The 140698-nt window shown below is 41.9% G+C and overlaps 2 protein-coding genes across 6 annotated transcripts; one reads left to right on the forward strand and one right to left on the reverse strand.

Annotated features, from left to right (window-relative positions):
* The first annotated feature begins 5482 nt into the window (after positions 1–5482).
* On the forward strand, positions 5483–78899 carry LOC308293720 (growth arrest-specific protein 2-like). 5 transcript variants are annotated; one of them, XM_080736333.1, is made up of 12 exons: positions 5483–5561; positions 19018–19650; positions 19852–19929; positions 20125–20280; positions 20359–20397; positions 20476–20713; positions 32147–32277; positions 41397–41535; positions 52986–53049; positions 53999–54242; positions 57425–57532; positions 76470–78899. In XM_080736333.1, exons 2-12 carry the CDS (start codon positions 19042–19044, stop codon positions 77001–77003), a joined length of 2340 nt encoding a protein of 779 aa, XP_080592459.1. In that variant the 5' UTR covers positions 5483–5561; positions 19018–19041; the 3' UTR covers positions 77004–78899. The 5 variants fall into 5 exon arrangements, with proteins under 5 accessions (XP_080592459.1, XP_080592460.1, XP_080592463.1 ...); XM_080736334.1 differs by lacking the exon at positions 5483–5561 and having other exon boundaries at positions 19539–19546; positions 19589–19650; XM_080736337.1 differs by lacking the exons at positions 5483–5561; positions 19018–19650; positions 19852–19929; positions 20125–20280 and having other exon boundaries at positions 20334–20436; positions 20476–20514; positions 20593–20713.
* Positions 78900–81818: 2919 nt separating this feature from the next.
* svip (small VCP interacting protein) lies at positions 81819–96451 on the reverse strand. Its single transcript, XM_080736513.1, has 4 exons — positions 96015–96451; positions 94017–94067; positions 87267–87380; positions 81819–84441 (listed from the first exon to the last, which is right to left on the reverse strand). The coding sequence occupies exons 1-4, from the start codon at positions 96075–96077 to the stop codon at positions 84427–84429; spliced, it is 243 nt and encodes an 80-aa protein (XP_080592639.1). The 5' UTR covers positions 96078–96451; the 3' UTR covers positions 81819–84426.
* Positions 96452–140698: the final 44247 nt, after the last annotated feature.

Raw genomic sequence — 140698 nt, forward strand, 5'->3', positions numbered from 1 at the left:
GAGACCACTGGTTCTGCTGCTCACCGCGGCTCTCAGGACTTTGCAGGCTGACCTGCGTTGGATGTCCTGCAGACAGAGACCACTGCTGTCCTCCCTGCCGTCCACATGACCTGAAGGAGAGAGGAGAGGAAACAGGTTTTATGATTAAAGGGATATTTTCACTTTCAGACACGTTTCAGCGTTTCACCTCAGACAGTTTTTAAAGGAGTAGTTCACCGGCAAAATGGCTTTTTTCCTATTGATTACTCATGCCATTGAGACTTGATTTCAATCATATTTGTCGCAACTTTTAAAATAGACAGGGCAAAGGCTATAACGACCTGATTACCGGGTGTGCCAAACTTTTCTCAGTTGATTGATTCTTATGTAGAATCCTGTAGAATCCATTTCTGCAAAGTATATTGTTGTATTGTTCATAATTAATTAGATAATTAGCATATTTAGTCAAATATGCAAATTATCTCATCAACTATGCGCAATACAAAACTGTCCCAATCTGAAATGGATTCTACGTCAAAAAATACATAAGAATCAACTGAGAAAAGTTTGTCTAAAAGTGTCCAGTGATTTTTCTTTTGTTTAAAGGAGTAGTTCACCCCCAATGGCCCAAAATGACTTTTTTTCTATTGATTACTCACCCCATGGAGACATGAATTCAATAATATTTTTTTTGTTTTGTTTTTCCTATTCCGAAATTAAAAATTAAATGATTATAGTAAATTTACCCCCATTGATTCCGGATGGGGAACCAAATGCCATCCGGAATCAATGGGGCAATATTTATTGTAATACATTTGAAAACCAAATAAAGTGACCTTGATCACCATCAGGTTGGAGCATCATCTTCAGGACAGGTGTGGGTGTGTGAGGGTTGTGAGTACCATCAGGTGTAGGGGTGTGAGGGTTGTGATTACCTTCAGGTTGGAGCATCATCTTCAGGACAGGTGTGGGGGTGTGAGGGTTGTGATTACCTTCAGGTTGGAGCATCATCTTCAGGACAGGTGTAGGGGTGTGAGGGTTGTGATTACCATCAGGTTGGAGCATCATCTTCAGGACAGGTGTGGGGGTGTGAGGGTTGTGATTACCATCAGGTTGGAGCATCATCTTCAGGACAGGTGTGGGTGTGTGAGGGTTGTGATTACCTTCAGGTTGGAGCATCATCTTCAGGACAGGTGTGGGTGTGTGAGGGTTGTGATTACCTTCAGGTTGGAGCATCATCTTCAGGACAGGTGTGGGTGTGTGAGGGTTGTGATTACCATCAGGTTGGAGCATCATCTTCAGGATGGGTGTGGGGGTGTGAGGGTTGTGATTACCTTCAGGTTGGAGCATCATCTTCAGGATGGGTGTGGGTGTGTGAGGGTTGTGATTACCATCAGGTTGGAGCATCATCTTCAGGACAGGTGTGGGTGTGTGAGGGTTGTGATTACCTTCAGGTTGGAGCATCATCTTCAGGACAGGTGTGGGGGTGTGAGGGTTGTGATTACCTTCAGGTTGGAGCATCATCTTCAGGACAGGTGTGGGTGTGTGAGGGTTGTGATTACCTTCAGGTTGGAGCATCATCTTCAGGACAGGTGTGGGTGTGTGAGGGTTGTGATTACCTTCAGGTTGGAGCATCATCTTCAGGACAGGTGTGGGTGTGTGAGGGTTGTGATTACCTTCAGGTTGGAGCATCATCTTCAGGACAGGTGTGGGTGTGTGAGGGTTGTGATTACCTTCAGGTTGGAGCATCATCTTCAGGACGGGTGTGGGGGTGTGAGGGTTGTGATTACCTTCAGGTTGGAGCATCATCTTCAGGATGGGTGTGGGGGTGTGAGGGTTGTGATTACCTTCAGGTTGGAGCATCATCTTCAGGACGGGTGTGGGGGTGTGAGGGTTGTGATTACCTTCAGGTTGGAGCATCATCTTCAGGATGGGTGTGGGGGTGTGAGGGTTGTGATTACCTTCAGGTTGGAGCATCATCTTCAGGACGGGTGTGGGGGTGTGAGGGTTGTGCAGCAGGCTGTTCAGCAGCAGCTGCTCACAGCGGGAGAGGTCCCACAGGGCCAGGTCCTCGTACCCCTCCACACTCTGCCCCAGACGCTGGTTGGCCCGCTGTAGCGCCCCCTCCAGGTGGCTGCAGACTGCAGGGTGGCTGTGGAACCTGGATCACACACACACTGACAGGTTTAAGCCATTCATATTGTTTTATACTTTAGCTATTGAAAAATAGCAGATATACAAGCTCACAGCGTGGCACCGAGTGCCACGCTGTGAGCTTGGTGCCACACTGTGAGCTTGTAGATCTGCTATTTTTGATAAATCGTGATTATTTTTTTTTTTCTTTGAATATATATTTTTCAAAGCAAACATTTGTAACTCAAATCTCTGCTTCTGGGGGGTCCCTGGAACAACATATTTTGAGATGGGGGTCCGCACAGAAGAGCATAATAATAATAATAAAATCAAAAGACAGAATAATAGGATAATCACTGTAACCTGTTGTGAGGGTAGGGTAGTAATTAGTCACTCTTCTAATTGCTCTGCTTGCACTAATCAATGTCTCCATCATGAACAGTATATAACCTATCAGTTGCTATGCTATTGCACCTTTCTAAACCTCATATTTGGATGGATATGCTATGCTAATAATACAGGTCCATCCAAAAGATAATAATGAATATCATTGTGCAAAAAAACCATGCACATGCCATAATAACACCCCAAATCATCACTGACTGTGGACTTCAAGCAACTCTGTGTTCAGAAGGTTGACATTTCTGCATTCAACTCACCAACATTGCAGCTGTATGTCAACGGGGATGACCATGGTTACCTGTGATGGATGTGTTGGCAGTAGCGGCCCCAGCTCAGAGCTCTGCTGTGGGCCTCATCATTACCTGTGGTGGATGTGTTGACAGTATCGCCCCCAGCTCACAGCTCTGCCGTGGGCCTCATACCTGTGGTGGATGTGTTGGCAGTAGCGTCCCCAGCTCAGAGCTCTGCCGTGGGCCTCATCATTACCTGTGGTGGATGTGTTGGCAGTAGCGGCCCCAGCTCAGAGCTCTGCCGTGGGCCTCATCATTACCTGTGGTGGATGTGTTGACAGTAGCGTCCCCAGCTCAGAGCTCTGCCGTGGGCCTCATCATGTTTACCTGTGGTGGATGTGTTGACAGTAGCGTCCCCAGCTCAGAGCTCTGCGGGCCTCAGGTTCTCTCCACGCGGCCACAGCGGGGGTCCGTGCCGCAGCCAGCAGCTCCACAGTGCTCAGGACTGAGCTCAACAGCGCCTCCATGTGGTGCTCTTACGCTAAAATAGAAAAATAATAGAAAAGCACACACAAAGTACAATTACAACACCAGAGGCAGCTCCACAGATCATGTTCAACCCAGATATGACTCTAACTCCATGTGGAACGCCCTTCCACAAGCCTTAAAGGAGAGCAAAGCCCTAGCCTCCTTTAAAACCGGTCTGAAAAGTCACCTTCACGCGGCTGCTACTCCAGACTTGTAAATAGACTAAGACCATGTTTACCTCCCCTTTTCTACTGTAAATATCTCATTTTCTTTCTTTATAAATGCTGTTTTACCTTTTGTTATTGATGTTATCCTATGCATAGTACTGTGTTCTATCCATCTGTCATTCAATGTCATATGAGATACATAAAGTGGTTCCTGTGTAAATAAGCTGAAAGGCTTTCTAGGATCTCCTTTGAGTTGACCTTGTAGTCAGTGGTGTAAAGTAACTAAGTACATTTACTTAAGTACTGTACTTAACTTAAGTACAATTTTGAGGTATTTGTACTTTACTTGAGTATTTCCAGTTTCCAGTACTTTTAGTTCTACTCCACTACATCTCAGATCCAAATATTGTACTTTTACTCCACTACAATTATTTGAAAACTTTAGTTACTAGTTACTTTGCAGATATAATCTAGATAGATAGATAGATAGATAGATATATACCTTTATTATCCCAAGGGGGGAAATCAATTGCCCATTATAAAACATACATTAATCCACTTTAGCCCTATTTTATACCTAGGCTATTTGAAAATAGCAGATCTACAAGCTCACAACGCGTGGCATCACGACACATTGTGAGCTTGTAGATCTGCTATTTTCAAACATATTGTACTTTTACTTTTGGTAGGCTACTTTAGGTACTTATTGATGCCAATACTTTCGTACTTTTACTCGAATAGCCTACATTTTGAATTTCTAGACTTTTACTTGCAACAGAGTATTATATTATATTGCAGTATTGATACTTTTACTAAGTTAATAACCTTTTCAGACTCCACCTAAACCCTTAGCACTACAGTAAAATCAATGACCATACATGAAGCTAGTTAACATTTGTTTGTTAGGTTTCTTTAGAACTTGATTATATTGTGTTTTTCTCTAGATAGATATCCATTTACATTGTTATATTGCTGTTAATGTACTGACCTATTATCTTGTTTATTATTGCGATGTTGTATCTGCTTATTGTAAGTCGCTTTGGATTAAAAGCGTCTGCTAAATGCCTAAACTGTAAACTGTAAACTGTAAGTTTAAAAAAAGAGTAGCCTACTTTGAACTGTACTGTCATGAAACTGTAGCCTTTTCTATGCAAAACCTCTTATAAAGTCTTCAAATCAATCAATCAGCAGCTGAAGCACCTCTTCTTCACATTGTGTGTAATAAACCCTAACTAAATATTAATAACTGTTTATTTTACTGTATTTACTGTAGTTTGTATTTCCAACGCTCAGGAACCTGCTGTTTGTTTTTCCTCCTCTGCCGGTGCACGCATGCGCCGTGAGGGTGGCGCGTCACGTGCTGCTGCAAAGAGAACAGATCTACAAGCTGCCGAAGCGCCGCGTCGCGACGCCTCGGCAGCTTGTAGATCTGTTCTTTCCGCGCAGCTTTCTCTCTTTGCCACTTACCAGATCCCTTCAGAATAAAAGCGTTTCGAATTCTTTGCACTCAGACCACTACTTTAACACGTACAGTATTATTTATTTTAACCTAGTTAATATTATGCGTTTATTATAGTATGTTATTGGTTCAATAATACAAGAAATATATACGATAACGTCTTAAAAGTAGGCTACAACATGTAAACAGTCACCTCTGTAATCGTATCTTTTTTTAAGTATAGACCTATACACCGTGGATTTTTTAAGTGGATTTTATATATTGATATATTAGTGGGAATCAATTAAAATGACCATAATACAAATAGAATAAGAATAGGCCTACATGCAATTTAAGTTGAAACAAATAAAAACTACTTCTTGTAGGAAAAAACACAAACCTTTTGACTGTAAAAAATAAGCAAAAAGAAGAAAAAAGTTAAATTGTTAAAGCCTAGTTTAATGAATACCAATAAACACCTCCCACACTCCCACCAGTAGAGAGACAGACAGACTGTGTGTGTGTGTGTGTGTGTGTGTGTGTGTGTGTGTGTGTGTGTGTGTGTGTGTGTGTGTGTGTGTGTGTGTGTGTGTGTGTGTGCAGATCAGACCAGCTGTGAGCAGTGAAGGATCATGAGGTGAACAAACAGACCATAATAACCACACAACATCACAACACAGCAGGGTGAGTAGATCTACAAGCATATGGATGGACCACTGTATGGGCTGTTATTATTACTAAAGCATAATATCGATTAGGTGATCAATACTCGATCGATCATGCTGTTGTCTCTAATCTCACTGTTACCAGATGTCGTCTACTTTTTGTGGAAAAACTATGATTGTCTGTTATTGTAGAAGCGGTTGTTTTTATTGGTGTAGAAAGAGAGGTGCTGTTTTTATGGTGTAGAAATGTTGTGTTGTTTTGGTGTGCAGTGTTTTTATTTCGTGTGTTTTTAATGAACTCCGTGCAGCTGCTGATTCTGCACCAATAAAGTTGATTGATCGATGATCCGATCATGATCGCCACATATCTTATCGAAGAAGCGCTGATCTGTTTAATATTGCCTGTAAAGTGCATGAATTGTATTGCAGAAAGTCAGAAACGCTGCATTTGTTACAAGCGTTTTTATTTTAATAAATCATATTAAGCCTGAAATAGCCAAATAGCTGAGCAAATGATTTGGGAGGTTTTTTTTAACTGCTATTCCTTTTTCTTTCTTTTTCTTTTCTGTTTCTTTTTATTTATTGATTTATTTGTTTTGCTTTTTTGCCTCTGATTGAACTATAACTGTGTTGACTGCTTGTGTCGCTCGCCGAAAACAACCCGCTGATGATCTGTCGCGACGCGTTGTGTGAGCTTGTAGATCTGCGGGTTTTATCTGCGAGCGACGGGCGGAGCTGAGAGGAAGAAGTGTGAACAACAACAGAGCAGCAAAGCTTTAATAAACTCACTGTTCTGTTCTTTATATCAGCTGAAAGTCATTCAGCAGCACTTTAGTCTTTAATTGAATTCATATGAAGGAATCTGGACTGTAATGACTTTATAGAGCAGCTTGTGGTTGTGTGTGTGTGGGGGGGGGGGGGGGGGGGGGGGTGTTTACTGAGTTGTCTTTGACTAAAACTTTCATCTTTGTTTTGTAGTCTAGATTTGTGTTTTTTAACACAAAACTTTGAATTGCTGTTGCAGATGTCAATGCACGATGCACGGACATATAGCCTACACACAGCCTATAAATGTAAACATGTTTATGACAGAAAGAGACCATATTAATTTTACACATGTGACAGGCAGCTATTTCATATGTTGGCCATTTAGAGCACTGGTGGGGTCTGGGGACTGCCCGGTGGTCCTGGTAGAGACTCCAGGGGGTCCCCAGCAAAAATGAGAAACCATCCATCCATCCATCTTCAACCGCTTATCCGGAATCAGGTCTCGGGGATAAGTTCCAATTGAGATTTCCAGAGTTCCTTATCCCGAGCAAACTTCCTCCACTCCCTCAGGGAGTATACCGAGGCGTTCCCAAGCCAGTTTGGAGATATAATCCTTCCACCTGGTCTTTGGTCTGCCACGGGGTCTCCTCCCAGTGGGACGCGCATCAAGGACCTTCCTAAGAAGGCACTCGGGGGGCATCCGTACTAGATGCCCCAACCACCTAAGCTGACTCCTTAGTGTAGGAGCAGCGGTTCTACTAAGGGAGATACCAGCCACCCGTCTGAGGAAACTCATTTCGGCCACTCATTTCCTGCGAGTCGCGACCTTATATTTTCAGTCATGACCCACACTTCATGACCATAGGTGAGAGTAGGAACGAAGATTGTTCGGTAGACAGAGAGCTTTGCCTTCTGGCTCAGCTCTTTTTTTCTTCACAACAGTGTGATTTAGCGACTGCAAAACCACTCCTGCAGCTCCCATTCTCCGGCTGATCTCCTTCTCCATCTTCCCCTTTCTCTTATTCATTAACAATAGTTTAATCTTATTATTTCACCAGCTAAGTTATTATAAACTATAGAGAGAATGTATAAGAATGACTCTTACATTCTCTCTGTGACTGGTTTCTCCACTTATGTTACAGATAATTGCTGTCTCTGTGCATTCTATGATCCTATAGTTTACTGAGACGCTACGCTGTCTCTCTGCGTTCTATGATCCTATAGTTTACTGAGACGCTACGCTGTCTCTCTGCGTTCTATGATCCTATAGTTTACTGAGACGCTACGCTGTCTCTCTGCGTTCTATGATCCTATAGTTTACTGAGACGCTACGCTGTCTCTCTGCGTTCTATGATCCTATAGTTTACTGAGACGCTACGCTGTCTCTCTGCGTTCTATGATCCTATAGTTTACTGAGACGCTACGCTGTCTCTCTGCGTTCTATGATCCTATAGTTTACTGAGACGCTACGCTGTCTCTCTGCGTTCTATAGTTTACTGAGACGCTACGCTGTCTCTCTGCGTTCTATCATGATCCTATAGTTTACTGAGACGCTACGCTGTCTCTCTGCGTTCTATGATCCTATAGTTTACTGAGACGCTACGCTGTCTCTCTGCGTTCTATGATCCTATAGTTTACTGAGACGCTACGCTGTCTCTCTGCGTTCTTTGATCCTATAGTTTACTGAGACGCTACGCTGTCTCTCTGCGTTCTATGATCCTATAGTTTACTGAGACGCTACGCTGTCTCTCTGCGTTCTATGATCCTATAGTTTACTGAGACGCTACGCTGTCTCTCTGCGTTCTATGATCCTATAGTTTACTGAGACGCTACGCTGTCTCTCTGCGTTCTACGATCCTATAGTTTACTGAGACGCTACGCTGTCTCTCTGCGTTCTACAATCCTATAGTTTACTGAGACGCTACGCTGTCTCTCTGCGTTCTACGATCCTATAGTTTACTGAGACGCTACGCTGTCTCTCTGCTTTCTATGATCCTATAGTTTACTGAGACGCTACGCTGTCTCTCTGCGTTCTATGATCCTATAGTTTACTGAGACGCTACGCTGTCTCTCTGCGTTCTATGATCCTATAGTTTACTGAGACGCTACGCTGTCTCTCTGCATTCTATATATGAAATTGTTCTTCAATGTTTTATGTTTTTATTGTTCTGCTTTATTGTATTCATGTGTATTTTATTTTTTCTGTTAAGTAACTGTGCTTCATTTTCTGCTCTGTAAAGCACTTTGAGCTGCATTTCATGTCATGAAAGGTGCTATACAAATAAAGCTTTATTATTATTATATGAGTCTACCTTGCTAAGTCATTCTGGCTAAAGAGAGTTTCGGCTAAATGCCTAAACAGAACCAGAAGTGCATCAGGTCTCCCCCAGTCAGAGACCCAGCATGCATGATGAGATCATTGACTCTGTGCTGTTTTCATTGTTATTGGAATGTAATGTGAGACGTTGCATATATTTTAACTGCTATGAATCAGTTAAATCATTCTTCCATATTGGAGGAAGGTTTAGTTTTCATTTCATAGCTTCTGGAACTCTCTTCTCTATTCATAGTGGAGTAAACTGTAGACTAACTACTGGAACTCTCTCCTCTATTCATAGTGCAGTAAACTGTAGACTAACTACTGGAACTCTCTCCTCTATTCATAGTGCAGTAAACTGTAGACTAACTACTGGAACTCTCTCCTCTATTCATAGTGCAGTAAACTGTAGACTAACTACTGGAACTCTCTTCTCTATTCATAGTGCAGTAAACTGTAGACTAACTACTGGAACTCTCTTCTCTATTCATAGTGGAGTAACTAAGTACCTGTACTAAAGTAATGTACTTAAGTATGATTTTGAGATGTTTTCTTTTACTTTACTGTAATGTTTCCAGATGTCAATACTTTTACTTCTCCTCCATCACTACATCACAGAGACAACTATTGTATACGTTTTACTTCGCTGCAATTATTTGAAAACCTTTCTTAGTAGTTTCTGTAGATTTGGAGGATTATTAGAAAACATGCATTAACCACTTCAGCCATATAAAGTATACACCAGTAAGACTCCCTAATCGGGAGATAAGCGACCGTAGGTCACATGTATACACAAAGAGTAGGGAGCAGTGTCCCCAAAAAATGTGGACGGATCCATGTTGATGACATGAGTGTAGACATACTGTGTAGCGATTTGCGTGATTTTAGGGCAAAAATTGGAGGAGCAGTGTCCAAAAATGTGCTTTCAAAAATCGGCCTGAAGGTGGCGCTAGAAGAGGGCCATGTGAGAAATGAGGGGTGGGGTCTCCGCGCCGCAGAGGCGGACGAATAGGTACCGGCCCCGGCTCTCCCGGTCGCTCCTTGCCCAAGTTACGGCATTTTATGTGCGCTGCAGTGGCAGGGGGTCCTCCACTGGGGGCGCCACCACTTTTGCATCCGTTCTGGAGCACAAGGAGTCGGTGGTCCCCGGGAATTCCCCGTGAGCAGCCCCGTTGGGGTGGTCATTTGGTCATTTTTGCACATTTGGAATTCTTTTACATCTGGGGGTCCCCCAGGGACCTGGGGGTCCCTGGAGCTCCGGGGGTCCTTGGAGGTTTTAGTTTGGCAGGTAAGGAGTGTGTGTGCAAAATCTGGCATGGATCGGGGCAACGGTTGCGGAGATATGAGCAGGGCAAAAGTGTGACGTGTGACGTGTGACGGACTGACGCACGGACACCTGGTGGAGCTTTCTGTAGTAAGTGCGACCTACGGTCGCAACTATGGCTAAATGAAAATAGCCGATCTACAAGCTTGTAGATCTGCTATTTTTCAAAAGATATATAGGGCCTATTCTTTTTTTTACATTTAGAAAATATGTGAAACGTGACATTCTGCATGTACTTCTACTTTTGGTACCTTAAATATATTTTGATGCCAATACTTTGTACTTTTTACCCAAGTACATTTTGAATAAACCAGACTTTTACCTGTAAGGGTTCCGTCACACCTCACTGCTATTCTTCTTCTTGTTATTGGAATCTGATGCATTTCAATGGGAATGGAGCGTTTCTTTGCAGACATCTGTGAATGGCAGCATGACATGCATGGGCAGACTCCTTCCTCAGAGGTAGAATTCAAGTGCGCTGTGACCGTGCCCTAAAAGGGTGTGACCGTGCCCTAAAAGGGTGTGACCGTGCCCTAAAAGGGTGCGCTTTGCGCGATTTTAGGGCAAAATCTGTAGGAGCAGTGTCCAAAAATGTGTCTTGCAAGAATCGGCCTCATGGTGGTGCTAGAAGAGGGCCATGTGAGGAATGAGGGTGGAGGTTGTGGTTTGGCAGCCAAGGAGTGTGTGTGCAAAGTTTGGCATGGATCGGGGCAACGGTGGCGGAGATATGAGTAGGGGAAAAGTGTGACGTGATGGACGGACTGACTGACGGACTGACTGACTGACAGCCGGTGGAGGTTCCTATGAGTGTGGATTCCAGATTTTTTTAAGAAATCCTCTACTGCAGGGGTCTTCAACAGGGGGTCCGGGACCCCTAGGGGGTCCTTAGAGTTACTACATGGGGTCCTTCAAATATTTGCGTGATAGAAACCTTTTTTCTCCTTTTTTATATTAACCACTTGAACCCTAGTGTCCATATTCAGAGATGTTTAGCCAACAATAGCAGATCTACAAGCTCACAACGCCTTGCTCTGTGAGGCGTTGTGAGCTTGTAGATCGGCTATTTTCGGCAAAGAGGTTTGGTGTAGAGGGGGAAAAGAGCAGACTAAGTACAGAGTGAAAGGTCAAGTTTATTAAGTATCGACGGTTCAAGTGGTTAAATATCTGAAAACACACATTGACATGAATCCAAAATACACTGATGATTGTGCTGTCAAACAATGAAACTATATGGAATCTATGAAGAGGTTGTGGGGGTCCCTGCTTCATCTCTCTCTCAACTAAGGGGTCCTTGGCCTGAAAACGTTGAAGACCCCTGACATACTTGTATGAAAACGCTCCATTCACATTGGAATGCATTGGTGGAATCTGGAATCCACCCTCATAGGTGGTTTGGTGTGACGTACCCTAAGAGAGTAGTCCTACATTGTGGAATGAAATACTTTTACTTGAGTAAAGCAATGAGTATACTTCTTCCATCACAGCATACAGTACATTATACATTAATTTAGGCAACAAACAATAATGAATAGTACTAATATGACAAATGTGATTCACTCACACCTAGGTTATGGATAACTGAACAGACCAGATCATTGGTAGCTCCAAATCTGAGGACTGTAGGTGAACAGATAGGGTTTTTGTGAGGCTGACGATGCTTTCCAGCATAAAAGGTATGAATTTATAGCATGGTTTACATATAAGTCAGTCAATTGTCTTTCACATATATATTTTATCTATGTATTCCTTAAATATTTTTCATCACAATTGGGTCTGTGAGGTGGGGTGGCTTAGGGGGTGCTAAGCCCTCACCAGGGGCTAGATGGGGCTAAAGCCCCCTCTAGCCCCCCCCCCCCCCTCCCTGGAGCCGCCTCTGAGCATACAGACTGTATAACACTGAGATATATAAACTATAAGGGTTTCATACAGTACAGTATAGACTGTATAACACAGAGATAGAGATAACATATAAAGAAGCAGAAACATGTTGGATTTCAGCTCCTCAGATCACCTTTCTCTACACAGAGAAAACCCTCAGTGCTTGTTTAACCCTTCAACACCTGTGCCTCTGTGTAGCTTTAGATTCAACCAATTTTCCCCCTAATTTTTATCCCACGATTTTGTAACCCATTTTTCACCCAGTGCCAAATATCCTAAGCTGTAATCCTGGGCTCTGCTCTCCCTCTGCCAACCTGGGGAGAGCCCTGAACTGAGCTCATGCTTCCTTCAGTGCATGAGGAGTGGGCAGGCTGCTTCTTATCACCTGACAGGGGGAGAGTTTCCCCGGTTTGGACGTAGCACGTGGAAGGAACACGTTATTCCAACCAGTTCCTTTCCCCTCCATCAGGCCCCCCCCCCGGCGGGAATCGAACCCAGAAGCTTCTAGCTGTAATGCAACAGAGCTTTGTGCAAATCTTTGAATATTTATCTTTCAAAGCAAACTTCTGTAACTCAAATCACTGCTTCTGGGAAGTTCCTGAGTAACACAGAGTTAAAATGTGTGTACTGTATGCTACAGTGTAATGAAAGGTAACACAGAGTTAAAATAACACTAAGGATTGGTCCAGTGTGTACAGTGAAAGGTTACAGAGTTAAAATAACACTAAGGATTGGTACAGTGTGTACAGTGAAAGGTTACAGAGTTAAAATAACACTAAGGATTGGTCCAGTGTGTACAGTGAAAGGTTACAGAGTTAAAATAACACTAAGGATTGGTCCAGTGTGTACAGTGAAAGGTTACAGAGTTAAAATAACACTAAGGATTGGTCCAGTGTAATGAAAGGTAACACAGAGTTAAAATAACACTAAGGATTGTACAGTGAGTGCAGTGAAAGGTTACAGAGTTAAAATAACACTAAGGATTGGTCCAGTGTAATGAAAGGTAACACAGAGTTAAAATAACACTAAGGATTGGTACAGTGTGTGTACAGTGAAAGGTTACAGAGTTAAAATAACACTAAGGATTGGTCCAGTGTGTACAGTGAAAGGTAACACAGAGTTAAAATAACACTAAGGATTGTACAGTGTGTGTACAGTGAAAGGTTACAGAGTTAAAATAACACTAAGGATTGGTCCAGTGTGTACAGTGAAAGGTAACACAGAGTTAAAATAACACTAAGGATTGGTACAGTGTGTACAGTGAAAGGTTACAGAGTTAAAATAACACTAAGGATTGGTACAGTGTGTGTACAGTGAAAGGTAACACAGAGAGTCTTTGTTGTTGGTTAATTGACGTGACACACAGCTCTGCACAGTTCCCATCAACACTCTACACACTGCCAGGACCATGTATCTATCTACCAGGACCATGTATCTATCTACCAGGACCATGTATCTATCTACCAGGACCTGAATGTATCCATGTATCTATCTACCAGGACCTGAATGTATCCATGTATCTAACTACCAGGACCTGAATGTATCCATGTATCTATCTACCAGGACCATGTATCTATCTACCAGGACCTTAATGTATCTATCTACCAGGACCTTAATGTATCTATCTACCAGGACCTTAATGTATCTATCTACCAGGACCTTAATGTATCTATCTACCAGGACCTTAATGTATCTATCTACCAGGACCTTAATGTATCTATCTACCAGGACCTGAATGTATCCATGTATCTATCTACCAGGACCATGTATCTATCTACCAGGACCTGAATGTATCCATGTATCTACTGTATCTATCTACCAGGACCTGAATGTATCCATGTAGCCTATTTATCTACCGCATATCTATTGATATACAGTATGTATCTGCTAGAACTAATTAAAAAAGTATATTTAGTCAGTATATTTAGTCTCATTTTAGTCATCATAGCTTAGTTTTAATTAGTTTTGGTCAGTGATTAAAAGCTACTGGACTAACATGTTCTGACAGTTTAAGGTGACTAAATGAATCCTGGGTCACAGAGGCCAGCACAGAGAGATGACCCACATCCAACTGGACTCATGTGACTCATGAAGTGGTGGAGAAAAAGTACTTTATGTGAAAGTGCTTTGACGTCTGACATCATACATACAATCGCTTTTATGCCCATATATGGAGATCACTATCTGTAGAACCAACCGTGTGCTGTGAGACCCCAGACAATCAGACATGCGTCCGTACGTGTCAGTATCTGTCTCTCAGTTATTGTCACCTTCTATGGGCATAAAAGGGATTCTATTAGTGTGGTTGCCCTAACGGCATCATCTGGGAATTCGATGTAGGAGGTCAGCTCCATATGGACATCTAGGTGATGATCCAGTCGTCTCAGTTAAAACATGGTTATTTTGGGGGTCGCTGCCTGTAAAGGTTGAGAACCCCTGCCCTACAGTAGGTGATCATTCAGTATAAATAGAGGATCTGTGTGAACATGACAGAGCAGGAGGATTAGCCTACTTCCTGTGAGCAGACGCTACACAAAGGGATCTTTGATATGAATATCAGTGAAAGAGAATTTAACCAATCACTGGAAACCCTTTATACTTCCTTACCACGGGGGTCCCCCAGGGGTCTGTACTTGGTCTCCCCCCCCCCCCCCCCCAACACCAAATCTCTTTGCTCAAAGATATCCCATCTATGAGAAATATGTTCTGGCAATACTAGCTGATCAAGCTTGTAGATCAGCTGTGTTTTTGCAGAATGTTCACTCCCAGAATATAGACGCTTTAGATCTACAAGATCTACAAGCAGATCTACAAGTGCATAGCGCGGCACGTGCTATGCACTATGCACTTATACTGTACATCTGCTATAGCCTATTTGAAAAATCGTGAACATGTTTCTATCAGTGGTTCTCCAACCTTTTCATGTCAAGGACCCCCCAGATTATATTTGACCGCCGTGCGGACCCCGATCTGAAAACATGTTGTTCCAGGGACCAGGAACAACATAGGGAAGGAAAGGTTTGAGTTACAAAAGTTTGCTTTAAAAAGAGGCAGCAGCAGACGGTGAACAGTGTTTGTGTTCTGAGACACACAGAGAAGGTTTGTCCTGTCTGGACTCTGGTGGATGTGGGAATGTAACACCTGTATGTCACTGAGGAGCCTGTTCACACAGCTAGAGTATAGTGTTTTCACCTCTAGATATACATGTTCACACAGCTGGATATACATGTTCACACAGATGTTGTTTTCACCCAGATAACAGTGACTGTAGAGCGTGTTCACACAGTGGCCAGCTCGGTGGCCTTGTGGTTAGAGTGTCCGTCCTGAGACTGGGAGGTCGGGTTCGATCCCCGGCCGGGTCATACCAAAGACTCCTGCTCAGCATCAAGGGTTGGATTGGGGAGTAAGGTCACTGCGACATAGGCCTACTAGCGTCATGTCAAGCTGCCTCACGCTACAGCATCATCATGAGATATGCAAATGGTAAATGGAGCACCTTTATTTAAAGCGCTTTGCAGAAATTATGCATTACATTCCAGGGAGGATTTTTTGCCTTGTGCCCCTCAAACCAATGGCATGACCTGAGGCCACAGTGGCCTTAATGCCCCTCAAACCAATGGCATGACCTGAGGCCACAGTGGCCTTAATGCCCCTCAAACCAATGGCATGACCTGAGACCACAGTGGCCTTAATGCCCCTCAAACCAATGGCATGACCTGAGGCCACAGTGGCCTTAATGCCCCTCAAACCAATTGCATGACCTGAGACCACAGTGGCCTTACTGCCCCTCAAACCAATGGCATGACCTGAGGCCACAGTGGCCTTAATGCCCCTCAAACCAATGGCATGACCTGAGGCCACAGTGGCCTTAATGCCCCAGTACCACTTTCTGCTCTGTCTCTTTCTGGTCAATATGTAGAAAGTAGACACTGCTGTCTCTTTCTTGTCATGTAGACACCAGTGTCTCTTTCTTGTCATGTAGACACCAGCGTCTTTTGTTAAGATTCTGAAATCTTAACTCCCCAAGTCCCCATCTCTAAACCAATCCAGTGACTTTGATTGCTACAGGGCTGAGCATGGATCAGCTTGTAAATACCATCATTTATCTATTTCACTGCAGATATTCTGCATATTAAATGTAACCCTTAATTCAACTAATTTCGTCACAGATCTGTGAGCTTGTAGATCTGCTACACCTGATTGGATGAGCTGGGAGCTGGCTGCTGGCTCACAGACAGCTGATTGGCTGTGCTGGGAGCTGGCTGCTGGCTCACAGACAGCTGATTGGCTGTGCTGGGAGCTGGCTGCTGGCTCACAGACAGCTGATTGGCTGTGCTGGAAGCTCACAGACAGCTGATTGGCTGTGCTGGTTGCTGGCTCACAGCCAGCTGATTGGCTGTGCTGGGAGCTCACAGACAGCTGATTGGCTGTGCTGGGAGCTCACAGACAGCTGATTGGCTGTGCTGGGAGCTCACAGACAGCTGATTGGCTGTGCTGGGAGCTCACAGACAGCTGATTGGCTGTGCTGGGAGCTGGCTGCTGATCCAGGTCAGTCTTCCATTGTTTCATCACACAGACGTTCTTCTGTATGAGACCTGGCAGGAGGAACTGGGCTGAATGGACTGTAACTGTAACTGTAACTGTAACTGTAACTCTTAACTGTAACTGCTGTAACTCTTAACTGTAAGCCACACTGCTGTTAATCTGTGACCATGGGAACCAAAGAGTTCAGTAACAGGGGTGGGACCCTGTCGCGGAAGGCTGTTTGCTTAACGATTTTGACTTCCATGGCGATTACGTCATAGCAGCCGTAGTCCCGCCTCGCGTCGCGGTTGTAGAAACGGGCTGCTTAAACTGTCTACTGTCTTGCTGGGTTGGTTGGAGAGGTAATCAGGGGAAGGGGAGACGCCTGTAATCTGTCTCCTACCCAGTATAAACCTCTCCCTCTTCTCTCCACCTGGGCTGGGCTACAAAGCTGCTTCATTGACACAACATGTGTGTGTCACCTATGTTTGCATTCAGCAGTGCCGTTGCCCAATCAAAGGCTCAGAGCACCTGCTGCACTGCGTGAATTCTATGCCATATCCAACATGAGAGCCACGTAAACAAACACACAGCGTCATTTACAACTAAACGTTGCTCTCATGAAAGTTTTTTTGAAAACATTTGAAAAGAGAAATAGATGATGCAGTGACCAAATATGGATTCTATTTGGTCAACACTTCCTTATTATTGCAACACTCGTGGAATACTTTAACTAGCCTACTGCAAGCAAGGAAATATTTCATTTTGTTTTGGGGTCAATTTATGAATGTATTTATTAAGTAGCCGATTTCACCTTGGCTTCGTGTTGGTGGTTATCAACCTGTCGGGATTTTATTACTGGATAACGACCGCTGAGCCAGACGTTATCCCTTACTTATTCACTGTTGACATCAAATCACTCATATTCATAATATATTCTGTTGATAAAATGTACATATTACTCAAGCATGTCATGGTACAGACTAACATTCAGGGGAAAAACATTGTGCGAAAATAACTGATCTACAAGCTCACAACGCAAGCTTGTTCACCGCTGAGATTTGGAGCTGTATTTTCGTCTTACCCCTTAAACCTCTTTGCCTTTTTTCTTTTACTATTTTGAAAAACATTTTTAAATAGTTTAAGTAGCCAATCTACAAGGAATGTTTTTCATGCAAAACAAATGCTTGCAATGGATTCAGAATAATTAAAAACACCTAGTTAGACCCCTCACATCCCACTTAAAGCATAGTTTTGGGGAGTAATTTCTTCCCTTATAGTATAGTGTATAGTAAGTGAATGAGACACAAAATTACCCTAGCTGACAAAGATTTTCCTAAGGATTTTGAATTTCAATCTTTGTTAGATATGTTACTAGACACCTTTACAAACACATTGGTGAGGAAATTGTTTGGTAAGGAATTTATTCCCAGATTTGACAGGTTTTCTGCAAATTTTCCCTGACTGGAAAAAAGGAGAGAGCCAACATAGTGCCCTGGGGAACCCCGACCAATGAGGCATAGGGTTTTAGTGGTTAATATTCACTGTTGACAGTCTGTCCAGTACAGTACAGTAAATGCATTCATATCATCCATCCATTGATAACATGTTTATTCATGCTTATGAGAGGCCGTATAGGACATCATTCATTCTGACACTGTCACATACTGTACATACATTCTCCTGTCACATTCATATTATTTTTAAAAGTATGCATGATGTGAATTTATATGAATGCATCTGGTACGCATGTACGTATGTACTGTACATACAGTATGTTGCACTCATGTTTACTTACTGTAACGTATTACCTGCGGTTGCATAGACCAGTGGTTCCCAAACCTTTTACCGTAGTTCGAGCCCCAAACTAGTGAAAACAGCAGATCTACAAGCTCACAACGTGTCTCTTTGCGCAGTGTTGTGAGCTAAAAAATGTGTCCGCGACCCACACATGGGTCCCGACCCAGTGTTTGGGAACCAGTGTCCTAGACTATAGCTGCTTCCCAATCAGAGTGTGCACTCTTCAAAGTGCAGGCCTATAGGTAGGGTAGGGTAGGGTGTTGCCCTGTGGAGTGCACGTAGGACACACGTTTTGCCTGTGAAATGGGACAGCACTGCTGAGTGCCGAGCCAAGCCGAGGACTTCTGAATGGAAACGAACAAAGCCGAACAGCGGTCATTGCTATTTCCTTATTTACCTTAAACATTCTCAAACTTTGGGGTTGACATTTTTAGAAGATGCACATTTTTAATGGCGGACACTTGGTTTGATTCGGGTCGGGTTGAGTCGAGGTGGCACGTTGCATTGTGTAACTCGGCTGTATGCTTAGAAACGGGGTAAAATAGGTCACATTCAAAGGGTAGGTTTTAAGGGGTCTACGAAATGGGACGGTACCTTGCGTTGGGGCTCAAACTGGGGCTCCTTGAAACTCAGACACTGGTGCATTTGGACCGACATTTTACTGTTTTTTTTTTTTGGGTGGGGGGGAGGGTGGAGTGACAGTATATATGTTGGGCCTAACGCATGTCAAACTGGGCACGGTTTAAACTAAAAGGGTTGACAGACACCGATGTGAATGATGCAAACTATAATAAAGTCTTCAATCAATCAATCAATCAATCAATCAATCAATCAATCAATCAATCACTGTCCTTCTCCACACAGAGAGAGTGCAGCAGCAGCGGAACCATGTGCAGCTCTCCCTGCCCCATGGAGCAGATGACTGGTCCTAGAACTGAAGACATGACTGGTCCTAGAACTGAAGACATGACTGGTCCTAGAGCTGAAGACATGATGACTGGTCCTAGAGCTGAAGACATGACTGGTCCTAGAACTGAAGGCATGACTGGTCCTAGAACTGAAGACATGACTGGTCCTAGAACTGAAGACATGACTGGTCCTAGAGCTGAAGACATGCAGCAGATGACTGGTCCTAGAACTGAAGACATGACTGGTCCTAGAGCTGAAGACATGCAGCAGATGACTGGTCCTGGTGGTGTTGGAGACATGAAACATGGCTGCAGCTCCTCTCCGGGGCAGACAGACATGCAGCTGCAGCCGCAGATTATGAGTCCTGTTCCTCAAGACATGCAGCAGAGATGCTCCTCCCCTGGTCTAACAGACATGCATCATCAGAAGGTCCTCTCCTCTCCAGGTCTAACAGACATGCAGCAGAAGATCATCTCCTCCCCTGGTCTAACAGACATGCATCATCAGAAGGTCCTCTCCTCTCCAGGTCTAACAGACATGCAGCAGAAGGTCATCTCCTCCCCTGGTCTAACAGACATGCAGCAGAAGGTCATCTCCTCCCCTGGTCTAACAGACATGCATCATCAGAAGGTCCTCTCCTCTCCAGGTCTAACAGACATCCATCAGAAGGTCATCTCCTCCCCTGGTCTAACAGACATGCATCATCAGAAGGTCCTCTCCTCTCCAGGTCTAACAGACATCCATCAGAAGGTCATCTCCTCCCCTGGTCTACCAGACATGCAGCAGAAGGTCATCTCCTCCCCTGGTCTAACAGACATGCATCAGAAGGTCATCTCCTCCCCTGGTCTAACAGACATGCAGCAGAAGGTCATCTCCTCTCCTGGTCTACCAGACATGCATCAGAAGGTCATCTCCTCCCCTGGTCTAACAGACATGCATCAGAAGGTCCTCTCCTCTCCTGGTCTAACAGACATGCATCAGAAGGTCCTCTCCTCCCCTGGTCTAACAGACATCCATCAGAAGGTCATCTCCTCTCCTGGTCTAACAGACATGCAGCAGAAGGTCATCTCCTCTCCTGGTCTAACAGACATGCATCAGAAGGTCCTCTCCTCCCCTGGTCTAACAGACATGCATCAGAAGGTCCTCTCCTCCCCTGGTCTAACAGACATGCAGCAGAAGGTCATCTCCTCCCCTGGTCTAACAGACATGCATCAGAAGGTCCTCTCCTCTCCTGGTCTAACAGACATGCATCAGAAGGTCCTCTCCTCCCCTGGTCTAACAGACATCCATCAGAAGGTCATCTCCTCTCCTGGTCTAACAGACATGCAGCAGAAGGTCATCTCCTCTCCTGGTCTAACAGACATGCATCAGAAGGTCCTCTCCTCCCCTGGTCTACCAGACATGCATCAGAAGGTCCTCTCCTCCCCTGGTCTAACAGACATGCAGCAGAAGGTCATCTCCTCCCCTGGTCTACCAGACATGCATCAGAAGGTCCTCTCCTCCCCTGGTCTAACAGACATCCATCAGAAGGTCATCTCCTCTCCTGGTCTAACAGACATGCAGCAGTACAGTGTGTGGCTGAGCAGCAGACACGAGGCCAGCCTGCTGCCCATGAAGGAGGACCTGGCCCTGTGGCTCAACAGCATGCTGGGTGAGCACTTACTCTACTTCTTTTATACATTACAGCTCAGGATAAACCACTGCATTTTAGATCAACCATAGCATTTATTGCAATGATATTGCATTTAGTTTGGCGGTGTAGCTCTGCTGTGATATAACAGATTATCTGCTCGAACACGAGACATAACGTGATATATCACAATCCCCCAGAGCAAAGTATAATACAGACACAAAGACACAAAACACAAACCAAGTTGCAGATCACATATCAAGATCAATTAGAACACAAAATGTTCCATAATCAACAATAATCCATATCAACATGTAACTACATCTACATGGAGGATACCGGGGAGGTGGCGTGGCGGGACTTTTAACACTGACAGCTCCGGTCAGTGTTAAATAGAGTAATAACCCTAATAGACTGAGCAGAGAATAGAGAATGCTTAAATGTACCGCCTGAGATGCACTGTGGGTAGAGGGGCGTATACTTGTAAGCTTGTGTCGAATGAGAATGAACGTGAAGTGACAGACAGAACTTGTGGGAGTGTGAACGAATTAACTTGTAATCGAATGAATGAATGAAGGGGGCTCCGGGGAAGATGATAACAACAACGCATCCTGCCTTCCATGTACTGTATAAAGGAAATTCTGCAGGCTCAATACTGAACTAAATGAGTTCTGTGTCCGGGTAGCTCAGGCGGTAGAGCTCTCGCCTTTGGACTGCAAGGTCATGGGTTCGATCCCGGGTCGCTTGAATAGCACAGCTCATAAGCTTTGGGAGCTGATGGTGGTAATCCATCTACCTGAGGTCTAGTGCAGTGTTTCTAGGGGTACGCAGGGCTACTGCAGGGGGAACGTGAAAAGAATAACTAGAAAATGGGAACATGTATTTTAGTGTTCAAGTCTTTGTGTGAACCTGCTCATCTGTAAATTGTAAAACCAAATGACATCAATACCTTGACTAGTACAACTGTTATTGAATAGAAAGCAATGTTTATTTGCCATTATGCTGTTTTGTTTTGAACATATTTGCATAAGAACTGGACTTTTGATCTCAATTGTATGAGCAAAATGCTGTATTCAGGGGAAGGGGGTACTCAGTATGAGGGGAACTGCAGCCCAAAAGGTTTGAGAACCACTGGTCTAGTGAGAACCACTGGTCTAGTGCATTTTAACAGGGATATAATCTCATGTTCTCAGCTGATGAGCCAGAAATTACTGTCTGTGATCAACCGACTTACTTACCACGTCTTGGGGAATGTCATTATAGGTGAACACTGAAAACGTAACAAATGCATGGTCATAAAAAGTGAGGGTATGTGAGACAGGTTGTGAGTGTATGTAAGACAGACAGCTGGTGTGTGGTTTGCATGTTCTGTTGACTCAGCACACATCCCATCACATCCCATCCAGCGTACAGGACAGGTGTGCTTCCAGTGTAAATGTTTGCTCTAACCCGGGGCAGAGGCTAGAAGTTACCGTTAAACATTAACCAACTTAAACCCTGTTTACTTAAACAGTATTTTACCGAGGTCCCCCAGGGCTGTGTGCTTGGTCCCCTCCTCTTTTCCCTCGACACCAGGGGTTCCCAAACTTTTTTATACCATGATGGGCGACCCCAGTTGTGTGTGTGTCTTGTGTTGTTGCTGTGTGCAGTGTTGCAGGCAGACCTTTGTGTGTGTGTGTGTGTGTACCGTTTCGTATTTTTTTGGTTGCCAATTCGCGACCCCAACGGCACATTCCCGCGACCCCACTTTGGGTCGAGACACATAGTTTGAGCACTGCTGCTCTACACCATACGTCTTTGCAGAAAACGGAAGATCTACGAGCTCTACAAGGGGGCGATGCGCTGTGAGCTTGTAGATCAGCTATTTTCCAGGGAACGTTGGCCTATTGTGACATGGCGAGAACATGGACGATAGGGTTCATGTGGTTAACATTCAGAATGTTGTGAAAATCTCAATCTCAGTGCTTTCCCAAATGAGCCCCAATGAGCCAGATGATGTGCAGTTGCACTCATTTTTGGGGAAAGAGGAAAAGCAATGAGACAAGCTGGAGTAAAACATTTCTTTATTGGAAAAATATGGACTGACACATTCCTTTGAGCTAAGCTTCCTAATCCATAGATTACACTTGGAACAAGAAGACAAGCGCTTATATTTAGCATGTGTACATGTTTGGAGCCGTGTTGGAATCAAACAGGCTTACAGCAGACCCCTGTCTCTGTGCTTTACAACCTCTAGGAGCGTTGTGATTTATGGCTAGTTTGTCTATCTGTATACTGTATGCATCTTCCTTTATGAAACATTTAGTTGTAATTTATGGCTAGTTTGTCTATCTGTATACTGTATGCATCTTCCTTTATGAAACATTTAGTTAAGGTGTGTTTGTCTATCTGTATACTGTATGCATCTTCCTTTATGAAACATTTAGTTAAGGTGTGTTTGTCTATCTGTATACTGTATGCATCTTCCTTTATGAAACATTTAGTTAAGGTGTGTTTGTCTATCTGTATACTGTATGCATCTTCCTTTATGAAACATTTAGTTAAGGTGTGTTTGTCTATCTGTATACTGTATGCATCTTCCTTTATGAAACATTTAGTTGTCGGGGTACAATTCCAGTTATCAATATTACTTGGAGGCCAGATTATGACATCAGAACGTCATATTGATGGCATCAAGGATCTCCAGGATGGACGGACAGACAGTTTAACAATGTTTTTATGTATTCATTTTCCACACAGAGAAAGCACAAAATATTTGAGGTGCAGTAAAGGTTACGTTCACAAACTCATGGATATGTCCTCATGATACATCACACATGCAACTCAACACTCCATGGGCACAAATAATAGTAGCTCCACACGACACACACACACACACACACACACACACACACACACACACACACACACACACACACACACACACACACACACACACACTGATCGATCGATGGGTTTGTGTGCAATTTTAGCAGCAATGTAAAACTCCCAATTCCTCTGCAATCAACCACCAGTGCATGAATGTGTTCAGATAGACCTGGTGGTCAGACTGATCAATGAGCAGCCATGTGTTCTGCTCTCCTCTGGAGGCTGGGGTCGATGGGAAGCTCATTACACATCCTTTAAATGTAACCCCGCCTCCAACCAACGAACTCGTTTCCTACAGAGGATCGCCCCAATGGTCAACTTCAACACACTGAAGACCATAGCTGGTGCAATAATCCAGCCCCTCTTTGACTATGGAGTCCACGTATGGTATCGTGACGCCCCACAAGCCCTAAAAACTAAACTCCAAACAGCCCAAAATAAACTAATTAGGGTCCTGCTTAACCTTCCCAATCAGACTCACCTCACCGCTACTCACCAGTTAAGAGTGGGGTGGCTCAGAGTAGATGACAGAGTACAGCAACTTGCAATGGGCCTGGTGTACAAGATACACTACACCACTATGATACCCAAGTACCTGTCAAAATACTTTATAAACGTTAAGGATGTCCATAATTACAACACCAGAGGCAGTGCCACAGATCACGTTCAACCCAGAGTCAACTCAAAGAAAGGGTCGAACTCGTTCTTCTGCTACACCACAAAAATGTGGAATGCCTTACCGAAGGCCATAAAGGAGTGTGGATCTCTAGCATCCTTTAAAATTGCCCTAAAAAACCACTTACAGGCAGCAGCCGTTCACAACTGGTAAAAACCTAGCCCAACCCTACCCTCCCTGCCCCTTCCTTGTATATACTGTACATACTGATTGTTTAGACTTACTGTTACCTGCCCCTTCCTTTATTGTATATACTGTACTTACTGATTGTATAGACCTACTGTTTTCTTTTTTTCTTTACATATCTACTGCATAGTACTGTGTTCTATTTGTCTGTCATTCAATGTTATATGAGATACTTTAATGGTTTCCTGTTGAAATAAGCTTAGTCTTTTCATGGATCTCCTTTTAGTAGACCTTGTACCAGTGAACTGTACCGTCATGAATCTGTACATTTTCCTATGCAAACTTCTAATAAAGCCTTCAATCAATCAATCACTCTACCAGCCAATGAACAAGCATTGAATAATGGAAGAGAGAGGGCGTAGATGTTGCAACCCAGTTGTAGGTCGCTAAACGATCTCGCCCCTACTGTAATGGAGGTCGTTAACCGTGCCTAAATGATGTGAGCTCAGACATACTGTGAAATTAAAGTAACTTTAACCACTTATTAACCCTGTGGATTAATACATACATCTGTTGATGTGATTACATATCCACGAGTTTCCAACGCCCCATAGTGCATTGCGCAGACGTCTGTACCGAGCTTCCGGCGCCGATTTACAAGCTCACAACGGGTTGCATCTGCGACGCAACGTGAGCTTGTCTGCTGTTAAACCCGGAAGTTTGGTCCCGATGGTCTCCAGTAAACTCCCACGGAAACTTGTGGATAGCATCTATGAGTGTGTGTGTGTGTGTGTGTGTGTGTGTGTGTGTGTGTGTGTGTGTGTGTGTGTGTGTGTGTGTGTGTGTGTGTGTGTGTGTGTGTGTGTGTGTGTGTGTGTGTGTGTGTGTGTGTGTGTGTGTGTCTCCAGACCTAATCTCACAAACTGATTGGATCCATTAGCTCAAACCTTGCCAGTAGGCTACAGCAGTACCTCTTCTAATTCTTTTATATATTTAACCAGGAGTGAACTGGGCATCTACTGGGCATACCCTGTGGTCTGACTATACAAGTGGGCCTGTGGGCCAGTGAAAAACTAGTAAGACACCTCAGGGTGACATGCGACCTCGCCCTTGACTATCTGGCCAACCACAGTGTTTCTCTGACGATTCTAGTTGTTATCATTCTGGGGGGAGTTTGTTCATGTTTTTGTGAGGGTATCAACCCTAGGAGACACGGGGAGAACATGCAAACTCCACACAGAAAGGCCCTATCGCCAACCCCACCGAGGGTGTGAGCGATGGGGCCTAAACATGGAAATGTGGAGAACACTATATATGGAGATAGTCCAGTCCATCATGTCATAATGGGACTACCGTCATAGACAGTAGCCATTGTTAGGCCGGAGTCAATGGCTGTGTCTATGACGGTAGTTCCATATGACATATTGGACTAGACTATCTCCATATATATAGTATATCCACATCTCCATGTTAGGACTCATATATGGGCATAAAAAGTATGTCATGTGACATCACTTCCTGTACAGACAGTCAGCCATTGACTCCGGATTAACAATGGCTACTGTCTATGACGGTAGTCCCATATGACATATTGGACTAGACTATCTCCATATATAGTGTTATCCACATCTCCATGTTTAGACAGCCAATGACTCCGGCCTAACACTGGCTACTTGGACTAGACTATCTCCATATATAGTGTTATCCACATCTCCATGTTAGGACTCATATATGGGCATAAAAAGTATGTCATGTGACATCACTTCCTGTACAGACAGTCAGCCATTGACTCCGGATTAACAATGGCTACTGTCTATGACGGTAGTCCCATATGACATATTGGACTAGACTATCTCCATATATAGTGTTATCCACATCTCCATGTTTAGACAGCCAATGACTCCGGCCTAACAATGGCTACTTTCTATGACGGTAGTCCCATATGACATGATGGACTGGACTATCTCCATATATAGTGTTATCCACATTTCGTGTAGCCGCCCTGTACAGGAAGTGATGTCACAACTCGCTGACATCACACTGACATCACAGAGGATACGGAAGGACGGTCACGAGGATACGGAAGGAAGGAAGGAAGGAAGGAAGGACACTCAAGCGACATGATTCTTCAGAGTATATGCGACCTTCGGTCGCAATAAATCTATATTTTTTTGACACCATTTTAGGATAATTCCAGTGATTTTTGGTCTGGGCGGCCACTAAGTGGAGAGGACAAATCCTTCAGTAGCACCGCCCCACAGAGCAGAGAGACATCACATGATTGGCCCACTGACTTGTCTATCATCTGAATACCAGCCTAGTAGCTGTGAACCAGGAGTCCCACCCAAACATTTAACAGCATACAAGCCCACAACACATCGCTGCCTCGACACGTTGTGGGCTTGTAGATCTTCTATGTTGGGTTCACGCTGGTTGTGGTGGGCCGGTCTGGGCCAAGATGTCAGGGCCGAAGTGATGTCCCAGTCCAGCCCTGTATTTAACTTCCATTGGACCAAATAAGTACATCGAGAATAAATACTTAATAAATAAATACGATATCAATTCACCAGACCAGAAGTAAAACAGCAAAGAACAACAAGGTTAAATGCAGATGGAACCTGTTTCCATCTGAACTCAGACAGCTGAACCAGACCAGTGTCAATGATTCAGGAGTCCTGAGTTGGTGTTGGCTGCAGAACCACTCTCACATCACATCATCTGTAAATGTTGGTGTTTAGATCAGGGGTCTTCAACGTTTTCAGGACAAGGACCCCTTAGTTGAGAGAGAGATGAAGCAGGGACCCCACAACGCCTTGTCATAGATTCCATAATATAGTTTCATTGTTTGACAGCACAATGATCAGTGTATTTTGGATTCATGTCAATTTGTGTTTTCAGATATTTAACCACTTGAACCGTCAATACTTAATAAACTTGACCTTTCACTCTGTACTTAGTCTGCTCTTTTTCCGTTGTGAGCTTGTAGATCATCTATTTTTGGCTAAACTTCTCCGAATATGGACGCTAGAGTTCAAGTGGTTAATATAAAAAAAGGAGAAAAAAAGGCTTCTATCTCACAAATATTTGGAGGACCCCCTGTAGTAACTGGACCCCCTGTTGAAGACCCCTGGTTTAGAGTGTGCTTGTAGGTGTGGCCCTGACTGTGGCCACGATTAACTCACACAATATGCAAATGATGTGTTCCACTCTGTTCAGAGAGGGGAGGGGGGAGGGGGGGGGGGGGTGACCTTATCGACCGAAACACTCAACACTCAAACTCTCTCAGCAGTACACACTGCAAGCATGAAGTTGATCCAATGAGCACTTCTCTAGATGTGTGAAGAAATAGACAGACACACAGACAGACAGACAGACAGACAGACAGACAGACAGACAGACAGACAGACAGACAGACAGACAGACAGACAGACAGACAGACAGACAGACAGACAGACAGACAGACAGACAGACAGACAGACTATAGTGAAAATAGTGATTGTCATATATAAGATGGTCTCCAATATTTGACAATTTGGCCAATGTTTAATTTGTCATTTTAGAGGTATTAAAAAGTCCTTAAATTGTCACTTTAGAAATGTGCAGATACCCTCTATACACTTAAACTTTATGTTGGTTTGTTTGCTGTTGAGTGAGAAAACAGTGTTGCACATTAAGTTAATCATCTGGGGACCTCTAAAATCATTTGGCAACCTCACAGGTTGAGAACCACTGAAATAGTATACAGTGAAAATAGCAGATCTACAAGCTTACAACGGGACATCACATCATGTTGTATAAGCTTGCAAGCTCTGCTATTTTCTCTATAGTTCTGGGTCGCAGGGAGAGACGTTACATTTCTCTTTCGGGTCTCCAGCTAAAAGCTCTGGGAACCAGCAGTGATTTAATGCACTGTTCCCTCTATGGAGACAGAGCACCTATAAGGGTACAAATGGAACCCTTTTAGATGGATCAGGGGTGGGCAACATCTCTCTTTCATACTGGCTTTGATAAAGTGAGTGAAGGGCCACACGTTGGACAACTTGAAACACATGCTGAATGAAGTTAACACTGCATGAGTTTGATAGACGACAGACAATCTATTATGTTATAAATATATATCGATGGCAGACTGTTTCACTCTTACATTATAAACATTTAACATTTGAGTATACGGATGGAATATGGAATGCAGTATATACTAAATTGGTACATAGGCCTACGTATTAATTACTAAAAACTAGCCCTTACCCGTTTAAAGATATGAGCTCCGAAATGATGTGCAGTGTGTGGGTTATGGGATGTGCACTGTGCACACAGTATATGAGGGATGGAAAGTAACTTTAACTGGTGCTTGCATGATGTAGGAGCATCAATGTAAGAAATACCCGTTTCGTTTAATGGCTACAGAGATACTGTGTCCCCCCCGCCCACCCGCCTGCGCGCACGCGCGCACGCACGCACGCACGCACGCACACACACACACACACACACACAAACATGTTGCCTCATGCTAGATGCAGAATAGATATGCCTCATGCTAGATGCAGAATAGATAGTAGATACACCATAAAAATGCTAATATACAGCATATGATTTGTGAAAGTGACAAAAGGGCTTCACAGTTATGTCAGGTGTGTTCATATGCTAATGATGCGATTTCAGATCAATTGCTCCAGCCACTGAGGAGAAACGCTGTTTCAGACAGACAGACAGACAGACAGACAGACAGACAGACAGACAGACAGACAGACAGACAGACAGACAGACAGACAGACAGACAGACAGACAGACAGACAGACAGACAGACAGACAGACAGACACTCACTCAGACATTCCGAAAATTATATGTTTGATGTATTTGAGTTGTGTTACATAGATTTCCTTAAAATAACATAATGCTGCCTTTTAACATGTAGATTTTATGGGAGTCATTTTGTTTTTCTTGAGGACTTCAAGGGCCGTATTGAGATGGTCGAAGGGCCGGGTCCGGCCCCCGGACCGTATGTTGCCCATGTGTGAGATAGATAGATAGATAGATAGGTAGGTAGATAGGTAGGTAGGTAGGTAGATAGATAGATAGATAGATAGATAGGTAGATAGATGGATGGATAGATAGATAGATAGATAGATAGATAGATAGATAGATAGATAGGTAGGTAGGTAGGTAGGTAGGTAGATAGGTGGATGGATGGATGGATGGATGGATGGATGGATGGATGGATGGATGGATGGATGGATGGATGGATGGATGGATGGATGGATGGATGGATGGATGGATGGATGGATGGATGGATGGATGGATGGATGGATGGATGGATGGATGGATGGATGGATGGATGGATGGATGGATGGATGGATGGATGGATGGATGGATGGATGGATGGATGGATGGATGGATGGATAGATAGATAGATAGATAGATAGATAGATAGATAGATAGATAGATAGATAGATAGATAGGTAGGTAGGTAGGTAGGTAGGTAGGTAGGTAGGTAGGTAGGTAGGTAGGTAGGTAGGTAGGTAGGTAGGTAGGTAGGTAGGTAGGTAGGTAGGTAGGTAGGTAGGTAGGTAGGTAGGTAGGTAGGTAGGTAGGTAGGTAGGTAGGTAGGTAGGTAGGTAGGTAGGTAGGTAGGTAGGTAGGTAGGTAGGTAGGTAGGTAGGTAGGTAGGTAGGTAGGTAGGTAGGTAGGTAGGTAGGTAGGTAGGTAGGTAGGTAGGTAGGTAGGTAGGTAGGTAGGTAGGTAGGTAGGTAGGTAGGTAGGTAGGTAGGTAGGTAGGTAGGTAGGTAGGTAGGATGGATGGATGGATGGATGGATGGATGGATGGATGGATACCTTCCTTTATTATCCCAGGGGGGAAATCAGTTGCCCAGAGGCAGCACAGCAGTATAAGGATATTTACAAAGTTACAGAGAAGTATGAAAGAGAACAATGGGGGGACTGAGTTACTAGGGCCCAAGGTGGAGGGGCCTTCATTATTTTATGCTTTAGATATACAAGCTCACAGCGCAGCACCGAGTGCCACGCTGTGAGCTTGTAGATCTGCTATTTTTCAATAGTTAAAGCACAGAATGTGAGTGAATCCTTGTACCCAGGACACCCCTGCTCCTGAACCATGAAATGGACCAGCCAGGATGCATGAGGGAAATAAGGATGCATGAGGGATGCATGAGGGAAATAAGGATGCATGAGGGAAATAAGGATGCATGAGGAGAATAAGGATGCATGAGGGGAATAAGGATGCATGAGGAGAATAAGGATGCATGAGGGGAATAAGGATGCATAAGGATGCATGAGGAGAATAAGGATGCATGAGGAGAATAAGGATGCATGAGGGAAATAATAAGGATGAGGGAAATAAGGATGCATGAGGGAAATAATAAGGATGAGGGAAATAAGGATGCATGAGGGAAATAATAAGGATGAGGGGAATAAGGATGCATGAGGGGAATAAGGATGCATGAGGGGAATAAGGATGCATGAGGGAAATAAGGATGCATGAGGGGAATAAGGATGCATGAAGGAAATAAGGATGCATGAGGGAAATAAAGATGCATGAGGGAAATAAGGATGCATGTACTGTGTACAGTATGAAACAGAGCTGATTCCGTTAAATGCATTTTGAGGAAAATAATGCTGCTATTTGTACCCTGTATATGTATATATAAAATGTCACAAATGCGACATAGCTCTGTTTACACAATGCTGTACCCCCTCCAACTGTATATGTGTTCCCCATTTTCAACTGTTTTTATTGTATTTTATTTGTGATTTATTTGTGATCCTTTGAATGTAAATTGCATGAGGAGTCAGCAGGGTGATTGTTCCTCTACAGCCAGCCTTCTGGGCTCAATTACAACATTTGGAAGTCATTACAGTCTGGACCCAAAGCCCCCCCTCCCCCATCCCCCCCCCCCCCCCCCTCCCTAAAGAAAAGAAAGAAAAGAAAAGGAGAAATCTCTCCACTTTCTTTCCACCCCCCCCCCCCCCCCCTTCACAATGATCTAAGCTGTAAGGAATGGTGGTCTGCTCGCGCATGCAGTGCTGTAAAGTAACTAAGTACATTTACTTAAGTACTCTACCTAAATACACTTTTTAAGTATTTGTATTTTACTTGACTATTTCAAATTTCCAATACATTTACTTCTACTCCACTACATCCATCTGCCAAATATTGTACTTTTACTCCGCTACATTTATTCTAAAACTTTTAGTTACTAGTTACTTTACAGACATACATTATAATATGATAAAACATAAACTAATTACTTTAGCCCTATTTTATGCATATGCTATTTGAAAATAGCCGATCTACAAGCTACAACGCATCGCACCGCGTTGTAGATCTGCTATTTTAAGTGGTTATAAAGGGCCATTACAGCTATGACCATAACGATTGATTGATTGATTGATTGATTGATTGATTTATTACTTTATTGACGAAAAGCCACAGCCTTGTTTCCATTGTGGTCCATTAAACATTCAAAGCTCTCTCATCACAAGTAGATTTAAGCATTTCACAATAAAGTGTAAGTGAATGGCGGTGCTCTACAGTCAGATAATGACCAAAACAATGGCAGCAATGTGTTAACATTCAGTTTAAACGTTTGAGTTGTGCAAGACAAGGAGGCAAGCTTTGCAGCAGCAGCAGCAGTTTGTGGCAGCACCTGGAACGCAGAGATCCAGTGTAGGAGAGAGACCGCCTTGTCTCTGTTAAATGAGAAATATATCAATAAAATATATTGAATATTATTAACTTGTTGATGTATTCTTGCTGTCCAATCAGGGCTGGAGATCACAGCTGACAGCTTCATGGACCAATTAGACAACGGCTTCCTGTTGTGTCGTCTGGCAGAGACTCTGCAGGACAAGTTCAGCCGGAGCGGACTGGAGCTGCCGCTAAGCTGCAACGGGAAGGTACCTGTTTATACCCTGATTATACCCTGTTTATACCCTGATTATACCCTGTTTATACCCTGTTTATACCCTGATTATACCCTGTTTATACCCTGATTATACCCTACTTATACCCTGTTTATACCCTGATTATACCCTGTTTATACCCTGATTACCTGATTATACCCTGATTATACCCTGTTTATACCCTGATTACCTGATTATACCCTGTTTATACCCTGATTACCTGATTATACCCTGATTATACCCTGTTTATACCCTGATTACCTGATTATACCCTGATTACCTGATTATACCCTGATTATACCCTGATTATAACCTATGGGTGAATGGGTGAATGTAATGCACATTCTCTGTAAAGCACCTTGTATAAAGGTGCATTTACCATCCAAACTACATACCTAAGCTGACTCCTTTCCAAGTGAAGGAGCAGTGGTTCTACTCAGAGTCTAACACGTATGACTGAAGGGAGATACCACCAACCCGTCTTGAGAAAAGTCATTTCGGCCACTTGTAGCCGCAACCTTATTCTTTGCGTTGTGACCCACACTTCATGACCATAGGTGAGAGTAGGAGCAAAGATTGCTCGGTAGTCAGAGAGCTTTGCCTTCTGGCTCAGCCCTCTCTTCATCACAACAGAGCGATTCTGTGACTGCAACGCTCTGATCCTCAGAGGGGAGGATGGAACAGGAGATGACCTTACCCTGACCCTAAGCTGATCATCCTGGAGCCTCCATGTGAAGATCTAATGAGAGGGTCATGTGTAGATCTAATGAATCAGTCAGCAGGGAGCAGACAGGGGGTTCATGTGTAGATCTAATGAGAGCAGACAGAGGTTCATGTGTAGATCTAATGAGAGCAGACAGAGGTTCATGTGTAGATCTAATGAGAGCAGACAGAGGTTCATGTGTAGATCTAATGAGAGCAGACAGAGGTTCATGTGTAGATCTAATGAGAGCAGACAGAGGTTCATGTGTAGATCTAATGAGAGGTTCATGTGTAGATCTAATGAGAGCAGTCAGAGAGCAGACAGAGGGTTCAGTCACCTGAGGTGGTGAACCACAGGGCTCTGATTGAAATCACACTGGTTTGATCACAACTCCAACACCACAACAACAGATTGTTGTTCATCAGATGTGAACCATATCACTCCTAGGAGGTTTGATATGTCGACACCCATCATTTCAGTAAACTTCTTTTCATTAAATATAAATATATATAATACATAGAAATGATGAAGATAAATGGTAACTGGTGCATTTATATAGCGCTTTTATCCAAGGCGCTTTACATAGAGATTGTGCATTACATTCACCCATTCACACTCACATTCCACATTCATACAACGATGTCAAAGGAAACCATGTGCAGCACCAACCTGCTCATCAGGAGCAGTTAGGGGTTCAGAGTCTTGCCCAGATGATTAGCTTAATGTCAACATTGTTTTCTCCCTCAACAGTAAACAAACCAGGCATACAGTTTAAGTGTATAGACATTCTTAACGTGATAATTTGAGGACTTTTTAATACCTCTGAAATGAGAAATTAAATATTGGTCAAATTGCCACATAGTAGAGGCAGAAATTGTGAAAATAGCCGCAAGCTCACAACGCGAGGCCTTGTGAGCTTGTAGATCTGCTATTGTGAGGTGTTGCACAGCACTTTAGATTGTAACCACTTTAACCATTATTCCATACTTTGGCTATTCAAAAATAGCAGATATACAAGCAATTATTTTGGTGAACATTTGTGCAAATCTTTGAATATAAAACTACGCACCAAAAGTAAGAAAACCTATTAATAATCCCCTTTAATAATACCAATTGGTATTGTGTTTTATATCATTTTTATCGTTGATTTGTCACCTTTTCAACGAGGTACAGCTTGTAAGCATCGGGCATTCGTGGAATGAGCAGCACAGCTAAACGTGTGGGCAGCGCCTTCAAAAAAATGGTCAAAATGGCCTGCAATGCTGTTGTTCCCTGACACCGAGTTTAAAATGAACAAAGAATACAAATATGCCAATATGTGTTGTTTTTTCTTGCGGTCAAAAAAATATATTTTCACATGAAAAAGTTTAGAAACATGAGTGAATCTGTCTGTCTGTCTGTCTGTCTGTCTGTCTGTCTGTCTGTCTGTCTGTCTGTCTGTGGGAGAGGGGAACTACAGAAACACAAGGGACCTATTGATGGGGAGACACGCACACACACACACACACACACACACACACACACACACACACACACACACACACACACACACACACACACACACACACACACACACACACACACACACACAGAGGGGAAGAGAGAGAGAGAGAGAAAGAGAGAGAGCATACATACCTCAGGCTGGGGGAACAACAGCCCACAGGAAATGGAGTGATGTTGTTTTGTTTGGAAGCAGAGAGATCATAGATACAGTATGTTTATCATACTGTATATACAGTATGTTTATTCTTATAATAATGAGCTATTAGTGACTCATGTAATGACAATACAACACCTTGGTTATTATAGTTTCATGTGTTTTACATAACAGAGGGCTTAGTTCTATTGGCATGCAGCCAGTGGTGGGAAAAGTACTCACTCTTTACTTAAATAAAAGTATCAATACTAGTAGAAATACAATATAGAAATACTCTGTTACAAGTAAAAGTCCATAATTCAAAATGTACTTCAGTAAAAGTATGAAAGTATTGGCATCAAAATGTAGTACCAAAAGTAAAAGAACAAAATGTTTGAAAATAGACGATCTACAAGCTCACAACGCGTCGCATCGCATTTTCAAATAGCCTATAGGTATACAATAGGGCTAAAATGGATTAATGTATGTTTAACTAAAGTTTAGTATGTGTAACTAAAGGGTTCAAATAAATGTAGTGGAGTAAAAGTACAATATTTGGATCTGTGATGTAGTGGAGTAGAAGTAAAACTATTGGAAATTGGTAATACTCAAGTAAAGTACGAATACCTACATATACTTAAGTAAATGTACTTAGTTAGTTTCCAGCGCTGCATGCAGCTGTTCACAGTGAATGAAGCGTGACTGATGAATGTTCATGCTGGTCCTGGTGCCCCCCCCCCCCCCTCCCCTCGTCTGAAAAGGTTTTACAAGCGTGTACATGAGCTTGTAGATCTGCTATTTTATAGACAGCATAAAATATGTGGTTAAAATCAATGGCGTCAATTCAGCAAAAGCTAGGGTATGGCAAAGATGGAAGGCCTCATGGAAAAGAGGCATTACGTTTTGTATAACACGGTTCTATTGTGAAAGTAGCATCTAAAAAAATTGTGAAAATAGCAGATCTACATGCTCAGTCTAAAAAAAAAAACGAGTTTTGTCAGTTTTTTACACAGGTTTCTACGGTTTCTTGGGCTGGATATGGCAGCCTGGAACGGTTGTTCAAGTGCAGCTAAACTTGGCATGTTAGTAAATGTGCCACAATTAACAATAATGCATTGCACCTGTGCAGCTGACCTGCGGAACCTGGGAATATACCATGTTGTCCAGATGGGGAGAATACAAGTGTGGAGAATATAATTATAATACCCTGTTAAAGTGACTATTTTGTAAAATGTTGCATTTGTAGCTATTTTACTGTAATTTAACAACATAATAACCAGAACAGATAGACAAAGAGACATTCATGGATTTATATTTAAAAGTAACTATTATTTCCCCCCCTGGATCCAGGGTATGGCAGCTGCATACCCCTGCCATACCCAATTGAAGCCCCTGGTTAAAATCATTGTGATGGAAGAGTTTGAAGTTAACTGCCCTGAAAACTCACCTTTCAGGAGGCCAGAGAAGGAGGTAGTTATCACTTCTCCCATAGACAGGTGAAAACTCACCTTTCAGGAGGCCAGAGAAGGAGGTAGTTATCACTTCTCCCATAGACAGCTCAAAACTCACCTTTCAGGAGGCCAGAGAAGGAGGTAGTTATCACTTCTCCCATAGACAGGTGAAAACTCACCTTTCAGGAGACCAGAGAAGGAGGTAGTTATCACTTCTCCCATAGACAGGTGAAAACTCACCTTTCAGGAGGCCAGAGAAGGAGGTAGTTATCACTTCTCCCATAGACAGGTGAAAACTCACCTTTCAGGAGGCCAGAGAAGGAGGTAGTTATCACTTCTCCCATAGACAGGTGAAAACTCACCTTTCAGGAGGCCAGAGAAGGAGGTAGTTATCACTTCTCCCATAGACAGGTGAAAACTCACCTTTCAGGAGGCCAGAGAAGGAGGTAGTTATCACTTCTCCCATAGACAGGTGAAAACTCACCTTTCAGGAGGCCAGAGAAGAAGGCAGTTATCACTTCTCCCATAGACAGGTGAAAACTCACCTTTCAGGAGGCCAGAGAAGGAGGTAGTTATCACTTCTCCCATAGACAGGCGAGAAGTGAGCTTTAAAGGAGCTATAGTCAACTTTTTCATTGTAGGGCCGACACTTTGTTTACATCCTAGTCTATAGACTAGAATGTAAACAAAGTGTCGGTCTGACAACGGCCAAAATGATTATTTTATCATTATTTTACGCTTTTTGTGGTCATTTTTTAATAGAAACACATATACGAAGCTTATTTTTTTATAAAATATGTTCGAAACATTATTTTTATTTTAGCATCCGTTTTTCAAGAAAAAGTTGACTATAGCTCCTTTAACTATTAACAAAATAACAGTTCTACAAGCTCACCGCGCGGCACCGAGTGCTGCGCTGCGAGCTTGTAGATCTGCTATTTTTGAAAAATTCTGAATACTTCCAAGGTGTTTGAAAAATGCATGTTGTCAGTGGTTCTTAAACTTTTTCATGTCAAGTTCCCCCAAAATGATATGTATTTGGCCGAGAACCCCCATCTAAAAAATATTTAGCAAAATCTTAGTTACAAATATTCGCTTGAAAAATACATATATTCAAAGATTTGCACAAATATTCACGACACACACATACAAGCTCGCAGCGTGGCACTCGGTGCCGCGCTGTGAGCTTACAGACCTGTAAGGGCCCAAGTGGACCCCCCGAGGGGTCCCCAGACCTCACGTTGGGAACCAATAGGATGGAATATCTTCCTGTCATCATTAGAGTTGTCTGGAGATGGGACACATGATGATGATGTCATCAACATGTGTCCTGTCATCTCAATGTGTCCTCAATATGAGCCCTGTGGTACACCTGTGTTCTAACCACAGATCTATAGAACATCTCAATGTGTCCTCAATATGAGCCCTGTGGTACACCTGTGTTCTAACCACAGATCTATAGAACATCTCAATGTGTCCTCAATATGAGCCCTGTGGTACACCTGTGTTCTAACCACAGATCTATAGAACATCTCAATGTGTCCTCAATATGAGCCCTGTGGTACACCCGTGTTCTAACCACAGATCTATAGAACATCTCAATGTGTCCTCAATATGAGCCCTGTGGTACACCTGTGTTCTAACCACAGATCTATAGAACATCTCAATGTGTCCTCAATATGAGCCCTGTGGTACACCTGTGTTCTAACCACAGATCTATAGAACATCTCAATGTGTCCTCAATATGAGCTCTGTGGTACACCTGTGTTCTAACCACAGATCTATAGAACATCTCAATGTGTCCTCAATATGAGCCCTGTGGTACACCTGTGTTCTAACCACAGATCTATAGAACATCTCAATGTGTCCTCAATATGAGCCCTGTGGTACACCTGTGTTCTAACCACAGATCTATAGAACATCTCAATGTGTCCTCAATATGAGCCCTGTGGTACACCCGTGTTCTAACCACAGATCTATAGAACATCTCAATGTGTCCTCAATATGAGCCCTGTGGTACACCTGTGTTCTAACCACAGATCTATAGAACATCTCAATGTGTCCTCAATATGAGCTCTGTGGTACACCTGTGTTCTAACCACAGATCTATAGAACATCTCAATGTGTCCTCAATATGAGCTCTGTGGTACACCTGTGTTCTAACCACAGATCTATAGAACATCTCAATGTGTCCTCAATATGAGCCCTGTGGTACACCTGTGTTCTAACCACAGATCTATAGAACATCTCAATGTGTCCTCAATATGAGCCCTGTGGTACACCCGTGTTCTAACCACAGATCTATAGAACATCTCAATGTGTCCTCAATATGAGCCCTGTGGTACACCTGTGTTCTAACCACAGATCTATAGAACATCTCAATGTGTCCTCAATATGAGCCCTGTGGTACACCCGTGTTCTAACCACAGATCTATAGAACATCTCAATGTGTCCTCAATATGAGCCCTGTGGTACACCTGTGTTCTAACCACAGATCTATAGAACATCTCAATGTGTCCTCAATATGAGCCCTGTGGTACACCTGTGTTCTAACCACAGATCTATAGAACATCTCAATGTGTCCTCAATATGAGCCCTGTGGTACACCTGTGTTCTAACCACAGATCTATAGAACATCTCAATGTGTCCTCAATATGAGCCCTGTGGTACACCTGTGTTCTAACCACAGATCTATAGAACATCTCAATGTGTCCTCAATATGAGCCCTGTGGTACACCTGTGTTCTAACCACAGATCTATAGAACATCTCAATGTGTCCTCAATATGAGCCCTGTGGTACACCTGTGTTCTAACCACAGATCTATAGAACATCTCAATGTGTCCTCAATATGAGCCCTGTGGTACACCTGTGTTCTAACCACAGATCTATAGAACATCTCAATGTGTCCTCAATATGAGCCCTGTGGTACACCTGTGTTCTAACCACAGATCTATAGAACATCTCAATGTGTCCTCAATATGAGCCCTGTGGTACACCCGTGTTCTAACCACAGATCTATAGAACATCTCAATGTGTCCTCAATATGAGCCCTGTGGTACACCTGTGTTCTAACCACAGACCTATAGAACATCTCAATGTGTCCTCAATATGAGCCCTGTGGTACACCTGTGTTCTAACCACAGATCTATAGAACATCTCAATGTGTCCTCAATATGAGCCCTGTGGTACACCTGTGTTCTAACCACAGATCTATAGAACATCCCAATGTGTCCTCAATATGAGCCCTGTGGTACACATGTGTTCTAACCACAGATCTATAGAACATCCCAATGTGTCCTCAATATGAGCCCTGTGGTACACCTGTGTTCTAACCACAGATCTATAGAACATCTCAATGTGTCCTCAATATGAGCCCTGTGGTACACATGTGTTCTAACCACAGATCTATAGAACATCCCAATGTGTCCTCAATATGAGCCCTGTGGTACACCTGTGTTCTAACCACAGATCTATAGAACATCTCAATGTGTCCTCAATATGAGCCCTGTGGTACACCCCTGTTCTAACCACAGATCTATAGAACATCTCAATGTGTCCTCAATATGAGCCCTGTGGTACACCCGTGTTCTAACCACAGATCTATAGAACATCTCAATGTGTCCTCAATATGAGCCCTGTGGTACACCCGTGTTCTAACCACAGATCTATAGAACATCTCAATGTGTCCTCAATATGAGCCCTGTGGTACACCTGTGTTCTAACCACAGATCTATAGAACATCTCAATGTGTCCTCAATATGAGCCCTGTGGTACACCTGTGTTCTAACCACAGATCTATAGAACATCTCAATGTGTCCTCAATATGAGCCCTGTGGTACACCCGTGTTCTAACCACAGATCTATAGAACATCTCAATGTGTCCTCAATATGAGCCCTGTGGTACACCCGTGTTCTAACCACAGATCTATAGAACATCACACAGGCTTCTGATGCTGAATGATTTACCACTCACGCCCATCCGTACTTCACAGTACGATCACTAGACAAATGAAAAGTCACAATGTGACGATTTCTGAACTTGTAAATCTGCTATTTTTTAAATTTGTGACTTTTATTATATATATATTTTTTAATAAAACGTACACACACACACACACACACACACACACACACACACACACACACACACACACACACACACACACACACACACACACACACACACACACACACACAGATCTGTCATAAGTCAGGTGATCAGACAGAAAGCGTTCCAATCCATTCCAGGACAAAGAGAAGAAATCCCCAAAAACACTGCATTCTTCCACCATGACCTCACTGCACCTTCCTGCTCTCAGCGCACACACACACACACAAGCACACGCACACACACACACACGCACACACGCACACACACACACGCACACACGCACACGCGCACACGCACACACGCACACACGCACACGCACGCACGCACGCACGCACGCACGCACGCACGCACGCACGCGCGCGCGCACGCACACACACACACACACACACAAGCACATGCTCGCACGCACACACACGCACACACAAGCACACGCACACACAAGCACATGCATGCATGCACGCACGCACACTCACGCACACACAATTCTTACATTTGGATTTATATAGTCACACGGAGACAGACAGACAATAACATAATGAAATACAGTGAATAATAATAACCCTGAATAAATGTATGGACACATTGTTCTGCATCTCTTTGTAGCAGGATACGTATGATTTTGTTACAATGGTACTTGGTGTGTGTGCATGCGTGCGTGCGTGCATGCATGTGTCTGTGTGTGTGGTATGTGCATGCACGCGTGTGTGTGTGGTATGTGTGTGTGTGTGTGTGTGTGTGTGTGTGTGTGTGTGTGTGTGTGTGTGTGTGTGTGTGTGTGTGTGTGTGTGTGTGTGTGTGTGAAATATAGTCTCAGTGAAACCAGAGCCTGAGCAGATGGTGAAGACATCGATTCACACGGAGCTCTGTGGTTGGTCAATAGCTTCTTGCTATAATATATAATAAATATATCTATAATAATAAGCACTAATATTTCTCTCCCAAATTCAGACGCCAATTGATTCCTAACACATTCCTGTGGACACTTTGACACATGCTCCTTATTTAATATGAACATAGCGGGTCTTATTTGTATCAATCTGTGTAGTAGAGTATGTTGATAGACTAATTTTGTGTGTGTGTGTGTGTGTGTGTGTGTGTGTGTGTGTGTGTGTGTGTGTGTGTGTGTGTGTGTGTGTGTGTGTGTGTGTGTGTGTGTGTGTGTGTGTGTGTGTGTGTGTGTGTGTGTGTGTGTGCTCGTGTGCATCCAGCAGCTCCCTAACCGTAGGATACCCTGCAGAAAGAGCGCCCCCTCCGGGTCGTTCTTCGCCAGAGACAACACAGCCAACTTCCTGAGATGGTGTCGAGAGATGGGCGTTGGAGAAACATGTCTGTTCGAGTCTGAGGACTTAGGTTAGTGTTACTGTGTGTTACTGTGTGTTACTGTTTGTTACTGTGTGTTAATGTGTGTTACTGTGTGTTACTGTTTGTTACTGTGTGTTACTGTGTGTTACTGTGTGTTACTGTGTGTTACTGTGTGTTACTTAAGCAATATTACACGAGAGGGTGTGCATTAACGCGGTTTATCCTGCACGACAGCCTTTTCGCAGGAACGAGCCGACAGGCGAGTTCTGTAGGAAGGGCTGGAGTCTTGTGTAATATTGTGATTATATAACTGTTGCCTTTAAAAAAAACACGTCAACTTTATTTCATTGTAATTAACTCATTGAATGCCCTTTTCAAGATGGCCGTCAAGTACCAGGATGCCACGTTCCTAAATTTCTAGTGCACGGATCAATTTTTAGTGCACGGATTGTGCACGCCCATGCACCATATATGCACCATATGTGTAGTACTTTTTAACAGCTTTCAAACAAAGAAATCCGCTTGGAAATCCGTTCAGGCATTCATGAGATAGAAGCCTTCAAAGTCAGACAAAACAGCAATTTTTGACATTTTGAAAGATGTGTTTGTTATGGGGCTAAACATGCAATTTCGCAATTGCGATCATGCCTAATACATTTGAGGCATTTTTAGATTTTTTTTTATAAAAACATTTTTTGATTATTTTCTTTTTTTTTTCCAAAATGGCTTCCAACTCGGGAAACTCGGGCTGTGGCAGCCTGTGACTACTGTAATAACTCGGGAAACTCGGGCCTTGGCAGTCAATGAGTTAAGATATTCGATAGGAATTTGTAATTTTTTAATGCCTCATTTTAGCTACTATGTCCCTGAACGTCACATGAAAACCGCTAGCCAGCCGCCTAGCATAGTGTGGGGAGAGGAGCGCTTGCGGTCTTTCGTGACCAACGCAGCTGATTTCTTTACTTGATGAGAGACAGTGCAGTAGTGCTCGTTATATGCACAGTTGGAGAGCCTGTTTTCCATTGAGAGCCCGACTACCTGTTGTATAATGTGTGTTACTGTTACAACTGTCTGTTAGGACTTAGGTTAGTGTTACTGTGTGTTACTGTGTGTTATAAGTAATATTACACAAGAGGGTGTGCGTTATGGTGATTATTGGACCGCCTGCGTTGCCGCAGGTTGGAGCCTGAAGGGCGACTGCCTGTAGGCAGCACAGAAGGTACAATAATCACATTAACACACACCCTACAGTGTGATATTGCGATTATACAACTGTTGTGCTTCGTCAAACTCCTTCATTTCATTGTAATTAAGATATTCGATAGGAATTTGTAATTTTTTAATGCCACATTTAGCTACTGTGTCCCTGAACGTCACATGAAAACCGCTAGCCAGCCGCCTAGCATAGTGTGGGGAGAGAGGAGCGCTTGCGGTCTTTCGTGACCAACGCAGCTGATTTCTTTACTTGATGAGAGACAGTGCAGTAGTGCTCGTTATATGCACGGTTGGAGAGCCTGTTTTCCATTGAGAGCCCGACTACCTGTTGTATAATGTGTGTTACTGTTACAACTGTCTGTTAGGACTTAGGTTAGTGTTACTGTGTGTTACTGTGTGTTATAAGTAATATTACACAAGAGGGTGTGCGTTATGGTGATTATTGGACCGCCTGCGTTGCCGCAGGTTGGAGCCTGAAGGGCGACTGCCTGTAGGCAGCACAGAAGGTACAATAATCACAATAACTCACAACCTCCAGTGTGATATTGCGATTATACAACTGTTGTGCTTCGTCAAACTCCTTCATTTCATTGTAATTAAGATATTCGATAGAAATGTGTAATTTTTTAATGCCACATTTATCTACTATGTCCCATAGCTTCACATTTAGCTACTATGTCCCATAGCTTCACATTTAGCTACTATGTCCCATAGCTTCACATTTAGCTACTATGTCCCATAACTTCACATTTAGCTACTATGTCCCATAGCTTCACATTTAGCTACTATGTCCCATAACTTCACATTTAGCTACTATGTCCCATAGCTTCACATTTAGCTACTATGTCCCATAGCTTCACATTTAGCTACTATGTCCCATAACTTCACATTTAGCTACTATGTCCCATAGCTTCACATTTAGCTACTATGTCCCATAGCTTCACATTTAGCTACTATGTCCCATAACTTCACATTTAGCTACTATGTCCCATAGCTTCACATTTAGCTACTATGTCCCATAGCTTCACATTTAGCTACTATGTCCCATAGCTTCACATTTAGCTACTATGTCCCATAACTTCACATTTAGCTACTATGTCCCATAACTTCACATTTAGCTACTATGTCCCATAGCTTCACATTTAGCTACTATGTCCCATAGCTTCACATTTAGCTACTATGTCCCATAACTTCACATTTAGCTACTATGTCCCATAGCTTCACATTTATCTACTATGTCCCATAGCTTCACATTTATCTACTATGTCCCATAGCTTCACATTTAGCTACTATGTCCCATAACTTCACATTTAGCTACTATGTCCCATAGCTTCACATTTAGCTACTATGTCCCATAGCTTCACATTTAGCTACTATGTCCCATAGCTTCACATTTAGCTACTATGTCCCATAGCTTCACATTTATCTACTATGTCCCATAACTTCACATTTAGCTACTATGTCCCATAGCTTCACATTTAGCTACTATGTCCCATAGCTTCACATTTAGCTACTATGTCCCATAGCTTCACATTTAGCTACTATGTCCCATAGCTTCACATTTAGCTACTATGTCCCATAACTTCACATTTAGCTACTATGTCCCATAGCTTCACATTTATCTACTATGTCCCATAGCTTCACATTTATCTACTATGTCCCATAGCTTCACATTTAGCTACTATGTCCCATAACTTCACATTTAGCTACTATGTCCCATAGCTTCACATTTAGCTACTATGTCCCATAGCTTCACATTTAGCTACTATGTCCCATAGCTTCACATTTAGCTACTATGTCCCATAGCTTCACATTTAGCTACTATGTCCCATAGCTTCACATTTAGCTACTATGTCCCATAACTTCACATTTAGCTACTATGTCCCATAGCTTCACATTTAGCTACTATGTCCCATAGCTTCACATTTAGCTACTATGTCCCATAGCTTCACATTTAGCTACTATGTCCCATAACTTCACATTTAGCTACTATGTCCCATAGCTTCACATTTAGCTACTATGTCCCATAGCTTCACATTTAGCTACTATGTCCCATAGCTTCACATTTAGCTACTATGTCCCATAGCTTCACATTTAGCTACTATGTCCCATAACTTCACATTTAGCTACTATGTCCCATAGCTTCACATTTAGCTACTATGTCCCATAGCTTCACATTTAGCTACTATGTCCCATAACTTCACATTTAGCTACTATGTCCCATAGCTTCACATTTAGCTACTATGTCCCATAACTTCACATTTAGCTACTATGTCCCATAGCTTCACATTTAGCTACTATGTCCCATAGCTTCACATTTAGCTACTATGTCCCATAGCTTCACATTTAGCTACTATGTCCCATAGCTTCACATTTAGCTACTATGTCCCATAGCTTCACATGCCGCTAGCATATTGTTGGGAGAGGGGAGTGCTTCAGCTCTTTTGTCCAGCCAGGGAAACTGATAAGAAGCGGCTTGGACTCCTCATTCATAGAAGGAAGCCAGAGGTTGTCAGAGGGAGAGCAGAGACTAGGATTACATTAGATTAGATGATTGGAACTGGGTGAAAAAAATGGGTTACAAGAATGGTGTTCTTCAGTAGAGACCTTGACCCTGGACAGACACTATTCAATTCAATTCAATTCAAAGGGCTTTATTGGCATGAGAAAACATACGTTTACATTGCCAAAGCAGAAGTGTACACAATCTTATATATACATTCCTCTAAGAGCCGCATCCCACTTCCAAGCCCATTCACGCCCACTTCACATCCACTCCAACTCATAGGTAGGGAGAGCAGATGTCGGTAGAACTCACTCTATCCACGAGTTTCCTACGCCCCATAGTGCATTGCGCAAACTTCTGCACCGAGGTTCCGCCGCCGATTTACAAGCTCACAACGGGTTGCATCTGCGACGCGACGTGAGCTTGTATGTCTGCTGTTAAACCCGGAAGTTTGGTCCTGATAGTCTCCAGTAAACTCCCGCGGAAACTTGTGGATAGGGAATAATACCGCCCATAACTCTATCATTGGCCCCCCGTTGCCATGGTGACCGCCGTCCATTGGCTCGTATTCCCAGCTATGGGACCGGCGGATCCAATTTCAACCGAGGGGGGCGTAGCCAGAACACACACACACACACACACACACACACACACACACACACACACACACACACACACAAAAATAGCTAATAGTTAGCTCACAACTTTCCACTTTTCTTTCACCTCAATCGCAGTAACGTCCGTATACATCACGTCAATCACCAATACATTTTTTTTTCAACATTTTTTTTTCCAAAAAACTTTTTTTTTTCTAAAAACTTTTTTTTTCAAAAAACTTTTTTTTTTCATAAAACTTTTTTTTTTCAAAAAACTTTTTTTTTCCAAAAAATTTTTTTTTTCTCAAACATTTTTTTTTCAAAACTTTTTTTTTTTACCCATATTTGACCATTACACACCACGCTGCCGCAACATGGCGGTGAGTGCCGCGCAGCGGCCTGAACTCTAGACTTTTGCGGCCCGAAGGCCATATATATAAATATATATATATATATATATATATATATATATATAATATATATGATCGTGGCCTCTATCGTGATACATAAACTGCCCAATTGCAATAGAATCTGATCAAAGCCACCCTGTACCTCAGGGGTTTGTTTTCGCCGAATATCTACTCCTATAGATGCAACGCAGCGACCTAGAGGGGCGGCCGGCGTAGCCGGCCGACCTTCTAGTACAATACAATCAGAACAAAATATTTACAGGTGAAAACAGTTTTCATGCACTGCCTGCACGGTAACGTGCAGGCAGAGCAGTGATATATATACATTGGTTTTTAAGGTGGTTGGGTTCCATTTGATATCCTTCTCCTATCACAGCAGCTCACGAATCTTGCTGCTGTGTTTGCACATTGTTTTACTTCACCCAGCAGGTATTTTTCATCATTGGTCATGTTTTCAAACTCTCCTTGGGTGGTTATGATCTGTGGGAAGTATGTGTCTCTGATGTCTTGGTACAGCGGACAGTTGGTTAGAAAGTGTAGCTCAGTTTCCACTTCATTTTGTGTGCAGTGGGTGCAATGTCTGTTTTCTCTAGGGAGCCAGGTATGCCTATGACGTCCTTTCTCGATTGCAAGACTGTGCTCACTGAGTCTGTACCTAGTCAAGATTTTTCTTTGTTTTGGGTCGGCCACCTTGCTCAGGTATTCTGCCATGGTGTATTCTCTGTTTAGGGCCAAATAGCATTCTAGTTTGCTCTGCTTGCGGGTTGCTTCTCTCCAATGTGTCAGGTAGCTGTCTTTCTGCTGTTTTATCATTTGGTTTAGTCCAGTGAAGTGTCTGTCTGGTGGCTCTGCTTGTGTTTGTGTACAGAGTTCTAGAGGAGCAGAGGCTCAGATCAAAGCCTTTCCTTCCACAGATAGCAGCCCCGCCCCCAGGGTGGCCTGCTTTAAAACAAGGAATAATTCTTCTCCTCTGTCCTCTTTCTCCTCTCACTTCCTCTGCCACTCATCTGCTCCCGTGAGGACACATGTGCTGGGACCGGGGGGGAGGGGGGGGGGGGACAAGGGGGGGGACATGGGACCGTGTGCAGCTCCAACATTTACTCAAAATGTATTTTCCTCAGAAAACAAAGATCCTCCAGAGCGTCTGAGGAGAAACCAGGTCTCTGTCCTCAGCTCACATGGTCTCTCGTGACCACACGGTTTACTCCTCCCACTGTGTTTAAACACTCCCGTCATACACAGTACATCACTGGTGTAAAGTAACTAGGTACATTTACTTAAAGGGATATTTCACTTTCAAAAAAACTTTTGGTAATTTTATCATCTAATCAGGCTTTTATGAACACCCTGAACAGTTTTTAATTAGCTTGATTGAATATTTAGATATTTGATGTAAATGTTACAAGGCCCTCCAGGCCCAGGGCCTCTCCCCACACACACCCATTGTAACTTCAAACTCCATTTCAACCATGATAGATTCATTAAAAACACACATTATTTTTTCTGGTGACTCATATTACCCTCCTAATATGTGAGCAGGCTGTGTTTTTTCAATAACATTTTTCATTTATTTTTAATATTTATTTTTTTGTATTACATTTTTTCTATTTCCCCAAATAATTATTAAAAATAAATGAAAAAGGTTATCGAAAAAACACGGCCTGCTCACGTATTAGGAAGGTAAAATGAGTCTCCAGAAAACATAATGTGTGTTTTTAATGAATCTATCATGGTTAAAATGGAGTTTGAAGTTACAATGGGTGTGTATGTGGAGAGAGGCCCTACCACTGCTCCCTGTTGAAAGTGGAATATCCCTTTAAGTACTGTACTTAAAGTGATAGTTCACCTATTTCTGACATGAATCTGTGTGAAATACTTGCCATTAAAATAATGGTTACAAATGTATTAATCCATTACCAGAGTCCCGTGGTCAGAGTTCTGGTCAGTTTTAGATGAATATAAAGTAGTTCCGTTTTTTTGGCAGGGGCTCATGGCCCAATCATTAAAAATAGATGAATCCACAAAACTAGCGTCATTTGTATTTCTACCAAATAGACCAACTTTCGTTCAACTTTGACCCCTCTGTCACATGGTACTATTTTTTGTGTCCAGTATCACTACGCCGCTGCAACGTATTTCCCCAAAACAAGGTGCTTTGCAGTCAGCTGATCAGAACGAAACCTCGCTCTATATGGTAGAAATAGGCCAACAATACAAATGGCGCTAGTTTTGTGGTTTAATCTATTTTCAATGATTGGGCCACGCCAAATGGCCCCCACCCCATTGGAACTACTTAATATTCATCTAAAACTGACCAGAACTCTGACCACGGAACTCTGGTAATCAATTAATACATTTTTAACCATTGTTTTAATGGCAAGTATTTCACACAGCTTTATGTCAAAAAAGTACAATTTTGAGGTATTTATAAAAAAATCTCCAATAACCTCAAAACACAAATCTAAAATCCACTATCACTTAAGAGTCTGCATATGAATGGGATTACATAGTGATTTCTCAGTTGTTGTCCAGGTCGTCTACATCCCTTGTTTGGCGACCAGCGGAAGTGAAGCCTCCTCCTCACTTCTGTTTTGTCTTTAAAGTTGCACAAATGTAGTCCTACCCTAATATACATTTAAATGGATTAAGCATTTATAGTTTGCTGCAGTGCTTAGCAGAAATAATGAACGGAAATGCCAGCTTCCGCTACTCGGATGTGTAGTTCCAGACTCTTAACGTGTTGACTGGTCTTTGCCCACATATTTAACAGCAGAAGTGTTGGTACGTGTTTTGCATGTCAGAAACAGTTCATCACATGGAGTAAACAGGAAATAAATCAGGCTACATTTAAATGAATCATTGGATTAATTTAATTAGGTTAAAGAATGAAAGAAAGTGGATCTGGACATGCTTTTTCCTTGTTCATTTCTTGTGTGATTTTCTTGAGGGGCAGAGAGAGGGAGAGGAGAAAGGAGTGACACACAGCAAAGGTCAGCTGTGTTTGGGGAATCGCTGATCCGTGCACATTCATTACATTCACTCATTCACACACACATTCACACACACATTCACACACACACACACACACACACACACACATTCACACACACATTCATACAGTGATGTCAGAGGAAACCATGCTTGGCACCAACCTGCTCATCAGGAGCAGTTAGGGGTTCAGAGTCTTGCTCAAGGACTCTTCCACACTAACTCTGGGGGAGCCCGGGATCGAACTGGGAACCCTCTGTGTTCTAATGACGGTTGCTCTACCCCTGAGCCACTGCCGCCCCACACTCCTACACTAGACCTCTGCTTTTACATTGCTGCCACAGGAAAGGAAACACATCATGTACATCTCTGTGATACGATCATTGTGAGCAGGTTTTTATCACACCCTCCTCAGTTCATGATCTTTTACGTGTCAAAGTTTCACTTCCCTGACCAAACATAAAGCACTGTGTTCTGTTACCTCTCTGACCAAATATAAAGCACTGTGTTCTGTTACCTCTGACCAAACATAAAGCACTGTGTTCTGTTACCTCTCTGACCAAACATAAAGCACTGTGTTCTGTTACCTCTGACCAAACATAAAGCACTGTGTTCTGTTACCTCTCTAACCAAACATAAAGCACTGTGTTCTGTTACCTCTCTGACCAAACATAAAGCACTGTGTTCTGTTACCTCTCTGACCAAACATAAAGCACTGTGTTCTGTTACCTCTCTGACCAAACATAAAGCACTGTGTTCTGTTACCTCTCTGACCAAACATAAAGCACTGTGTTCTGTTACCTCTCTAACCAAACATAAAGCACTGTGTTCTGTTACCTCTCTGACCAAACATAAAGCACTGTGTTCTGTTACCTCTGACCAAACATAAAGCACTGTGTTCTGTTACCTCTCTGACCAAACATAAAGCACTGTGTTCTGTTACCTCTGACCAAACATAAAGCACTGTGTTCTGTTACCTCTCTAACCAAACATAAAGAACTGTGTTCTGTTACCTCTCTGACCAAACATAAAGAACTGTGTTCTGTTACCTCTCTGACCAAACATAAAGCACTGTGTTCTGTTACCTCTCTGACCAAACATAAAGCACTGTGTTCTGTTACCTCTGACCAAACATAAAGCACTGTGTTCTGTTACCTCTCTGACCAAACATAAAGCACTGTGTTCTGTTACCTCTGACCAAACATAAAGCACTGTGTTCTGTTACCTCTCTAACCAAACATAAAGAACTGTGTTCTGTTACCTCTCTGACCAAACATAAAGCACTGTGTTCTGTTACCTCTCTGACCAAACATAAAGCACTGTGTTCTGTTACCTCTCTAACCAAACATAAAGCACTGTGTTCTGTTACCTCTCTAACCAAACATAAAGCACTGTGTTCTGTTACCTCTCTAACCAAACATAAAGAACTGTGTTCTGTTACCTCTCTGACCAAACATAAAGCACTGTGTTCTGTTACCTCTCTGACCAAACATAAAGCACTGTGTTCTGTTACCTCTCTGACCAAACATAAAGCACTGTGTTCTGTTACCTCTCTGACCAAACATAAAGCACTGTGTTCTGTTACCTCTCTGACCAAACATAAAGCTCTGTGTTCTGTTACCTCTCTAACCAAACATAAAGCACTGTGTTCTGTTACCTCTCTGACCAAACATAAAGCACTGTGTTCTGTTACCTCTCTAACCAAACATAAAGCACTGTGTTCTGTTACCTCTCTGACCAAACATAAAGAACTGTGTTCTGTTACCTCTCTGACCAAACATAAAGCACTGTGTTCTGTTACCTCTCTGACCAAACATAAAGCACTGTGTTCTGTTACCTCTCTGACCAAACATAAAGCACTGTGTTCTGTTACCTCTCTAACCAAACATAAAGCACTGTGTTCTGTTACCTCTCTGACCAAACATAAAGCACTGTGTTCTGTTACCTCTCTGACCAAACATAAAGCACTGTGTTCTGTTCTGTCTTCAAGCAGCAGACATGCAGCAGCAGGTTGGCTCTCAGGATGTGGATCTGTGTGTGTTTGTGTTGGTGTTTACATTTGTTCTGATGAAGTTCTGAGATGTTAGGGCTCTCATGGAGCTGTGTGTGTGTGTGTGTGTGTGTGTGTGTGTGTGTGTGTGTGTGTGTGTGTGTGTGTGTGTGTGTGTGTGTGTGTGTGTGTGTGTGTGTGTGTGTGTAGAAAGAAAAAGTAGCATGTGAGGGGTCAAACTAGGTTTTTTTATGATTCTGAATCCTTTGCAAGCATTTGTTTTGCACACAAAAAAACACTATTTGGGCTAAAAACGGTCCCACAAAAAATGGTTTAGTGATGTCATCCATGGCCGTTTTTAGCCCAAGTAGTGCTTTCTGTGCAAAACAAATGCTTGGATTGCAATAGATTTTTTCCCATGTATACTATAGTGCATAGTAAGTGAATGGGACTTTCAGCAGCTGTCAGAAATTCTCCTAGGGATTTTGAATTTCAAACGTTGTCAGATGTGTTACTGGACACCTTTACCAACACATTGGTGGAGACATTTCTTCACCAATTATTCCCAGATTTGATATTATTCTGATAATATTTCCTGACTAATGTGTATTAGGGCATTAAGGAAAAAGTCGACAAGTCTCCATTACACAAGTCGACTCCCTCCAGAGAAAGTCGAAAGTCGAAGTCGAAGTTAAAAAAAAATATATATATATATATATTGTGAAAATAGCAGATGTAGATCGGCTATTTTCACAATTTCTGCCTCTATATATTTGACAATTTGGACAATGTTTAATTAGTCATTTTAGAGGTATCAAAAAGTCCTTAAATTGTCACTTTAGAAATGTGCATATACCCTCTATACACTTAAACTTTATGTTGGTTTGTTTACAGTTGAGAGAGAAAACAATGTTTCACATCAAGTTAATCATCTGGGGACCCCCCAAAATAATTGGGGGGTCGTGTGTGATGTGATGACGTCATCAAACGATAAAGTCGACTTCAACTCAACTTTTTACTGAGTCGAGTCGACTTGCAAAAATCACAAGACGTTAATGCCCTAGTGTGTGTGTGTGTGTGTGTGGTGGTTGTTGTACATCACTCACTGTGGAGTTACTGTATGTTAGCTATATGTGTTGTTGTTTACATCACTCACTCACTTACAGTAGTATGTGTTGTATACCGTACAGTACATTACATATGTGGTGTTCAGTATACATCACATCACATCACTCACTGTCTAGTCTAGTTAGACCACTTACTGGTTCTCAAACTGTTTTGGTTGCAGAACCTCCTGATTTCTGAAGTCAAGTAGGTTACCCCCTTCCCCTGACTGCAGCATTCTGCTTAGAAGATTCAGTCCAATGCCAATATGTTGAAAATAAAACAACACAATGGCAAATAAAGATTGCTTTCTATTCAATAACAAGGTATTGATGTAATTTGGTTTAACAATTTGTCGGCTTAAACCCTGCCTAAGCCGACATCAGCAAGCCAAGGGGGAGAAGACGACAGCCAGCCCCATGGCCTCCCCTAAGTAACAAGAAATCTGGTGAAATAAAATGTCGCCAACCAATCATCAATGCCGATGATACACAAAAGAAGAACGAGAAGGTTCACACAATGACTGTCAATGTTTTGTCATTACACATAACACTAAAATTCCCATTTCCCAGTTAAAATGTGATTAATTTGGGGGTCGCTGCCAGAAAAGGTTGAGAACCACTGATAGAAGAAGCTTCCATGTTGACCATGTCTCTGATCCTCCTCTGCTCTGTCTTCTGTCTCTGCAGTTCTTCATAAACAACCCAGAGAGGTGTGTCTGTGTCTGCTACAGCTGGGGAGGATAGCAGCTCAGTAAGTTATATTAATTATACATGTATATACATTCTGTTACAGCTGGGGAGGATAGCATCTTAGAAAGATAAAGATTTTGTCTCAGCTTATAGCGACCGGCAAGACTTTTAGCGATGTTAGCGAGCAAATTTGATTTCAGTGGGTAGGGGCACAATATAAGACGGTAATTCTATCACTATTTACAGTAACACTACCAGCCCCCATAAGTCACATCTGCCCATGAAAGATTGCACTGCATCTTGGGAATGGGTTTATTGTGTCTAAAAATGCATATCTAGCCGATTGTACGCATGCTAAAACGATAGAAAGCAGTAAATGAAAACAGTTAAACACTCATCTTTTCTTTTCTCTGATTACAATCTAAAATATGAACATGAAACAAAGCTGTCCTTTAACGGTACATCGCTGCTGTTCTACACAACAGAACTATGATCTTAACTGTAACTCTGCTGTTCTAAACAACAGAACTATGATCTTAACTGTAACTCTGCTGTTCTAAACAACAGAACTATGATCTTAACTGTAACTCTGCTGTTCTAAACAACAGAACTATGATCTTAACTGTACCTCTGCTGTTCTAAACAACAGAACTATGATCTTAACTGTACCTCTGCTGTTCTAAACAACAGAACTATGATCTTAACTGTAACTCTGCTGTTCTAAACAACAGAACTATGATCTTAACTGTACCTCTGCTGTTCTAAACAACAGAACTATGATCTTAACTGTACCTCTGCTGTTCTAAACAACAGAACTATGATCTTAACTGTATCTCTGCTCTTCTAAACAACAGAACTATGATCTTAACTGTACCTCTGCTGTTCTAAACAACAGAACTATGATCTTAACTGTATCTCTGCTCTTCTAAACAACAGAACTATGATCTTAACTATATCTCTGCTGTTCCAGGTACAGAGGATGAGGTTGATCTAACTGTTGTGTGTTCCAGGTACAAAGTGGAGCCTCCAGGGTTGATCCAACTGGAGAAGGAGATCGAACAGGAAGAGGAGAAAGCTCCACTTCCTGCTGCATCCCCGTCCCCCCCTCCTCCCTCCTCCCCCTCCTCCTCCCCCGTTCCCATGACAACGACAACAACATCACCTTCATCATCTTCATCCTCCTCTTCCTCCTCTCCCTCTCCGACCAAATGCAGTGCCAGCAAGAAGAGCACGGGAAACGTCCTGGATGACGCTGTGAGTCACTGGAGATGTTTTATATCTGTGGTTTGAAGGATGGATGAGGAATGAGTACATTAGAGAACAACACATGTCAGATGTTTTGGACATAAAGCCAGAGAGGCCAGACTGAGATGGTTTGGACATGTACAGAGGAGGGACAGTGAGATGGTTTGGACATGTACAGAGGAGGGACAGTGAGATGGTTTGGACATGTACAGAGGAGGGACAGTGAGATGGTTTGGACATGTACAGAGGAGGACAGTGAGATGGTTTGGACATGTACAGAGGAGGGACAGTGAGATGGTTTGGACATGTACAGAGGAGGGACAGTGAGATGGTTGGACATGTACAGAGGAGGGACAGTGATGATATGGGTAGAAGGATGCTGAGGTTGGAACTTCCAGGCAGGAGGGAAGGGAACAGCCCAAAGGAAAAGATGAAGTTTGTTGTTAATTTCAAGACAAGAAATGTGTATCTTGTAGACAACAACAAGGCAGTTCAGTGTACTTTATTACACAGCATCAGGCATAGGAAATACAATTATAAAATGACTTTAGGATGCAATAAAACAGAAGTAAAAATAACAAATACGAGTACAGTTCCGGAGGAAAAAGAAAAACTCGATCAAAGGCAGCAGCAAACAAGACGGTCTTTAGTTGTGATTTAACCGGAACGCACCTGTGTCACAAAACCAATTTAACCATTGTTTTTTACCCTTTGTGTCATGCAAGTTTGACTGTGGCCATGTCAATGAAACAACACCCTACAGTTTGACTGTGGCCATGTCAATGAAACAACACCCTACAGTTTGACTGTGGCCATGTCAATGAAACAACACCCTACAGTTTGACTGTGGCCATGTCAATGAAACGACACCCTACAGTTTGACTGTGGTCATGTCAATGAAACAACACCCTGCAGTTTGACTGTAGCCATGTCAATGAAACGACACCCTACAGTTTGACTGTGGTCATGTCAATGAAACAACACCCTACAGTTTGACTGTGGTCATGTCAATGAAACAACACCCTACAGTTTGACTGTGGCCATGTCAATGAAACAACACCCTACAGTTTGACTGTGGCCATGTCAATGAAACACCACCCTGCAGTTTGACTGTAGCCATGTCAATGAAACACCACCCTGCAGTTTGACTGTAGCCATGTCAATGAAACACCACCCTGCAGTTTGACTGTGGCCATGTCAATGAAACGACACCCTGCCTGTTTATATGGATCTATACATGTCTGTATGTTTATAAGATGGATCTTTATATCAGCTGTATGAGATCGATCCTATGTGTTGTTTCTAGGTAAGACACATCACTGAGGAGCCTACCTGCAGATGTAGATGGATCTATATATCTGCTGTATAATATAGATGTATGTGTTGTATGTGTATTATATACTGTAGATCTATATATGTGTTGTCTCCAGGTCAGACACATCACAGAAGACCCCCCATGCAGGTGTATTTAGATAGACTAGTCTAGTCGGCAACCTGGCCAACTCGGGAACGATGTAAATAGGGAATGAATGCCCCGCCCTTTAATGCAAACCCCATTATACCTGTTGTCATAGGACCCGTTTTGACCATCTGTTTGCCTGTGTCCATTTATGCCCATATATGGAGATATCTGTATCTATCTGTCGGCGTCCATTTTATGTCCATATATGGAGATCACTGCAGATATAGTTCTGGGTCCATTTTATGCCCATATATGCCCATATATGGAGATATCTGTCTATTTGTGTCCATTTTATGCCCATATATGGAGATCTCTGTATCTGTCTGTCTGTGTCCCTTTATGCCCGTATATGGAGATCTTTGTGATTCTGCGTCCATTTTATGCCCATATATGCCATATATGGAGATATCTGTTTATCTGCGTCCATTTTATGCCCATATATGAGATCTCTGTCGCTTTTTGTTTGTTTCTTCTTTAAGCAGAATACGCAGCCTGCTTAAATCTGCGTCATTCAAGTCATCCTCCCAGTCCCACGCTTTGTTGCTTGTCTTATGTTTGTCTTTGTCTCTTTTATTTTATTTTTATTTTTTGGAGCAGACCCCATGAATGCCCCACCCTTTAATGCAAACCCCAATATACCTGTTGTCATAGGACCCGTTTTGACCATCTGTTTGCCTTTGTCCCCTTATGCCCATATATGGAGATCTCTGCACACACAGTACCGGTTGCTGAAAACTCTGATGTCAGACATCAGCTCCGCATACGGGCATTCATTTTATGCCCATATCTGGAGAACGCGCGTGCCGGTGGGAAGAACGGTTCTCGAGATACGCGGATTACATACATACATACACATTCACAGAGATTTTTTGTTGACTCATGTGGCGTACGTGATGTCAGAGCCTTTTATGAAGTGATGTCACAATGAGTCAGCGCTTGCGCCGATTTCCTCCGGAACAGCCTGATGTCAACAATCAGCTCCGCATAAGGAGATTCCGAACGTTTTGCGCCGGTTCGGAAAAAACGTGCGTCGGGTCGGGTCGAGGCCCGGCACTGCACTCCGCGCCGCGGCGGAGAACATGCGTGCCGAATCTGAAGCCGGTGGGACGAACGGTTCTCGAGATACGCGGATTACATACACGCACGCAGACAGACAGAGATTTGTCGCATTTATAGATAGATAATATATGTGTTGTATGTGTATAATATAGATGTATATACTGTATGTGTTGTTTCCAGGTCAGACACATCACAGAGGACCCCCCATGCAGGTGTATTTAAATAGATCTATATTATGTATTGTTCTCAGGTCAGACACATCACAGAGGACCCCCCATGCAGGTGTATTTAAATAGATCTATATTATGTATTGTTCTCAGGTCAGACACATCACAGAGGACCCCCCATGCAGGTGTATTTAAATAGATCTATATTATGTATTGTTCTCAGGTCAGACACATCACAGAGGACCCCCCATGCAGGTGTATTTAAATAGATCTATATTATGTATTGTTCTCAGGTCAGACACATCACAGAGGACCCCCCATGCAGGTGTATTTAAATAGATCTATATTATGTATTGTTCTCAGGTCAGACACATCACAGAGGACCCCCCATGCAGGTGTATTTAAATAGATCTATATTATGTATTGTTCTCAGGTCAGACACATCACAGAGGACCCCCCATGCAGGTGTATTTAAATAGATCTATATTATGTATTGTTCTCAGGTCAGACACATCACAGAGGACCCCCCATGCAGGTGTGCCAGCAGGTTCTGTGTGGAGAGACATTCACAGGGACGATACAGAGTTGGAGAGAAGATGCTGTTCATCAGGGTGAGTGGAACATCTGGAGAACATGTTGATTACAGAACATAATGATTATAGAACATATTGATTACAGAACATAATGATTATAGAACATAATGATTATAGAACATATTGACCAATAAGACTCCCTAATCAGGAGATAAGCATACACAAACTTTAGAAGGCAATCGTAGGCAATCCGGAGGTAATATGGGAAATGGGACAGATCCATGTTGATGACATGACTTTAGAGATACTGTGTACGGCGTGATTTTAGGCCATTTTAGTGTTTTGCAAAAATCAAACCTCATGGTGGCGCTAGAAGAGGACCAGGTGAGAGATCAGTGTGATCAGTTGTGGAGTGTGTGTGCAAAGTTTGGCATGGATAGGGGCAACGGTGCCGGAGATAAGAGTAGGGACAAAAGTGTGATGTGACAGAGGGACTGACGGAGGGACAGCCGGTGGAGGTTTTGTATTGATTATAGAACACATTCTGTTCATTAGCCTCATTAGACACTACACAGTGTCTTCTCAATCCTAACAGGTTTCTGACAATCTCATGTTTCTATATCAGTTGTTCTCAAACTCTTTCATGTCAAGGACCCCTAGAATGATATGTATTTGGCCGCGGACCCCCAGCTGAAAAGATTTTGTTCCAGGGACCCCCAGAAGCAAAGATTTGAGTTACAATTGTTCGCTTTAAAAATCTACATATTCAAAGGTTTGGTCCTTGTACCTTTTATGCCTATATATGGAGATCTCTCAATATTCATCATCAATATTAAGCCCATATCTGGGAATGATGTCAGACGTCAGTCATCTCCATATTTGGGAAAAAACAGACACATTTTGGTCAAAGTTGATCCCACGCCAAAATCGCTCGCACAGTGCACACGTCCATGTGCCCTTTAGGGTCAGGTCGCTTCTCGCCCTTACTAGTCTAAATTTAGAAAGAGGAGAGGAGAAAAAAAACACACCCGTGTGAACTGAGCGGTGGTTCCCCCCCCCCCCCCCCCTTCCCCCCTGTGTGTGTGTGTGTGTGTGTGTGTGTGTGTGTGTGTGTGTGTGTGTGTGTGTGCGTGTGTGTGTGTGTGTGTGTGTGCCTGGTCTGGCCTGGCCTGAACAACAGCGCCCCTCCCTTAACATGTGTGGTCAGAAAAGGTTACTGCAGGCTACAGACAGACAGACAGACAGACAGACACGCAGACAGACAGACCCACACACACGGCCACGTATAGGAGCGTTGTGACCACCGCTCAAAAACACCTTTTTGTTATGTAAGCCACTAGAGGGTCACGGCCCTTCGGGCCGCTCCCATCTAGTTAAAAAAAAAAAAAAAAAAAAAAATGTGGCGGAACTATTGTGCAGCAGCGCACGTTTCCGGTCGGACATATTTGACCGCCGGACGCACTTCCGGTTTAGAACTCTGTGTGCCACGTGATCAGTCCTAGCCAATTGGAGTGCTGCATTTGGTCGTGTCTGACAAACTGACAAACAAAAACCGCTGGCTGCAGTTTCAAATTGTATATAGAGATAGATTTGCGAGACAACACAGGGAAGTCATCAGATGATGAAATGTGATGACTGTGTGTTTTATTTTTTCCTGACCCACTTCCACCCACTCTGTTGCTTTCCTGGCGTTTTCACGTGTACAACAAGGAGGTTTCTCTGCTCCTCAACACAGAGGCTCATTCAGGCAGCATGTACAACAAGGAGGTTTCTCTGCTCCTCAGCACAGAGGCTCATTCAGGCAACATGTACAACAAGGAGGTTTCTCTGCTCCTCAACACAGAGGCTCATTCAGGCAGCATGAGGCTGACTGGCTGCTGATCTCTGCTTCCTGGGAGTCACATGAAAGATGATCTTTGTTCTGCAGAGATGCTGGGAGGGTTTTCATTTACTGTTGATGCTGTTCCAACAATGTGGAGGAACATTATCTCTGCTCTGCTCTGATGATGGAGGTGAATTCTTTCTCCGCTCCCTGCCCTGTCATGAAGACCATAGACCAGGGCTACTTGAGGTGGCTCAGGGTGTCGTGAAGACCATAGACCAGGGCTACTTGAGGTGGCTCAGGGTGTCATGAAGACCATAGACCAGGGCTACTTAAGGTGGCTCAGGGTGTCATGAAGACCATAGACCAGGGCTACTTGAGGTGGCTCAGGGTGTCATGAAGACCATAGACCAGGGCTACTTGAGGTGGCTCAGGGTGTCATGAAGACCATAGACCAGGGCTACTTGAGGTGGCTCAGGGTGTCATGAAGACCATAGACCAGGGCTACTTGAGGTGGCTCAGGGGCCACTAAGCAAAATACCAGAAGTCCAAGGGTCGCAAGCTAAAAATGACTGTCCTATTTTGGACGTTGAGACAATGATCTGTAACACACTAGTCTAAAAAAGTAAGGAAACGCAGACATATTTCTACGTATAAGGCCAAACTTCATTTGGAATGATCAATGATCATGAAATGATGAAGCTTCCAAACAAAAACAAAAAGTCTTGCAACAAGACTTAAAAAAAAATAAGACTAAAAATGACATCAGAAATGATTTGTCCACACTGAAATAGAAGAAATATATTTTTATTGGTATGACCATGAGGGGCCGTATAGACATGCTGGAGGGGCCGCATGCGGCCCACGGACCACAGGTTGAATAGCGCTGCCTTAGACCGTAAAAAATATGGGCGGTGGGAACCGTCATGTAAACATTGGTTTCTGTCAGAGCTAAAATTAAGCTTTCTTTATGGGTGTCCGCCATCATTGTTTTAATGATAACCAAGGAATGCTATTGGCTGCCAATGGTCACGTGATACCACAAGGATGCTTGGGAGAATGTCTTGAGCTTGCTGAAAATAAAGCACACAAAGAAGAATCTTCACAAGCCCCTCCTACAGCATACCCTGCTATAACATAAATTGGACCATATTTTCACAAAACGCATGGTGATTGAAACGAGGCTTTAAAATGGCAACAGGAACCTTAAAGTATGTAAGACAATGTTTATTAAAGGACAACTTATTTTTTTTACAACAAGGATTCATATTTTAGATAGCCATTATAGCCGGGGATCCAGTCACCAAAATGGTAGAGGACCTGTGATGTTCTGCCGCACTTTTTATTTCTGTTTTATCTATTAGTTTGGTCATTAAGGTCCACAGAATGAGAGGTCTGCTCTGCTAGAAATATTTAAAAAATAAAAATAAATCTGCTTTAAGTAGCATGTGAGGGGTCAAACTAGGGGTTCTTCATGATTCTGAATCCATTGCAAGCATTTGTTTTGCATGAAAAACATTCATTTGGCAACATTTTGGCCACCCAGAACTGTGAAAAGTGGAAAAAAGTGATGACTCATCACTTTTCACAGTGTTTAGTTGCCAATATTTTGCCCAAGGAATGTTTTTCATGCAAAACAAATGCTTGCAATGGATTCAAAATGACGAAGAACCCCTAGTTTGACCCCTCACATGCTACTTAAAGCAGATTTCTTTTCTTTTTTTTAATATTTCTAGTGGAGTCAATGGGACAGTGAATATACAAATGTCCATAACTTTTTTTCGCGATGTTTCCGGCAGAGCAGGCCTCTCATTCTGTGGACCTTAATGACCAAACTAATAGATAAAACAGAAATAAAAAGTGCGGCAGAACATCACAGGTTCAACCCTATTCCTTGAGCTTTTGGGCATGTGGATCCCCGACTATTAGAGAAAAGTGTTAAAATGTTTTCATTTACTTCTTTCTATCGTTTTGGTGATTTTAACGATTTTGATTTGCATGCATGCATGCAAGTGGCTAAATATGTATTTTTAGACACAATATCACTAAGCCCATTCTCAAGATGCACCGCAGTCTTTCATGGGCAGATGTGACTTATGCTGGCTGGTGTAAATAGTAACAAAGACATTGCCAGCTTATTGTGTCTAAAAATACATATTTAGCCACTTCTACACATGCCCCCACCCACTGAAATCAGAATCTCTAAAATGGCTAAAACAATAGAAAGAAGTAAATGAAAACATTTTAACACTCATCTTCTCTTTTCTCTAATTACAACCTAAAATATGAATCTGTATTGTAAAGAAACAAAATTGTTCTTCAAATGTAAAAGTTCGGGGGAAATGAATGGAATCCTATGGAGCTTTTAGCACCAGAACAGTGCAACTAGCGGCCAATCATAGGAACTTTTAGTTCTGTGTTTTCTTCATTTTAAATCCGAACAACTGGACCCCTGATGAAGACAGTATGCTGAATGTAGCATACACTGCCTTTTCTCCCTTTTCTGCCAATTAATTCCTCCCCTCACTAATTTCTGTGTTGTCACTGCTGTTGTATCCTACTGACTCACCTGCCAGTGAGGAGCCCCCACCGGGAGGACGTACTGTTGTATCCTACTGACTCACCTGCCAGTGAGGAGCCCCCACCGGGAGGACGTACTGTTGTATCCTACTGACTCACCTCACCCAGTGAGGAGCCCCCACCGGGAGGACGTACTGTTGTATCCTACTGGCTCACCTGCCAGTGAGGAGCCCCCACCGGGAGGACGTACTGTTGTATCCTACTGACTCACCTGCCAGTGAGGAGCCCCCACCGGGAGGACGTACTGTTGTATACTACTGACTCACCTCACCCAGTGAGGAGCCCCCACCGGGAGGACATACTGTTGTATCCTACTGACTCACCTGCCAGTGAGGAGCCCCCACCGGGAGGACGTACTGTTGTATCCTACTGTCTCACCTCACCCAGTGAGGAGCCCCCACCGGGAGGACGTACTGTTGTATCCGACTGACTCACCTCACCCAGTGAGGAGCCCCCACCGGGAGGACATACTGTTGTATCCTACTGACTCACCTGCCAGTGAGGAGCCCCCACCGGGAGGACGTACTGTTGTATCCTACTGACTCACCTCACCCAGTGAGGAGCCCCCACCGGGAGGACATACTGTTGTATCCTACTGACTCACCTGCCAGTGAGGAGCCCCCACCGGGAGGACATACTGTTGTATCCTACTGACTCACCTCACCCAGTGAGGAGCCCCCACCGGGAGGATATGGAGCCTTCGCCCCTCCCCCTGTGGGCGGCCCGTAGGAATATGTTTTGAACAATCTTGAAGATTTTCTTTAACACACGTCTTAGTGGGGTCCGTGGCCAAATACATAATAATAATGTAGGGGTCCAAATACATAATAATAATGTAGGGTTCATAATAATAATACATAATAATAATGTAGGGGTCCCCGAGATGAAAAATCTCCAGGGCCACTGATCCAAGCAGGCTAGTATATCAGGGTTCAAGTGGAATTGATTAGCTATTATTTGTATAATCAATTCCATAGATTAGTTGCATTAACTCTGGTACCCAGGCTGTATTAATCTCTAGTTAATGTTGATGTGTTTGCTGTTGAATAAAACATACACAGAACCTGCACAGCATTGCTGTCCCTGGGTTGCTGGTTGCTATGGCAACCCTGCAGCAGCTTTCACACCTCCAGGGCTGTGAATCTACATGTGTTAAATACCAGCCTCTTCTACGCCCCCTGCTGTCAGACCTCTATATTACACCCATCCATTTGGTTCATATTTGGGGGGATTTGGAGATTTTATATTGTGACTGTGATTAAATACCAAAACCTAAGCCCTAAGGGTTCAAGTTGTCAGTTGTTTTACGACTGGTTTCTGTCATTTGCTTTCGAAAGAAGTCATCATGTCTTCTAAAGAAGCGTTCCACGCAACCGGAAATAGACGATCTACAAGCTCACAACACTTTGGGTTGTTACTGACTTTAATCAGTGCCAAGGGCCAAAATGGCCCTAAGGTATTTGTGCCAGGATTTTGTATGTTTTTCTTTACTATGCAATGAAAAGAAAATGTTTTTTTTTAATATATATAAAAATTGGCAAAAATAATTTTGTCAATCAGACAAATGGTTCCAGAGATAGAGCTGTTTGAATCAAAAAAATCTTAAAAAAAAAGAAGAAAAAAAAGAAAAAAAAATATATATAGCCTTTGATCTAAAGACGTCAAAGACGTCATTGGCACATGGGGCCCATTGAAAAAAGCAGTCATGAGACGTCATTGTTATTGTATGAGTTAAGATTAAATACCCTAACCCTAACCTCATGTTATTGTATGAGTTAAGATTAAATACCCTAACCTCATGTTATTGTATGAGTTAAGATTAAATACCCTAACCTCATGTTATTGTATGAGTTAAGATTAAATACCCTAACCCTAACCTCATGTTATTGTATGAGTTAAGATTAAATACCCTAACCTCATGTTATTGTATGAGTTAAGATTAAATACCCTAACCTCATGTTATTGTATGAGTTAAGATTAAAAGGTAGAAACATGTTAAATCCTCCAGAAAAACCTGATGGTCTTAGAAATACTCAATCTGCAATCCATCGTTCAGATAATTGTTTATGAAACATAGCGCTAGTATGTGTGTAGGTGTGTGCGTGTGTGTGTGCGTGCGTGCGTGCGTGTGTGTGTGCGTGTCTGGTATGAGGAGGATTCACTATGGATCTCATGTCATTCAGACATTATTGTCAAATTAAAAAGCCTTGTGTGAATGTTCTAGTGGTGTGTGTGTGTGTGTGTGTGTGTGTGTGTGTGTGTGTGTGTGGTGTGTGTGTGTGTGTGTGTGTGTGTGTGTGTGTGTGTGTGTGTGTGTGTGTGTGTGTGTGTGTGTGTGTGTGTGTGTGTGTGTGTGTGTGTGTGTGTGTGTGCGTGCGTGCGTGCGTGCGTGCGTGCGTGTCCGTGTGCGTGTGTGTGCGTTGCCTGGTAACCAAGGACAAGTGGTTAAGAATGTGTGTCTGACTGACAGAGTGACAGACAGAAAGCTTGTATCTCCATCAGAACACATGTTCTTACAGTAGTAGTTATATTTTATACAGTTTGCATAACATACGGTTATACAATCATACTAAGATGATAACACAAATAACTCAGTGTACAGTGAGTATAGCAGGACCTGGGTGTGGCAGGATTGATTGATTAATTGATTGAATAATTTATTAAAGGTTGCATAGGAAAAAGTACAGTTTCATTACCGTACAAATCACTGGTACACGGTCAACTAAAAGGAGATACTAGTAAGCTTTTAGGCTTATTTACACAGGAACCACTTTATGTATCTTATATAACACAGAGAACACAGTACTATGATAGATATTTAACTCGTATAACATTGAATGACAGACAGACAGAACACAGTACTATGATAGATATTTAACTCATAACATTGAATGACAGACAGATAGAACACAGTACTATGATAGATATTTAACTCATATAACATTGAATGACAGACAGACAGAACACAGTACTATGATAGATATTTAACTCATATAACATTGAATGACAGACAGACAGAACACAGTACTATGATAGATATTTAACTCATAACATTGAATGACAGACAGATAGAACACAGTACTATGATAGATATTTAACTCATATAACATTGAATGACAGACAGATAGAACACAGTACTATGATAGATATTTAACTCATATAACATTGAATGACAGACAGATAGAACACAGTACTATGATAGATATTTAACTCATATAACATTGAATGACAGACAGATAGAACACAGTACTATGATAGATATTTAACTCATATAACATTGACTGACAGACAGATAGAACACAGTACTATGATAGATATTTACCTCATATAACATTGAATGACAGACAGATAGAACACAGTACTATGATAGATATTTAACTCATATAACATTGAATGACAGACAGAACACAGTACTATGATAGATATTTAACTCATATAACATTGAATGACAGACAGACAGAACACAGTACTATGATAGATATTTAACTCATATAACATTGAATGACAGACAGACAGAACACAGTACTATGATAGATATTTAACTCATATAACATTGAATGACAGACAGACAGAACACAGTACTATGATAGATATTTAACTCATATAACATTGAATGACAGACAGACAGAACACAGTACTATGATAGATATTTACCTCATATAACATTGAATGACAGACAGATAGAACACAGTACTATGATAGATATTTAACTCATAACATTGAATCACAGACAGACAGAACACAGTACTATGATAGATATTTAACTCATATAACATTGAATGACAGACAGACAGAACACAGTACTATGATAGATATTTAACTCATATAACATTGAATGACAGACAGATAGAACACAGTACTATGATAGATATTTAACTCATATAACATTGAATGACAGACAGACAGAACACAGTACTATGATAGATATTTAACTCATATAACATTGAATGACAGACAGACAGAACACAGTACTATGATAGATATTTAACTCATATAACATTGAATGACAGACAGATAGAACACATTACTTTGCATAACATCATATAACATCAATAACAAAAGGGAAAAAAGCATTCAAAACAAGAAAAAAAGAAAATATAAAGAAAGGGAAGATATTTACAGTTGAAAAAGGGAGGTAAATATGGGTTTACTGGGTGAATTTTCAGACCCATTTTAAAGGAGGTGAGGGATTTACACACTTTAGGCTTTCGGTTCCGCGTTCCACATTATGTTAGGAGAACCAATTTGTGCCTTTTTTAGTCCAATCTGGGTTGAACATGATCTGTGGAGCTGCCTCTGGTGTTGTAATTGTGGACATCCTTGATGTTTAATAAGTATTTTGTCAGGTTGTGTGTTAAATATACTGCTAGGTCTTACCATCAGCTCCCAGTGTTAAATACACTGCTAGGTCTTACCATCATCTCCCAGTGTTAAATACACTGCTAGGTCTTACCATCATCTCCCAGTGTTAAATACACTGCTAGGTCTTACCATCATCTCCCAGTGTTAAATACACTGCTAGGTCTTACCATCATCTCCCAGTGTTAAATACACTGCTAGGTCTTACCATCATCTCCCAGTGTTAAATACACTGAAATGCACATTTATTTGTGCAGCACTTTTCAACAGCAAGTTTCCATCCAATCGGAGGAAAGACTATTATAAAATGACTAGAAAAGATGCAATTGTATATTGCAAGTGTGGTCGCTGACGTGACTTTATTCTGCAGTAAGCTAACTGTCATGTGAAGCTCCACCAATTGATTCCCTATTGATTATTGATTCCCACTCCCATTGATTCCCTACTGATTCCCACTCCCATTAATTCCCTATTGATTCCCACTCCCATTGATTCCCTACTGATTCCCACTCCCATTAATTCCCTATTGATTCCCACTCCCATTGATTCCCTACTGATTCCCACTCCCATTAATTCCCTATTGATTCCAACTTCCATTGATTCCATCAATTTCCAAAGGCAGCAGGAAAAGTTACCCTAGTAATAGGTAAAGTTTCCCCAGGACTATCATGGGTTGCCCTGTTGGGCAACCACACTAATTAAGATGCAATAAAACAAAATAAATAAAAATGAAAGATACAATCACAGTGCAGAAGAGGAAATAAAGGGAAATAAATCAAAGGCAGCTGCAAACAGAAAAGTAGTGATTTAAGAGAAATGAGTGACTTTTCAATTAACAATAATATATATATATATTTTTTTTTCTTTTTGTGCCGTTTTGCCAATTATTTGGGAGGCCCACTGGCAATACCCTTGCGGGCCAGCAGTGGGCCCCGGCCCCCAGGTTGAGAACCTCTGAGGACAGCAGGGATTCCATTCCATCCTCACTGACACTCTGACCTTCTCTGCTGCTTTAATCAATGAGCTTATTGTCCTGGAGTAGAGCGCTGGTACAGACTACAGTATCACCATGTTACTGTACACTGAGGAGGAGGTAGAGCGCTGGTACAGACTACAGTATACTGAGGGCCGGCAGTGGCTCCAGGGCAGCCGGATAGAAAACCGTGAGGTTCCCAGTTGGATCCCAGGCTCCCCCAGAGTTAATGTCGAAGAGTCCTTGAGCAAGACTCTGAACCCCTAACTGCTCCTGATGAGCAGGTTGGTGTTAATTAGCAAGACTCTGAACCCCTAACTGCTCCTGATGAGCAGGTTGGTGTTAATTAGCAAGACTCTGAACCCCTAACTGCTCCTGATGAGCAGGTTGGTGTTAATTAGCAAGACTCTGAACCCCTAACTGCTCCTGATGAGCAGGTTGGTGCCAAGCATGGTTTCCTCTGACATCGCTGTGTGAATGTTTGTGTGAATGTAATGCACACATCTATGTACACACACACACACACACACACACACACACACACACACACACACACACACCCACACACACACACACACACACACACACACACACACACACACACACACACACACTTTGGCATAAAACGCTACATAAATGCACCATTTACATTTAGGCTACTCAAGTAGGCCACTGCATTTGAGAACTATAATCAAATATATATATATTTTTTAACAAATAGCAGCAATTATTTGCAGTCCCTTTGGGACAAAAACTTATACAAAAAATGAAAGGTAGCAGCTCTCTTTGTATTTGCAGTAGGTCTAGATGCCAAGCAATGGTTACTTTGTAGTCCTTAGGGTGGTTGTGTCTCTAGATTTCTTTTGTCACAACACTTCACTAATCTTACTGCTGGGTTTGCACATTGTTGTATTTCTCCCATTAGGTAGGCCTTTGGGAGTTTTTGGTCATTGGTCAAATATCCCCCCCCCCCCCCCCCCCCCCCCCCCCCCCCCCGCCTGGCTTCCATTAAGTAGGATTGTGTAGCAGTAGAGTGCATTTCTTTATGCTTGACTGATTACATTTGTTGTACTTTAGACTTCTACTCCAGTACATCTCAGAGGCATACTGTCTGTGTCTGTAGCCATGTTTCCATAAACGTATTCGAATTAGGGAAGCAAATTATCAGAAATGCGTATTAAGACAAAGCGAATTTAGCCTGTTTCCATTAAACTGATGAAATGCTATTCTTGGCAGATCCTGCCTGGGTCCGTCTGACCGACCTGCTGTAAATACTTCCCGCGGGCTTGCACACAGTGCACAGAGCTGGGATGGGGATGATTTTTTTCAGACCTAGGCGAGAGACGTGCAGATTTCGAGTAGCTGTGAGCTTGTAAATCGGGCACTTTTGGCACGTGCAACACGGTGTGATGACGAAGGGTCACTCTGTGTGTAACAACCAGTTTGTTTTGTGGGCTAACGCTATACAATGGACGTTAATTAAGCGGCGGGGGAAAGTGTTACAATATGGACCAGAACGTCATAGTCTATTCACATTTATTGTCTGACCCGTTTCCATTCACAAATGCACATTTAGTTTATTCGATAAAGCCTCAAAATCCACCTCCTCCGAGCGGATAACATTTTTTTGCGGATAATGAAAGTTTATTCGCATTTTGAAGTGTTTCCATAAAAAGATTTTGCGAATAAGCCTTAAATACGCATTAAGAGGCTTTATGGAAACGCCACTTGTGAGAAAATGCTGGCCCCAATGTAGTCCTCCTGGGTGCTATGTATACAGAGTGGGTCCTATCATGCAGCTGCATCCCCAGGCCCAGTGTCGTCCTCCTGGGTGTTGTGTACACAGAGTGGGTCCTATCATGCAGCTGCAGCCCCAGGCCCAGTGTTGTCCTCCTGGGTGCTATGTATACAGAGTGGGTCCTATCATGCAGCTGCATCCCCAGGCCCAGTGTTGCAGTGTTGTCCTCCTGGGTGCTGTGTACACAGAGTGGGTCCTATCACGGAGCTGCAGCCCCAGGCCCAGTGTCGTCCTCCTGGGTGCTGTGTACACAGAGTGCGTCCTCTGGCGGAGCAGCGCAGCAGGGCCCAGTCTCTCTGATGATTGAAAGCTCCCTGACACACACAGCCATTATGTTCCTCAGTCACCCAGCCTGGGGCTCTGAGACGGCTGATTGGATGCCCTGCCCTGCCGGTGGCCTCTAGATTGATTCTGATTGGACGGCCTGACCTGCCGGTGGCCTCTAGATTGATTCTTCTAAGAGGCATATGAATGTTTCATACTGTACATTACTGTACTGTGTTGTTATGACTGTACTGTTCCCCAATTAGTTTTTCCCAAGGACAGTTCAGATATCGTCGGGTGAAAATCTTGTATGTCCAAAACCGTTCGTTTTGCATTTATCATTTTAAAAATGATTTAAACTAGTGAAAACAGCCGATCTACAAGCACACAACGCCTTAGTGAAAACAGCCGATCTACAAGCACACAACGCCTCGCACCGCGAGGCGTTGTGTGCTTGTAGATCGGCTGTTTTCACTACTTTTGTGTGACGGCCTTGTATGATGAAGCAAGACTTTACTTTGCGAAAGAACGTACAAATTTGGAGATAAGAGGTTTCCAGCCGACAACGACGATATACTAGTGTTGTTGCTGCTCACCATTATTACTCCTATTGGGGAACCGTGCTGTACTGTATTCTACTGTATTCATACTGTATATTACTGTACTGTGTTGTTATATGACTGTACTGTATTCTACTGCAGGCCTCACACACAACTTAACGGTGGGCGTGGTTTACTGGTGCCACTAAAAAAATCTCCATTTACAAAAATATCCTGGTGAATCATCAACCACATTCTGTTGGGGAAAAAAAGGCAAAACAAACAAAGGATATAGTATTTATTTGTGTGCTTGCTGAAAGCAAGCACACATTATTATGGCACATTCAGGCTGGACTAAAGTTCAAGGCTGATCACATGGACAAAGACGAGGCCTTCTTGACCCTCTGTGGTTGTTTTTGACAGCAAATTTTGATTTAGTTTTAGTCATAGTCTTTAGAATAAAATATCATTTAGTTTTAGTCATATTTTAGTCACCTGGGCGGGGTTGCACCACCTCACACTAAGTTCAAACGTAGCCTAGTTGTAACGTAAATGGCTTCTAAGTCAAGACTTGCGCATTACTAAAATTTCAGCTGTTGCACCACTCTAACGTATCTGTAAGTAACTACTAAATATTTACACCAGCCTTTGGGCAGCACTAAGCCCTTACTAAGTAACCTATCTCTATGGGAGTAGAGCAACTTCACTACTAACGTGGCAGACAGCATTATATCGTCTATTTAATTAATTCAACAATGAAACGACCCATCTGTTTAAAACATACATTAAGCCCTATACATTTCGGCCATTTGAAAATAGCCGATCTACAAGCTCACGATGTGTCTGCTATTAATAGAGTATTTCTATATTGCAGGATTGATATTTTTTTAATTAATTTGAGTACTTTTCAGTTTTCAACCACTGCATACAGCACAACAGCGAATTGAACGGTGCGCTCTCTCCCTGTGTCTCCAAATATGCGTTGCCCTGCGTTACTTCACAACGGGGAAAATGTATGAGGCCAATATAATTTGTGATACAATCCGTTTGCAGGGCAGTGCGCAGGGATGCGCTCGCACTGTGCACGCATATCATCAGTGATTTGTGTACATCATGCCAGCCCAGTGGAGAGACAGAGCTCTCTGTTGACAAAAGACGATACAAGCTTTATTTCCTTACTAGTAGAAACAGTTCGTTTTCATTGGATTCGGGAGCTATGACGTCATTTTATGCAACTATACATTACTTTAGGAACAGTCTACGCATTACTAGTTACGTTATGCCTTAAGAAGTCGTGGTGCAACACCTGTTAGTAACTCACTTAGTTACAAACTAACTAGTAGTTACTAAGCCTCTAGTAAGGACTTTACTCCCTAACTTAGGGCAGAACTTACGTTCTGGTGGTGCAACTGGCCCCTGAAAAGTATTAGTTTTAGTCTAGTTGTAGTCGAATAAATATAAGATTTTAGGCGACTAAATCTACAGTTGATTTAGTCGACTAAAATGTATTTTGGCAGGCCTTGATGGCATTGTAATGACTGATTTTACACTTGGTTGTGTGCGGAAAATAGCAGATCTACAAGCTCACAACGCTTGTGAGCATGTAGATCTGCTATTTTCAGCATGCAACACCTGAGAGCAACCAAACATAAAATTACTTTCTTCTCCACTAGTCCCTCACTAACGTTTTGGTCTAGTTTTTATTTTGTTGACGAAATTGTCACTATATTTAGTCTTAGTTTTAGTCATCACAGCTTAGTTTTTATTTAGTTTAGTTCAACAAACATTTTTCGTCATGGTTTTAGTCGACGAAATCAACACTGGTGGTCAGATGAAACAAAGATTAAGCTGCCACTTCTGGAGCAAGGGCTTCTTGCATGGCAGGCTCTCAGCCCATGGTGATGTAAAACATGTTTGACTGTGGACACTGTCCAGCAGCTTCTAATGCACTGCAGACCTGCTTTTTGGTGGTTCAAGGTTTTCTCTTGATCATCCTGACCAATGTTCTCTCAGCAGTAGGAGATAGTTTTGCTTTCTTCCTGATCTTGGCAGTGACACAACTGTGCCTGCCATCCATCCATCCATCCATCCATCCATCCATCCATCCATGCATCCATCCATCCATCCATCCATCCATCCATCCATGCATCCATCCATCCATCCATCCATCCATCCATCCATCCATCCATCCATCCATCCATCCATCCACCCACCCATCCATCCATCCATCCATCCATGCATCTTCAACCGCTTATCCAGAGTCAGGTCACAGGGGCAGCAGCTCCAGCAGAGCACTCCAAACTTCACTTTCCTCAGCAACATTAGCAGCTTCCTCCTGGGGGTCCCCGGGGTCTCCTTACAGTATATGTTCTTTACAAGTGTATATAAACTTTTGATCACAACTGTATACTGTATATTTCTATTCAAGTATCCAGTCTGGGCTCTGAGAGGCTGAATGATCACATGGTGGTTTGACGTGGATCAAATGCTGATTAAATGATGGACCTTGATGTGAAAAGGTTTGAAAAACCACTGCTCTGGAATGGAACAGAGCCTTCACCTCCACCGTCCTTCATTTAGATCAGCTATAACACAACACGTCTGACACACACACACACACACCCACACACACACACACACACACACACACACACACACACCCACACACACACACACACACACACACACACACACACACACACACACACACACACACACACACACACACACACACACACACACACACACACACACAGAGGTCAGATGGTAGAGTGTTGATGAAAAGACCCCAGGCTGTAAGTCCACTCTCCCAACAAGACAAGGATTATGATTAGAAGTCTGTAGCCTCCCAGGGCAGAATGAGTCACAGAAAATAACAACCTTCTGAAGCCATTCTAAAGATGCTGCTGCTCTCATACTGATGGGGAGGCAGGGGCTCAGGAGGGAGAGTGGCCGCTTGGGGAACCGGAGGGTTCGCGGTTCGATCCCGGGCTCCCCCAGAGTCAGTGTTGAAGAGTCCTTGAGCAAGACTCTGAACCCCTAACTGCTCCTGATGAGCAGGTTGGTGCCAAGCATGGTTTCCTCTGACATCACTGTGTGAATGTGTGTGTGTGTGTGTGTGTGTGTGTGTGTGTGTGTGTGTGTGTGTGTGTGTGTGTGTGTGTGTGTGTGTGTGTGTGTGTGTGTGTGTGTGTGTGTGTGTGTGTGTGTGTGTGTGTGTGTGTTACAAGGAGGGTTCCATGTGGCCCTTTTAGCTTTTTGATGTGTCACTTTCTTTCTTTTTTTTTTGCACTGACAAATGGACACACTAGTTTGTCTCTGCACTATTGGGGGTTGTGTTGGTTCGTAAGTATTTTGCTTGTGTTTGACATGGTGGTGAGATACTTGTAGCACTGACTAGCATTGACTGTTATGGACACTTTAGTTTGGCACTATATTGAAACGTTGTGCTTAAGTATTGATATTTGTGTTATGACTTGACACTTATGTAGAATTGACTGTTTTTGACACTTTATATGTAGGGCAGTATATATTTTTTTGCATTGTTCTTTACTCTGTACACAACAGTACATTTTCTTTTTCATACTTCTCTGTAACTTTGTAAACCTTAAACTGCTGTGCTGCCTCTGGGTGACTGATTCCCCCCCCCCCCCCAGGTATAATAAATCTATCCTCCATGTGTGATAGGATGTTATTGCGACCGTAGGGAGCTACTTACTGTAGAAACCTCCACCGGCTGTCTGTGAGTGAGTCCGTCACACGTCACACGTCACACCTTTTCCCTGCTTATATCTCCGCACCCGTTGACCCGATCCATGCCAGATTTTACACACACACTCCTTGCCTGCCAAACTACAACCTTCAAGGACCCCCGGAGCCCCAGGGACCCCCAGGTCCCTGGGGGACCCCCAGATGTAAAAAATGACCAAATGTGCAAAAATGACCAAATGACCACCCCAACGGGGACCACCGACTCCTGGTGCTCCAGAACGGATGCAAAAGTGGTGGCGCCCCCAGTGGAGGACCCCCTGCCACTGCAGCGCACATAAAATGCCGTAACTCGGGCTAGGAGCGTCCGGGAGAGCCGGGGCCGGTACCTATTCGTCCGCCAAGGCAACGCGGAGACCCCACCCCTCATTTCTCACATGGCCCTATTGTAGCGCCACCTTCAGGCCGATTTTTAAAACACATTTTTGGACACTGCTCCTACAGTTTTTGGAGCTGTGTGGAACACAAGCTCCCCTATACGTGGCCGTGTGTGTAGGTATGTGGGTATGTGGGTATGTGGGTGGGTGGGTGGGTCTGTGGGTCTGTATGTAGCCTGTATGTAGTAACCCTTGGTGACCAGAGAGGTGCTGTTGAGTCTAGCCTGCCCTGAGCATCAACTGCAATACACACACACACACACACACACACACACACACACACACACACACACACACACACACACACACAGCTCCACTTCGAACAGAGGTTCGATTTTTGCCCTAAAATCACGAATATCACTACACAGCATGTCTACACTCATGTCATCAACATGGATCAGGAAGATTTTGGAAAAACACATTTTTGCCCTATTTGTGGAGATAAGCCACCTACGGTCGCTTATCTCCCGATTAGGGAGTCTTACTGGTAATAATACAGTTATTAGGATGTTATAATAATAAAGTTATTAGGATGTTATAATAATAAAGTTACGGTATTAGGATGTTATAATAATACAGTTATTAGGATGTTATAATAATACAGTTATTAGGATGTTATAATTGCGACCGTAAGGTCGCAGTTTAGTATCAAAACCTCCACCGGCCGTCCGTCACGTCACACCTTTGCCCTGCTCATATCTCCGCATCAGTATGACATCACACTGCTGACATCAGTATGACATCACACCGTACACAAATGACCCTTATATAAGACCGGCATTATCTACCGACAGATTAGTAACAAGATGTCAAAATCGTTGAAGGTTGAATCTCCAGATATGGAGATAACCAACACATCCCTCCATATATGGAGATAACCGATGCAGTGGTGTCCGGTAAGAACTTAACCGAGATGCCTTGAATCGTATGGAAGGCTCTGGGAGAACTAGCCGAGTATTGGAGATGGTTGGATGTGATGATAAGCTATAAGCCAACCCTGGCGATAAGGTCTGAGTCGAAGAAATGCTTCTTTCCTGGCAAGAATTGCCCCTTTATACTGTAGGGCTCGTTTGTGTATTGTATGACATCACGCCACATCATCGGCTGAGGACTGTGTGATGTCATCATATCTCCATATATGGAGACATAAGTTGCTCATGCCCAAATATGGGCTGGTGAGGTCAGACTTAGTGTGATGCGTAGGTTATCTCCATATATGGAGATTCAACTTCAATGAGTAACCATGGCAAACTGTCAACTGCCCGTATGTCTTGAGCGCAATTGAGAGCCTTCGTTACACCCCTAAAAACCAGTACTTGGGATTTGTTGATGTAAATGTTCACATAGAGTGTAATAATTGGTAAAACAAACTTTTGGCCTATTTGTGGAGATAAGCGACCAACGGTCGCTTATCTCCCGATTAGGGAGTCTTACTGGTGATACAGTTATTAGGATGTTATAATAATAAAGTTATTAGGATGTTATAATGATACAGTTATTAGGATGTTATAATGATACAGTTATTAGGATGTTATAATAATAAAGTTATTAGGATGTTATAATGATAAAGTTATTAGGATGTTATAATAATAAAGTTACGGTATTAGGATGTTATAATAATAAAGTTATTAGGATGTTATAATGATACAGTTATTAGGATGTTATAATAATAAAGTTATTAGGATGTTATAATGATACAGTTATTAGGATGTTATAATAATAAAGTTATTAGGATGTTATAATGATACAGTTATTAGGATGTTATAATAATAAAGTTATTAGGATGTTATAATGATACAGTTATTAGGATGTTATAATGATACAGTTATTAGGATGTTATAATAATAAAGTTATTAGGATGTTATAATGATACAGTTATTAGGATGTTATAATGATACAGTTATTAGGATGTTATAATAATAAAGTTATTAGGATGTTATAATGATACAGTTATTAGGATGTTATAATGATACAGTTATTAGGATGTTATAATGATACAGTTATTAGGATGTTATAATGATACAGTTATTAGGATGTTATAATGATAAAGTTATTAGGATGTTATAATAATAAAGTTACGGTATTAGGATGTTATAATAATAAAGTTATTAGGATGTTATAATGATACAGTTATTAGGATGTTATAATAATAAAGTTATTAGGATGTTATAACGATACAGTTATTAGGATGTTATAATAATAAAGTTATTAGGATGTTATAATGATACAGTTATTAGGATGTTATAATAATAAAGTTATTAGGATGTTATAATGATACAGTTATTAGGATGTTATAATGATACAGTTATTAGGATGTTATAATGATACAGTTATTAGGATGTTATAATAATAAAGTTATTAGGATGTTATAATGATACAGTTATTAGGATGTTATAATGATACAGTTATTAGGATGTTATAATGATACAGTTATTAGGATGTTATAATAATAAAGTTATTAGGATGTTATAATAATAAAGTTATTGGGATGTTATAATAATAAAGTTATCCATCCTCCATGTGTGTCCTCCTCAGATGCTGCACAACAGGCACGTGATGGTGCGTGTGGGTGGAGGCTGGGAGACCTTCCAGAGCTACCTGATGAAGCACGACCCCTGTCGCATGCTGCAGATCTGTAGGGTGGAGGGGAGGAGCTCCACCTGCCCCCCGCTCAGCGCTGGAGGAAAGACCTCCACCTGCTCCCCGCTCAGCGCAGGGGGAAAGACCTCCACCTGCTCCCCGCTCAGCGCAGCGGGAAAGACATCCACCTGCTCACCGCTGAGCGCAGCGGGAAAGACATCCACCTGCCCCCCGCTGAGCGCAGCGGGAAAGACCTCCACCCTCAAAGAGCTCGGACGAGAGAAGACCCCCAACATCAAAGATCTGAGCAGAGAGAAGACCCCCAACATCAAAGAGCTCAGCAGAGAGAAGACCCCCAACACCAAAGATCTGAGCAGAGAGAAGACCCCCACCTTTAAAGAGCTCAGCAAGGAGAAGACCCCCACCTTCAAAGACCTGGGCCCAGAGAGCTACCTGGTGGTGACCGCTAACTACCGCAGCAAGAAGTAAAAGACCAGGGGTCGCGGCAGTAGCGCAGTCGCTAACGCTGTCACCTCACAGCTATAGAAGGTCCTGGGTTCGATTCCCACCGGGGGAAACTGTGGGAGCTGACGGCGTGATCTCTCCTCCGCGTCATCAGCGCCCACACCCTATAGGTGGGGTTGGCTAAAAGGGCCTTTAAGTGTGGAGTTTGCATGTTCTCCCTGTGTCCCCTATAGGGTAGGTATACCCTCACAAAACAACATGCAGTAATCCTGGTCTCTATACTGCCTCCCCCTGGTTGGAAGAACGTGTTCCTTCCACGCGCTACGTCCTACCGGGGGAAACTCCCCCCCCCCCCCCCCCTGTCAGGTGATATGGTGGTAGAGGGAGAGCAGAGCCCAGGATTACAGCTTAGGCAGTTGGCACTGGGTGAAAAATGGGTCACAAAATCGTGGGATATAGATTTGGGAAGTAAAAAAAGGAGAAGATGCAGAAATTATCTGACGTAGAACAAATTATGTTATACTTTAGCTATTGACAAAATAGCAGATATACAAGCTCACAGTCCCACATAATGCAAATCAATTAGTTTAGTCTGGTAGGCTGCTGAGAGTTAGGATAACAGATGAGCACACCAAATGATTGTTATACCAAAATACACGAAATGATTCTACCAAACTAAACACATTTTAAACTACAGGGGAATCATTTTGGAGGTTTCCTGAGTTCCGGGCCGCCTGATGACGCAAAGTTGTTTCCGCTCCGACGGGATCAGAAACTCAACATTTGTGTTGTTCATTGTACCGATGTCGTGACGACTTATTTTTATTGTTGTACCTTCTTTTCTTCACCATTTAGTCGTTATGACAGTTAATTAATAACCTCCATGGACCACTGCTCCACCCAAGCGCCCATGTCGCGATTTCTTACAAAAAAATAAAAGAAAAAATGTCAATCTACAAGATCACAACGTGTCGGCCATGTGAGACGCTGTGTGCTTGTAGACCAGCAATTTCATATCATTTTTAAATGGAGCTCCAGTGTGGGGTTAATATCGGTCAAAACATCATTGATGTGTTAGTCTCCAAAACCAGGATGAAAACCCAGAAATGTGGTGTGTCTAGTAATGATGACCGAACAACACACACATGTATGTTACAGTGACTGTCCAGCTGCATAAATTAATGTAACGCCACCATGTTTTATTTAGTTTAACAGAACTCTAATGAAAAGTGAAACTCTTGTTCTTGAAATGGGAGTAAATGATCACACATTTTCACTAACTGTTACGTTAAAGTAGTGAAAGGTGATGTTATGCTGGAATGGCGTTTTGAAGGTGTCACCAGTTCATGTTGACATCATTACAAACACAACAGTCTCTGTGCACCGCAGACATTATGGAAAGAAACCGGGCTTCTTACTTACTTCCTTCCCAGCTGTTACCAGTGAAGGAAGTAAGGTGGAGCCCCTTTCCAATATGTCTGCCGTGCATAGAGACTGTATCATTGTTTGGTCCAGGTGAGATGCAGGAAGAGACAAACGGAACAGATTTTATACATGATAGACGTAGAACTATAAGGTTTTATTTTTATTTGTATTTCTACTCTAAATGATGTTGAGAGTGATTCCAGGTTGCATAGCTCACACCTGGTGTTGGTATTCAACCTTTTAGAAGCTCTAATACGCTAAACAGAGAACATTTTCTACCAACATGATCTATCATAGTTGTTTTTAAGCAGTTTTTCAGTTCGTTCTAATTGTTTCTGTTCGTTTATAACCTGCCATGTGAAGACAATCTTGACCTAAATCACCCTACGGTTCCATGACTGCACATACAGTAAATATCTATTTTAACATGTGCTGCAAAATGCTATCAGCAATGAAATGAAACTCTAAGGTGAAAACATGTTTTAGAACCCAAAGAAATGCATTAAACCAAAACCTTGCTATTGACAGACTGTTGTTTGCTATTTATTCATCTGACACAGCGGGTCTCAACCAGTAGTCTGGGGACCACCGGTGGTCCTTCAGGGGGTTCCAGGTGGTCCCCAGCTAAATGATGTAGACTTGGTAACCAAATGAACCCTTATAGATCTTTCAAGCTTAACTCTTGACAGTTTTACGCTCTCAAAGAGTTACATTATTGTTATACATCGGCATTGCTTAATTTACAAGAAGTCGACACAATTAGATAATGTAGAAGAATTGTTATTTTGATCAACCATCACCTTTTTTCTCTCCTATATGTGTCAGGAGACACCCGGGATTCGTACCCGGGTCTCCTGCGTGCGTGGAAGTCTAACATCTTAACCACCAGTCCAAAGGGACATCCCTGTTGACCAGTGGAGATACTGGAGGCCATCAGGCTGAAGCAGTGAGTCACTCTGCTACACATACATATACCAGGGGTTTTCAAAGTGGGTGACGGGGCACCCTGGGGTGCCGCGACGGCAGTCCAGGGGTGCCGCGAGATCATTTGGAATTTATTTGGACACTTAAAAATATATTTAGTATCATTTAAAACATGTTCAGTCAGTTCTAACCAACATGGCTGTTATCTCAACGTTTTCCTCACAACATAATTGCTAAAATATGCTATAAATATAAGGTGCTGGGAGTGAAAAGGATCAATTTTGTCACTGTCAGGCAAAAAACCTTGTATCCAAGTTTCAAATGTGTGTTTTTTAGTGAAATAATAAAAAAAGCCCTATTCATCATACAAGTGTCACACAAGTAGTGAAAATAGCCGATCTACAAGCACACAACGCCTCGTAGATCGGCTATTTTCACTATTTTACATAGTTTTTAAAATAATAACACAAAGAGAAGGTTTTGGACATACAAGGTTTCCACCCGACAACGACGATTTAATGTAGGGGTGCCTCAGATGAAAAACATATTCATGGGGTGCCCTGAGACAAAAAGGTTTGGGAACCCCTGACATAGGCCTATACAGTACACCAATGAACCCCTGACATAGGCCTATACATCAATGAACCCCTGACATAGGCCTATACATCAATGAACCCCTGACATAGGCCTATACATCAATGAACCCCTGACATAGGCCTATACATCAATGAACCCCTGACATAGGCCTATACATCAATGAACCCCTGACATAGGCCTATACATCAATGAACCCCTGACATAGGCCTATACATCAATGGAATTTTGGACAAAATATTCAAAGTTTGGGGTCTGAGAGGCCAAATCAAATGGTGGTCCGTGGCTCAACTCCACCCCCACATCACTTCTAGGCTCATTTTCCTACTTATATTGATCCATAATGACTGTCCATGGGGTCTATTAGGCAGAAATGCTCCTGTTGTTCAGTTTCCCCAGCAGAACCCATAGCATAGAGAGGAGCCTATAAGCCTAAAATCACTTTTGACCACAACAAATAGTGTAAAAGTGATAGGCTTAAGGCTCCACTCTATGCTATGAGAGCTGCTGAGTTCTGCTGGGGAAACTGGACAACAGGAGCATTTCTGCCTAATAGACCTCATGGACAGTCATTATGGATCAATATAGGAAAATGAGCCTAGAAGTGATTAAGGGCGGGGTCGTCCTTTAAGGACCTTGACATGAAAAAGGTTGAAAACCACAGACCTATTATAGCTTACATGGTTTCTTAATGGATGAATCCTTATTTAATATTCCATATTACTGTGGCACAAAGATATTGTTTCTAAACTACCAGACAATTTAACAGACAATCACTTGTCTGTTAAACCGTCATGACCACTGGTTGTCCCAAGAGAACTCCGTGTGTTGTACTCCACTGACACCTAGTGGTGATATTAGGTTGTGTCACTTAAAAAGTACCCATAGAAATGAATGTGCTATTATTGAACACACATTTGAACATTCAAGGCCATTAATATGTTATTTTGTATTATTAATGCGTTCAGACTTAAGATGTAAAAAATAAATCTGTGTTGTGACCTTGAGTTAATAGTATCACATTGATAATACCCATTGAATTGAATTGAATTGATAATACATGATCTTGTTTTGTAAATGTTTAAGCCTTTATTTTTTCCATTTTACGGAGTGAAAATATAAAAAGAGTGGCTTTAATGACAGTAAAATAATGGTCCATGCAGGTGGGAATCAAACCGAGGCCTGATCTGGGCATTTTGTACACATCTGGTATCCTGATCCACTGGGCCATCAGGACACTCCATTGATAGGTCGTGCTAATGTGGGAGAATTTATTGGTTCTATCCAGTCCAAACCTTTTCATTAAAAATAAAAAAAACTCAATGATTGTACACTCCAGTGGTGGAAAAAGTACTCATATTTTGTACTTAAATAAAATGTTTCAATATATAAGTAGAAATACTCTTACAAGTAAAAGTCTGGAATTCTAAATGCACGTAAACTTGGCTTCAAAAATATACTTAAAGCACCAGGTTAGGGTTAGGAAAATAGTAGATCTACAAGCTCAACACATAGTATGCACATGAGCCTTTCAAATAGCCTGGGTATAAAATAAGTCTAAAGTGGTTCATCTCTGATTTATGATATTGTAATGTATATCTCCAAAGTAACTATTAACTAAAGTTTTCAAATAATTATAGTGGAGAGTAAAAGTACAACATTTGTCTCTGAATTGTAGTGGAGAAGAAGGAAAAGTAATGGGATTTGGAAATACTCAAGTAAAGTACAAATAAGTCAACATTGTACTTAAGTAAATCACTTTACACCATTGGTACTCAGTTACAGAGCGTATGTAAGTAAAGGGTCCAATCAGAACCCTGGGGGTCCATGGACAAAAACTCAAAGACAACACAAGTGTAATAAACTGTTTATTGTAACAAATAACACTGTCTACAGCGCCCTCCTGTGGTACAAATGGTCACATTAAGTTAAGGGCACCAGAAGGATTTAAAGACTGTAAATGAGTTGTTTATAAATAATTTTAACACTTTTATTCCTTCATTTTCCATCTGTGTGGCAGTTTGTAGACAGGTAAGGATCTTAAACACTCAGGTGTGAAAGTTAAGTCATTATTTATCTATAAAGTTACAGCGTTGTATTTGATCACTCTGTGCTTTCATGTTAAATATATCTGCATTATGCTCTGCAGTACGTTAAAATAATAATGATCAAACATTTGCATACTAATAATAATCATCATCATCATCATAATCATCATCACAGGCATTGACTTTAAATCAGCGTTTCTCAAACCTTTACGATTTCAAGGATCCCCAGTTTGGTGAACATTAGGCCACAGAGCTGGCTTTAAGGGTCCATTTGGTTCTGAACTATCTGACATTTTGCTGGGGAACCATTGGAACCCCCTCAGGGACCCCTGGGGGTCCCCAGACCAGACCCCACTGAGAACCACAGACCTCTGACATTCAACATGATCGCATCTCGTTCATCTGAAACGTTTCATAAGTGTTCTGATTTAAAATGTCATGAATTGCACAGTACAGCATGTGAGAACTAAACCTTTGTTTGTACACCAAGCACTCAGCATGCATCAGTGAAACAAATAGTGTCAAGTTGAATAAAGAACAAAGTATTTATGAACAGCTAACATCCAATTAAAGGAATACTTCACCCCAAAAGATCAATTACTCTCCCCAAGAAACCTTGAATTAATGTAGATTATTTTAGTTTTTGTCTCATTCCTAAGACAATAATTCGATACTTGCTGCTGTAGGAGACCAAGGTTTAACTAAATAAACCCGATATAAAACAACTCTCACCGTGTGGAGAATGTTTTAAATATGGTTTTGCTCTCCTTAAAGGACAACTTAGTGTTTTTACAACAAGGGTTCATATTTTAGATTGTAATTAGAGAAAAGAAAACATGTTTTCATTTACTGCTTTCTATTGTTATAGCGATTTTACTATTTTTATTTCAGTGGGTGGGGGCTTTTCATTTCATGTGTACAAGTGGCTAAATGTGTCTTTTTAGACACAATAAGCTGACAATTTCTTTGATACTATTTATACCAGCCCCTATAAATCACATCTGCCCATGAAAGATTGCAGTGAATCTTGGGAATGGGCTTATTGTGTCTAAAAAGGCATATTTAGCCTCTTGCATAAATGCCCCCAAACTGGGGGCATGCATGCAAATCAAAATCACAAAAATGATAGAAGTAAATGAAAACATTTTAACACTCTTCTCTAATGACTATCTAAAATATTGACCCTTGTAAAAAAAACAAAGTTGTGCTTTAAGATTAGTCTGCTATTAACTTCAATTAGATACTGGATTATTGGCTCAGGACAAAAACAACAAACATCAAAGTCATAGTAGTGAAGTATTCCTTTAGAGCATAAATTCATCCTAGTTTATGAACAAGGAGACTTCACCTCCATCTCATAAACCAGTGCTTGTTTCCTGTTGAGGCACGTTTTGTTACTCAGTACTAGTTGTTGTCACTGACCTTAGGCTGTGTGTCCACCCAAACGCCAAGGCACTCGCCTAAAAAACGCTTTTCAAAACGTCAAGACACTCGCCTAAAAAACGATTTCAAAACGTCAAGGCACTCACCTAAAAATCGGTTTCAAAATATCAAGGCATTTGCCTAAGGAAGGCTTCCAAACTGCTGAGTATAAAACTTGTCAGCAAAAAAAATTGCAGATCTACAAGCTCACAACGCGTTGCAACAAAACACATTGTGAGCTTGTAGATCGGCAGTTTTTTTAAAAATCTTTTTTTTTTGAATAGGGACGCTGGGGTTTAAGTGGTTAAACGTCAAGTAGAAAAGTTGTTTTTGATCTGTCCTATAATATATGAGCTTGTAGATCGGTTATTTTTTTGGCAAAGAGATTTGGTAGAGAATGAAAAAAAAGACTATCAAGTAGGTTTTACCAATAGAGGGTTTAAATGGTAACAGATATGCAGCTCTGCAAATAAAAGGTGAATTGATCCCAGTGCATGACGGAGGACGATTTCACGATAAATTAAATCTCCACGATGCGATTATCGTGAGTGTTTTTTATCAGGATAAACGATAATATCTCTTATCATCCCTACAGGACAGGTGGACACAGCAGCTAACGGTCAGTCTACAGGTGGCTTAGTGACCGCCTGGCATCAAGAGGTCAAGAGGTTAACTCTCAAATACCTGGAACGCGCCCGAGTCGCGTTAGATTTTAACCACTTTAACCATTATTTTATGCTTTAACTTTAGAAAAAATGCAGATATACAAGCTCACAGCGCGGCACCGAGAGGTCAGGTCGTGCTGGGTGTCAACGTCACGGTGGTTGGTTATTTTTCAGCGAGACATCTGACCGCCTCAAAACTACTAAACTAAACTAAACAACAATCACGTCGTAAACAAACTACAAATAAATAAAGATCAATTAGGCATCGTTCTCTCAGAAGGCTTTGGTTTCGTCTTGCAGCGACGATAAACTCCATGACGCTTGGTTTCCATTTAGAAGACGGTTGGTTGGTTGGTGGTAACGGAGTGTTCAGCCCACCTGCCACTGCAGTGAGAGGACAGACAGACAAACAAAGGACCAGTTAGCAGTTACCTCTTTCTGTGCCAAGGGCCAAAATGGCCCCAAGGTATTTGTGCCAGGATTTTGTATGTTTTTCTTTTTTTTTTATAAAGATTTCCCACAGAAACAGACACAGTTGTTGTGATTCAGTGGCAAAAAGAAGTTTGTCAATCAGACAAATGGTTCCAGAGATAGAGCTGTTTGAATCAAAAAAAGTGTCCAGCCACTAGAATGAACACACATTTTCTCAATCAGCTAAACGAGGGAGCCAACACACAAACAGAGAAAAGCATCTCTCTGATCTCAGGTATTTTGACATCTTTAAAAAAAATAAAAGAAATAATAATAATAATGTTCTGGAACGCATGGTTTCCCACAGTGTTGATTTTGTCGACTAAAACTATGACAAAAATGTTTTGTCGCCTGCGTTTTATTCACTGACGAAAACAAAAAAAAAAATGAAATGAAAACTAAGCTGTGATGACTAAAACTAAGACTAAATATGTTGACAATTTCGTCAACAAAATAAAAACCAGACTAAAACGTTAGGAAGAGACTAGTGGAGAAGAAAGTAATTTTATGTTTGGTTGCTCTCAGGTGTGGCACGCTTAAAATAGCCGATCTACAAGCTCACAACGTGCCGCGCTGCGACGCGTTGTGAGCTTGTAGATCGGCTATTTTCAGCACACAAACCAAGTGTAAAATTGGTCATTACGATGCCATCAAGGCCTGCCAAAATGCATTTTAGTTGACTAAATCAACTGTAGATTTAGTCGCCTAAAATCTTATGATATTTAGTCGACTAAGATTTTGACTAAAACTAATACTTTTCAGGTGACTAAATTATGACTAAAATTAAATGACATTTTATTCAAAAGACTATGACTAAAACTAAATGACATTTTATTCAAAAGACTATGACTAAAATTCAAAAGACTATGACTAAAACTAAATGACATTTTATTCAAAAGACTATGACTAAAACTAAATGACATTTTATTCAAAAGACTATGACTAAAACTAAATGACATTTTATTCAAAAGACTATGACTAAAACTAAATCAAAATTTGCTGTCAAAAACAACACTGGTTTCCCAAAGTGGGTGAGGGGGCACCCTGGGGTGCCGTGACGGCAGTCCAGGGGTGCCGCGAGATAATTTGATAATATTTGGAATTTATTTGGACACAAAAGAATATTTAGTATCATTTTAAACCTGAAGTACAAAGTTATTTTCAGTCAGTTCTAACCAAAATGGCTGTTATCTCAACGTTTTCCTCGCAACATAATCACTAAAATATGCTATAAATATAAGGTGCTGGGAGTGAAAATGATCAATATCGTCACTGTCAGGCAAAAACCTCGGATCTCCAAGTTTCAAATGTGTTATGTTTTTGGTCAAATAAAAGCCCTGCTTCATCATACAAAAGTGTCACACAAGTAGTGAAAATAGCAGATCTACAAGCACACAACGCCTCGATGCGAGGCGTTGTGTGCTTGTAGATCGGCTATTTTCACTCTTTTAAATCGTTTTGAAAATAATAAAACAAAAAGAGAAGGTTTTGGACATACAAGGTTTCCACCCGACAACAACGATATAATAGGGGTGCCTCGGATTAAAACAGATATTCCTGGGGTGCCCTGAGACAGAAAGGTTTGAGAACCCCTGGTCTAGGGCGACAGGAGGAACCCAGGGGTGCCTCAGAATAATTTGATGATACAGTATTCAGACTGTATCATCATCACTTCAGTTTAAACACTTATACATAGTGAACAAACTGTACTTGGTGCGATCATTTTCAGCCTACAGTTCACCAAGTCTCTTCAACAGAAAGAGCAGATGCAGATCGGCTATTTCTGGTGAACGTTCCTCCCAAGAAAAAGCGATGCTGGGGTTCAAGTTATTTTCGATCTGTCCTATAATGGAAACAAATGATGTTTCTCTCAAAATAGAAAGGTTTTCCTCAAGCCATTCTGTATTCCAAGGGGGAAATGATAACATATTTACGTAGTGAATAAGCTGACATAACTGCAAGGTACAGTAAAGTAACAGTGTAGTTCAGGGGTGACGTGGATGCAGGGGCGTCAATTGGGTATGGCAGGGGTAAGCAGCTGCCATACCCTGGGTCCAGGGGGGTCCAGGGGTATGCAGCTGCCATACCCTGGGTCCAGGGGGGTCCAGGGGTATGCAGCTGCCATACCCTGGGTCCAGGGGGGTCCAGGGGTATGCAGCTGCCATACCCTGGGTCCAGGGGGGTCCAGGGGTATGCAGCTGCCATACCCTGGGTCCAGGGGGGGAGAATAAAAGATACTTTTAATTCCATGAATGTCTCTTTGTCTATCTGTGCTGGTTATTATGTTGTTAAATTACAGTAAAATAGCTACAAATGCAACATTTAACAAAATGGTCACTTAAACAAGGTATTATAATTATATTCTCCCCATCTTGACAAAATGGTATATTCCCAGGTTCCGCAGGTCAGCTGCACAGGTGCAATGCATTATTGTTAATTGTGGCACGTTTTCTAACATGCCAAGTTTAGCTGCACTTGAACAACCGTTCCAGGCTGCCATATCCAGCCCAAGAAACCGTAGAAACGGGGGGGAAAATAGAATAGAATAGAGTTTCTGTGGTCTATGTTTTGTTTGTTTCACTGTTGTTTTATTTTCGTGTGATTTTGCTGTTCTTCTGTGTTTTTGCATTTTTCTTGCTGTATTTTGTGAAGCACTTTGTAAACCTCGGTTGTAAAATGTGCTTCATAAACAAAGTGGATTGGATTGGAACCTGTGACATGAACAGCATGCGACTGACCTTCAGCCCCCCGCCTCCAGAGGGCGCCAGCGTCACAGCCTGTTTCTCAACCTCCTCTTGTTTCTTTCTCTTCCTCTCAACAGCTTCTGGGTTCTGGACTCCCCTGTAGGCTGTCTGGAAGAAACATTTAACTATTAAATACACAATTAAATACACACTGGACTCCCCTGTAGGCTGTCTGTAAGAAACATTTAACTATTAAATACACAATTAAATACACACTGGTCTCCCCTGTAGGCTGTCTGGAAGAAACATTTAACACTTTAAATAAACTACTAAATACACACTGGACTCCCCTGTAGGCTGTCTGGAAGAAACATTTAACCACACTAATAACTATTAAATACACACTGGTCTCCCCTGTAGGCTGTCTGGAAGAAACATTTAACTATTAAATAAACTACTAAATAAACACTGGTCTCCCCTGTAGGCTGTCTGTAAGAAACATTTAACCACACTAATAACTACTAAATACACACTGGTCTCCCCTGTAGGCTGTCTGTAAGAAACATTTAACTATTAAATAAACTACTAAATAAACACTGGTCTCCCCTGTAGGCTGTCTGTAAGAAACATTTAACCACACTAATAACTACTAAATACACACTGGTCTCCCCTGTAGGCTGTCTGTAAGAAACATTTAACTATTAAATAAACTACTAAATAAACACTGGTCTCCCCTGTAGGCTGTCTGTAAGAAACATTTAACCACACTAATAACTATTAAATACACACTGGTCTCCCCTGTAGGCTGTCTGTAAGAAACATTTAACCACACTAATAACTATTAAATACACACTGGTCTCCCCTGTAGGCTGTCTGTAAGAAACATTTAACTATTAAATACACAATTAAATACACACTGGTCTCCCCTGTAGGCTGTCTGTAAGAAACATTTAACTATTAAATACACAATTAAATACACACTGGTCTCCCCTGTAGGCTGTCTGTAAGAAACATTTAACTATTAAATACACAATTAAATACACACTGGACTCCCCTGTAGGCTGTCTGTAAGAAACATTTAACCACACTAATAACTATTAAATACACACTGGTCTCCCCTGTAGGCTGTCTGTAAGAAACATTTAACCACACTAATAACTATTAAATACACACCGGTCTCCCCTGTAGGCTGTCTGTAAGAAACATTTAACCACACTAATAACTATTAAATACACACTGGACTCCCCTGTAGGCTGTCTGTAAGAAACATTTAACTATTAAATAAACTACTAAATACACACTGGACTCCCCTGTAGGCTGTCTGTAAGAAACATTTAACTATTAAATAAACAGCTTCTGGGTTCTGGACTCCCCTGTAGGCTGTCTGGAAGAAACATTTAACTATTAAATAAACTACTAAATAAACACTGGTCTCCCCTGTAGGCTGTCTGTAAGAAACATTTAACCACACTAATAACTATTAAATACACACTGGTCTCCCCTGTAGGCTGTCTGTAAGAAACATTTAACCACACTAATAACTATTAAATACACACTGGTCTCCCCTGTAGGCTGTCTGTAAGAAACATTTAACCACACTAATAACTATTAAATACACACTGGTCTCCCCTGTAGGCTGTCTGTAAGAAACATTTAACCACACTAATAACTATTAAATACACACTGGTCTCCCCTGTAGGCTGTCTGTAAGAAACATTTAACCACACTAATAACTATTAAATACACACTGGTCTCCCCTGTAGGCTGTCTGTAAGAAACATTTAACCACACTAATAACTATTAAATACACACTGGTCTCCCCTGTAGGCTGTCTGTAAGAAACATTTAACCACACTAATAACTATTAAATACACACTGGTCTCCCCTGTAGGCTGTCTGTAAGAAACATTTAACTATTAAATAAACAGCTTCTGGGTTCTGGACTCCCCTGTAGGCTGTCTGGAAGAAACATTTAACTATTAAATAAACTACTAAATAAACACTGGTCTCCCCTGTAGGCTGTCTGTAAGAAACATTTAACCACACTAATAACTATTAAATACACACTGGTCTCCCCTGTAGGCTGTCTGTAAGAAACATTTAACCACACTAATAACTATTAAATACACACTGGTCTCCCCTGTAGGCTGTCTGTAAGAAACATTTAACCACACTAATAACTATTAAATACACACTGGTCTCCCCTGTAGGCTGTCTGTAAGAAACATTATACCACACTAATAACTATTAAATACACACTGGTCTCCCCTGTAGGCTGTCTGTAAGAAACATTTAACCACACTAATAACTATTAAATACACACTGGTCTCCCCTGTAGGCTGTCTGTAAGAAACATTTAACTATTAAATACACAATTAAATACACACTGGTCTCCCCTGTAGGCTGTCTGGAAGAAACATTTAACACTTAAATAAACTACTAAATACACACTGGACTCCCCTGTACGCTGTCTGTAAGAAACATTTAACTATTAAATAAACAACTAAATACACACCGGTCTCCCCTGTAGGCTGTCTGGAAGAAACATTTAACACTTTAAATAAACAGCTAAATACACACTGGACTCCCCTGTACGCCGTCTGTAAGAAACATTTAACCACACTAATAACTATTAAATACACACTGGTCTCCCCTGTACGCTGTCTGGAAGAAACATTTAACTATTAAATAAACTATTAAATACACACCGGTCTCCCCTGTACGCTGTCTGTAAGAAACATTTAACCACACTAATAACTACTAAATAAACACTGGTCTCCCCTGTAGGCTGTCTGGAAGAAACATTTAACCACACTAATAACTATTAAATACACACTGGTCTCCCCTGTACGCTGTCTGTAAGAAACATTTAACTATTAAATACACAATTAAATACACACTGGACTCCCCTGTAGGCTGTCTGGAAGAAACATTTAACCACACTAATAACTATTAAATACACACTGGACTCCCCTGTAGGCTGTCTGTAAGAAACATTTAACCACACTAATAACTATTAAATACACACTGGTCTCCCCTGTAGGCTGTCTGTAAGAAACATTTAACCACACTAATAACTATTAAATACACACTGGTCTCCCCTGTAGGCTGTCTGTAAGAAACATTTAACCACACTAATAACTATTAAATACACACTGGACTCCCCTGTAGGCTGTCTGTAAGAAACATTTAACACTTTAAATAAACTACTAAATAAACACTGGTCTCCCCTGTAGGCTGTCTGTAAGAAAGAAACATTTAACATTTTAACAACAACTAAATAAACATCATAAATCATGGTAATAATAAAGTATGTTATCAGTATAAGTGCAAAGTGACAGTCCACTCATCATCACATCGTGTGCTGCTGATGAAAGTGAAAAGCGTTGTGGATTGAATTGAGCAAACCTTAATAATGATGGATGGCAGGGGTCTTCAACAGGGGGTCCGGGACCCCTAGGGGGTCCTCAGAGTTACTACAGGGGGGCGCCAAATCTTTGTGTGTTATGTTTTTTTACATTAACCACTTGAACCCCTATTCGGTTCCCTATTCTGAGGGGAACATGAGCCAAAAATAGCAGATCTACAAGCTCGCCACATCTCGCAGCGCGAGGTGTTGTAGATCTTGTAGATCGGCTAGTTTCAGCAAATATGTTTTTTAAGGGGTTTTAAGTGATTAACTGTCAGAGAGGTTTCAGGGGTCCCTGCTTCCTCTGTCTCAGCTAAGGGGTCCCTGTTTCCTCTGTCTCAGCTAAGGGGTCCCTGCTTCCTCTGTCTCACAGCTAGGCTGTAAAGCGTTGAAGACCCCATGCCAGTGCAGAGCCAGTGTGAGTGGTGAGAGCCATTCCACACTCTTCAGTGCACGGTGAACTGACTTACCCCCACTGCACCCTGGGACGGCTCCCTGTGTGCTTACGCTTTTGGAAAAAGAATCTCTGTGTAATAATAAAGAAACCATTCTATGATTCCATCTATTATATGATATTATATATAATAACCACAGTTATAAAAGAATCTCTGTGTAATAATAAAGAAACCATTCTATGATTCCATCTATTATATGATATTATATATATTAATCACAGTTATAAAAGAATCTCTGTGTAATAATAAAGAAACCATTCTATGATTCCATCTATTATATGATATTATATATATTAATCACAGTTATAAAAGAATCTCTGTGTAATAATAAAGAAACCATTCTATGATTCCATCTATTATATGATATTATATATATTAATCACAGTTATAAAAGAATCTCTGTGTAATAATAAAGAAACCATTCTATGATTCCATCTATTATATGATATTATATATATTAATCACAGTTATAAAAGAATCTCTGTGTAATAATAAACAAACCATTCTATGATTCTTCTCTATTGTGTGATATTATATATAATAACCACAGTTATAAAAGAATCTCTGTGTAATAATAAACAAACCATTCTATGATTCCATCTATTATATGATATTATATATAATAACCACAGTTATAAAAGAATCTCTGTGTAATAATAAACAAACCATTCTATGATTCTTCTCTATTATATGATATTATATATAATAACCACAGTTATAAAAGAATCTCTGTGTAATAATAAACAAACCATTCTATGATTCTTCTCTATTATATGATATTATATATAATAACCACAGTTATAAAAGAATCTCTGTGTAATAATTAACAAACCATTCTATGATTCCATCTATTATATGATATTATATATAATAACCACAGTTATAAAAGAATCTCTGTGTAATAATTAACAAACCATTCTATGATTCCATCTATTATATGATATTATATATAATATAATATCATATAATAGATGGACATCTATTATAGATGTCCAGTTATAAAAGAATCTCTGTGTAATAATAAACAAACCATTCTATGATTCCATCTATTGCGTGACATTATAATAACCACAGTTATAAAATAATCTCTGTGTAATAATTAACAAACCATTCTATGATTCCATCTATTATATGATATTATATATAATAACCACAGTTATAAAAGAATCTCTGTGTAATAATAAACAAACCATTCTATGATTCCATCTATTATATGATATTATATATAATAACCACAGTTATAAAAGAATCTCTGTGTAATAATAAACAAACCATTCTATGATTCCATCTATTGCGTGACATTATATATAATAACCACAGTTATAAAAGAATCTCTGTGTAATAATAAACAAACCATTCTATGATTCCATCTATTATATGATATTATATATAATAACCACAGTTATAAAAGAATCTCTGTGTAATAATAAACAAACCATTCTATGATTCCATCTATTATATGATATTATATATAATAACCACAGTTATAAAAGAATCTCTGTGTAATAATAAACAAACCATTCTATGATTCCATCTATTATATGATATTATATATAATAACCACAGTTATAAAAGAATCTCTGTGTAATAATAAACAAACCATTCTATGATTCCATCTATTATATTATATTATATATAATAACCACAGTTATAAAAGGTCAGTGAGGGTGACTGTCCATCATTTACCATATCATCACTGTCGGGAAAAACCTACATTTTTTTTGTATTTATTTTTTTATTTTGAATGCTATATGTCTGTGTGTGGGTTTTTACAAATACCCATTGTGTGTGTGTGTGTGTGTGTGTGTGTGTGTGTGTGTGTGTGTGTGTGTGTGTGTGTGTGTGTGTGTGTGTGTATGCGTGTGTGTGTCACTTTAAAAGCAGTGATATGGTAAGGGAGACAGAGAGAGTATTTTGTATCTTACTGTATGTAATGCTTTGGCAATATACGAATGTTTGTGCTTGAATTGAAATTGAAATAGAGAGACAGACAGACAGACAGACAGACAGACAGACAGACAGACAGACAGACAGACAGACAGACAGACAGACACTGTATGTACCAATGGCTGCTGCTATATAAGCAGCCTGCATTACACCTCAAGCTGGTCTAGTATCTCCCTCCGTCCATAGGGATATCCTTTTGGGTCAATGGTTAATTACGATATTGGACTTTCACATGGGAGTCCCGAGTTCCCAAAATCTCCAAGAGCTGTCACTGGTTATGAACAGTGAGGATCATTAATTAGACGTTAGCAGTGCAACCATATTAGGAGCTCAGCTGTCTGCTCTTCTGCTATGAGAAACATTACTCTGTGCTGCTGCTGATGCTTTAGAACCTAATGTTAGACAGTCACACAGCAATATGTTAGCCTATCTATTTCTGTTTCTAGTGGATTAGAACTTAATGTTAGCCTGGTGTTAGACAGTCACACAGCAATATGTTAGTCTATCTATTTCTGTTTCTAGTGGATTAGAACCTAATGTTAGACAGTCACACAATAATATGTTAGTCTATCTATTTCTGTTTCTAGTGGATTAGAACCTAATGTTAGACAGTCACACAATAATATGTTAGTCTATCTATTTCTGTTTCTATAACCTAATGTTAGCCTGCTGTTAGACAGTCACACAATAATGTTAGTCTATCTATTTCTGTTTCTAGTGCATTAGAACCTAATGTTAGCCTGCTGTTAGAGTGACACAATAATATGTTTCTCTATCTATTTCTGTTTCTAGTGGATTAGAACTTAATGTTAGCCTGCTGTTAGACAGTCACACAATAATATGTTGGTCTATCTATTTCTGTTTCTATAACATAATGCTATTGCTAGCCCACTGGTTAGACAGTCACACAATAATATGTTGGTCTATCTTTGTCTGTCTCTAGTGGATTAGAACCTAATGTTAAGACAGTTACACAGTAATTTGTTACTCTACCTCTTTCTGTCTCTTTTCAGCAGCTTCTGCCAGTTGTTGTCGTCTTGTTTCCTTTAAGACAGAAAAGACAACAGTTTTACTAAAACAACACAACATCTGTAACTCAAATCCTTGCTTCTGGGGGTCCCTGGAACAACATATTTTCAGATGGGTGGTGCATATACACTATACAGTACATATAACCCCTAAATACATATAATTCTGTCCACGGGGTAATAAGTGTCAATATTGGGGTCCTTGACATGATCATTATATGTTCAAATCATATAGGTTTTATATTATTTCCAACTGTTTCCAATCCCCAAAGTTTAGGTGCCCACTGGCACAGTGGGCAACAGGATAGGTGGGCAGACTGGGCACCAAGGAAGAGAGTGTTACATTGGCTAGAGAAAATGACATCAGTGTCCTTTCCTTCTATTAGCTTCCTTGGTGCCACCCTATCCTGTGTCCTAATGAATGACACCTGTCTACTGTGAGATCCATAACGTGAGCATGTTGCTCACTGACTGTAACTGCTGGGAACATGGAGATACGTTTAATAAATACAAGTTTTCTGTAAGGACTTTTAAATGGAAACAAATGGACAAATACTATCTGAGCCCAAGTCACAGCATTTCATGATTGGGTGAGTGATTGATTGAATATTGTTTAAATGCTTTATTAGAAGTTTGCAAAGGAAAAGCACAGGACAGGACAGTTCAGATCCAAGGTCTACTAATATGATTTAAACCCCAGAAAGCACTATGGATTGTTTCCATTGGGGTCCTTTGTACTCAAATAATACAATATTTACAGAAAACAGGTCAGGAGTAATCTGAGTAACTTTTAATGCCATGGCTGTAGGTGTTTATGTGGAATTACATGAAATGTATGTTTTATTAAAAGCAAACTTCACAGCCAGTCTAGGGCTACTGAAACAACTAAGAGCTGTCAGGGTTGTGCTGTCACTGAGGCAGGAATGAATGCAACCAAAAGCAATGCTTTGTACTTTGTTGTATTTTAGGACAGTGCTTCTCAGCCGGTGGTCCTTGAGGGGGTTCCAGGTGGTCCCCAGCTAAATGGAGAGTTGATAACCAAATGGACCCTTATTATATAGATCTTTAACTCTTGAGAGCGTAAAATGAAACCAACGGGTCCATTTGGTTTATATTTACACTCTCAAGAGTTATATTATTGTTAAACACTTGCATTACTTAATTCACAAGAAGTCTACACAATTAGAGAATGTAGAAGAATGTATATGTTTTATCAATGTGTGCCTGTTATCCAACATCAATACAGCATGGATTTGTGGACAGAATGTCATCAGACGGTGGTTCTGTTGGTCAAATGCTGAATAAATAAAGCACTGCTTTAGAACATACTGTACAACATCTGCTCTCTTCTTCTTAACTTCTTTCTTAATTTGGTTATTAATGTCTGCAGTAGACTCTGTGTATAATGGGTCCATTTGTACGTTCTCAGAGTTACAGACCTTTAGGGGGTCCATTTGGTTAAACTCTTGATTTTACAACATAAATTGGAGTCTCAGATAGAAATGCCATTAAACGGGGGTCCGTAGACTAATGCATGTCAAACTGGGGATCCTTGAACTTAAAAAAGTTTGGGAATCACTTCTAGAGCCGCGAAAATCGTCTATTATGGGGGTCCGTGGGCATATATTTTCAAATGGGATTGGGGGGGTCTGCGGTAATGTCAAGGACCCCCAAATTGACACTTATTACCTCGCGGACCCCCCATTTCAAAAGATATGCCCGCGGACCCCCATAAGAGAACATTTTTGCGGCTCTAGCATCTAAACAGTGACTATTATAAACCATTTTAATGTCAGGGACCCCCAAATATTGACACTTATGGGAGCGTGTGTCGCTATTAATCACTGCTAGAGCTGCAAAAATAGTCTCTACCGGGGGTCCGCGGGCATATCCTTTAAAATGGGGGTCCGCGGGCAACATGGGGTCCCTGGCATCATGTTATTATAGAGTACAGATTACTTACTGGGTCAGGAGTCATCACCATGTCATCTGATGTTCCACCGAAGCAAGGCAAGCACATCCCCATCCTGACACTGATAGAATACCTGATAAACTAACTCACTAGTAACTAGGTTAACTCATTAACTATTAAGTCATTAACTAACTATTAACTAGGTTAACTCATTAACTATTAAGTCATTAACTACGTGTGTGCTCAGAGCAGCTCAACCACATGTCGTCCCAACACTATAAACTGTGAATAGAGACAGAAATAAAGCAGTGAATGGTGAATAACTGTTATTATAAAGGTATAAAAGCCGTTCTAATTCTCTCTCCAGGCTACAGATCAGTGCAGAGTTGTTGTTCAGATCCTCGGGTCATTATTCTGTACAGTTGAGTTATTAATAAAAGTTTAACGTTTTAAACTTTGTTTGGTTTTCCTCCAGACTCTCTGCTTTGTTTACGTTCTGGAGGCTTGGCTTCCTGTGGGGGGGGGGGCAGCTTTCTGCTGCTCTACCGCCCCCTGCTGGCACGGAGGAGGTAACACACACACACACACACACATTACACATACAAAGACATTCACGATCACACGCACACACAATTCAATTCAAAGGGCTTTATTGGCATGAGAAAACATACGTTTACATTGCATTGCCAAAGCAGAAGTGTACACAATACAATACAATAAGAACAAAATATGTACAGGTGAAAACAGTTTTCATGCATCACGGTTACGTGCAGTGCAGGGCAGGCAGGGTAGGGACGCACACACACACGCGCGCGCACACACACACACACACACACACACACACACACACACACACACACACACACACACACACACACACACACACACACACACACACACACACACACGCACACACACACACACACACACACACACATGTGAAAAAAAACACCACCAATGGAACCAAATGAACCCAAAAGTTTGCAAGCTCCCAAAGCCAGAATAAAGAGATCAAAATGAACAGTTTATTTATGCAGTATAAAAGAACAGTTCACAACACAGTTATAATCTCTGTAAAGCTCTATATCAATACAAATCTAAAACTATATATATATATATATATATATATATATAAACATCTTTAAAAATGGTAAAAGAATAAAAAACAAAGAGTGCTGCATTATATCCTATATTAATAACTTTAACATACAGCTTTTGGTAGGCTGTATTATAATGTGAATAATATGAATGCCATGCGCAGCAGAGCAATGGACTGGATGATTGAGAAATGCAATGACAGTAGGCGGCCTATTAATGAATGTATTTATTCTCATATTCATGCTCATATTCATACTCGCGACACATTGTGAGCTTGTAGATCAGCTATTTTCAAATGGCCAATAATAATAATCAAAATCGAAAAAAGTAAAGTTTTGAAATACGTGTAGTGGAGTAAAAGTATGATATTTGGATCTGAGATGTAGTGAAGTAAAAGTAAAAGTATAGGAAATTGGAAATACTCAAGTAAAGTAGCCTACAAATAACTCAAAATTGTACTTAAGTAAATGTCACTTTACACCACTGTGTGCGCGCGCACACATACGACAAATATGCCGTAATACATTATAATTGTCCTCTATAACTACAATGTTGTAAATTAAATTTCCCCTATTGGGTGAAAGATTAGCTATTTCTAGAAGAAATAAAATAATTAAGGTGTTTTTAATTTTACATTGTTTATAGAGGACAATTTAAGGCATATTTGTCATATTAGCCTATTAGTGTATTCATCAAAACGAAGGATCATTCAGCATAATTTGAGTAGCAAAGATCTAATATAACATATGAATGGTGATTCACATAGTTCAATTTACCCCAAGGCATCTACCTTGTGTGTGTGTGTGTGTGTGTGTGTGTGTCTTGCCCCACAGCCACCATTTTGAGAAAAACCTGGCTAGCTTATGTTTCAGGAATCGGGATGCTCTTTAGCTAAATATAAAATATAAAAAAGGAGAAAAAAAGAAGTTTCTATCACACAAAGATTTGGAGGACCCCCTGCAGTAACTCTGAGGACCCCCTAGGCCTAGGGGTCCCGGACCCCCTGTTGAAGACTCATGAGCTAAATGATTCACATAGTTTTATACATTGGGATATCACCAACATGCATGATATACAAGTTTAGACCTGGTTACATTTGCTTTAAAATAAAAATCATTATACCATAAAAGTAAAAAGAATTACTTCGACCAGCTAAAACACTTTTTTTGGGTAGAAATATGTTTGCCACTTTGCCCATGTGTCTGTCAACGCCACAGCCAGGTGGAAATGTTTGTGTTCTTATTTTAAGGTCAAATGACAACTCATGTGTATAGTTTTAAAGATAAAGGGGGTGGTTCATCTTACCCCGTTCTCCCCCTATTGTATGTGTTCCGCTCAAAACTGGGTATATTACAGGCTGTTGGTTTGCAATGGAATGTTTGTGTTTGTTTACCGATTTATTAGATGTGTCTGATAATCCCACGTGCCATGGGTCAAGAAATAACACATTCATTCATTCCACAGAAGAAGGCAATATGCCCTGGGGAGTGCTGTGTGTGTGTGTGTGTGTGTGTGTGTGTGTGTGTGTGTGTGTGTGTGTGTGTGTGTGTGTGTGTGTGTGTGTGTGTGTGTGTGTGTGTGTGTGTGTGTGTGTGTGTGTGTGTGGGAGAGGGAGAGGGAGAGGAGTTGGGGGAGGGGCTAACATTGTGTTGTCACAAGTCTCAGGTACAGACCTGTTGTGACCTCAAAAGGTGTCAGGAATATTCGCCTATAACATATTCGCCTACACGCATTTGGTCCTTTCGCCTGGCATTTTCGCCTTGGAGGAGAGTCTTTTCACCTGGGGCGGCATAGCTCAGGGGTAGAGAAACCGTTATTAGAGCACGAAGGGTTCCCGAAAGGTTCCCAGTTCAAATCCGGGCTCCCCCTGAGTTAATGTCGAAGGGTCCTTGGGCAAGACTCTGAACCCCACATTGCTTCCGGTGAGCTGGTTGGTGCCTTGCATGGTTTCCTCCGCCACCGGTGTATGAATGTGTGCGTGAATGGGTGAATGTAATGCACGATCTCTGTAACGCGCTTTGGATCAAAAGCGCTATATAAATTTACCATTTACCTACCTGTCTGAGCCATTTCGCCTACCCTCAATTCTGCTGTCAGACTGTCCATGTTTGCAAATTATCTCTTTGTCATTTAAATATTATAGTGACTGTGACAGTGGTGTCAAGTGAATCTAACAGTTTATTTGACATTTTATTATTTACATCACATTTTTTTAAAAAAAAATACATCAAAAGTATAAAATACCTCAAAAAACCTACATGTATATGTTAAGCCCCTTTCACACCACACAGGAGCTGCGTATGTGAACGCACGTATCCCATTCATCTTCAATGGAGGCGGGCGTATCGCGCGAGACGCGCTGTCTTGCGCGATGCGTCAATTTTGCATCGATTTCACGTTGAGCGCACGCTGAGCGAACGCTGAGCGCATGCATCAGCACGCTGAGCGCACGCATCAGATCGGCTGGCGGGACGCATTGAATTTGAATAAAGCTCGACACGACCAGCTTAATTCAAATCTTGTGCGTGAGTGAGCTCTTGAAACCAATGAAATCAGTGCTGCTCTGCGTGTAGGTGCGGTTATGGGACACAAATATGACGGATCTCATTAAACCTCCACAGAAGAAGGCATGGTACCCTGGGGGTTTTGAAGAGTGCAAAGGGAACCATCTCAACTTGTTGGTTCCCTTTGCAGCTCATTTCTACCCTCCACTTCCAACTTTGACAGCAGCCTAGAAAAGCTGCTACAGGGCCTCAAATTAATGGGCCTCAAATTGGGGCAAAATCAGTGTAACCACTCAAACTATATTTTATACTTTGGATATTTTACAAGCTCACAACACACCTATGCAATGTGAGACGCTGTGAGCTTGTAGATTTACTTCATCTCTCTCTCTCTCTCTCTAAGGGGTCCCTGCTTCATCTCTCTCTCAGCTAAGGGGTCCCTGCTTCATCTCTCTCTCAGCTAAGGGGTCCCTGCTTCATCTCTCTCTCTAAGGGGTCCTTGTCCTGTAGACCCATGCAGACCCTTGTAGCCCCGCCCCTGTGCTGTGGTCATTGGTCTGAACATGCAGGACATTCCACAGGACGCCTCAGGCAGTGAGTGACAGTCCAAACCTCAGCCTTCAGCCAATCAGGATCCTCAGGCCAACAGGACAGGAAGTGGTCAGTAGGTAGTGAACTATAGGTAAAGGGTGTTTAAATCCTCACAGCTGAGGAGAGGAGAGCAACAAGCAGGTCTGAATCAATGCTGTTTATACAACCTTCCATTAGTGTGTGTGTGTGTGTGTGTGTGTGTGTGTGTGTGTGTGTGTGTGTGTGTGTGTGTGTGTGTGTGTGTGTGTGTGTGTGTGTGTGTGTGTGTGTGCGCGTGCGTGCGTGCGTGTGTGTGGCTGCTTGTGAGAGCCAGATGTCCCTGCATGTCTCTCTAGCACAGAGGTTCTCAACCTGTGGGTCGGGACCCCCAGGGGGTCCCCACATTATTTTGGGGGGTGATGATTAACTTAATGTGCAACATTGTTTTCTCACTCAACAGTAAACAAACCAACACACCGTTTAAGTGTATAGAGGGTATCTGCACATTACTAAAGTGACAATTTAAGGACTTTTTAATAGCTCTAAAATGACAATTAATCATTGGACAATTTGCCAAATATTAGAGGCAGAAATTGTGAAAATAGCAGATCTACATGCTCACAACGCTTCGCAACGCAAGGTGTTGTGAGCATGTAGATCTGCTATTTGCACAATAGAACTGTGTTATACAAAATGTAATGCCTCAACTCTTAGTGCTCATCAGGGTGGGGGGTCCCCAGTTCAAATATGATTATTTTGGTGGTCCCCAGTTAAAATATGATTATGTTGGGGGTCTTGGCCTGAAAAGGTTGAGAAGCACATGTCCAGCAGAACAGTGAGCATTAGACATGTCAGAGGTCAGGTTTATAGGAATCCATTCTCATATCTTTCATCTTCATAACTTCATCAGCAGGTAAAACCTCCGGTTTGGATCCCAGCTCCCCCAGAGTGTCCAGGAGTCCTTGAGCAAGACTCTGAAGTTGCTCCCAGTGAGCAGGTTGGTGCCAAGCATGGTTTCCTCTGACATCTGTTTGTGAATGTGTGTGTGAATGGGTGAATGTAATGAATGTGTGTGTGAATGGGTGAATGTAATGAATAATCTCTGTAAAGCTCTTTGGAATAAAGTGCTATATAAATATATAAATGCACCATTTACCATAGACTTGTTGGACTGTCATCAGCTTTGTTGTTGTGGAAATGCAAGGGGTGGGTTTGGGTTGTGTGTGTGTGTGTGTGTGTGTGTGTGTGTGTGTGTGTGTGTGTGTGTGTGTGTGTGTGTGTGTGTGTGTGTGTGTGTGTGTGTGTGTGTGTGTGTGTGTGTGTGTGTGTGTGCGTGCGTGCGTGTGTGCGTGTGCCTGCGTGTGTGTGTCAGGCAGACAGAATGGAGGAATGTGCTCTGAAATGGCCTGCAGGGATGTTAGCAGTATGACAATTTGGAGAGTTGTGTGGGGGGTGGGGGTGGGGGGGGGGGGGGGCAGAGAGAGACAGGGGGCTTTGAGGGTCAAACATCCCCACCAGTCCAGTAGAATAGAGGGTATGTGTGTGACATCATCATACCTGGAAACGCCTACTGAGTGGCAAAAACTACTCTCTGGATTTGACAGCCCAAACATCCAAACAGAAAAGTCCTATCTGATTGCATTAAACAATGTTAAATTCACTTTGCCACTCTATTTGACATTCACTTTCTGCATGTGCATACTCTCTATACTAGTATAGTGAGGATCCACCAAACAGACTGCTTCAAACTGCTTCACAATAAAGGGACAGTTCACCTCTGGGGCAACCAGATCGTATTTTATTGTTGTTTGGGACACGGTCATGATGATGCATTTTGCATCATATGAGTCATCATGCTGCATCATATGATGCAAAATGCATCATCATTCATGCTGAAATACTAAAATATCTTAAAACACAAATAACTCATGATTGTGTTGATCGTGTCCCAAACAACAATAAAATAAGATCTTTCTGCCCCAGAGGTGAACTGGCCCTTTAAGTGAAGGCCCCCGGGCCACCAGTTGCCCATGTGTTCTATGTCAGGGTTTCTCTGTAGTGGGTGCTGTAGCACCCGAGGGTGCTGTGATGCCAGTCCAGGGGTGACTCAGAATAATCTGATTATATTTGGGATCCATCAATATCACTTCTCTATGCTTAGTAAAACAGGCCTGATTTGCACTGTACTTGATGAGCTCTTTTTCCATCTACAGCCAACTCTCTTCACCAAACAGCAGATCTACAAGCTCACAACGCGTCACATGTTGTGGGGCGCGGCTTTTTATGGTGAACCTTCCCGCCGATACTTTACTTTACTTTATTTGTTTATTTAGACAGGACAATGCATATTAATGAACACTACACAGTAAATGCAATGTAAATAGACCGGAATTAGCAAGAATGCTAAATTTCATCCGTAGTCCCCAAGGGTATACGGATATAGGGTTGCTGGGGTTCGAGTGGTGGGGTTCGAGGTCCTAATGGGAAGCACTTTCAACCTGCTGGGTGAAGTAAAACAATGTGCAAACACAGCAGCAAGATTCGTGAGCTGCTGTGATAAGAGAAGGATATCAAATGGAACCCAACCACCTTAAAAACCATTCCCTGCTCTGCCTGCACGTAACATTGATGCATGAAAACTGTTTTCACCTGTACATATTTTGTTCCGATTATGTTGTATTGTATTGTAATTTTGTACACTTCTGCTTTGGCAATGTAAACGTATGTTTTCTCATGCCATAAAGCAGGGGTCTTCAACAGGGGGTCCACACACACACACACACACACACACACACACACACACACACACACACACACACACACACACACACACACACACACACACACACACACAGAGTGGGTCAAAGACTAAGAGACGATCACAAGCATTCTTCTGATCAACAGGACAGTCAGTCAAAGCCAGCAGGGAGTGAATGCAGAGAGACATCCAACATCCAACAACCAACATCCAACAACCAGGTAGGAATCCACTATGAGCCTTTTATCCACCCTGTGTGTGTGTGTGTGTGTGTGTGTGTGTGTGTGTGTGTGTGTGTGTGTGTGTGTGTGTGTGTGTGTGTGTGTGTGTGTGTGTGTGTGTGTGTGTGTGTGTGTGTGTGTGTGTGTGTGTGTGTGTGTGTGTGTGTGTGTGTGTGCGCGCGCGCGCGCGCTTGTGTGTGACAGAGAGAGAGAGGGAGAGTGCAAATTGCATTGTGGATCATTTTTTTCTTATTATCTTTTTTTAGGAAAAAAACAACAACAAGTAGGCCTTTATTCCTCTCTTGATAATGAAAACATTGAGCTACACATGTGGTTATTTAGCCGTTCCATGTCTTTGTTTGAGCAGCTCAATTAGTGTTTGAATAGAGGATCATGTTAATGAGTGTCCATCAGAGACTGCGTTCCACAGTGGGGGGGCGTCTCTGACTTAATGAGCCATGCAGACGAGCTGTAGATCTGATAGACCTTGTTGACTGGTAGCTAAATTAGCTTATCAGCTGCTAGAGTTACCATCCCCATTCATCCATCCATCCATCCATCCATCCATCCATCCATCTTCAACCGCTTATCTGGAATCGGGTCGCGGGGGTAACAGTTCCAACTGAGACTTCCAGATTGTGTATTCCTCTCCCATTTACACAATGAGTTTAGCAGCAACTGTCAAACCTCAAAGCAATGAAAGCATGACATGGTGTGATCTTACAGATCTGCTATTTTCATGAGGCAACATTATGATGCAGAGCCACTTCATTGACTAAATGAAATATTCATTTATAAATCAAAAATTGATAGTATGCAAATCATTGGGTCCTGGCGTGGTGATAAATAATTGTGACCGTAGGTCACAGATTAGTATGCAGTGTTGGGACTAACACGTTACAAAGTAATCAATTACTGTAACGCCGTTCTTTTTTTTTCAGTAACGAGTACTCTAACACGTTCTTTTTTAAATTGAGTAACTCAGTTACCGTTACTACACGGTGCGTTCCTCCGTTCTTTTGCGTTATTTTATGCCTCTAGAGCTGAGCTGAATCTTCCTCTCTGTCACTCACAAGCTAATCTCTCGAGACAGCCTCATCGCTACGCTTCTGAAAAAAAAGGAAGAGAGACAGGCCGAGTGGGCGTCGCCCTTGCTTTGATGATGTGGTTCCCAGATTGCTCACAAGCAGGCATCTTACTGATGAGATGATTGACAACGTGTTGTAAATCCATGCATGTGTCATGTCGACCCTTTAGGCTATATAACTCTATGGTCCCGACGGTCGGTATTTCATTAAGGCTCATCAAACCATGATATTGTTGTTGGAGAAAGAAAGCTTATAAACTTCCTGTAGTCGTAAGGTAATGAAATTTTCCCTCATGTTTTTTGCTGGTTATTTTTTTAGCCTACATTACTTGCAAATTAAAAATAAATGTCAACGTTATCTTTTAAGTAATTCTATGAATACATTATAAATAAAATCGAAGAAATTCCATAAATTAGAACACAAATATTTAAGAAATAGTAAAAAATAGCTGATCTACAAGCTCACAAAGTGATGCGTTGTGAGCTTGTAGATCTGCTGTTTTCACTAGTTTGGGTCACGGGCAAATGTCTAATTTCTCTTTTGGGTTACAAGCTATAAAGTTTAACCAGGCTATAAGGTCATTACTAAAAATTACTATACTAAAAACTAAAAAGTAACTAAAAAGTTACTTTTAACAGTAACACATTACTTTTTGGTGTGAAATGAAGTAACTAGTAACGGTAACTAGTTCTATTTTTCAGTAACTTGCCCAACACTGTTTGTATGTGAACGGTCACAACTTGTCCGTGTCTCTGTCTATCTGTCTGTCACGCCTGACACTGTGGTTCTATGGGTTTGTAGCTCTGACATCATGCTCTGATGTCACTGTGATGTCAGGGGAACCACTCTAACAGAATGGGTTTGCTGCTCTGACATCACACTCTGGCTTCACTCTAAAAGAATCCCTTTTATGCCCATATATGGAGTTCCCTGATGTCATCAATATTAAGCCAATCTAACAGGACTTCATATGGGAATGCCCATATATGGAGGCCACATCGGCCACATACCACACCAATAGAATCCATATATGGCCAAGACAGCCCATATCTGTTTCTTGATGCCACAGAACTGAAAGACAATATGATGAATGATGAATAACCTTTATTATAAAGGTATAACTGCCGTTCCAAGCAGTCTCTCCAGGCTACAGATCAGTGTAGAGTTGTTATTAATATACACAGTTATTATTATTTGAGGGTCAAACATCCCCACCAGTCCAGTAGAATAGAGGATATGCGCGTGACATGTGGAGACGCCTACTGAGTGGCAAAAAATACTTTCTGGCCTTGACAGAACAGAACAGTCCTATCTGCTTGCTTTAAACAATGTTAAATTCACTTTGCCACTCAATTTGACATTCACTTGATCCATGCTCATCTATAGTGAGGATCCACCAAACAGACTGCTTCAAACTGCCAGTCTCTTGTAATCTGCTGGCGTTGGTTGGTAAACTTGGTATTTAAAAGTCAGGTATAGGGAAACCTGATGTTGATTTAATGATATATTATCTTGCTCATTGTATTGATGTATTATCTTGCTTACTGTAAATCTCTCTGCTACAGTAAATGTCTAACTTTTCAAATGTCCAGTCCAGTGTTGTTTTTGTTCAATAGATGAGATGAGTCATCATTATTATTCATCATGTCCGTGTATGTTTGTTTACGGTCCATGGGTTTGCCGCTCTGACATCACTGTCAGGGGAACCACACTAACAGAATCCCTTGTATTCCCATATGGCTGCTTGTGAGGGTCAGATGTCCCCACATGTCTCTCCAGCAGAACAGTGAGCATTAGACATTTCAGAGGTCAGGTTTAGGAATCCATTTTCATAACTTTCATCATAGATAACTTCATAAACTCAGGAGGTCAGGAGGTAAAACATCCAAGGTTCCCAGTTCGAATCTGGGCTCCCCCAGAGTTAGTGCTGAAGAGTTCTTGATCAAGAATCTGAACCCCTAACTGCTCCTGATGAGCAGGTTGGTGCCAAGCATGGTTTACTCTGACATCACTGTATGAATGTGTGTGTGTGAATGGGTGAATGTAATGAATGTGTGTGTGAATGGGTGAATGTAATGAATGTGTGTGTGTATGGGTGAATGTAATGAATGTGTGTTTGAATGGGTGAATGTAATTAATGTGTGTGTGTGTGTGTGTGTGTGTGTGTGTGTGTGTGTGTGTGTGTGTGTGTGTGTGAATGGGTGAATGTAATGAATGTGTGTGTGTGAATGTAATGAATGTGTGTGTGAATGGGTAAATGTAACTCTGTAAAGCTCTTTGAAATAATGTGCTTTAAAAATATATACATTTTGGATATTGGATTGTCATCAGCTGTGTTGTAGAAATGCAGTGTGTGTGTGTGTGTGTGTGTGTGTGTGTGTGTGTGTGTGTGTGTGTGTGTGTGTGTGTGTGTGTGTGTGTGTGTGTGTGTGTGTGTGTGTGTGTGTGTGTGTGTGTGTGTGTGTGTGTGTGTGTGTGTGTGTGTGTGTGCGTGCGCTGCGTGCATGATTCTTGATAAAAGAAACATTACAATAGCTACTGTATCTTAGGGGTAAAGATTTACATATGTACGTAGTACTATGACATGAATGTAAGGTGAGAGGGGGTGAGAACATAGCCTACTCTTATGGGTTAAAGACATAAGTATTAGAGGTATCAACAACATTAACAGTGATGGGTATTTTTTCCCATGTAATTAAGACAAGAATAAATACAGTTTCCCCAAAATTATTAAAGATTACTCCCACACAAGAAAGGAGACCACACCAGTGTAACGTCCGTATATAGATTCCACATAATCCAAGGTCTGATGATCATTATCCTGGATGCCTTGATTCTAGGCTTAAAATAATTGATATTCATATTTTTGTAAATCTCTGAGGCAAAAATGAATGGCAGATAGAGATCTACATGATGGCCATATAGGTTGGATCGCTGTTGTAGTGTGAGGGCCCCGAGCTCTACATTTGAGGGCCCCCGAAATTCTAGTAATGATAACCAGTTAGCTTATGTGTGTGGGTGTGCATGTGTGCGTGCGTGCGTGCGTGCGTGCGTGCGTGCGTGCGTGCGTGCGCGCGTGCGCACCAGACAGAAAGTAGGAACAGAAGGCTTCCAACTGCTTCAAACTGCCAGTCTGTTCTAGTCTGCTGGCATTAGTTGGTAAACTTGGCATTTAAAAGTCAGGCGACGATCATTGCATTCTGATTTCTGCTTTATTGTTAATCATGTGTACTTGTTCTGTTAATCATTGTGCTTCATTTCTGCTCTGTAAAGACGCTTTGAGCTGCATGCATTTTATTATTTGCGACCATAGGTCGCAGTTAACTATGAAAACCGTCACATCTTGTCTGTATCTTGTCGCCACAATATTTACGTTTCCATAAAGCCGTTTTTTGCACATTTAGGCTTTTGCGCATAAATCTCTTAATGGAAATACTTCAAATTCGAATAAACTTTCATTATTCGCAAAAACATTTATGCTCTTGGAGGAGGTGCATTTTGGGGCTTAATTGAAAAAACTAAATGCGCAAAAGGGAAATGGAAACAGCTTTTGAATTCAAATGCATTGAACTCGCATGATATGGATTTGGCTGAACGGAGCTGCTGACTTGTTAGCGCTGTGTTCCGCACTATTGTACCTTGCATCGGATGTTTATTTTACGGCGTTGTTGTGTGCAAGCCTCGTCCCTCACATCACCCAAGTAAATCCTGGCTAACAGTCTAACACTTCGTCATCACAACGTGTTGCGTGCCAACAGTGGCCGATCTACAAGCTCACAGCAGCTCGCATCCGCGACGTGTTGTGAGCTTGCAGATCGGCCACCTTCCAGACGCAGAAACTTGCAGGATGAGACGTCGATTCGGGGCGGACAAAAAGCTCTCGTCACGTCGGGAAGTAATTTACAGCAGGTCTCCCAAGAATCAGTTTTTTTAGTACGACATAGGAATATATATTTTTTCTTTGTCGTATTGTTTTAAAAGTTTAAAGGTCTACATATTTTTCCAATGCAGATCCAGGCCTTGTTGGCGGATTGGACGAGATTTCGAAGCTCTGGGTCCAAATTGGAATTAATATTTAATGTGTAAGAATCCGCTGGATGTCCATTCAAGTGAATGGTTCCATTAGAGGCGGCTGTGATTCTGGTCGGAGGTCTAGGCAGAGAGGTGGGGGCGCGGCCTCCGTGATTGATCCATTATCAATTTTTTTTCTTTTTAGGTATTTTATTTTATTATTCATCTGTACAATTTATTATTCTATATATTACTGTATTTTTGTATCATATTACTTTTGTAGGTTCTCTTAAATTTGTATATGGAGCTACATGTTTTTAGACATACCTATGGGCATACAATGGCATACAAGGGACAAGGACGGAATGTGATGTCACAACAGGTGCTGCCTATTGTGAGCTATAGACATTGAGGCGTTACGGACTACGGACAAGATGTGACGGTTTTCATGGTTAACTGTCGCAACAATTACCAGGAGGAGGTGGGTACCATTGTTGCCAGTTCTGCTTACTATAATCAGAACTGGCTGGGCTTGTTTTCTAGTGAAGTGGCTTGTAAATATTCATAGTTTTTTTTGGGGCTTGTGTCTGAAGTGTAGTTGCTTATTTGGCTTTGCTTTCAAGATTCTTTTTGAAAACAGCTTGATGTAAAGTGGTGAATCTGGTTGCTTATTTTGGGCTTGTTTTCTAGACCTGGTCGCTTGTTGTTTCGTAGTGTGTTATAGCATTTTTCAGACCATGCTATTGTATATAAAAAAGAAATTGAATTTCCACAAGGTAGAGTGACAATGAATACAATATATTTATTAACAACATAGTTGAGAGCTCTCTGAGACAACACGCATGCTATTGTCCTCCCGTTCTCTGGCAGGGTCTTATTTATACAAGACAGTGTGACAAGAATAGGTGAAGGACAGGTCTATTCTTACAGAAGTCTTCCATATATGCACTGATGATGTTGGAGTAAGCATGGAGCAACTGTCTGGATAGACAGCTGTTGTGGAGTCAGTCTTTTTGTGTCAAGTAACTTTAACTTACTGCAGTAACAGTGACAGATACACATTGCACATACATTAACAGTTTTATAAAACACTCAGCTTGGAGAAAACAAACACAAACTTTGCTTTGGAGTTGATTGATTGGTAGCCTAGGCCTATAGGAATTGAAAGTTGAAATTGAGAATATGGTATCTAGTTGAAATGTGCGAAGGTAAAATGTCTGTGGTTTATTTAGGCTTGCTTCTGCACCAGTAGACTAGAGGTCCACTCTACATTAAGTACATTTAACCCCCTCATCTCTACAAGAATTTGAAAACTTGAGTTAACAAGATAGATGTCACAGCTGATACACCAGATGTTGTTGTTGATAATGAGGACAGTAGAGAAGTGACATTTGACCACAGTCTGGAAGAGGCATTCCTTAAATGCCTCTTCCAGAGGCATTTAAGTGTGTGTGTGTGTGTGTGTGTGTGTGTGTGTGTGTGTGTGTGTGTGTGTGTGTGCGCGCGCGCGCATACAGTATATGGGCACATGGGATTTGTTTATGTTTTTGTCTGAGTCAGAGTGACATGCCTATATATGGGCCCTCCCTCCCACTGGCTAATTGTAATTAGAGTTCTCAATGGGTTTGAAAATTAAGGACCGGCCCTGACTGAGGCCTAACTGGGCCAGCCCAAGGCACGGCCTGGCCCAGCCCGACCTGACTAAGCATACATTTTATGTCCTACCCTGCCTGAAAACGTCGGGTCAGGTCGGGTAGAGTCGGGTTCGGGAAGAATTTGAGAACTCTATGACAGAGTAAAAGTAATAGGCCTACATAATAAAACATATTTGTATATACGGTCTCGTTCAGGAAACCTCATGTCCATATATGGTCTGTCAGGAAACCTCATTATGTCCATATATGGTCTGTCAGGAAACCTAATTATTTATGTCCATATATGGTCTGTCAGGTGGAGCCCCCCCCCCCCCTCCCCCCCTTCATATAACTTTGCTAAATACATGTCATTGGACTTGACCTGCCTGCTGTGAATCTGTAAAGAATCACATCTATGAAATAAGCTTTTGTGGTGTCTACTGTCTATACAGGATGTTTGACTGTTTTGCACACCTGTATTCACTGGTAAAAGTGATGTTGTTTAAAAATAATAATCTTTATGGACCTAAATATAATTTTTGTGTCTCTCCATAGCTGTTCCTGAAGCACAGAAATGGATCCATCACCGACCAAACGACGGAAATGGCGTCCGATCAGTGAAAGGTGGAGACCACAGTTAAAGAAGATTGCACACGCTGAGGAAGTTGTCAAAGTTGGAAGTTTTGAGTTTGTGAATGACAACCAATTCCGCATAGCACAGGGAAGTGATGGAACTGAGGTGTTCCTGGGGTTAAGAGATGATGGCACTGAAGTGGCGATCAAGCGAATGTATAAATTCAACTATAAGGTGCTGCAGAACGAGGAAAACCTTTTGAGTCTTCCAGAGCTTGATGATCCTTCGATTGTGCGATATCTGGGCTTTGTAGAGGATGACCTCTTTGGATACCTTGTTCTTCAGTTGTGTGAATATTCATTGCAAGAACACATCAAGAATATATCAGACCCCGAAGAGATGAAGCAGCTTGCAAAGGAGGTTCTAAAAAGCTTAGAAGTACTTCATTCTCAGGATCCTCCAATTCTCCACCGGGACATCAAGCCCCAGAATGTCTTAATTGGTAAGCAGCATAAGTCAAATTGAACAAGCAGATAATGTCAGAGATTTAAGCATCATTCATTGGATTTAGTTTGAATTTAAAACACATTGATTATGTTATATTTATCTAACCATTTGCCCTGCAGATATTAAAGGGAGGGCACGATTGGCTGATTTTGGAATAAGCAGACGGTTGCTCCCAGCGCAAACGTCGGTTCTCACCAGTAGTGCAGGAACAAGATGCTGGATGGCAAAGGAGACCTTGGATGAAGACGGAGATGAAGACGGTGATGAAGACAGTGATGGCAAACGTGTACAGTATAAACGCAGCTCTGACATCCAGGTTTGTTCAATATCTGGTTTAGTTTTTGGTATATTTATTAGCACAATATACAGTAAATAAGAAGCAAATGAATGTCCCCACACAATGTATCCACATCTATGTGCTTCTCTTCCAACTTGTTATCCAAATACCAAGTGTATCTTGCTGAACCGCAGTTTCTGTTAAAGGGAATGTGTATAGACAATATGATTAGCTTAATGTAACACCCTAAACACACCCAAGACTAATTTAGAACCGTAGCAACATCTTAAAGTCCAGCGCACTCGTGTTTGGTTCAAATAAAGCCTGGAGAATAATAATATTCAGCATGAGAACAATTTAATCATTGAGTACAACACATACAATACTGTCACTAAATGTTTACATTCATTTTAAAGGTGCTTGGGATGCTGATCTACTTCATCCTGTCTAGAGGACACCATCCATTTGGCAGAGGTAAGAGATGTGAAGTCAACATTTTGGATGGAAACTACAACCTGAACCATGTTCACAATGTCCTTGCCAAGGATCTCATCGAGAAGATGATCAACGAAGACCCAACAAAAAGACCTACAGTGGAGGAATGTCTGGCTCATGATTTCTTCCTGACAGACAGAAGGTACAAGAAATAGGCAAACATTTTCTGTTGCCATACTTTTCCTTTTACTCTCACTGACTCACTTGTACTTAATTACAGCCCTATCCCATGAAGGAAAGTATATTATTTACAATATTGCATTTTATGTACAGTATAGTCTGCATGAAAACAGAATATGTTAGTAAATTTTCCCATTGTCAAATAATGGAAAAATCACACCCTCTCGTGCATTAGAAGAACAATTATCAGTCACTAGAACCAAGCAGGGGCGTAGCCAGGATTTACCAACTGGCTGGGCCTGGCACAATGTGGGTGGTCACAGATGCCAGCTTGTACATCGGCTATTTTAAAATAGTCATGGAAGTGGACTTCCCAAGAAAATATGGAGACATTTCAATTTTAGAAATCGCTCATAATTGACTGAGCTATGATCAAATCAAACTGTGGTGTCTTTCTTTGCTTCCTAGATAGCCGCGCATCATGTCGCGTCGCGTCCCGCCATCAGACAATCAAATGCAACAGTTGGTCTATCCTCGATAAAACTAACAACGTTAAAATCACAATGGAAAAACAGACCTGGGAAAATACTTGATACAGTCTTTTTCCCCTCTCTACCAAATCTCTTTACCAGAAAATAGCCGATCTACAAGCTCACAACACATTGCAACGCGGCGTGTTGTGAGCTTGTAAATCTGCTATTTTTTGACAAAGAGATTTGGTAGAGAGGGGAAAAAGACTGTATCAAGTATTTTCCCAGGTCTGTTTTCTTCACCCTGCCTCTTCCCAGTGTTAAGGTCACTCCGGTCACATATTTAAAAAAAACTATTCTAACTAATCCTCATCCTCATCCTTGTCTTCATCCCCTCTGACAGTGAGAGAGGACAGCTGATGTCCATCACACAGACCTCCACATCCCAGACCACTGTACCAGCCTCCACCTCACTGCAGGGACCCCCTGACCAGACCACTGTGGAAGCCTCCACCTCACTGCAGGGACCCCCTGACCAGACCACTGTACCAGCCTCCACCTCACTGCAGGGACCCCCTGACCAGACCACTGTGGAAGCCTCCACCTCACTGCAGGGACCCCCTGACCAGACCACTGTGGAAGCCTCCACCTCACTGCAGGGACCCCCTGACCAGACCACTGTACCAGCCCCCACCTCACTGCAGGGACCCCCTGACCAGACCACTGTACCAGCCTCCACCTCACTGCAGGGACCCCCTGACCAGACCACTGTACCAGCCTCCACCTCACTGCAGGGACCCCCTGACCAGACCACTGTGGAAGCCTCCACCTCACTGCAGGGACCCCCTGACCAGACCACTGTGGAAGCCTCCACCTCACTGCAGGGACCCCCTGACCAGACCACTGTACCAGCCCCCACCTCACTGCAGGGACCCCCTGACCAGACCACTGTACCAGCCTCCACCTCACTGCAGGGACCCCCTGACCAGACCACTGTGGAAGCCTCCACCTCACTGCAGGGACCCCCTGACCAGACCACTGTGCCAGCCTCCACCTCACTGCAGGGACCCCCTGACCAGACCACTGTGCCAGCCTCCACCTCACTGCAGGGACCCCCTGACCAGACCACTGTGCCAGCCTCCACCTCACTGCAGGGACCCCCTGACCAGACCACTGTGGAAGCCTCCACCTCACTGCAGGGACCCCCTGACCAGCTGGTAAGGCCTGTTTCCACTCAGTTACACAACATTTTAATAAGAAATTTAATATCATAAACTAATTGCAAGGGTTTTCAGGGAAAGAAAAAAAGTGTGTGTGTGTGTGTGTGTGTGTGTGTGTGTGTGTGTGTGTGTGTGTGTGTGTGTGTGTGCAGTCTTTTGGACACAGACATGAAAGGGAGGGAGCCAGCCGGGGGAGATACTTTCCTATTCTTATGTTGTTAGGTTGTAAAATCGTTTTGAGAATCTTTAAGGGCATGTTATTTAATAGGGGTGTAACGATATAGCAACTGTATCGAAATATCGTTTTTAACTTAAAAAATCTAAGTATATCGAAATGAAAACAGCTAAAATCGAATCGTATTGTTTTATTTTGTATCGTATCGAATCGGCAGTGTAAAGAATCGATTGTATCGATACTGCCTACTTGTGCATTGTATTTAGCATTTTAAGAAGAAAAAATTAAAAGGAGTGGTTTAATTACTTTTCCTTTCCATATAGCTACACTGGCCTATCGATAAATGTGTGTAATCTCTGGGTTCATGTCAAGGTGCAGGTTTGTCAATATACAATGTCCATGTATTTGCCAGATAATCACTGTGTTTACTTATTTATATCCATAATAATACATGTTTCCCTTAAAAACCTGCACTATCCACACCTTTCACACAGATTTAATTTCTTTGCTAAATAGTTACTATATCGATTTTAAATCATTGAATCGAATCGTATCATATCACCATGAATGAACTAATATCGTCCATGTATCGTATCGTCAACCATGTATCGTGATATGTATCGAATCGCTATTAAAATGTATCGTTACACCCCTATTATTTAATGATGATAGGTTTCAGCCAGCACATTTATCAACACTGTGATCAAATATACGCAAGGATTGTCTTTATAGGATGTGTTGATAAATCTCACTTCAATTTGGCGTACACCAATATTTAGGGAAAACAATACGCTGTTTTTTACACTCCATTATTGGCTTATGAATGTGACAAAAACAAAACAATATCCATGAACTCAAGTCTTCATGGGGTGAGTAATTGCTAGAAAAAAAGTCATTTTGGGGGTGAAGTATCCCTCTTAACATCAAGTATTAAGAGAATGAAGCTGAGGTGCCAACACTGTTAACATGTCAGCTTTCTCATCTCTGTTTGTAGCAGGAATCCACCATGGAGGAATCCATCATGTTGAACCCGTTAGAGGAGCAGAAAACCATGGACTTCAAGTTGGAGCAGGAAACCAAGGAGTTCCGTCCACATCCTGAAACCAAGCCAACAGGTAGGAGAAGAGAGAGTAGATACAGTATGAGTACAAGTTAATGTTATATTACCAGCCCATAGGAGTATGTACAGTGACAATTATCACACTCACCGGTCGGCTTCCCTCCCCCGAACATGGGCCAAAAATAGACGCCCGACAAAGCCGGATGCACCAAGGTGGATTCGAACCTGCAACCTCTGTGGTGGTGTTATGAAATGTGTATGAACAAAGAGCAGGATGCTACAGAGCCAAGTTATAATAATAAAAAGAGGATTTACTGTTATAACTGTATGCATACAGTATAGTGTGTGCCAACGGTGACACAATTGTAGTCCTAGAGCGGCCATGTTTTGGGTCAAACACAGGTGTTTCAATTGTTTGATTGGCATAGAACTAATGCTTTACTCCAATCAGAACACCTGTGTAAGGTTGTGTTAACCCAAGAAATGGCCGCTCTAGAACTACATGTTGGCACACCCTATTCACACATTTTCTAAAGTTCCATTAACAGAAGGATGGGAAGTATTTGCATTTTAGACGTAGAATGTTCAGAGACGTGTCTTTCGAAGCCAGCACCAAGAACTCATTCTCCTTATCTTCAGATAAGCACTTTGTCGACAAACACCGGCATGGCCTGATTCAGGGAGTGACCATGGTCAATCCTATCCTTGATCTACTCGTTGAGAAGGATGTCATAAAAGAAGAGGGCTACCATAATGTGAGGTCCAGGCCCACCCCAGAGGAGAAGATGAGGGAAGTCTACTCACTCCTGAACTCCAGAAAAGCCAAAGACGTTTTCTACAAAGGTCTAGAAGAACACGAGATGCTTCTTCTTGATGAGCTGTAAGTAATACCTATTCCTTTACATTAATCTTTAGGACAAACATTGTATTAGTTCAAGACAATGTACCTTTTCAGGCCATGATGCTTTCACCATCATGTGTCATTCTCATGTATCCTCTTTCTATGTCCAAGAGACACAGAACTTTATTTCCAATGTATTCACAATAACTTACCAGTAAGACACCCTAAGGGAGAAAAGCGACCTAGGTCACGCACATGGGTGCTTTGGCATGTATACCCTCCAGCTGAGCTGGTCGAGTCATCTCTGTATTGTCAGAACAGGTCAGCTATATCCATATCTGAAGTCTGTGTGGTCAGATGTAGAGGTATTGACCAGCTCCATATATGGAGATCTAGGTGATGATCCAGTCGTCTCCATGTATGGATATCCAGGGTTTGATGAGACAGTGTTGTGATCTTCATATATGGAGATCCAGGTGATGATACTCAGCAGTCTTGATTTGCTAATGAAAACTGTCTTGGCCATATATGGAGCGTATTACCAAATATGGGCTTAATACAGGGGCATTCCCAGAGAGCTTATTATTGATGACATCAGGGATCTCCATATATGGACATAAAAGGGACAAGGATGGAATAAAAGTGTGAATCATGCGCAACCACACTGGTTAGACTGACACAATATGTCCATATATGGGAATTCCCAGAAATAGGGTTAATATTGATGGGCATAAAAGGGATTCTGTTAGTGTGGTTGTTCTAACAGGGCATCATCTGGGAATCAGATGTAGAGGTCAGCTCCATATATGGAGATCAAGGTTATGATCCAGTCGTCTCCATGTATGGATATCCAGGTGATGATAGTCAGCAGTCTTGACACTCAACAATGTGATGTCAGAACAGGTCAGCTATAGACATTGAGGCGTTACTGACGGACTGACTGACGGACAGCACCTGCCGGTTTTCATAGTAAACTGCGACCTACGGTTGCAACAATCTTTTACCCAAGATTTTTGTATGTAGTTAAAGCTATACTGTGTAAGATGCTCAACTAGTGGTCAGTAGCCCTATAGCAAACCGCGGTCGCGTCCGCGTCTTTCGGCCGTTTTCACCCCCGCGTCTGCCTCCACCTCGCCGAGATCTATCTTTAGAGGGGTCCCTGGTTCCTGTGCGTTCAGGCATTCCGGAGAAACGGACTCCTTCACCCTGCCTGGTAGGCGAGGTTACCTTTTGAGTATAGAGACACACGGGCGACTACAAATATGGCCGCCATAGCGACCCCACTTCAAGATGCGCTGTGATTGGCCGGCAGTGTATAACCCTCGCTGTGATTGGCCGGTAGTGTGATGACGTAATTTTTCCGCAAAAACCGGGGCCCGGTCAGGATCATAGAAAACATATAAAGAGAAGGCTTTAGAAGCTGAAAATAACGGAGTGGGTGTTCTAAAACTTTAGCGATTTAACAGTTAGGACAATTTTAAGATTTGTTTTATAAAAAAAGTTACATGGTATAACTTTAATTTTATGTTTGTCAGTGTGGTGCTAACTTTGGATGTGTTGATCTTCAAGAGGAAAAACAATGTATTTAATTTAATGTCTGATAATTTATTTAATTAATTATTTCACAACAGGAACGGTCAGCCACCCAAGGGAGCAGCTGCATATCATTCAGGTAAGTGACAGGTCGATTTTTAAAGAAGGGTACTCCTGGAGAAAATATATATGTGCTGATATAAAATGCCATGACCCTCCATCTGAATGGGGGGAAAACCATGCATAAAAGGGTCTTATGACCAAAGCTGCGTCTCAAGTCCTTAAATTAGATCGTATCCTGTTTCCTACACTTCTTTCCTATTTCCTTGTATGTTAGTCCCGCCCACTGACAATAGAATACCCCTACAAGGGAGTTGGATACAGGTAATTATACAAAGCCGTACCGTATTTAGACAGGTGTGAGACATTATTAAGCACTTTGTTTGTGAAATCTGAATGATGGTGTAGTTGTAGGGGGCGAAATAAGTCGCACTGCCCGAACCAATATGAACAGGGGAATATGACGATCGTGAGCTACAATGGGCTTACGATGGGCTAAAATCGCTTTGGGAAACCCGGCCATTGTCCCATTGACAAGAGATTTCAAAGGGGAGGGGATTTGAAATTTGAAATTCCCAATCACAAGAGATCTGGTGGGAGGGGTTGTGTTTGACTTGTGTGTACACAAAAACATTCCCCCCTCCCCCTCCCCTCTATGACAGGCATCAAACAGGTTGTTGTCTTTGATGCTTTCATTGATTAGAGAGATCACTAACAAAGTGTGCACAACCCCCTTTGAAGTTCAAAGGGAGCAATTAAGAACTCTGGCTGAGCTCCCCCTCCCTCCACTGTTTCTGTTGATTTTGTGTTTCTGCTGATTTGATGTCTCGTTAGACCCACCCCTCCTCCGATGGCGTCTTTAATGGCTAGCTGGAGCAGATGAATTGGGCATCGCAGGTGTAAACTTGACATAGTGAAGTACTGGCTTACCATAGCCTCTACGTTACTGGTGACCTCGTCCACTTGGTTTTGTGAGAGCGCAGGCAGTTCCACCTCTTCCTCCTCTCCATGCGTTGCGAGTGCGACCCCCACTTCATCCTCCTCTTCCTCCTCTTCACCGTCAAGGTCCGGGAGGATGTTAAAGGACAACTTTAGTTTTTTTTACAACAAGGGTTCATATTTTAGATTGTAATTAAATAATATAAAAGATGAGTGTTAAAATTATTTCATTTACTTCTTTCTATTGTTTTAGAGATTCGTATTTCAGTGGTTTTGGGCATGCGTACAAGTGGCTAAATATGTCATTTTACACAGACCCAAGATACAACGCAACCTTTCATGGTTGGATGTGACTTATGGGGACTAGAAGTGTTACTGTAAATAGCAATAAAGAAACTGCTGGCTTATTGTGTCTAAAAAGACATATTTAGCCACTTGTACGCATGCCCCCATGCGTACGCATGCCCCACATTTTAGCACGATAAACGCGATAAAACAAAAGAACAAAGCAAATGAAAACATTTTAACACTCACTTTTTCTTTTCCCTAATTACAATCTAAAATATGAACCCTTGTTGTAAAAAAACAAAGTTGTCCTTTAAATGCCTTGATCATGTTGCTGGCACTGTCAGTCACAACCCGAATCACGCGCCGGTGAATGTTCCAATGCTTGAGCACACTTTCATATTTTTGGTATATGCGGTCTGCTGTATGGCTCCCTGTGATGTGCTCGCAGCTTAACTCATTTAGTGCCTATCCCGAACATGTTCGGGATATTTTCAGTCCAATACAATTTTTTTTTTATTAATTGACTTACCCTGAGCTGCTTGTATAGTCGTGGGTGGTCCTGGCTCGTCCTACGCTAGCCAGCTAGCCATTTTACATGGTCCGACGATATATTCCATTAAAAATGGTTTAAAATACATTTTTGAGACCCCCAATGTTCACCAAATGTTCAGCGCCGCTTCCGGAACGTAGTCCAGTGTGCCTATCCCGAACATGTTCGGGATATTTAATGAAATTAATAAAATGATCTGAGGCCTTCTGAAGCCTGGGCCTAAATGTAAAATCCAGTGGTCCAAATCCTGGGGAAGCCATGCCGGCCGTGAGCCGCGAACGTAGCCGCGAATCGCCGCCGAATCCAATGAAAAACCACATCTTTGGAGGCCCATATCTCTGGATTGTGTTTTTAGGGATGCGCGCCGAGGTTTATTTACGGCGAAATCGCCTAAAAATGATCTTTAAAATGACTAGATGGGAATAGCTATTCTGTTAGCATTAACATCCGGGACCTTTCCATGATGTGCACGAACGTGAGCACGCGCGTCACTGCAACGTGAGCTCCTGGATGCTGAAGCGCTCGCCTATGGGAGAAAGTCTGGCATTCCAACGGCGCCATCTAGGGGCTGGCACTGGAAGCGAATAGGACCGTGTGACCCTTGAAAAGCCCATCTATGAAACTCGCCACAATGGCAAGGAAACTGTGCCCTCTTCTATTTGTCCAGATGTCCGCTGCGAGAACGAACCCTTCTCCCATTAGCAGTAGATCCCTTAGCTTGGCTTCCATCTCTTCCATGGCATTTGGCATAAGAGTATCCCGGACAGTATCGTAGCAGGGCGGAGTGTAGCCCGGTTGAGCCTTGTCGGCAAAGTGTCGCATTCCTTCGCTTTCTCCTTTCGATAGAGGCTCGTAGTCCATGTATATCATTTTAAAAAATGATTCATCCAGCTCCCTCTTTCTTTCACGGGTCACTGTTGGGCCTTTTCTTGCAGTGAAGAAACTCTCTAGCTGCTCACTCTGTTTCTCTGTTTGTTGCTGCTGCGCTTCTTTATCTATAAAACAAACGCATGCTTATTAGATCTACTAGCCTAGGCTATAAGCTGGCTTTTGCAAATTACCCATTTCAAATGGCAAATTAATCTAATTTATTCAACAAACCTTTTGATTTCTTCTCATTATGTTGACGAATTATCTCCTCATGTTTCCTCGTGACGTGTCTTTTCAGATTCCAAAATGAATCTTTGCTGGTCACTATTTTCTCGCCACATTCCCTCTCGTTGTCATCTTCTGTTTCTTTCACGTGAATAGTACATGTGTATGTTTTATCTGTTATTTTTTTGAAATACTTGGCAAACTCCATGTTTGTTCCAGTTGTGGGCTTGTGTCAATGTGTGTTGTATACAAAGCACAGGTGCATTGTGGACCCTCCTGCCCGGTCTACTGGGGCCGGGCATGCTCAAACGTGTTGTTTATTGGCGATTTCGCGCGCAGTGAGCGGCATCGGAGCGAAGATTCTCCTCCGCTGAGAATGCCGCTCTGATGCCGCTCAGACCCATTATAAAAGTCGCTCGCTCTCGCTCATCAAAAAAACGGCCCGCTCCGCTCCCCGCGCCGCTCGCGCTCCACTCCGCTCGTATGCTCTGATTAGGAACAGCAGAGGTCCCAGTATGCTACCTTGAGGAACACCACAGCTTACTGGGAGGGGGGGGGGGGGGGGGGGCACAGGGTACCGTTGATCTCCACCACTTGTTCCCTCCCCACCAGGTAAGATTGCATCCAACTCACTGCTGCGCTGTCAAGACCTATGGCTTTTAGTTTCTCAATCAGAATAGAGTGATTTACGGTGTCAAATGCCTTCTGAAGCTCATACTTCAGAACCTCAGGTGTCACTCCATCTTCCCCACAGCTCTGAACATCTGTTGTTAATGATTGTTTGTGTCTGGTGTGAACAGGTTCTGGAGCAGGTGGAGGGGAGGATGAGGAGGTGAAGGTTGTATTGTATCCATTTGATGGTCCACATCCACCAGAACCTCCACCCAGAAAACCCTGTTCAAGACGTGAGTGTCTGTCTGTCTGTCTGTCTGTCACACTGCCACATTTCTTGGCACACTGCCAGTAGGCCATGCTGATTTTATATATATACAGTATATATACAGTGTTTTTGAGAATCAGTAAGATCGAGAACAGGAGCGCTCGTCGTGCGGCGCGGGGCGGAACAAGCGGTCGCTTTGATCCACGACAACGACAAGGACAACGTAGCGTCGGCAGGAATGATAGGTATAGTTTTACTGAGGTTTAGGTTAGGGTTAGGGTTAGTGTTAGGCATAGTAAGCTAATGCCTAAACACATCTGAGCTAGGCTAGTAGATAAACAAAGAAAGAGGTGGTCGCAAACGAGTGACGTCAGCGACTACACAAGTGAATGGCTGTTGTCGCCATCTCATGGTGAATACGCAGAATTACACAGGTGCGCTGATAAGAGACTATCAAAGTGAAGTGATCCAGGTGGTGTTAGGGTTGTGTGGTGAATGACAAAACGAGCGCTCTTACCACGATCTAACTGAGTTACCCAATCTCACTGTAACATATATATATATATATATATATATATATATATATATATATATATATATACAATGGGGGAAATAAGTATTAGATACACTGCCGATGTAGCAGGTTTTCCCACTTCCAAAGAATGGAGAGGTCTGCAATTTTTATCGTATGTATACTTCAACTATGAGAGACAGAATCTAAAAAGAAATTCCAGGAAATCACATTGTATGATTTTTAAATAATCAATTTGCATTTCATTGCAAGAAATAAGTATTAGACACGCCTACCAATCAGAAAGAATTCTGGCTCTCACAGAACTGTCAAATAATTTTTAAGCAGTCCTCCTATTCTACACTCATTACCTGTATTAGTCCTATTGACCCACGTTTTACGTTGTTACCTGTATAAAAGACCCCTGTTCACACACTCAATCAATCAGACTCCAACTTTTCCACTAGGGCAAGACCAAAGAGCTGTCTAGGACCCAGGGAAAAATTGGTAGACCTGCACAAAGGCTGCGATGGGCTACAGGACAATAGGCAAGCAGCTTAGTGAGAAAGCAACAACTGTAGGCACAATTATTGGAGAATAGAAGAAGCTCAAGATGTCTATCAAGCTCCCTCTGTCTGGGGCTCCATGTAAGATCTCACCTCGTGGGGATCAATGATCATGAGAAGATGAGGGATCAGACCAGAACTACTCGGGAGGACCTGGCCAATGACCTGAAGAGAGCTGGGACCACAGTCTGAAAGATTACCATTAGTAAGATATCGTATTGAGGTGAGGATGGATGGGGGCATGTATTCTTATTGTGCTCCACTGCAGGATTTTAATCAATGGCGGCGACACGGTGTAGTATCTTACTAATGGTATGGTAATCTTTCAGACTGTGGTCCCAGCTCTCTTCAGGTCATTGGCCAGGTCTTCAGGCCATTGTGCCTACAGTTGTTGCTTTCTCACTAAGCCGTTTTCCTATTGTCCTGTAGCCCATCCCAGCCTTTATGCAGGTCTACCATTTTCTTCCCTGGGTCCTAGACAGCTCTTTGGTCTTGCCCTAGTGGAAAAGTTGGAGTCTGATTGATTGAGTGTGTGAACAGGGGTCTTTTATACAGGTAACAACGTAAAACGTGGGTCAATAGGACTAATACAGGTAATGAGTGTAGAATAGGAGGACTGCTTAAAAATTATTTGACAGTTCTGTGAGAGCCAGAATTCTTGCTGATTGGTAGGCGTGTCTAATACTTATTTCTTGCAATGAAATGCAAATTGATTATTTAAAAATCATACAATGTGATTTCCTGGAATTTCTTTTTAGATTCTGTCTCTCATAGTTGAAGTATACATACGATAAAAAATGCAGACTTCTCCATTCTTTGGAAGTGGGAAAACCTGCTAAATCGGCAGTGTATCTAATACTTATTTCCCCCATTGTATGTATATATATATATGTTACAGTATGTTCAAGAAACCAGTAAAAGTTGTCAAGGAGCACTCGTTTTGACGTTCACCACACACTAATCACCACCAGATGGCGACGTCAGCCACTGGATAAGAGAGTTACGTCACGCTTTGAACTCGCCGCAGACCGGAAGTGTTTACTCTTTATTTACTAGCCTAGCCTAGCCTAGCCTAGCCTAGCCTAGCCTAGCCTAGCCTAGCCATTAGCTCCATTGTAGTCACTTGGACAGGGCGTTTAACGTGCGCTTGCCCAGGCCTTACGGCCTGGGCATAAATATAACGATTGCATTCACCACGGCTTCGTAACTCGCGCGGCGCTCCGCCGGCCGCGCGGCCCTGGCCCGCTCTTCGCGGCCACTCGCGCCTGCGGCGCTCGGGGGCGAAGAGCAGGACCAAGGTCCGCTGGCCTTCGCGCCGCTTGGGGCTTCGTGGACCCAGGGGGGCCTCGTAACTCGTTTGGGCTTCGTGGATACAGGGGGGCTTCGGTAGCCGCTCGCAGTGTCGTGGACAATAGAGCGGCGCACCGCCTGGAGTACGTTGTATTGGCGACCGCTTGCTCCGCCCCGTGCCGCACCACGAGTGCTCCGCGTCTCGAATGTCCTGTTTCTCTTTAAAACCGTGACATATATATATATATATATATATATATATATATATATATATATATATATATATATATATATACATATATATATATATATATATATATATATACACATACATATATATATACATATATATATATATATATATATATATATATATATATATATATATATTATTATTATTATTATTTTTTTTTTTATGTTTCACTTTTAAAAATGTATCTTGGAGTATGTATATGATTGACATTGTAGTACTGTTATCATAGAAGATTGACATCATAGATTGATCTATGATGTGGTTATTAACCCTGTTGATTAATCGTTACACATATATATATATATATATATATATACATATATATATATACATACATATATATATATATATATATATATATATATATATATATATATATTATTATTTTTTTTTTTTAATGTTTCACTTTTAAAAATGTATCTTGGAGTATGTATATGATTGACATTGTAGTACTGTTATCATAGAAGATTGACATCATAGATTGATCTATGATGTGGTTATTAACCCTGTTGATTAATCGTTACTATGGTTACTGTGAAGCTTGTTAGCATGTTTAATCATTGTTATGGTTAATAGCGTGTTGTTTGATTGAATATTTTATTGACAGTTCAAAAGTATATTTGGGGCCATCTGGTGGAGAAGAGTAGTATTACTCCTCTGACCACCAGAATGAATGATAGGAAATAACTCTGTGTGTGTGTGTGTGTGTGTGTGTGTGTGTGTGTGTGTGTGTGTGTGTGTGTGTGTGTGTGTGTGTGTGTGTGTGTGTGTGTGTGTGTGTGTGTGTGTGTGTGTGTGTGTGTGTGTGCGTGCGTGCGTGTAGGCTGTCCTCCTCTGGCTGTGGCTGTGAGTGTGTTTGTGGCTGTGGCTCTGGCTCTGGCTCTGGCTGTTGTTGTGTATATGTTTGCAGGACCAGGAAAAACTGACAGTGAGTTCTTCTGGTTACTTTTCTCTAGAACTTTCTGTATAATCTTGTTCAATAGCAATCCTGTGTTAAAAATTCTCTGAATTAGGTATGTATTACATCTCAGAGTAGTAGACCTACTGGTAGAGTGTTTTGTCATTGGTCTCACAGTAAAAGATACTTCATCATTTAAAGGACTACAGTGACATCAAACACAGAACAAGGAATCAAGACTACAAATCATATCAGGAACACTTTACAGTGATTTAAGTTGAACTTGAGTACCTATACCATCTACTGTACCTCCAGTGTCTACAGCCGCTCCACCCATGCCTTCAGTACCTACACCATCTACTGTACCTCCAGTGTCTACAGCAGCTCCACCCATGCCTTCAGTACCTACACCATCTACTGTACCTCCAGTGTCTACAGCAGCTCCACCTCAAACCACGCCTCCAGGTATTGAAAACCGAGACGCAAACGGCAAATGTTCCATAAAGTATTTATTCAGAATCAAACTTTATTGTCAAATCACATTACAAGTAACATGGGTGAAACTCTTAATTGTGCAGGCCCAACAATACAGTTTAAAAGATAGATCAAAGGTAAAGTGCATTCAGAAAAAGAAAGTGGTGAATGTGCTTAATAATTATAAGTCATAAAATATAGCTCTAAAGGAGAGTCCCATTAGATCAGATCGGTCATAAAAGAAAACCCAGTTCAATTCACTTCAATATGTGGTGGCCCAAAGCTTAGCTCTTAGGGGTATATCGAAAGTATAGGGGTATATCGAAGTATATCGAAATGAAAACAGCTAAAAAATCGAATCGTATCGTTTGAATTTGTATCGTATCGAATCGGCAGTGCAAAGAATCAATTGTATCGATAGCACCTACTTGTGCATTGCATTTAGCATTTTTAAGAAGACAAAATGAAAAGTAGGGGTTTAATTACTTTTCCTTTCCATATAGCTACACTGGCCTATGGATAAATGTGTGTAATCTCTGGGTTCATGTCAAGGTGCAGGTTTGTCAATATACAATGTCCATGTATTTGGCAGATAATCACTGTGTTTACTTATTTATATCCATAATACATGTTTCCCTTAAAAACCTGCACTATCCACACCTTTCACACAGATTTAATTTCTTTGCTAAATAGTTACTATATCGATTTTAAATCATTGAATCGAATCGTATCGTATCGCCATGAATGAACCAATATCGTCCGTCCATGTATCGTCTTGTCAACCATGTATCGTGATATGTATCGAATCGCTATTAAAATGTATCGTTACACCCCTATTAGCTCTCATTCAGCTGTCTAATTGCAGCTAAATAAAAGCTCTTCCAGAGTCTGGTGGTGCTGCTCCCTGTGCTTCTAAACCGCTTGCCTGGCTGTGGGTTTGGCAGTGGCTGGAAAAGGCCATGGTCGGGTGGTGAATGTCCTTGATGATACTGAATTGCAGACTTCTAATTGTAACTTCTACATGATGGTTTAATGGATACTTTTACTTGTAACAAAGTATTTCTGCATTGTAGTATGATACTTTTACTCAAGTACATCTTCACTCAGACTTGTTAATGAGATTTTTTTTCTTCTCTTCAGCTCTCAACACAACAGGTAAACAAACATCAATAAACAAACTCATTTTATAGATTCTATGCTAGAAGTTTTTATTCTAATCAAATATTTATCTTTTTATCTTACTGTTTATTCTATTGTCTGTGTACAGAGCCTGTCAGGTTGGTGGGGGGAGCCAGTACTACCTGTACTGGTAGACTGGAGGTGAAACACCAGAGAGAATGGAGACCAGTGAATTCTTATGGATGGGACCATAAGTCATCATCTGTAGTGTGTAGACAACTGGGCTGTGGCTCTACTGTTTCTACAGAGCGGAGATATGGTTCTACAGATCGTCCTACGTGGTGGATTAGATCCCGCTGTGTTGGATCTGAAAATTCATTGGTGGAGTGTGGATCAATGACCTCAAGTTCTTCCTCCTCCAGTCTGGAGCTGATCTGTTCAGGTAACAACAATGACACTAATCTACTGACTGACTGACTGACTGTCTGTGCCCTTCTCTATTGCCAGACTATGATTAGTCAGTCTGTACATGGTCAATTACAGTGATTAGGTAGTCTGCCACAGTATATATATATTTAGGGTGAAATATGTCTTTCTAGTTTGTGTTGTAATTGTGATGCATGTTTCTGTTTGTGTGATGAGTGATGTATTTATTTAGGGATATTTCACAAAAAAAGAAAAAAAAAGTCATTTTATCGTCTAATCATGCTTTTATGAACACCCTGAACAGTTTTTAATTTGCTTCATTCAATATTTAGATATTTGATGTAAATGTTATCAGGCCCTCCAGGCTCAGGGCCTCTCCCCATACACACCCATTGTAACTTCAAACTCCATTTTAACCATTATAACGGTTGCAACTATATAAACTGTAGCATTAGTTATAGCGAAATGAGGGAGGTGGTGGGTCAATAAAGAATAAATCAAAAAGGAATTAGCTAAATAGTATTAGCTGAAATTAAAGAATTAAATAAATAAACAAAACAAAACAAAACAAATAAAGCTTTAAATAAGAAAGTATTCACTTACTCAAAATTAAATAATAAGTTCTCAAAAGGTTAAACTAAAGGAAGCTGATCCAGCTTAAGAGTCCAGACACTTGATAATTCGACTTAAATGTCCAAAATAAACAAAAGAAACTCAGTCATGTGGTTACCACCTCTTGAACTCAGGTTCAAGATCTGTATAGTAATCCTCCATGGAACTGTTCATTCATCCAATGGAATAGGGCAAAAGATCCAATATCCTTCAGTGGTCTTCCATAGTCTTCAATGTACTAACCACTAAACTACAATAATCTATCATAGACTTCAGAAAGCAAGATCTTGGGAAAACATCCTCTTGCTCCTCTCCTCTCAGTGTTTCACACTGGCCAGACCAGTGTGAAACCCCCGGGCACCCAGGTGCAGCAAACATTTTGTAAGTGTCCACACCCCAATCAGTCTAGCCTGATGGGGTGATTGTTGGGTGGGGTCTCAATCATTGCCAGGTCACTCCCAGCAACGGAATATCAGCCATCCCATAAATATGAAAATAAACTTCTCTTTGAACATAATCAGAACATAAATGATGACAAGTTGAAAATAAAACACATGATAATTGAAATAAAAAATATAAAGAAAATACATGTGACTCTGGGGCAGAGGTTACACCATGATAGATTCATTAAAAACACCCATTATTATTTCTGGTGACTCATTACTACCCTCCTAATATTTGCCTGGCGTTGCCAGCCTCTATCACAAACTTCGTTTTGGGAAGAGAGTCTGGGATTTCAGGAAGAGCTTTCATTTCTACGTCATTGCCCCAAACCACGTGCCCCAAGCCTACAGATACCACGTGCCCCAAGCATACAACCCTGATTGGCCAACCCTTGAAGCTGGTTGAGGAAATAGAATCTCAATGGATCGGTGCCAGACTGTACTACAACACCACTACCACCAGAGGGTGGTGTTGTGTTCGGTCTGGTTTATTAACCAGGCAATCCTAATATGTGAGCAGGCCGTGTTCTTTTGATAACTTATTTCATTTATTTATTTTTAATACTTTTGTATTGTATTTTTTTTCCATTTCCCCAAAGAATTATTAAAAATAAATGAAAAAAGTTATAATTCACACCAGCTGGTACTCAGTCACTCCTCACCACTCATGGGGCACAAACAGGAAGTGGCGCTACGACGATGACCAAGGCATCATTTAGCCGTTACTGGTGCACCAGCATTGATGCAACGCTTGTGGTTCAGTGGCCCAATTCCAATCCGCTGACTCACTGACTTAGCCAAAGTCAACATCCGTGTTCACGTTGGGGCTTAAGGGTTTGAGGGTTGTTCTAATTTAAATCGGCAAGTCAGTGAGGGTGAGGGAACGCCCCTTTTAGCTGACTTTCCATGAGTTGGCACATTTGCAGGGGAATCCTCCAAATGTGGGGACTGCCCCATATAGCTAAGCAGATTAATGGGTCATTTCATCAGAATCGTTCACTTTGTGATACAAGCGTGAAACTTGGTACATATACTCTTCAAATCCCTCTCTTTTCAAAAATAGCGCTGGCCACGCAAAATTCCAATATGGCGGCCCCCGAAATCCAAGATGTCTGTCCAAAAATCTTGTTTTTCCTTTATAACTCGAGTTGCATTAATTTTAAGACCCATCCCACTGAGCATTTTGAGGTATATTAGTTGCCTAATAGTGGTGTTTTTATCTTCAACACCACGCGTTGAAAATCAGTGTTGTAAAGGTCTAGATTTGATATTTTTTGCTAGTTTTTTAGTCGGCTATATTTACACGGGTTGCTACACTAGACCACTATTAGTCGGTTACAAAAAGTCTACATTTCGCCGTTAGCGGCCGTCGAAAGTAGTGAAAAGAAGGGCGACGGTGGGATTCGATCCAGCGATCTCTGACACTCAAGTCGGCGACGCTATCCACTCGGCCATCAATGCTGATATGATAGTGCAGACTTTCTGGCCGTATTAAAAGGTGACATTGCCCACCTGTGTTCATTTTAGGGTAGTGCGCATTGTTGAGGAAACTACATGTATTGGGCGCCTAATAATTATTTTGTTTAATCAATACGTATTGAATGATTTGGCGGAGGCGGCGCCGCGGCTGTGTTTGACTGTGTGTGTTGCTGTCAGAAATGTAATTCAGAGTAGCACGCTGTCTGGACGTTTCCACTTTACAGTGAGTGACTACACACAATCACGGTAATTAATTAACACTCTACCGGCTTACCGCGCCTTAGTACCAAGGATAACTTTTACATGGTCTAAAGATAGTCATTGAAAAGCTGTATTTAAAACGACTACACCCAGACCGTCCAGACGTATACCTTATAGTGATGAATGGCTATTAAAATAATTTTACACCAATATTTGGCTATCAGTTCTGCAACGTGAAGTTGTTTTTTTAAAGAATGTTTATTGAAATATGGATTAAATCTAATTGTCTAAATTCGGTGTAAATATAAACGTTGATAATGCGACTATAATTAGTTGGCTAAATCTCGGCTAGATCTAAACTATACTTAATAATGATCAACGGATATTATAATTATGTTAGTCCAATATTAGGAGATCAGTTAAGCACCTTACTGTTGTTTTTTTTAATAAATTGTTATCGAATCATGGAATAAATTGCAAAGTATATTTTCGGTGTGAATATAACCGGAATCTAGCCGGGTGAAATTAAGGCTAAAAAAAAACTAGTCGTGTAAAAAACGACTATTGCTCAGTGGGATATATGTATTGAAGTTGAATATAAAGATGGATATTGCGGATGTTTTGGTACCAAGTACATGTCTATATCTATTACGGTTCTTGAGATACAGCATATAGTCGGAGCAGATTAATGGCAAATTTCATAAGAATCGTTCACTTTGATGCAAGCATGAAATTTAGCGCAAATACTCTCTAAGGGCCACTCTTATAGAAAAAGGCGCTGGCCACTCAAAATTCCAAGATGGTGACCTTTTTTTTCAAAATGGAAGCCACCTTTTCAGAGGAGATCTTGATATAATAAGAATAAGAATCGTTCACTTTGTGATACAAGGATGACATTTGGCACATTTACTCTGTAAGGGCCACTCTTATAGAAAAAGGCGCTGGCCACTCAAAATTCCAAGATGGTGACCTTTTTTTTCAAAATGGAAGCCACCTTTTCAGAGGAGATCTTGATATAATAAGAATAAGAATCGTTCACTTTGTGATACAAGGATGACATTTGGCACATTTACTCTGTAAGGGCCACTCTTATGGAAAAAGGTGCTGGCCACGCAAAATTCCAATATGGCAGCCCCCGAAATCCAAGATGTCTTTCCAAAAATATTGTTTTTCCTTTATAACTCGAGTTGCATTCATTTTAAGACACATATATGTATTGAAGTTGAATATAAATATGGATATTGCGGATGTTTTGGTACCAAGTACATGCCTGTTCTTGAGATACAGCATATAGTCGGAGCAGATTAAAGGCACATTTTGAAAAAGGAACAAATGATTCAGTGGCCAGTGCCTTTTTTCATAAGAGTGGCCCTTACAGAGTAAATGTGCCAAATTTCATCCTTGTATCACAAAGTGAACGATTCTTATTCTTATTATATCAAGATCTCCTCTGAGAAGGTGGCTTCCATTTTGAAAAAAAAAGGTCACCATCTTGGAATTTTGAGTGGCCAGCGCCTTTTTCTATAAGAGTGGCCCTTAGAGAGTATTTGTACCAAATTTCATGCTTGCATTACAAATGAACGATTCATATGAAATTAGCCATTAATCTGCTCTGAGTATATGCTGTATCTCAAGAACCATAATAGATACAGACATGTACTCAGTACCAAAACATCCGCAATGCCCATCTTTATATTCAACTTCAATACATTTATGGGTCTTAAAATGAATGCAATTCGAGTTATAAAGGAAAAACAACATTTTTGGGCGGATATCTTGGATTTTGGGGGCCGCCATCTTGGAATTTTGAGTGGCCAGCGCTATTTTTGAAGAGAGCAGGATTTGAAGAGTATATGTACCAAGTTTCACGCTTGTATCACAAAGTGAACGATTAAACCATTAATCTGCTTAGCTAATAGGTCGAACAGCGTCGGCAGGTTAGATAATCACCAGCGTCGGCAGGTTAGATAATCACCCGCGTTACGGTTACTGAGGTTAGGGTTAGGGTTAGGTTTAGGCATATTTTTACTAACCCTAAGTTAGTGTTAAGGTTATGTTTTGGTGGTCGGACCAAAGGGTGTTCGGCCTAAGGACATGTTACCCCAAATGTATTTAGTTCTAATGGAAGCTAGGGAGTGAGTCTGTAGTTCTAATGGAAGCTAGGGAGTGAGTCTGTAGTTCTAATGGAAGCTAGGGAGTGAGTCTGTAGTTCTAATGGAAGCTAGGGAGTGAGTCTGTAGTTCTAAGTGCGACAGGGAGTTTATTCCACAGTTTGGGGGCCAGGAGGGTGAATTGCACATGAAGAAGTGTTGAATCAGAAGCATCAGATAGCCACGTCCCTCTTACAGCATACCCTGCTTTAACATCAATTATAAAATAAATGGGACCAGATTTTAACAAAACGCATATCATGGTGATTGAAAGGAGGCTTTAAACTAGCGACAGGAACCATAAAGTATTTATGACAATGTTTATTAAGTTAAGAAAATCAAATGTAAAAGTTTGTGGGAAATGAATGGAGTCCTATGGAGAACATGTTGCTTCTGGTACCAGAACAGTGCAACTAGCGGCCAATCATAGGAACTTTCAGTTCCGTGTTTGCTTCATGTTAAAGGGCTAGTTCACCTCTGGGACAACCAGATCTTATTTTATTGTTGTTTGGGACACGATCAACACAATCCTGAGTTATTTTTTGTGTTCAGTCTGTGTTTTGAGATATTTTAGTATTTCAGCATGACCGTGATGTGTTTTGCATCATATGATGCAAAATGCATCATCATTTATGCTGAAATACTAAAATAGTGTTTTATCATTTTAACCAAAGCTGATTTAATGTTAGACAACACATTAATCATGTGTGTGTGTGTGTGTGTGTGTGTCCCAGCAGTTGTCTCTAGCATACACCAACACGGCGTTCTGTCTTCAGCGCGCCATAGCCGGGGGCGGAGTCAAGCGTGGGGGAAAAAATTACACCTACCCCCATTAGTAGAATGGATAATTCTGTGTTTTTCAGTGTTTTTCAAATCCGATTTTTTAATAGTATAGCGATGTTTTAATTAATTGCAATGCCTTACATTGATTCCTTGGTTGCCAATGGACAAAAAATTATGCATTTAAAATTAAACAGCATTGGGATTAAATATTGTCTGATATTATTAAGGGGTCGCATCATCAAAGACCATGGGTTATCTGATATATCCGTCTGGTATTAGACACTGTTACATTTTCTATATGATAAATTAAACTTATATCAAAAAACGAAAAGCATTAATTAATCAATGATGGTTATAGAGCACATTAATTGAATTCCAGTAGTCTACGGCCATTAACAGCTTGTTATCAATGAAGGATTTACACACTGAGACGACGCAACACAATCCTATCCTAGTTTCAAACCTGCAGAAAATACTTTTAAACTGGCGTCGATCCTGCCTTATATTCAAAGATCATGTCTCTATCCTACTTGAATTCACTACGACGTGTTCTATAAACATCATTGACGACTTAACGACTGTTGTTTTTTGATATTATAGTAAGTTTAATTGATCATATATTGTAATTGTGTCTCTACCAGGTGATTAAAGACATAATGTAAACAGGGTTTGTAGCATAGGGAAGAGGGGGACCACGGGTGCTTATTGTGCAACTTTGACGCATGCATGGAGGATAATCTGAGTCTGATTATAAACCACTTAATTACATTGATTCCTTGCTGCCAATGGACAAAAAACGATCTGCATTAGCATCGGGATTAATTAGTGTCCTTATAGGACTGGTTGGATCAATGCCATGGTTATCTGACTGATTTAATCACCTGGTAAGAGACACACTTTCACATTTTCATGAACATGATCAATTACACTTATCACAATATCAAAAAGCAAAGGCCATTAATTCAGCAATGATGTTCATGGAACACGTTTTAGTGAATCCAAGGACACTGGAGGAGGATGCCAGTTTGGAAGTGTATTAGGCAATGGGAATGGATTTACATATAGCACAGGCAAACCAATATCCACTTTTCAAATCTATTGACGACTAATGGGCCTGGCTGTTGGTTTTATATTGTGGCACGTTTAATTGATCATATCTCATAATATTAGTGTCTCTACCAGGATTGAACACTGCATATGCAAACATGTTTTTTTTGTAACACAGGGAGTAGAGTAGATGGAGAGAAAAACAGATCTCCGATCTCATCTCATGCTTGTGTAACTTGGAGATAGCCTACAGAAACGACAGATCTCCATCTCAGTCAGTGCTTGTGTAATTTGCAGGGAATATATTAATCTGACTCTGATTACAAACCACTTGAACTCCGACTTCTATATCCTATATGCCAGGGGGAACATAACCCAATTGCGAGCTTGTTGATTTTTGGCACTGCATAGATTGGCAAAAATAGATTTGGTGTAGTGTAGACTGAATATGTGGTCAACGTAAAGAGCAAAGTTGGTTCCCGTTTTATTCCAGAGGTTTTGAAGAGGCAGGAGTAGTAGTTAGATGAGGTGGCGAGGTACAGTAGCTCCGTGCAGCACAGCGGTGCGTTAGCCAGCCATTCAAAATAGGCTTGTTATCTTAATAATAAGTGAACTTTCCGATGGCGAGTGAACGATTGCGTTCCAGAAGTCCTTCTGGTGGATTTTTCTTGGCTGTCAATGTCTCTATAGTCCAAAGAAATCGCTCTGAACATGATTAAAACGATAGTGTACTGTGTACGCTTTATTAACTACATGGAGAAAAGTGCACTGTTTTCCCCCACGCCAAAACCGGATGTGACGTTTATGGGCGTTCCTTTCTAGCTCCTGTTGGTCTATAGAGAAGCGTTACAGGGCAGCGTGACACAACAGCGTTTCAGTGTGCTGCAGGTTTTCATAGTAAACTTGCCTCCCTGACGGTTGCCAATTATTGTTATTGTTCATTCCTAGTGGAAAATACTGTACACAACAAAGTGTTGATTGTATCAATGTTTATTCCTCCACAGACCTAATTCTCTCAGTATCAGTGGATCCACCAGGAGAAGTTGTTGAGGGCAGCAAAGTGACTCTGACCTGCAGCAGTAATGCCGGCCAACCAGTAGCCTCCTACACCTGGTACAGAGACAGCAGATCTATCTCCACTGGTCCTCAGCTGGTGAAGGACAATGTGTCTCCTGCAGACTCTGGACAGTACGTCTGTCAGGGGACAAACATACATGGATCACATATATCATCACCAGTCTCTCTAAATGTTCAGTGTAAGTGGAATACACTTCTACTTTCTTTTTTTTACAGACAGCAACACAACAGCATCATTTGTTGAAGTGTGTTTAGTTTTGTGTCATAAAGAGTTTTTTTTACAAGTGATATAAATGTTTCTCCAACAGTTGGTCCTAAGAACGTCCTTTTGGCAGTAAGTCCACCAGGAGATGTTGTCAGAGGAAGCTCAATCACTTTCACCTGCAGCAGCAGTGGATCAAATCCACCAATCCAGAGTTACATCATTTTCAAAGACAACACTACAGTGGCACAGAAGGAGATATTTAACATCTCTAACATCCAACCCAGTGACAGTGGAACATACAACTGTCAGGCAAAGAACAACATCACTACAGTCAGTTCACCTGGAGTCACTGTTGATGTTCAGGGTGAGTATTTAATTTAATAAAGATCAAATTATATTGACTAGAAACTCCCTTTCAGGGGTTGTGCTACCTTCCTGTAACCCCAGACGGATACAGGTCCAGTGGGCAGCTAAACATTGTGGCCAGCTCAATGTTAAATAATGTGAAAACAATTAAGTATAAAAAGGAGAATGTGGGGAATACTGTTAAGTATCCATGATGTGAACATGCATGGGAAAAACCGAGTCCATCCTCTTTGGATCAAATCATAATCTCAAAAAGGTAGATGACTTCACAATCAAAGTGGGTGACAAGGTCATAACACGAAAAAACGAAATCTCTTACTTAGGATGTATCCTTGAAGCTAATCTTTCCAGCGAAAAGATGACTTCAAAAGTAATAAAAAAAATCAACCAACGAACTCGTTTCCTACAGAGGATCGCCCCAATGGTCAACTTCAACACACTGAAGACCATAGCTGGTGCAATAATCCAGCCCCTCTTTGACTACGGAGTCCACGTATGGTATCGTGACGCCCCACAAGTCCTTAAAACTAAACTCCAAACAGCCCAAAATAAACTAATTAGGGTCCTGCTTAACCTTCCCTATCAGACTCACCTCACCGCTACTCACCAGTTAAGAGTAGGGTGGCTCAGAGTAGATGACAGAGTACAGCAACTTGCAATGGGCCTGGTGTACAAGATACACCACACCACTATGATACCCAAGTACCTGTCAAAATACTTTATAAACGTTAAGGATGTCCATAATTACAACACCAGAGGCAGTGCCACAGATCACGTTCAACCCAGAGTCAACTCAAAGAAAGGGTCGAACTCGTTCTTCTGCTACACCACAAAAATGTGGAATGCCTTACCGAAGGCCATAAAGGAGTGTGGATCACTAGCATCCTTTAAAAATGCCCTGAAAAACCACTTACAGGCAGCAGCCGTTCGCAACTGGTAAAAAACCTAGCCCAACCCTACCCTCCCTGCCCCTTCCTTGTATATACTGTACATACTGATTGTTTAGACTTACTGTTACCTGCCCCTTCCTTATATATTGTATATACTGTACTTACTGATTGTATAGACCTACTGTTTTCTTTTTTTCTTTACATATCTACTGCATAGTACTGTGTTCTATTTGTCTGTCATTCAATGTTATATGAGATACTTTAATGGTTTCCTGTTGAAATAAGCTTAGTCTTTTCATGGATCTCCTTTTAGTAGACCTTGTACCAGTGAACTGTACCGTCATGAATCTGTACATTTTTCTATGCAAACTTCTAATAAAGCCTTCAATCAATCAAAAGTACATCATCAGGGCATATACAGGTTTTGTATCAATATGTCAGGTGGCCAGTGTTATCAGGGGCTGACTGTCTTTCACCAAGACTGGAATGGAACAAAAGATTTGACAGTGACATTTAATTGCATATCAAATCAAGTCTGCACATATACAGGACCCCTGAATATAGAAAAATCCACAGAGCACTGCCCTTTCTGTGGATTTAAGTAGTCTGTAGGTGACGTGAATGAGTGGGTTCTCCCCAAATCCATCCATCCCATCCATCTTCAACCGCTTATCTGGAATCGGGTCGCAGGGGTAACAGTTCCAACTGAGATTTCCAGATTTCCTTATCCCGAGCAACTTCCTCCACTCCCTCAGGGAGTATACCGAGGCGTTCCCAAGCCAGTTTGGAGATATAATCCTTCCACCTGGTCTTTGGTCTGCCACGGGGTCTCCTCCCAGTGGGACATGCATCAAGGACCTTCCTATGAAGGCCCTCGGGAGGCATCCGTACTAGATGCCCGAACCACCTAAGCTGACTCCTCCAAGTGTAAGAGCAGCGGTTCTACTCCAAGTCTCTCTCGGGTGACTGAACTTCTCACCCTATCTCTAAGGGAGATACCAGCCACCCGTATGAGGAAACCCATTTCGGCCGCTTGCACCTGCAACCTTATACGTTCGGTCATGACCCACACTTCATGACCATAGGTGAGAGTAGGAACGAAGATTGCTCGGTAGACAGAGAGCTTTGCCTTCTGGCTCAACTCTTTTCTTCACCACAGTGCGATTTAGCGACTGCAAAACCGCTCCTGCTGCTCCGATTCTCCGGCTGATCTCCTTCTCCGTCTTCCCCTTTCTCTCATTCGTGGACAAGACCTCGACATACTTAAACTCCTTCACCTGGAGTAAAGCCTCATTCCCTACTTGGACTGCACAATCCATCGGTTTCCTGTTGAGAACCATGGCCTCAGATTTAGAGATACTGATCCTCATTACGGCCATGGCACACTCTACTGCGAACCGATCCAGTGAGAGCTGAAGGTCTTCAACCGATGGTGCCATCAGGACCACGTCATCCGCAAAAAGCAATGAAGCAACCCTTAGCTCAACGAGCCTTATACCTTCTCCACCACCACTTCGCCTCCAGATCCTGTCCATGAATATCACAAACAGGATAAGTGACAAGGTGCAGCCTTGGCGGAGACCAACCCCCACCGGAAATGAATCCGACTTATTACCGAGCACACGGACACAGCTCTCGCTTTGGACATACAGAGATTGGATGGCCCTCAACAAGGACCCCCTTCACTCCATATTCCCACAACGTCTCCCACAGAACCTCTCGGGGGACCCGGTCATATGCCTTCTCCAAATCTACAAAACACATGTAGACCGGATCATAGATACCTACTAATCCCGCGAGGGAAATTCAGTATTTGCAGCCCAACCCAGCTACTTCTCTGCCCACAAGGAGCGTGTGAGCAATTAGGGACTAAGAGTCTTGCTCAGGGACACACATCCACATTGCTACCCTGGCCGGGAATCAAACCAGGGACAACCAGGGGAACTGGTTCCCCAGGCGGGCTCCCTAACCATTCAGCTATGGCCGCCCCCAATAGTCATACTCCCAGGCCTTCTCCAGGATCCCTGCCAGAGTAAAAAGCTGGTCAGTTGTTCCACGCCCAGGACGGAATCCACATTCCTCTTGTATCTGAGGTTCGACTACGGGTCGGATCCTCCTTTCCAGTACCTTGGCGTAAACCTTCCCGGGGAGGCTGAGCAATGTGATACCTCTATAATTGGCACACAACCTCTGGTCCCCCTTTTTGAAAAGTGGAACCACCACCCCAGTCTGCCACTCCCTTGGCACTGTCCCAGACTTCCATGCAATGTTGAACAGACGTATCAGCCACGACAACACCCAGAGTCTTCAACATTTCTGGAGGGCGAGATCATTTAGCGACCTCCAACCGGGTTGCAACCTGGTCGGTAGTTTTCAGCGACCGGGTCGCTAAATCACCGACCGGGTCGCTAAATCTACCGACCGGGCCGGTAAATCACCGACTGGGTCGCTAAATCTACCGACCGGGCCGCTAAATCACCGACATGGCCCGGGCGGTGATTTTGCAGCCCGGTTGGTAGATTTAGCGACCCGGTCGGTAGATCTAGCGACCTGGTCGGTGATTTTGCAGCCCGGTTGGTAGATTTAGCGACCCGGTCTGTGAAAACTACCGACCAGGTTGCGACCAGGTTGGAGGTCGCTAAATGATCTCGCTCCTACTGCGAATCTCATCAACCCCCGGGGCTTTGCCACTGTGGAGTTGTTTAACTACCTCAGTGACTTCCTTCCGGGAGATCGACGCCGACCCTCCATCATCCTCAGGCTCTGCTCCTGTCAGGGAGGATGGGTCTAGTGTCATTGGGTTTAGGAGTTCCTCAAAGTGTTCCTTCCACCGCCCTACGACATCCTCATCCGCTTTTGTTATATAAAGGCATGTGGCGTGCTCTCCTAAATACGTCTGCTGTCCAAAAGGCAACAGTAGACGGCTGCAAATGTGTCAGCCGCGCCGTCTTTTACCGTACTGGGTCATTAAAAATGAAATAAATGATTCTTATCCGAAAATCGGCGATCGTCTAACCTTCCCTAGTCACCACTCGTCCATCGATAGCGCATGGCTCGTCTGACATGAAGCAGAAGTGACGTCAGGTCCATTCCTTCCAGAGGCTTCCCAGCAGCCGCCCATTTTCTGTTTATACGTTAGTGCTAGTATAGCAGGAGTGCTGGGGGCTATGCGAGCGAAAATGCTCATATCTACTCTTGAGTCACACGTGGATTATTTGAGCCGACATTTACGTGAACGGATCGCGCACGCGAAACGCACAGGGATAAGATGCCTCGGCCAAAACTGCCACTCTATCCCAATGGAGATCCAGATAATCACGGTGAGCTAACGACCTGGGGATTGAAAAAAAAAGAAAAATCATGTTTATAAACATAATATTATGTCTCAGATCATAATACAATAATAGAAATTTCACGGCTAATCTATCAACAGCCATTCTATTTCGGCTAGCAAAGTGTTAATGATTTTGAGCAGACTGATTGAAACCCTATTGTCAACAGTTTTATTTAGCATACAAACGCATGCCTCTTTCCAGCGCCTTGCGTGTGCTTCTGCTGTGGTGACTGGCCCGCTGTTTCACCCGGCATTTAAACAGCGTGTTGCAAACTTTGCAAATAAGCATAGTTTGGAACGTGTCGTGGTTAAATATCCAAACCAGTTCCATAAACGGACGTTGAATAATTTAGTCCAACTCTATGTGTTGTCTATCCATTGAGTGATAGTGCTTGGTAGGCTACTGCGCTACGATGCAACAGCAGTTTAGTAAAAGGGGAGGGACCGGGGAGCAGCATGCTTGAGGGAAAATAACAGATCTTCAAGTAAACCACGCGTCGATTCGCTACTCGTTAACTTGTAGATCCGTTCTTTTACCACCGACGCCATTCTACAGAAGTCTAAATTAAGGTATAGAACTACATCCCATAGGATAGGAAGTTGTGGTAGAAAGAATCGATGTTGCCATGGTGTATTGTGTGCAATAAACAACAATTGAACTATCCGTGTTGTGTCCTCCAGTATGTTCGCACAAAACAGTGATTGAAGTTACTGTAGGTCCCTTGCATGTGGCCAAAAATACCATACTCTAGTTACCCTTCTGTAGTGTGCTGCTCGTTATAACCATAGATACAGTTAGTATAGTATAGTATAGTTATAAAAGAAGGTTATTATACTCTTGGTGCTTGGTTTGATGCATGCTGATACGAAAGGAATTAAACCTTTAAATTACAAACATTATTTAAAAAGGAAAAGACGCAAGGCCAGATATCAGGAGGTTAAAAAGTGTTCCTTCCATCGTTTATTAAAAGAAGTTCTGAGGCCACCACAGCCAGCATTCGTATTACATATCAGTAGGATACAAGTCCCTCCCCAAGGGAGAAACCCACCTCAGGACAAAAGAGATTCACATCAAGAACAGGTCCTGTCAGACCTATCAATCTAAACACCCCCACATACTAAATAGTATTTAGTATGTGGGGGTGTTTAGATTGATAGTAAATACCTTAACTCAGTTGCTACCAATGAAGGTTTTTGGACTTCATGCTAGGTTTAAGTTAACATGTAGTTGTTTACATATAAATCATCAACTCTACACACTATAAAAATCATTTTATCCAGTGGTGTAAAGTAACTAAGTACATTTACTTTAGTACTGTACTTAAGTACAATTTTGAGGTATCTGTACTTTACTTGAGTGTTTCCAATTTCCAATACTTTTACTTCTACATCTCGGATCCAAATATTGTACTTTTACCCTGCCACATTTATTTTAAAACTTTAGTTACTAGTTACTTTGCAGATATGAATGATTGTATCATAAAACATACATTAATCCACTTTAGCCCTATTTTATACCTTGGCTATTTGAAAATAGCCGATCTACAAGCTCACAACACGTCGCGATGCAACACGAGCTTGTAGATCTGCTATTTTCAAACATTTTGTACTTTTACTTTTGGTACTTTAAGTACATTTTGATG

This window comes from Nannobrachium achirus (genome assembly GCF_963921795.1).
Source record: "Nannobrachium achirus genome assembly, chromosome: 11".
Classification (NCBI taxonomy): domain Eukaryota; kingdom Metazoa; phylum Chordata; class Actinopteri; order Myctophiformes; family Myctophidae; genus Nannobrachium; species Nannobrachium achirus.

Bases quoted from the DNA above. Each gene is read 5' to 3' on its own strand.
- LOC308293720 (XM_080736333.1), top strand. From the start codon at position 19,042: ATGTGCAGCTCTCCCTGCCCCATGGAGCAGATGACTGGTCCTAGAACT. The intron at 20,714-32,146 runs GTGAGCACTTAC...CTGTCCAATCAG, and splicing joins GTGGCTCAACAGCATGCTGG to GGCTGGAGATCACAGCTGAC. The intron at 53,050-53,998 runs GTAAGTTATATT...TGTGTGTTCCAG, and splicing joins CTGGGGAGGATAGCAGCTCA to GTACAAAGTGGAGCCTCCAG.
- svip (XM_080736513.1), bottom strand. From the start codon at position 96,077: ATGGGGATGTGCTTGCCTTGCTTCGGTGGAACATCAGATGACATGGTG. The intron at 94,068-96,014 runs GTAAGTAATCTG...TCTGTCTTAAAG, and splicing joins TGGTGATGACTCCTGACCCA to GAAACAAGACGACAACAACT. The intron at 87,381-94,016 runs GTAGAGTAACAA...TGTTTCTTCCAG, and splicing joins CTGAAAAGAGACAGAAAGAG to ACAGCCTACAGGGGAGTCCA.